Source organism: Epinephelus fuscoguttatus, linkage group LG21 (genome assembly GCF_011397635.1).
Source record: "Epinephelus fuscoguttatus linkage group LG21, E.fuscoguttatus.final_Chr_v1".
Classification (NCBI taxonomy): Eukaryota; Metazoa; Chordata; class Actinopteri; order Perciformes; family Serranidae; genus Epinephelus; species Epinephelus fuscoguttatus.
The window spans coordinates 8637365-8757670 of NC_064772.1; the positions used below are offsets into that span (position 1 = coordinate 8637365).

The 120306-nt window shown below is 40.3% G+C and overlaps 1 protein-coding gene across 2 annotated transcripts; it reads left to right on the forward strand.

Moving 5' to 3' along the window:
- The first annotated feature begins 463 nt into the window (after positions 1-463).
- Positions 464-83298, forward strand: rnf152 (ring finger protein 152). Of its 2 annotated transcripts, none has more exons than XM_049565413.1 (2): positions 464-835; positions 78751-83298. In XM_049565413.1, the coding sequence occupies exon 2, from the start codon at positions 78941-78943 to the stop codon at positions 79583-79585; it is 645 nt and encodes a 214-aa protein (XP_049421370.1). In that variant the 5' UTR covers positions 464-835; positions 78751-78940; the 3' UTR covers positions 79586-83298. The 2 variants fall into 2 exon arrangements, with proteins under 2 accessions (XP_049421370.1, XP_049421371.1); XM_049565414.1 differs by lacking the exon at positions 464-835 and adding an exon at positions 56024-56249.
- Positions 83299-120306: the final 37008 nt, after the last annotated feature.

Sequence of the window (120306 nt, forward strand, 5' to 3'; positions counted from 1 at the left end):
CATTTTAACCAACCACAGGGACATTTTAACAATAGAAGCAGTCTGGTGAACATAGGAGCACTGTGTAGCAAACTACAGGACACCTGCACCAACCACAGGGCCATTTTAGAGACACCAAAGAATTGACCAGAGGAGCATCTGGGCTGAAAAGAGGGACACTGTGCGACAGGAAGGCACTTGAGTATCAGAGAGGCACTGGCGGCAACTACAGGGAAAACTGGGTGATCTGAAGGGGGTAAATTAGGGCATCTGTGCCTGGCTCTTTCAGGGCCGGGCTGTGCCCCTCTGCGCGCGCCTCTGTCGCCACTTTAAAAACTGTGTCAGAGACTACAAAGCCATGTCAGGATAGACATTTTTTGCAGTGCAGTCAGAGCCACCAAAAGCAAGCGAAGCGCAACGGTGCAGCAGGACTCCAAGCAGCCGGCTCGGCTCTGCTCACCGCCGGCCACACTCGCGTCACATCACACCCCCAGCTCGTGGTGACACGGTTTTATTCTCAGCGTGTCACCTGAAGCCTGTAATGTGTGTGTCTACATTTTATTTCTCCTACAGTGAGAGGGCGTATCCGCTCTCGCAGAGAGGCTGAGCCAGTGAAGCGGGAGTGGGAGGGCTTTTCAGTGTTTTCGCTGGTTTGAAACATAGGAAGAAAACAGCGAGCAGCCACGCCGCCCACTAAACAAGGCGAAGCGCGCATCAACAATTTCGCAACAGCCGCCGCCGCCGCCGCTGCTGCTGCCCCGATTAAACCCACGGAGGAGCGGAGGAGAGCAGACACCCACAGACAGACAGTCAAGAGATCACTGCTGCTGTTGTCCTACACAGGAACTAAAGAAAGGTGAGCTCCACATTTCTCTTTAAAATGATGATTTATTGTATGGAGTCTGTCTGACGGAGCGTTGAGGAAACGCAACAAAGTTATTTCCGATGTGAGGATATTTGCTTTGTTTGGTCCTGTAGGTGGGAGCTGCATCCCTCTTTGGCTTTGTCTGCACACTTCTGCATGTGCATTGTGCTCAGTCAGTCATGCAGCACGAAATGCGTGATTGTAGCATTGATATATCGAAACATGAATTCATTTTTGGAGTGTGTATTTTGTGAAACGCTGCTTTTAATGATGTTTACAGGCATTTTATTGAGTTTTATTCCCTCTGATTTCTTCCCTTACTCCTACTGTAGCTTCACATGTCTTTACGACGCTCAACAGACATTTATAGTGCTACATCTGTATCAGTGTGTTCCTTTTGTTGTTTTACTACCAGGTGTGCTTTGTGTTGTTATCTGAATTCCTGTCCTTTCATCAGACAGCCCGCAGCAGGGGTCTAATGCCATTGTCACCCAGTGTTATGGTGATTGGTTAAAAACCTGTAAACTTTTTGATGTACCTTACTCCTGCATTTTTTTTGTGGTATTTGGACACTGAGTGCAGCTTTCTCCCTCCACTGTCATCTTTTTTTTTTTTTTAGAAAAATATTTAAAGTTTTATTTATCAAAAGCATATTCCCTATCAGCCACCTCCTGCAGTGAGAAGAGCGAGGCGATAATGAAATGTAAGTGGCTTGTTTCCTCTCTGTCTCCAGTGTGTTTTCAGATGCAGAATTAGAATTGATAAGCGCTCCAGCTGAGCCACAGGCCACCCATGTCCTGCATGAAGAGAGTGCTTGTTGTTGTTTCAGTTTTGTGAGGAAAAAAAAAAAAACTTGAGGAGGATTTCCAGTAGTCCTAATTTAAAGTTTTCATTCTTCTTTTCTCATTACATTTGACTATAGCTCTCCTTCTTTCCCCATGAGTTTGGAAAACCTTGTAATCCCCCTGCTTTTTAGTTTTATTCTTTAAAAGCCTGATTTGCTGCTGCTGGACTTCATCCAACATTTAGGATGTGTCAACGCTCGCGTAATTCTCGGCTAACTTAATTGCCTGCAGGATTACTGTGTTCGAATGAGAGTTTACGTCAGTTTGATTTCTTGTTCTGTAACCTTCACTGCTTGTGAGCTGTTTCCTTCTTGTCTGTAAAACCATTTCCTGCTGTTTTGTGTGCGCCTCTCACACTGATGATGACATGCAGTTATTTATGGACATTTTATGTGTGCCCACAGCCGTATAGATGGCAACCATTGGCTAATTTAATACCTTTGGGGTTTGATGTTTGTGTTGTTTGGACAAAACAAGGAATTTGAAGATTGCGATCAAGGCCTTGGAGCCAAAAAAACTACTAGTCCCTTTCTGGACCCGCTGTAAAGGTAAGATCCACCAGTTTTATACACCAAGATTAATGTACTCATCACGTGCGGCTCTACTCTCTTGTGTATGTATCTTGGCTGCGGTTCAGAAACTTTTTAATGAAAGCCAGAGGGCATTGAGTTTGAAGGGTGTGGACGTTTACCAGACATAGAGGAGTCTTACGAAAGATTCTGGTCAGTTGCATGATGGGAGATGTAGGATTAAGAGTTTTTGTAGATTGACCAGTGCTTGTGATTGAAAGTTTTACAGGAATTTACTGTGTATGACGCATCAATTTTAGATCACTGTTTTCTTTAATCTGTGTCTCATGAGTTTTCCAATTTAACAGCATAAGAATACTAACTCAGTAAATTACTCCTTTGTCATGTCAGTTGATGTAATGCTTCAGTGCTGCATATTCCCAAAGACATTTTTGTTTGACTCACAGTAAGCGTGAAGCTTTAGGGCTCGGGGTGTTCCCCACTTTACCTGGTAGGTACTGTCGTCTTGCCTTGCTTGTGATGGTCATTTTTTATGCCTCCACACTGGCAATAGCTTTTGCCGGAGACATTATGTTTTTGGTGTCCATCCGTATTTCTGACGGTACGTCTATACGTCCATACGTCCCTATGTATGTCCCATTCTTGTGGACATGATATCTCCAGAACACTTCAAGGGAATTTCTTCAAATATGACCCCAGTGTCCAACTTTTAAAAAGCCTAAACTAAACTAAACTCAGTGATGAACTGATTAGGTTTTGGTGGTCGAAGGTCAAAGGTCAAGGTCACTGTGACCTTGTCTGATCATTCTCATGAACCCAATATCTCAAGAACAACTTGAGAGAATTTTTTCAAATTTGGCACAAAGGTTGACTTGGACTCAAGGATATACTGATTAGATTTTGGTGGTCAAGGTTCATAGGTCAAGGTTGCTGTGACCTTGCATCCATCTCATTCTCATGAACGAGATATCTCAAGAACAGCATCAGGGAATTTCTTGAAATTTGGCACTAACGTCCACTTGGACTCAACGATGAACTGATTAGAATTTGTTGGTCATACGTCAAACGTCAAGTTTATGTTACCTTATCTGTCCCAGTCTTGTGATATGTTTCATTGGTCCGATTGTCTGTTTTTCTAATTTTCTAATTGTATTGACACAGATTTTGGCTATGCCTGTTGATAACGCCTGCTGGAAATTGAAAATGAACCGAGAGGTTATTGAGGTGATGCCAAGTTTTTGACCATAATTCATGAATTTATATGTTAATTATGATGTAATTTCATACAAATGTCTGATAGGATAAAAAATAGAAATTATTTTATATCCAAAAGGTCAAAGCATCATAATGTTCTCCAAAAACACTTTTCTGGCCATTATTCCAAGTCATATCTCAGGAACAGAAGAGGAAGGTACATATGAGTCTGGACAGACAGGGATGTAAGCTGTAACTTTGTACTGTGAGGCGGTAATTCTCGATCTGACAATGATAAGTTAAATTTAAAAGTGAACGAAGGGGTTTTGGAGGTTTGTCAGTCAAGTTTCCGCTCCCGTTTCTGTATCTTTAATCCAGTGTGATCAATTTATTAAAATCAGTGTGTGCATGGCTTTTACAGTGTTTGTCAGTTGTAATAACTGAACAGGGATCAGTGTTGGTGACTCATGATTAATCAATGTAGTAACATGTAAAAACAGTTCCAAATGTTGCAACTACAACAACAAGGATGCAGGAGGACGAATGCGTCAGTGTAGTTTCTCAGACACAAACATCCATCACTAAAAGTGCACGCAGCACACATCTCCAGTTTATATTCCCTGGATCAAACTATTGGAGAGAGGTTTACATTCCTGCAGTTTTGCTTTGTTAAAGCTCACACCAGCGGATTTATATCCTCCAAACAACAGTCACATGAATTCATAAGTTGCTTGTTTATTGGACAGAGTTTTGGTAACCTGTCAACCTGCCAGGTTAGAGAATTTGGCAGCAAGACACAGCCAGTCAAAACAAATCTGATTGCACTCTGTGTTTTTAAGTGAAACGTGATGGATTTGACTGGGTGTTTATACACTTTGAGATTAAGAACACACAAAGAAGAAGCTGGATTTCACCCATGAAACCTGTTATGTTTGTTGTCGATCCTATTTCTTGGACTCCCATTTGGCACCTCTCATAGATTTTTGCTCACATTAATTTAAAAGCTGCTGAGGCATTTCACAAAAAAACATTGTGCCCTTTGTTTTGAGCCAAAATGTAGACTAACGTGAGAAAGAGCAAAGGTCCAGAGCTGCAAAGTAATTGGTTATCTGAGTTATTAAAATGCATTGGTTAGTTTAATTTGCTCAAGATGTTGAAACAAGATAAAGAACTTGTATTGTGTGGTCAAAATATCTTGAAAGCCTGTAGAAAGTAGTAACAGCCCTGCGACAAATTTTTGAAGGTTAATTTGTTTGATTTTGTTGAGACTTTACCTATTTAAAGTCATTTGGAAATGAACTCTAACAATCTCACAACCTTCAGCACAAATAGGATAAGATGAATTATATTGACAAAAGTATGTGGACAGGGTTTGCTTCAGGCTGTTTTTCCAGTTAGTGTGGTAACAAATTTTTGGCAAGAATATATGTTTGTTCTTGCCTTGTTTGAACATCACAATGCCTTTGTGCACAAAGCCAGCTCCATAAAGAGCTGGTTTCGTCAGTTTGGCGTGGAAGAACTGGGACTGGTCAGCATACAGCCCCAAACTCAGCCTTGTCCAACTCCTTTCCCTACAGCAAAGTTCCAAAATCTAGATGAAAACCTGAAACCAAAAGGCTGGAATTAGATACACGACAGTCGCACATAGGTGCAATGTTAAAGTTTCCATATACTTTTGGCCATGTATTCTTAAACAATAAACAGATTAGGATGGATAAGGAATGGATGGATGAATAGAAAATAAAGAAATACACACTTTACCTTATTTGCAGTCAACATCTAGTTATAATTAGGGTGTGGGTCAAGGGCGGAGTCAGCAGGGGGGAAAACATTCCTTTTCCCCATCCCGTAAATGCCTGGAACGTGTGATTTTTAAATTCACACAAGAGATGCTATTACAGTTACTACTGATATACTGATATATTAAACTTACCATAATATCAATACCCTCCAGCCATTAACACTGTGACGTACAACACTAGCATGTTTAAGTGAATTTTTATGCACGTTTTGAGACAGTATAGCAGTGCTGACTTTACTCAACGCCATTGAACTTGAACTTGAAATCTAGCCTGTGTTTTGACGATCTGCTACCATGCAGGGATTTGCCACCTCAAGAACTACATGTCCTTGAAGGCAACTTTTATACCAGTGGTTAAACAACACTGTTTGGATAAAGCATTCAATTTTTTTCTGTTTAACAGCTCTGAAATTGCCATCGCTAAACCCACTCAATTTAAATAAAAACAGTGATTTTAGTGTTTAAAGAGGCAGCATGTTTTCATTGCTAACAGCTGAATTATGTGTACATTTTAACCAAGTCAGAGCTGGTCATTGGTGGAACAGTGAAAAGATGAACCAAGACCATTTTTGTTTCTGGTTAAACAAAAAGGATCGTACTCTTAAACAAAGATATCTATCTCTGTTGGGATCCATTCCATAATGTTGTCAAACAATTGGAATAACAATCTGATCCTGTCATTGGCAAAAACAAGTACTTTTAGTGGACGTACATTGACAGTGCAAACATGCCCTTTTACATTACAGCCTGTTTTGCCACTGCCTTCTGCAGCACTCTTGCTCAATACTGGGCCAATTTGCAAAAAAATGTCAATCCCATCAGTCACTTAGACACAAAAACAAGGGAAAATAGGGTCCAGGTTGGAAAATTATGTCCAGAAAGCCACACAACAACTCTTCAACATGGTGGTGAATGCTTTGCCCCAGTGTAAAAGGATGTGATATTGTATTGGATGTTCCCAAAAAAACAGACTGCATGCCATCGACACTACTTTTTACCCCAGGTGGAGACCAAATGTGTTCAGTTGCAATATATTTTGTCCAGTCTTTGTATGCTAAATCAACCTGTTGATTTACTATGTAATGAATTACTATGTAGTTGCAAAAGCAACTTTTCTTTTTTGCCCAGCAGAAGCAGAATCAATGAGTTCAAATTAATAGCCCATATTTGTAAGCAGCTGTTTACTATCCGTGCTTTTATTTGCATGCTGTCTCTTGGAAGTACCCCAGATTATGTAGATTTATTGGACTCAGCCACTACAGCCGGTGCAACTTAATGTTTAGGGGAATATGTCACCTTATATCACCTACACTTATCAATATTTACTTGGTTTTATCTAACAGCTGCCTGATACCTTGTGCGAGCAGTCAGAAGGAATGAAGGTAAACATTGCCTTTGAGTTTGCTGAGGCACAGAGCTTCAGACACGTTCACAGCTTTGAATTTGTCCTTTAAGAGCTTAACTTGTCCTGGCATCTTATTCCAGCCTCTTTTTTTCTCTTTGGAGGGTGTGAGATATTTGAAATGTGATGCTGGGTGTTTGGCATCTGAAAAGGTTGCAGTTTTATTCAGTGTCAAATTGAAACAGGCACCTTATTTTTTTAGTCCCTTGCAGGTTTCAGATCATTCTTTGCATTTTGTCCCTGTGAAAAACTCAAAAAGAGTTATGTCATGTAAGGGTTGAATAGAAATTAGTTTTTCTTTTAAGCTTGAGGAAGATTCATGATTTTAATCAATTTATTTTAGCACAAATGCGAAAAGACTAAAACTGATGGGATACTTAAGGCCGTAATGCATGATAAATAAGGTTGCATCCATTCTAGCAGCCCTTGCGAGTCTGTACACAGACACAGAGCCTGTTCAAGATCACATCCTTACATACTATTCATACGAAGGAAAATTGCTCAAAAATGTCCATTCCCGCTGTAAAGCATGGGTATTTTGTGTATGTGAAAAAAGTCTGGATCTACTCTAGATTGGCAAGAATTTCTGAAAATGACACGTTACCAACTGGACATACTTAACTGCATCAAAATGCATTGTGGCATTTGTGAGGTTTCAAAAATTAACTGTTGGATAAAGTAATTACGAATGATGGTGGGTGACATTAAGGCCTCTAGTTTCCCAGTGTGGCGCAGGGTGGTGCAGAGTGGCGCAGAGTGGTGCAGGGTGGTGAACTCCGCGCAGAGCTAGTTTCGAGCAGCGCAACCCGAGGCGCATTCAGTTTGGTAGTTTGGCAGACCGAGGTGCGCTGAGATGGGTGTGGCGGCGCAGCAGGGGGAGGTGTCGACAGATCCAGCTTGGCGCAGTGACAGTTTCGTGCCAAAAGGCTTCGCCGAAGGTGCGCTAAAAGCTCGCCAGCTGAAACCAGGTCTACTGTCAGCGCAGGGGGAGCACAGCCGGTGTAGTGGAAGTTTGGCTGACAGTGCGCACACATCACCAAAACCTCACAGGCAAGTTTCCAGAATGTCAGGCACATTAACAATGCAATAAATACCCACAAAACCACTATTCAATGCAACTATCTGCAATCAGCACATAAATGTATCTCTATATCGACTGTCCCGTCACATCTGATGTCAGATCAAAGGGGATTGGCACCGTTTGGCACGCGTAATGGAAATCCGTGGAGGTCTGCTCGCAGTTCCGTATATTCGGACAGTACGAGCTTGGATCTTCTGGACCAAAACATCAGTTTCCTCCTGGGAGAAGTTTGGCCGTCTGACACTGCTGCTCTCTTCTGCCATGGTGAATTGAGTAAACTCTCATTACGCCTTCACGCGGCGCATTTAAGGGCGAGGAGAGGGGCTCATTTGATTGGTGTGATGTGAATTGGCTGTGTAAAACCCACTCAACGCCTTCTCTCTTCCCTCTTTCCGACTTGCGCAGGTAGGAGGGATGGAGGTGGGAAAGAGGAGTAGCTGCGCCAGTGCGCATGGTGTGCCAAACTTGCAAAATCCGCCTGGCCATACCCAGCGCCTCTGCCTCGCCCGGTCTGCGAAACTAGAGGCCTAAGTCTCAACTGAGGCTCGGCATCAACAATGACCAATAATGCTGCTCCTAGAGTGAAGCTCCAATAGCATGCTGTCTGTAGTCTATCACTACCAGATGCTTAAATTAAGTAGTACAATAAGGAGAGTATGAAAACCGACATCAGTTTGAGGACTGACAGAAACTTAATGTCTGCATTGTCACTGAAATGTTCCTCTCTGCATAATAAGAACTTGTAGCTACTTTTGATTAGTAATACTGGATTTCTCTTAAGAAAAGTTTGAATGAAGGACCTATAACAGAGCCTCTCTACTCTGTAGTATTGTTATTTTTACTCAAGTACGAGATCTGAGTACTTCTTCCCCAGTGTTATGGGGAATGTGGTAGAGTGAAGCACAGCTGGGTTAACCAGCTTTACCCTCAAAAATAGTGATTGAAAGTCATGATGTTCTGCTGTGCCAGCAGCCTCTGGCCTAATCCATGCATCACTTAAATAAATATGACAAGATGTTCATTAACTAGATCAATGATTTCACGTTAGCCTCAGATTGAATATGTCGAGCTGATGTTGATGTTGGCTGATGGAAGCTCCACCACCTACAGAATTAGACGACGTTCTCCATCAACAGATTTTTCTGCCCTCTGCTCGTTGTTTCTGTAACCTCTCTGGGGACCTTCAGTCCAGCTCTGCGTCCCCTCCATACATCATTTCCCACTTTATTCTACTTTCCATTCTCCAAAAACTGCACCTCTGCTGTCTCCTCCATTAATTTCTCCTCTCCCAGGACAGTTGGCAGGTCTGCTCCCACCTTTCCCTCTGCTTCATTTGCATCTTGGCTCCACACGGCTGCCCAAGTGCTTTCTTGGAGTCAGGTGGCTAATTGGTTCCCATCTGCTGGGAGAAAGTGGCCTTTATGGGATCTTGGGTAATTTGTGTCAGGAGTTTTACCACATTGATTTAGTTTTTCCCTCCCTGCCCAGAGTTCACACACTGTTATCTCTTTGTTTTCTTCATATTGTTGCAGCAGGTGAGCTATGGGATTCAGCTTTGACATCTTCCGGGTTGTTTTTCAATGCAGGGTAAAGAGTTTGGAGCGCTGTTGCAATATGTTTGTGTACAAAATATATTATTTAGATTTTGTTCAGTTAATCTGTCAGTTGTGAAATTCTCTGAGGCAAAAGGAAGGACAGAAATGTAGTAATTTGTTTTTACCTCTCAGCCACTTTATTTAGAGCATCAGTGTCTTGAGCAGTGGTGAAAGAGATAGTAATATCCTTTAGTTAAGTGATACCACAGTGTGAAAATACTCCACTACAAGCAAAAGTCCTGCATTCAAAACCTTACTTAGGCAAAAATATGAATCAGCAACATGTACTTTAAGTACTTACAGGAACAGTGTGTAAGATTTAGGGGGATTTAGTGGCATCTATTGGTGAGGGTTGGAGATTACAACCAGCTGAAACTCCTCCTGGTTAGTATTCCTTTAGTGTTCATTGTTCAGGAGGTTTTTACCGGAGCTGACTTATCCACAGAGGTCTCTTTCTCTCCAAAATAAACAGACCAGGTGATTTTAACCAGTGAAAACACTGAATAAAGCAGTTTCATGCTTAAAAAAAGAGTGCTTTTCTGATGCTCTTGTCACAGAGTGGCTGCTAACAATGGTGGCTGTTATGAAAACACAAATATCCCTGTCTAGAGCCAGTGTTTGGGTTGTCCTTTTTGGGCTACTGCATAAACAGTGTCTATGTAAATACAAATGTCTCATTCTCAGGTAACGAAAACACAACAATTCTTATTTTCATTATATTTTAAAGAAATACTTATACTAAGAATACTTATTATATTATATTACATGTCTTACATCATATTCCCCTAAATCCTATACACAGGGCCTTTAAAGTATAAATATTGACAGTGTAGTAAAATGTTTAGTGTTTTTTATTCTATGTGATGTTCATGATTAGTATTCCTGCTGCATTAATGTGTATGTGTCATTGTACTGCTGTAGATGTTTATGGTTGAGCTCATTTTAACTCCTTGATATACTGTTGGGTAGTTTCATCTACAGTAATGCATCATATTCTATGAGATCATCATATGTTTGTGCTGAGGCTGTCCTGTGAGAACCACGTATCTCTAAAAAGTCCGAAAAACAGCCTTTTTCAGCTTTGTGATGATACATTTTCCAGCTGATCCAAGAGGGTTGTTATGCCTCTGCCCCGGCGATAGCAGTGTCCAGAGTCATTATATTTTCGGGTTGTCCATCAGTCCATTCATACATCTTTCCATCCCATTCTCATGAACATGCTATCTCAAGAACATCCGCTTGGACTCAGTGATGAATTGTTTAGTTTTTGGTTGTAATAGGTCAAAGGTCAAGGTCAGTGTGACCTTAACTGTTTCAGTTTTTTGAAACTGATATCTCAAGAAAACCCCAAGGGAATTCTGTCATATGGCACAAACGTCAACTTGGGACTTAACAATGGACTTATTAGATTTTTTCAGTGGACAGGAAGGGGATGGAATACTGTAATCTGAAAAGTAACTAAAGCTGTCAGACAAATGTAGTGAAGTAATAAGTGCAATATTTATCTCTGAGATGTAGAGGAGTATAAGTATAGAGTTGCACTAAATCGAAGTGCTACATTTAAGCATCTCTTCTCTGCTGTTTTGACCAGATAACGTGCACTTCCCCCAGTGCTCATCTGAGGTTTTAATTTCACAATCACTTATCTGCAGTGTGAGTTCCTTCTGTGTACAGAGACAGGTTCAGAGGAGGAAGTGAACAGGTCTAACAAACCAAAAACAGGAAGTGACAGGAAACACCGAGACACTTGTTTCAGGGAGACAGTTTGTTGACTTCTTTGCTACCTGGAGAAAACAAATAATTTCAGTCAGCAGAGCGCCGTGCCAGCAGAGACTGCTGGCTCTCATCCATACTGCACTTTACTGCACCTAGTTAACATTCAGCACCAACAGAGAATACTGTGTTTGGTCTCTGAGGGCGGCCGTTTATGAAAAGTCTAGACTGCAAGATGAACCAAATCCAGCTTGTTGAGGATATCTGCTGTTTGTAGGGTTTTTTAATGTGAGTGTGGCTACTTCAATACAGCATTTTACAATTGACATAGATTAGATTTTACAGTCTCTGTGTTTCTGACCAAATACTTACGATTTCATGATATTCTGGAAATGAGAGAGTGAGTCTCAAACTTCTCTTTCCTCCTTTGAAAGCAAAACAGTGTTATGGCCTGTATCCTTTTATAAACCTCTTTAATTTGTCTCATGCATTCACAATTTTAGTAAAATATGCAACAGAATGAGTCAAGTTAAATGTGATCAAGATCATGAGTTTCTGTCGTGCAAACACTTCAGTTGAGTTTCAGATGCAAAACTTAGTCATGTCGTTTTCCTAGATGAGCGTTACTTGTTTTTCTTCTCCTTCACAAAAAAATCTGTCTGCTGTCTTGCCAAATTTTGCTAAATGTTATCTTGATCTCAGTGCTTCTGCATCATTTAACTTTAATTACACTGTTTTAGAACCACTGGATTATCCTAAGATGAATTATTAACTGTCAACAAATGTGACATGCAAGTAGGACTGCCACGATTAGTCGGCTAATTGATGACTAATCGACTATTAAAATAATTGGTGACTATTTTAGTAGTCGACTAATCGGTTTGAGTCATTTTCATAGAAAAGTACTATAAAAGTACCCCAAAATACTCTTACTGCAGCTTCTTACATTCAGATATTGGCAGCTTTACACACTCTCCCGTGACAGTGAACTAAAACCCTTTGGCGTGAGTGTGAAACAAGACATTAAATGACGTAATTTTGGGGTTTGGGCGAGACAGACCGACATTTTTCAACATTTTAACACATTTTTTGATGAAATGATTAGTCGACTAATTGAGGAAATAATCGACAGATTAGTCGACAATTAAAATAATCGTTAGTGGCAGCCCTACATGCAAGTCATTCTTAAGCAAACATGTCAAATGTTGTTTTGTTAAAGTTTTTCCCAATATGACTGTACACTGCTTTTCTCGGTTTCATATAATCTTAAACTGAATATTGTTGGGTTTTGGACTGATGGTCGAATGAAAAAAGACATTTGAAGATCTCTGGGAACTTGTAATATACATGTCACAATTTTCTAGTCTCGCTCACCAGACCTTTCTCAAGAAAAGAAAGGTCTGGCTGGGCCGACTGTCACTTTAAGATTGGAGAAAAAAACGCCTCGGCTGTTTGTATTTCTTTCAACCAATCACAATCGTTCTGGGCGGTGCCACAGCAACGGTGCGCTTGCAAAAATATTGCCGGGGGGAAACAGCTTTTGGTGTAACACACCTACAAAAATTTCGCCTACAGGACGCGAACCATGGCAGAAAAATGGCAACATCCCCGCAAGATCAAACACTGCAAAAGTTAGTAAAGGACGTGTTGAAAAGTGCAACTGGAGGTGGTAGGGCGGGACTTCAGCGGGCGGCTCGTTCCACCCAATGAGAGGCTGATCTATGCAGCGAACTTCCACCCACTCAGACTACTATTTTCTGACATGGTATAGAATGGACAACTGATGGAATGATTGTAAATGAATACACTGATTAACTGATTGTGACAAAATTTTAATAAATGATCAGTTTTCATGTAGTCATGTAGAAACAGGTATAGAGAGATGGGTGATATGGCTGCACTGATGTCAGGAAAATATGCCATACATGATATTGTTGTTGAATATCACAATAACATTATTACTTGCAATAAATAAACAGATATAATGAAAAAGTGCAATATCACAGTCTTTCACTATGTTTTTATCGCACAAGTTGACATTGCAATGACAATATAAAAAGTGATATATTGTGTAGCCTTAATGAGCGGTAAGATGTGTCAAATGTCTATCTATGGGTGTGTTTGACCATTGTGTGCAATGTTAGAAATCAATAAGCATGACCACGTAAAGTACCTTTTATTTGTCAGGTATTTAATTTGTGCTTTATAAACAATAACAAAGGCATTACCGTGACAATAACAATCATATACCGTCTGTGATATGGTGGCTTATGTTGTCCTCTCTGCTTGGAGGGTAAGGAGCTCCTGAACCTCACTGTTTAGCTCATTTGCGGACATTTACAGCCCCTGTTCTTGTCCCTGTTTGAGTTAGCTGCTAACTGCTAACAACTTCTTTTTATATCTCCCACGGGGGGAGCAGCAATAGATGTAAAAACACACAGAGACAATACATCTGTGATCAGTTCCCTAATTTAGGCTAATTTTAACATTTTTTTCAATCTTTTCCTCTTTTCCAATTTCCCGTTTTATTTTATGGAAGTGATCAGTGTAAGCGCACTTGTCCTTTAAACTAAATTAATAAATAAATAAAAAATAAATGCTAACAAAAGTTGGCTGGTACATTCGTTACAGGCGTATCAGTTTGTAGAACAAGTTTGTAGAACAGTATTGAACAGTTAGAACAACGTGCAAATCACTCCTTCTCGTGGCTGTCTGCGCTTTTCCTGTCTTCGCGGCTGCAGCTTGAGCTCTCTTCATCTACTTCATTGCCACTGCTGTACACAATTTAAAAACTACAACACCCATAATTAATGTAGGCACTGCTACAGCCAATATGCAGCTGGCGGGAACTGCAGGACGACTCAATCACCATGATCAGGTTTTATGTTTTATCAGGCAATAACTACACCAGAGTCTGCTCTAGTGTCATTTTCGGAACGTCACCCTAACTGAAGGAAATATTCTGTTCTCGTTCTCCAAAACATTTTTTTCTTCCTCCAAATAAAAGACAAAATGAATATAAAAAAATGCTAAAATTCTTCTTAAAAATGACTTCAAGGAAGACTTGATGAACTGTATCCAAAAAAATAAAGATAGATGCCATCCCACATTTCCATTAATCTCATTATCATTTTATAAATGGATGTATATTTTAGATCTGATAATGAGTTCTCTGCTGTGACCTTCACTTCTCTTCCCCTCATCAACACTGTGCATTTTTATTCATAATGTTTTGTCACATGATCCCCCGCTGAGAGAGAGTTGTCGCTGATGAATCAATTTCAAGCTCTTTCTGAGAGATTCCTGACAATTGATGGGGGGTGCCGGCGGTGACCTTCTGTAATGAGGCAAGGTCTCCATATCTGCCAGCGGGGGTTCCTCTTCACCTGAAGGAGAGGGTGAATGAGCAGACTGAAATACAGGGCTGCAGACTGTAGCTCGGCTAAATTTAATTTGCGATTTAAAAAAAAAAAAAAAACAGGAGAGAAGAGGAGATGAGAAGCGGATGAGTTTTAAAGTGGCAATTGAGGGGAGATGATAGAAGTAACTGGTGGCGTTAGACCTCCAAGGTTATCCCACAAACTGAGACGCTCTCAGAGAATTGCACACATCTGTAGATGTTTTATTTAATACACTTATTGTGTTTTTAGTTTGCTGATACTTTGATGGTCTGCAGCCGGTTTGTGAGCTGATATGGCCATTTTTCTCTGACACTCCATTTGTTTCGCCGCTCTATCTAAAATGAGGATTGCGTGCATACAAACAGGCATATTGATACACCCGCTGACTCCTCCATCTATCCTTAATGACAGTATTTAATGCTTTTTTTAGGAGAAGCCATGAACCTGTGGCATATGGCGCCGCTTCCTTCCTCTCCTGCCCAGGATTCCTGAAAATGATCCAATTTGAATGAATCACCGTCTCCCTGGTGTTCCCGTTGTTTTGTGGGTGTCTCCTCCGATGATAGATGCTGTTATTTGTGTTTGCTGGATGGATTGTAAACGGTGACGAATGGTGAAGGCTAATGCATCCTCTGTTGTCGGAGGAAAATCATTTACCTTGCTTTCACAATCCATTAAGTCAATGAGAGGAAGAAAAGTTGGATCTGCAGAGGTGATTTCACTCCGTACATGACACTGACTGATTATAACTGTGGATACTGCAGGTGACATGTAATACATGCAACTGTATGGACAATTATTCATGTCTTAGTGTGGGAAACCACCCAACCACCCAAGTCTGTTAAAATGAGCCCATTTTACAGCTTATGTCACGCACCCTCCAGTGGCTATATTGGATGTAGTTGCTTGTGCCAGTGAACCTGCATGAGCCTCTGGAGCAGTTGTTTTCAGATTTTTAATAATTGGGTTAAATCTATCATACTTTTCATATCATTCTGGTCTTTGTGCTTTGTGTTTCAGCTGTTTTTGATAAAAGAAATGTTTTCACAGCAGACAGTTGAACTGGTCATAGCAGCTAAAGCTAAAATTGTTTCAGGGTTAAGATGTTGGTTAAAATACAGCTGGGAACCTTTTTGCGGCCTTTTCTCCCTTGTTTTCTGGAATATCTCCACTATCACCATCAGTATGAAATACCCTCCAATGTTATTTGAAAAATGGCAAAAAATTGAAAAATACCCATCAGAATTTCCATCAGGGTACTTTTAATAGCAGCAATCTGTAAACCAAATAATAGGAATGACATAAAACTGGGAAAAGAGGTAAATTATCACCTCTGAGAAGTGGTAACCAGTCAGTATCAGGGATGGGGGGAAACATCGATGCAGCATAGTATCACAGTATTTTTGTATGGCAGTATGGTATTGTTAAATAGACCTGTATTGTTTGTTTTTTTCATATAGATCATTCATATTACAAATACAAATTAAACTTTAGGTAGCCTACTAGAATAATATAATCAATTGGGTGTTTTTCAGTTCAGTTTCAGTTTTTCATTTTTTCTCCGAAGTTTGAACTGAAGTTAGATGAACTGGCTAAAAACTTGTAAAAATCTGTTATCTTGCTATCTTCAACTTTTTTGTCCATTGTTTATGGGGTGTAAGAAAATGTTTTAAAATATATACAGTAGGCCTAAATCTCAGCATTTTATTCATTTCTGTGAAGAAAACTATTTTTCCTTTAATGTAGAAGACAGAGTGAAAGGGGGGTGAGAGAGAGAGAGCGGGGGGTGACATGCAGCAAATGGTCGCAAGCCGGACTCTAGCCTGTGTTCGCTGCAGTGAGGCATCGCCTCTGCACATGGGGCATAATTTGTCAAATGTCAGAAGATAGTGAAAAATGTCAATCAGTGTTTCTTGTTTTGTCCACAACCCAAAGATATTCAGTTCGCTGTCATAGAGAGGTACAGAAACCTGAAAATATTCACATTTAAGAAGCTGGAATCAGAGAACTTTTAATTTTTGTGTTGAAAATAACTCAAACTAATAAATCAATAATTAAATTAGTCGGTAAATAATTTAATCGTTGACAGCTTATCAATTAATTGTGGCTGCCATTCCGTTGAAATATCAAATATCAAACATATTAAAAAAGCCCTGCTACTAGTTCCCAGAGTACACTTCTAAAACCCCCAAATATTTCATTTACTATCACATATGATGAGGAAAAGCAGAACTGGGACTGTGAAAGAGAGAATAGTCAACATTTCTGCTTAAATGACTGAAATTATTGTTTGATTATCAATATATTTGCGATTTTCAGTGCTAAACATAATGATAATGGTTTACTTGTTCAATGAAGTAAGTCATGCCAGTCCGCATGCTCCATACAAAGACTCAGAAACTGCCATACTAAATGAAATGCAGCCAGTATTAATCACATTAATGCCACCTGTGGTTGTCCTGCTTTGACATGTCAAAATACCTGCTTCTTCCTGTCCAGTTTGTTTCTTCAGACTCTAGTAGAAATCGTTAGATGTGTAATTGTGGGAAAAGATATTGAAAAGGATCCAGTATTGTTGCATGATTGCGCAATTACATAAAAGACCTTGCTGCAGGCCTCTTGAAATCAGTACAGTCTGCGGACGTACCAGCTGTGTGTGGAACGTTATAGTGATTACATCATTGTGTGCTGTTCCTTCAAAACACAGCTGCAAGAAGAAACAATACCACAGATGAACAGATGGGCGAGTTTCTTTTAACATAAAACACCCACGCTCCATTTTAGACAATAAATGTGAGGTTTGCTTGTAGCTGTAGCAGCCAGAATGTTCCTAATCTATACCCAAACACTGTAGATAATGTCAGCTCTCAAAGATCCGTTGCAGTAAATAAGTTCCTCAGTGAACATCTTTGTGCACATGTGCAGACGAGTGTGCATGAACCCTTCAGGATGAAGGTCTGTGCTCCTCTGAGTCACCTGCAGTCTGGTGTCAGACATGCGTCATTGGGTCATACATCCTCCCCCTGAGGACGGACCTACGAGGTGCCATCACACCTCAGTACTCTGGGTTTTGATAGTGTTTTTAATGTTACTCCAACACGCCTGAAACTCCATTGACCTCAGTGACAATGACTTCTCCTCCAGGGACTCAGAGGGATCATGCCTGGAGAGGAGCAGACTGAGCTTTACTTTTATTGTCAGGGTTTCAGTTTAGAACTCACTGCGTGAATTCAAACTGCAGACGACTCCACGAAGGAAAAGGAATTCACGCTAATTAATAACACAAAGTATGGTCTGATTTTGACCTTTGTTTGTAAATGGAAAACATTTGAAATACAACTTGATTAACACTTCTTTGAGTGAAAAATTTAAATGTTATTTGATAGTTTAATGACAATTGTTTGTCTGATCACAGCTGCTTTCATTAAAAAAAAAAAAAAAAAAAAAGAATACGCAACAACACTGCAAGATAAACACACCCTCCTCATTCGCCTCATTGACTATGTTGAAATGCACTAAATACTCTTTATTTTTACCCTACAATATTCCTGCGAAGCTGTTAACATTGCTGATGAAAATAAATATTCCAATGATATTCTGTTTACATAGAACTGTGCATACTCTCATGTCATCTACAAGTGCCAATGTGGAAGTGCCAAAAACTGCAGTTCCTCTAATGGCCACTTGAGGCTGGCTTTGGAAGTCAGTTAATCCCTATAGACCCCCATGTTAAAATGTCCAACTTTACAGGAGAAATAAACATGTTTACTGCCTGGTACAAAAACAGGTTTGGCCTCTAAAGCTAATTTCCCCCATTCATGTCAACTGTTCGGTGGGTGAATTTTTATATAACCCACCAATTGAATATTATGAAGGTATAAAGTTATGCATAATTAAGGGTGTTGCTGTTTCGAGTGACAGGTGGGTACCAGTTGTTGACATGTAGCTACCACAGCATAACATAAAATTTGAGTAACCCCAGATTCACAGAGTATAGGGCTATTTCATTGCATTTTAAGTTTATGAAAATGATGTAATATTTTGGTCGCCTAAAGGAGTCGTGTTCAGCCATTGGTTGTACTTAAAGACCCTCTAAGAAGTCAAATGTTCAGTTTTTCTGGCAAGTACTTTTTGTTTTAATAGTTTCAAGTTTGTTTTTTCGCTATAAAACAAGTAGCATTAAAATTAGCATTATCACAGTTGGAGGTACAATGCTGCTATGGTTGGGATTGTTCCCTCACGCATGTTCTTTGCATGTCAGCATGGGTTATCTTTGGGTACACCAGCTTCCTCCCACAGTCCAGAGGCATACAGTTTAGGTTAATTGGTGACTCTAAATTGTCCGTAGGTGTGAATGTGAGTGTGAATGGTTGTCTGTCTCTATGTGTCAGCCCTGCGATAGTCTGAAGACTTGTCCAGAGTGTACCCTGCCTCTTGCCCTATGTTAGCAGTGATAGGCTTCAGCACATCCACAACCCCTACCAGGATAAGCAGTTACAAAAAGAGAATGAATGAAAGGATTATCACAGTTAACCATAGCTGTAAGCAAATTTGCGATTCCTAGGATAGTGAAGGAATGGCCCGCCTCTCTGACTGGCACGCCCTGACATTCCCACCCTAACGCTAACCAGTCTCACTCCCCTTGTCTAAACCTAACCAATTCATCCAACAAAGGCAATGAGTTCTTGCCAATCATAGGGAGCGTAGGGCGCGTAGGTCATTCTGTCACTGTCCTAGGATTTGCAAATTTGCCAGCTGTAAATGCACCATGCTAACCAAGCTAGCAGCTAGCGTTAGGGTTAGCTCCACCCTGCTATCCAAAATATGGTCACTCCTGGCTCCAAAAATCCAAAAAAACACAGCCACCTTCTTTCATTCCTTAAATCACCTTCTTGAAAAGGTGGAAAGTTCTATATCTGTGCTTATCCAAAAACCTGTTGATATGTAAGTCTTTGATAATGTTTAAAAGTAGGTATGTTTCTGCTTCTGACCAGAAATGTGGGCTTTTCTTTTGGGCATACATCTCTACACCTGCCTTCAAATTCTTGTTTGTTTTGTATAGAATGCACAGAGCTGATCTTAAACAGGCAAGATGCCATGTGTCGCAAACTGCAGTAAAAAACCTTAGTGAAGCACATATTCCAAATGCTTGGTATACATGTCATACAAAGAATGTTCCTGAAACATAAATAATATCAGCATACCCCATATGTCTTCATCTGGAAATGCTACATTCAGAATAAGGCCTAACTTGGAATATCCAGCTGAATATGCTGTATAATAGTAAAATATTAGTGTGCCTATTTTTTGTCTGAACGTGGTTTAGGAAAAGAGCAAACAAATGTGTCCATGCAGGGAAATACAGAGATATTCACAAATAATTTACTGTAGCATTCATAAAACACACAGTGTAGTGTACGACAGCTAGCAGTAGAAGACAAATCAAAGACACTAAACATGTCAGGGTCGATAGTTAGAATACTAATCCTGAAGCCACAGACATGACGTCTCTGCCTTTTAGAAGTGTTACTAAATGTTGTTTTTGTCCATAAACGTCACTTGTAATTGGGTTTTATGAGAGAGCAAAGAGCAGAGGAGACTCTTTAACTTTGCAGTGATCATTGTTGTTGCCCGAATAAGGAGCTTTTAATTTGACAAGGGCGTGGCGCGTGATTCGTCAAATGACCCAGATATGATTGACGAGCTGGATTGTTTATGGTCAATTTACGATGCACGTTGTAAGCGGCTGGTTTGCATGATGATCCAGTGTTTGCCGGCTGAAGGAACGTTCCTTTTTTTTTTTTTTTGAGGTGTTTGTGTCACTTTTGATCAGGTGCCAGTGGGATGCTGGACCTGGGGGGGATACAGATCTGAGGCAGATATGGAGGGTGATGGATGTGTGGTATTCTAGATGGATGAGCTTGTGTAACATCATTGAGCTGTGAAGGTGCACGGTACATAACCCTCTCAGCACAGCACAGCACAGCACAGCACAGCACAGCACAGCATAGTGAATGATGTATTGACAGAGGTATAAAAGACCCCTGGGAGTCATTTACAGGTGACGCAACTCTGCACCTGACCTCTTGACCTTTAATGAAACAGATGATGAACTCCATCCAACACACTCTAAATCTACACACCGCTCGCTTCAAGCTGAAGTGACAGCTATCACAAGACCGCTTTGGCACATAAATGAATGTAAGTTGCTTTAAATTGTCTGCTGCCACAAAGCTTGATTTCTGAGAGGACGACTCTATATGTTTGAATCACCTTTCATGCATTTAGGTTGCAGAAAGTCCTTTTTACAAATAGATGTTATTTAATATGATGGGTTTGTTTTGTACATGGAGAACAAAATGCTGCAACCACACTGACAAGTGAAAGAGGCATAACTGAGATCTCTCTGAGCAACAGTAGAATAAGAACAAAAGAAATCAGCAGTCATTGATGAAAGAAACGTAAGGCTTAGCATCAAAAGGTGCAGATTTAAAGATGAACAGGTTCCCGATTCAGTGTCAAGTGCACAATAATGCCTGTAACACGCTGGAATTAACTTTAGCAAAGCTCCTCTTCAAACTTAGGACGTTTTACAAACTATTGGTAATGGTAGCACTTGCCTCTGATAGTGAGGCAAGTGCTACAGGCATGTAGCTTCTGTCCTCTCTGGGTTGGTGTTTCATGAAGGAATCTTAATGGGTCTTATCTCCTCCACACACACTGACAGGGCCGCTGACACCAGGGGAGTTCTGGGTCCCTGCCGAGACTTCGCTCTCTTCTGCCTGTGTCTGTCTCAAACTTGAACGTTGGCCGCTTTGATCATGAAGACGCAGTGACAGCTAACATTAGCTTGACCTTTCTTTGTCTTTTCTCGGTCAGCCAAGCTCGGTCAGATCCTGTCCTGTTGTGCTCTTCGGTGATCCAGAGGCAGTGTGTGATGTTTCTGCATCAAACAGCTGTCATTCACAAACTGGCAGCTGCCACTAAAGCTGGACATGGTGCACCTGTAGGCCTATTCTGACCTGTAGCCCTAAATGCATTGAAATGGCCTGGTATATGCGTGTGATTATCTCCGCTTTTCAAAATAAGATGTTAATACAGTGTAATTACATTTATGGAAATAAGATCTTTAGGATTATATTCACAGGAATTATAAAACATGTTACCTTAGTCCCTTATAAATGAGGAAATCCCACTGAGTTGTGGGAAATTATTCAGTTGTTGAAAATAGTGAAAAAATAGAGCAATGGTGGCTTCCGTAGATCAAATTTATTGATACATTATTAAATTTTGAATATTTTCCTGTTGAATTGTTGAAATTGTATTAATCCACCTCACGATTAAACACTCCTGATATCAAAATGTGCTTGATTTGTAAAAGACTGAATAAAATAAAACAAAAACATGGAATTTAGGGAAAAATAAAATAAAATCTGGAAATAGTTAAAAGGGATTTCATGGGGCCCTACATGTATTTACATGATTTCTTTGCTGGCCTGCAACATAGGGGCCAACGTTACAGGGCTATACCAGAGCGAAAGTCTGTGAGTCTATGACTGAGTGAATGCCACTACTTCCTGTTTCAAATCAAAGGCCCTCTGCCATTTTTAACCAGTCTTGGTTTTTTGTTGTGTGAATCATTGAATCATTGAAGTATTTTGAGTATTTTAAAAACAGAAAATTACTCTAAACTATCTTGTTACAAATTACATTTGATGTTTTTTTCAGCCTGGTCAAATACCGATTACAAAACACTCAAAAGTAATTAAAATACATATTTTAAATAAAAGTAACAGAATTCACTGTTTTGCATGGAGGCTCCAGAAACAAAGTCAAGGTGATGTCATTGTGTACCTGAGAATCTCCGCCAGCAATAACCATAGCTGGAGGCGTTATGTTTTTGAGTTCTCTGCCCAGCTTTACGTCTGTATGTTTGTCTGTCAGTCTGCCCCATTCTCGTGAATGTGATATCTCAAGAACGATGGTCAAAGGTCAAGGTCACTGTGACTTTCAGATGTCTCATTCTTGTGAATGTTATTTCTTAAAAACACCTTAAGGGAATCAACTCAAATTTGGCACAAACATCCACTTGGATCCAATCAGTTCATTGTTGAACAAAAACATTTTTTTGGATAAAACACAAGAATTTACGTAATGACCTTTTGTATCCGAAACGTGAAGGGGCAACTTCACGGTGACCTTATAATGTTCTGCAAAAACACTTTTCTGGCCATTAATCAACATCATATCTCAGGAACAGACACTCTGACACTCAGACTCTAATCTTAGGTGTCCACCTTGAAACTGTGCTGATTGTATAGATCTTCTGTGCTGCTGGGGGGAAGAGGTGTGTGAAGCATCCATGTTTTCACATACATGGATGTAAAGTGTAAGTGCAACTTGACATACAACTATGAGGCGGTAATTGTAGTTTACAGTTACTTTGATGTTGTTAGAGATTTGTATGTTGATTTAGGTATTCATTGCTTTGATTATTTTAACAGTTATCCAAAAAGTCAAAGATTGTTCATTTCCAACATTTTCAATTTTATTTTCAAGGGATGGGATGGAGGTCGATATCAGTTGATTATTTGGCTATGGACTTTTTCCTGTTCCAAACTATAGCTTTTAAATCAACCTTTAAAAATTAGATATTGGTCGACCTCTAGTTTAAACCTCTGCAGGGGCCCAAAGACAAACAAACGAACTCAATATATAGAGCCCAAAGAAACCACTGCGGTTTAATAATCATCAAGGGTCACTTACACAAAATCCGTGTTCCAACAGTATTGTGATGCAACACTGTGGGGACAGCGAGTAAATGGAAGTCATAGTCAAAACTATTTCAAATGTAAATAAAACATTTGATGAATTGTGTTTATCTCTGTTAATACAGTCCGTACTGACGACAAGAAGCAAAACATCAATATCACAGCTGATTCATGACTTTTGAACAGCAGTGTGGATTAAATCATGATAAATTACAACCATCCATTCTCTGTCTGCCGTTTTCCCGATTCGTCAGAATAGTCAGTGCCGTCTGCCTGCTCGTCATGTGGCCGTGTGGTTAGCATCATCTAGACACCTGACCCACTTTTTCTTTTATTCCAACATCTGGGGCTGTCTGCCTCCGCTGGCTCGCACATGCCTTCATTATTTATTACAGCGACATGACACAATCTGTGACAACAGTTCTTCATGAAAGCATCATGAGAAAAGCAGCAGCATATGGTGACTTAATGATTTTACAGAGGCTATGCAAGATAAATCCTCTGGTGTTATTATTATTTATTTGTTTCCATCCTCCGTCTGGTTTTTGCCGGCCATGTAAGCAGATATCTGCCCGCCTCTGTCCACACCTCCCAGCCACTGGCATCTAATTTTACTTTCAGATTTGACTTGGGGATTGAATTTGAAAGCTATTTCACCTCGTAAAAAATTGGCTTGCAGTGGTGGCTTGGTTGAGCTGTATAGGGGAGTATTTTTTAAGTTTCAGGATGTGGCAGTTTGGAGGCCCCGAGAGGAGAGTTGTTAATATGGTTGTTATCCCGGGAGGGGAAGGTCTTTGTTAAAATGTATTTTTTCCAGGGTGACCTCCCCTTTTGAACCTGGCGGAGCTTGTCTGGGGACACTGTGCGGAAAAAGGCTGCATGCTGTGTTGTGTCTGTAGGGTAGAGGAGTCACAAAACACACGCCTGCCGTGATTGAGATTGTTTTTTCTGCTTCCTTTTTTTCCCCTCTGATACACAAGGACACAACCCCTGAAGGGATGTGGTTTTGATGGAACCTTGGCAACGAGCTCCAATGAGGAAGGAGAAGATAAAGGAGAGACGAAAGATGAGTGATCAAGGAAAGGAGGGCAGATAAAAGAAAGACAGCATGGGGCTCTGAGGCAGATGAGCAGCAGGGGAGTTTATCTGATTTTTAACCATGCTGGAGGCACAGCAGCATGTCTGACTCTTTATCCTGAGAAAAATATCTCAACAACTATGGCTGGATTAAAATTTAGCATTCATGGTTCTCAGAGGATAAAACTAGATGACTTAATTGAACCTCTAAATGTTTAATTAGTGCTACAAACAGGTGAAAATCTCTTTTACAGGTCATGACAGGAGCTGCCTGTCTTGAGCCATGACTTAATTTCCATCTCACCTGCTGTATTCACTCCTAATAAGCAAAGTAGTTTTCAGTTAATCGAGTGTTGCTGCCTGCCAGCTCTTAATTAGCTAAACAGACTTAATCCAGCTAATCAGGAGGAGGTACAGCAGGGCACGAAAGTTTGTACTTCATACTGTGAAGTTTTGCACATCGTATGGTCAATATTTTGCACATTTTTGCACTAAACTGTTCAGCTTTTCCACTTCTAGTGCAGTATCTCTTATATTTTATTGGAGTTTTTCCCAATAATAATACCAGGATCGGAAAAGCCTCCAGTACTGTCTAAAATGCTGTTGGATATCAGAAAGTATGCAAATCAGTGCACTGATCCAAGACCATAAAATAAACTTAAAAGTAGTTAAACAATTCAGGACTATACATGTTGGATCTCCTGTCCGTAGTTTTGGAAATAATTCTCAGAACACTATATTCGCCAACTTATTTGTTGAGAACTGGGAACACAGTGGCTTTGCTGAAAATTGAGTTATGACTGAGTTATGACAGGCAACAACCTGCACATTAGCCAGAGAGAAAGAAGTATTAGCCATTTACACATATTGGACATTTTGGGGCATCTATTTTCAATTTTACCTTATTAAGATAAAAACCCCACTGACTCAGAATTTTGACAGTCTAAGCAGATTTGGCTGTTCAATACAAATATTGGACTATTTGTTCCTTTTTTTTTCAATACAGAGTTTGAGAGATTGACTGGAGTTCAGCTGGGCGTTCAGTGTGAAAGTGACATTCATGTAATATAGTAAACAAACCAAGTTAGCCCTTTCCAGGTAATGCTAGCTAACTGTGCTAACAACAGCTCAGAGATGTGCAATAGCATTTTCTTTTTGCTGACACAAGATATCAAACAAAAGCCAGAGACTACGTCATACTAAGTGATCTGTAAGAAAGCAGAAGATGTTATCTCAGTGCCTGCCCGGGCAAAGCCTCTCCTCTAGGCAGCTGCCTCTTTCTCACTCAGACTCACCCTTGGTCTTGGTTTGCAGCTGCCTCTTCTGGAGAGCAGCGTAAAAGAGAAGACTGCTCTCTCTACAGCTAAATCTGAGGAGCAAAACATCCCCAGATGTACACTGCACACTGACTGACAAAAACAAAACAGAAAACTACTCGGCTTGATGGAATCCTACTTGGCTGAGGAGTCTCCGACTTATGATTTGAATCTTCAGCTTTCAGGGGGCAGGCCCACCTAACTTTATTGCTGGAATCATTAACCACCATCTGATTTTTGGGATTGTAATCTGAGGCATAATTTCATGAAAATCGGGAACACATGGTACTGTAAAAATAAAATTTCTGCAGGAAATGCAGCACCAAGCTAGCAGGAGATGTGGTGGGTAGTTTGCTTCTCACAGTCGGCCCAGTGTAGGCAGATTGCTCAGCCTGTAGCAGCCTGTGGTTGGCTCTTTGTTGCAAAGCCACTCAGGATTTGACCAAATGTGAGGGTGGAGAATCAAGTTGGTAAAAGTGATTGCATGGCTGAGAGGCTTGTGGATTTTCCGGCCTGAAAATTTTGTTGAAAAGTTCAAGATTTTTTGATTATAACTAAATTTTAATGGCTTTCATGGCTATATTTTCAACATAGAAGAGACTCTACTGGATTTCACTCTTCCTTGGCATATTATATATAATATTATATATATGTATCTATGGGTTTGCATGTGAAGTGCCACGAATTTAATGGCAGCTTCTCGTCTTCCTCCTTCAACCTGAATTTGTGTATAAGTTTGTTTTTACTTTTAAAAAATGTAAATTTGTATCACATTTACCTCGTATCACCTGTTAAACACTGCAGGTGGTGCCATGAATTATCTTTTGATGATCATCCTTTGATCTATTTTAGCACCCATGTCTGACTGACTGACTTTGTGAGAGCTGCAAGGATTAAGCGATTAATCAATTGGTTGCTTCTTAAGTTGGAGTATTTCTCTGGTTTCTTTACTCCTCTTTGACATTTTTTTTTTTTTTTGAACACTTTATTTGTAATTTTCCAAATATCCTATAAAACAATCATATTCTCTGTTTTACAAATAGCCATAGCAAAAACAATCCCAAAAAGAGACAAAAACAAAGACAAACCAAACCGAAAATCAACCTGATCAAAATCAAATCAGAAGACAACTGACAGACCAAAAAAACCCAAAAAAACAAGTGCACCTAGTATTCCTTATCCAAGGGCAGGTATAAAAGCTCAGAGTTCCAGTTCCAGACCAGGTAAATTGTTCACATAAGTTATTAGAGGGTCCCAGGTTTTGTGGAATCTGTGGATGGAACCGTTGAGGGTACATCTGATCTTTTCCAGCTTTACATTCTGCATAACATCCCTAATCCAGTGGTGGTGTGATGGAGGAGCAATAGCCTTCCATTTAAATAAAATCAAACGTCTAGCTAACAAGGAGGAGAAGGCAATGACCCTCTGTAAATGAGCGGGGGGAGGAGATCCGGACAGTTCAGAAAACCAACCGAAAACAGCAACCAAGGGAGAAGGTGAAATGTTATAACCATACGCATTAGAGATGACTTCAAAAAAGGATGACCAAAAAGAGACAAGTTTTGGACAAGACCAGAACATATGATAGGAGGTAGCCGGGGTCTGTTTACATCTATCGCACGATGGGTCTATATTCTGAAATATTCTTGCTAGTTTAGCTTTCGAGAAGTGTAACCGATGCAACACTTTAAACTGTATTAAAGCATGTCTGGAGCATATGGAAGAAGAGTGGACTCTAGTAAGAGCCATATCCCATTCTTCATCGGACAGTGGGACCCCCAAATCACTTTCCCACTGTTCTCGAATATGGGAAATGGAGAGGTTGCACTCCTCTTTGACATTTAACTGAATATCTTTAGTTTGTGGCTTAAACAAAACATTTGAGGATGTCATCTTGAGCTTTGGGAAACACTGACTGATTTTCACAATTTTCTGACATTTTTTTAGATCAAACAACTATTTAGAAATCGAGAAAATAATTAAGATTAATCGACAATGAAAAAATCGGTTATCTGCAGCCCTATTTTGTGACAGGTGATAGTTTGTGTGTTAGGTGGGATGCCATGACATATTTCCACTCTTTTTACCACTCCTCCTCTTTTTGTCCACTACTTCACATTACAAATCAGATCTGTCTGTGTCGCTCCATCCATTCACACGGTAATAAAGATGTACTGCCTTTAGGATTTACCACTGCTCCCTCTGTTCAGCACTGCCAATGAGCCTGTCCTCGTGGCCAAATTTATATGCTTGGCAGCCACTCCTCAGATCATTGTTGGACGTAAAACAAGTCATGGGTGGCAGTGATGGAGAGGATGGAGGGGGAAAATGAATAATTTTCATTTTCATCCAGAAAGGATACAGTTTGGAGATGGGTTGTTGAAATTAGATGTCCTGTGTGATTTGTCTTTGACTCTGATAGTTTGTTACATGTAACACAGGAGTATGCTGTTTTCTTATGCAACCCACACACTGAGAATGGTTTCCTGTTTTATAAAGTAAAAGGGAATTTCACACATGCTCCTCAGAAGATAACTAACCAAATCCTCATATCATCCTGGCCACCAGGGAGTCTGCAGCGGCATCCCATTTACTTCATCCATCACAAATCCTCCACTGGGGCTCTGATGTGTCTTTACTGCCGAGGGGAAGCGCTCCACTGATTTTACCCTCTTTTTTTTTTTTTTTTTTTACCTGTTTTTAAGTCTGAATCAGCAGCACACAAACAGGATGACAAACTGGGCCAGCCAGCCTTTCCCTTCTGCTACATTAGGCGTCTCAGTGTCTCTGTGTGTCTCCATGGCAGCCGGCGAGGCTTCGCCCAGCACCTTGCCAGTGGGGAGGTTGATGGTCACATGTGGTGCAGCTGACCCCTTTTGACACACACACTTTAGCACACATGCACAAACACACACACAAAAACAGAGGGAGGAGAGCAGAGGAATGCAGTAATAGTAGAAAAGATTTCATATTTGTCTTCTTTTAAATGACACATGCAGATATTCAAAAATTAATCAACTTTTTTTGCTGAAATTCATGAATTTTTATAAAGATCATAGATTAAAAACTTTTTTATTATTATTTCAAAGTCCAGTGTGTAGGATTTAGGGGGATATATTGGCAGAAATGGAATATAATATAGTAAGTATGTTTTCTTTGGTGTATAATCACCTGAAAACAAGAATCCTTCATGTTGCCCTGCCTACAGTAGCCCAGAACAGACAACCCAAATACTGGGTCCAGATAGGGCCACTCACGTTTTGCGCATTGGCCACCATAGTTAGCAGCCCTTCAGCGACCATTGGTTTACTGGTTGAAATAACTGGGTCGGATTTTTTTGGAGAGGAAGAGACCTCTGCGGATAGTTTGGCTCATGGTATAAACCTCCTGAACATCTGGATCTTAAGTTATCAAAGAAAAAAGGTTAGCGGGCCAGCAGACCATCTGTGATGAGCTGAACAGCATAGGAGAAACACTGATTTTTAACATGAAACTGCTTTATTCAGTGTTTTACTGCTTTTAATCACCTGGTTCTTTGATTTTGGAGAGGAAGAGACTTCTGCACATAACTCAGCTCCCAGTAAAAACCTCCTGAACAATAAACTGTGAAGAAATTCTAACCAGGAGAAGTTTCAGATGGTTGAAATCTGCAGTCCTTGCCACTAGATAGCACTTTTTTGTGTTTTTCACAAATATGTAGTGCAGTAAACAGTCTGTTAATTTTTTTTGTAAACATAGCATGGTTAATAATTGCAAAGATTTTGTATCTTAGAAGTTTTACCCAAAATTATTTATATAAATCAACTCTGATAAAATGGTTTACAGTGTTTCCCACAGAATTATAGTCTGTGTACGGCAGTAGCTGCTGGGAGCCGCTTGTGTGTTTGTCCCGTTATATCAGTCTGTGTCCCCTCCCTGAATCTTTTGAAGTTCCATATAATATGAATCTAACTGTCAGAAATGATGGATTTTAAGGAAGAAAAACAATGCTTAAAGGGGAACTAATGCTTTTTTTCAACCTGGGCCCTCTACTTTTGTCTACATGAGTGATAGGATGTTCAGTATTTGACATGTCTCCAGTACAAAGCTAGGGCTGACCTGCCTGCAGCCCGTGAGCGTGCGCTATATTAAATAAGAGGGCAGTCAGACAGCATCAAACAACGCCAAAATACGTCCTCTAAAAGTGCATTTTTTCCACACAGATAGTCTTGGATTGATAGTATAATTATCCGACAACATAATGGAAAGGAGAAATGAACGTCTGTGTTTACCTTTAGCTGGATTCGGACATGTTCCTCTGCCTGTTGCAATTTTAGTATATGTGCTACCGAAGTAACACTGCTCCCTCTCTCTCTCCTGGTCAGCTCTTCAATTTCAATGAGCTCTGCATCCGTGTACATCTGTGTACTCCATGTTCAAATAAATATGGGTGATCATCAAATTCAAATGGCTTATCCAGATCCGATTGGTCAAAATCGGGTAAAAATTCAGACTACTCCAAACAGAGTAACTCGTCAAGTTTGGTAAGGTCACTCCAGCAGTAACTTCCTGCAACAACTCAAATCTCGCAAGAAATCTGAAATTTCAGAGTCAGGCTTTCACTCTCTGAGTGAGTGTTTTGGCTTGCCACTACAAACATGTCCAAATTTTTACCCGATTTTGACCAACTGGATCTGGATGAGCCATTTGAATTTGATGACCGAGAGAGAGATTTGCGAGACTCGAGAACTAGCACGACCACTAGCCATCAGCTAGTCTTGTGCGAGTTGCCATGTAAACACAGCAAGCCTGCAGGGCAGGCTAACTGACCACGGTGAGAAATGATGCTATAAAAGTGGAGTAAATTACATCTTTTCAAGTCAGTTTTGCGTGCCCCGGCTTCATGGCACTTGGATTATAACAAGTAATCTCAAAGTAATTTCAAAAATGTGGGTTCAGTGCACTTCAAGTGTAGCTGTTATTCCGGCTAGCTGTTATCCTCCGATACCCAGAATGAGTTTTGTGGATTAAAAAACTACACTGGACTTCTTGTCGGCATGAGGGTCAGTAAGTACTGTCTGTATTTTCATTCTAGTCATTTAGTCATCTAGTCAAGTGGTCATTTCCTTTAATTTAATCAGCAAAGTTTACATGCAGACAATGATATATGCATTTAGGAGACATCTTCAGTAAGTGGACTGCCCATACCTCTAGATCAGTGTGTGTTTTGTGCTTTCTTTAAGACATTTTGATTTATTCAAAATGAGAAGGAAACAAAGGACTGTGCTGCAACGTTAAGTCTTAATTTTTGAAAAACACCAGGCATTAGTGGGCTTTTTAAATACAACAAATACTCACTGCAATGCATTAAACTAGAGGTGGATTTTAATTCCCTTAACAGCCTCCCATATTGTTTTATTGGTTGTGTACTGAAGCATCAAAGGAGGCATGTCAAACACATCAGGTGCCCCCCACCCCTTCTGCTCCAGACCCCCATTACTGGGACAACCGATTGTTTTCCTACTTGTGAGCATGTTTCCAAACAATTTGAATTAATTGGATTGTAAATTGATCCTACTTTGGAGCTGAAACCCTGGAAGCCGGAGCTCTGGCTGCATACAACAGTTTAATCTGAATACTAAATGTTATTAAAAGCCTCCCCTGCTTCGCCCGTGTAGGACAGTGTGTACCTGGTAATGAGAAAAAAGCCCCAAGGGCCCATTGCATTCATTGTGCACCAGCATGGTATAATTCAGTAATTAATTGCCTTAGTGCCTGGATGGCGCTGTAATAGTTTGAAGATAAACAATATGACTTCACGGGGCTGCTGTCGTTGTCTTTCCATCTGAAAAGGTAAGCAGAACACCGAGTTCCAACAGTAATGTTTTTATAATGAAATGATAAGAGCCTCGGGGTTATGCAGAGGCACATGTTCCTGTTTCATATATTCATTTTTGATTAAATCCCGAAAGTAACCTGTGAATATCTTAGAACAAGAAGAATTCATAGGGCTTCAACTATCATTTTCATTATCAGTGAATGTGTTAGCTACTTTTTAAAATAATCCATTAATCACTGAGTCTATAAAATATCAGAACAGAGCGCTCATAACAAGTTCCAACAACCCAATGCGACTTGACAGATTTCAGACAGAACTGTCAACTCAAGAAACTCTGTTTCTATCATCAGTTTAACATTACCTCCACTCTAAAGGAGTGGAGGTAATGTTAAACTGAAATGGACATTAAAGAACTAGAGATGACAAAGGCCGACTGTTTTGCCTGCGTCTGAGCCAAAAGTTGAACTTGAACACTATAACAAATACAGCCAATGGCCAACAAACATGTATTCATTCTGCACCTCTGTGGGAGGAAATAACTCTCAGCTAACAACCCGATCTTGAAAGATCAAATATTATATAGCAAACTAGAACACAAGCTATTACGATCTGTTTCTGCGAAAGAGCTCAATGGCTAAAGAACTAATCTTACCTAATATAACAAGTTTGTTTTGATCTCTGGCCTTCTTGGCTGTAGTTTTCCTCACTTCTGTAGCTCTTCTCGTGTTCCTAGCTTTCTATCACTGATGTACTTTGCCGTCTCCGACACCAAGTCAACATGATGAATCAGCTGAAAACAGCTGACAAGGGCTGACTGGTGTCAATGGTGATGGTTAGCAAAAACTAGGGTGACAGATGCTCATCAACAGCCATTCATCACCAGCTTGGTATGTCAGAGCCTTACCCAATTTCTGTAGGGGCGAGGGATTCAATATTCCCTGACTAATCACCAGAGACAAACGAATGAACGGAATATAACATAATTTTAGGTCCACACTAATGCCTAGTATATACATACTGGTTTTGCTGGGGCTTTAAGTGTGAAGAGCATCATTATGGAATCCTGATTTGCTCTAAGCATGTGTGAAAATGGTTGGGGTAAGGCATTGACCTTAAATGGTTAGAGTCAGAACAGCTTATTGGTCAGGTGGTACGACCTGAACTAAGCGGGTTTCTGGTATGGATCAGGTAGTGACAGAGCAGCGCGAAGTAAAATCAAATTAAAATGACGGGCAATATTGTGAAAATATGCAGTTCGTGTAAACAGCTTAACAATGGCTTTGTCCCAGCAGTGGCACTAATTGGCTAATCACTTGTCCCCCCTCTACTGGATCGATGTTTTTTCAACCAAGAACTGCTGCCAGATGAATCAGTGAATCAGTGAACTTGATGGAGTTGGTGGATTCAAAGGCAACAATGTGACCGTTTTATTGGATTGTAAAGATCTTAGAGCTGTAACAGTTCATCGATTAATAAATTATTTGTCAACTATTACATTAATCACCTTCTAATTTGATAATTGATTAATCCATTTGAGCAACCTTTTCCAGAAAAAAGAGTCAAAATTCTCTGACTCCAGCTTCTATAATACAAATGCTTTCTGGTTTCTTTACTCCTCTGTAACAGTAAACTGAATATCTTTGGATTGTGGACACAGCAAGATATTTGAGGACGCCATCCTGGGCTTTGGGAAACACTAATCGACATTTTCCACCATTTTCTGACATTTTATAGAACAACTAATTAATTAATCAAGAAAACAATCAGCAGAGTGATTCACAGTGAAAATAACTGGCCCATTACAGAAGCTCAAACCAGCAAGTGATTGCTATTTTTGGCTTAAATGAGTAATTCATTGTCAAAGTATTGTTGATTTTCTATCTATTGAATAATTTCCCAACGTGTTGGCCTTTGACCCTTTCAGTCTAGACAATATCTTCAACTTATCTAACAGCCTTTTGTGCCTAAATAGTTTTAAAGAACTATCGAACTTTCTTTTGTATGCTCTTGTTTGCATTTCCACCGCATCTGTCAGATTAGACCGGTGAGTGATGTTTGAGATATCATGTTTTTCTATATTTCCTGTTGCATCACTCTGATATTTGAATGGATGTAATGAATGAATGAAATGGAGACGTGCAGAGATTGAAAAATAGACTGAAAACCGCAGAAGGCATGGCTCCAACAATATTCCGAGTGTTTGATGGTTATTTGTTTCTTCTGTGATGAAGCAAATAACAAATTAAATTTTGTTTCTCTTGTTCACTCGCTTTGTTCTCTCATCTTGCTCACCAACACACTCTTTCTCTTTTTCTCTCTTAACTAGCCGAGAAGCAAACAACATGATTTTGTTTTTATCATGAGTAGTAATTAAAAGAAATGTCCAATGCCAGGTCTAATATGATGGCACTGACACGGTTAAGTGCATTGTGTTTGACCCACGTTCTGATCCAATAGTTCCTGGGCTAACAGAACGTACTGCACCAGGAACCAGGTACATGTTTGACACCTGAAACTATGGCTAAGGGACTTAATATGGTCTCTGGTTCCTTCAGTCAACACTTGGGTGAACTTCCTGAGGTCCTCAAATTGTCCCTCGGCCTCTAGAGTAGTATTATGAGTTATAGTAGTATTATCAGTAGCAGTAATAGTGGTAGTAGTTTCAGGGGTGGTAGTAGTAGTAGTTTTGGGAGTAGTAATAGTAGTAGTATTTTTCAGGGTAGTAGTAGTAGTAGTAGTTTTAGTGGTAGTTTTTGGGGTGCTAGTAATAGTAGTGGTTTTACACTTAGTAGTAGTTTAGTAGTTTTCAGGAAAGTAGTTTTAGCGATTGAAGTAGTAGTTGTAGTTTTCAGGGTAAAGTGATTTTAGAGGTGGTAGTACCTAGTTGTTTCAGGGGTAGTAATAGTTACGAGATAGTAGTACTTAAGCGGAATTATTAATAGTTTCTGGGAAAGTAGTTTTAGGGATCATAGAAGCAGTAGTAATTTTTGGGGGGAGTGGTAATTTTAGTGGTATTTGTAGTAGTTGAGCGGAAGTAGTAGCATTAGTAATTTTGGGGCAGAAGTAGTTTAGCGGGAGTAGTGTAGTTTTTGGGGAAAGTGGTTTTAGGGGTAGTAGTAGCAGTTTTAGGGGTCATAGAGAAAATAGTAGTTTTGGTGGTAGCAGTAGTAGCCTAGTAGTTTTTGGGAATTAGTAGTTTTGGGGGTATTTGTGGTAGTCTTAAGGGTAGGATTAGTTTTTGGGGTAGTAATAGTAGCAGTTGAGAGGAAGTGGTAGTTTATGCTTAGTAGTAGTTTAGTGGAATTAGTAATAGTTTTTGGGAAAGTTGTTTTAGGGATTGAAGTAGTTGTTATAATAATCAGATCAAATCATAATAGTAATTTTAGAGGTGCTAGTAGTAGTTTTAGGAGCTGTAGAAGTAGTAGTAGTAATAGTTTTAGGGGAAGTGGCCTTGAACTGTGGTTTTAGGGTTAGTAATAGTTTTAGAAGCAGTAGTAGTTTTAGGACTAGTGTTAGTAGTGATTTTTTGTAAAGTAGTAATTCTAGGGGAATAAGTAGTCATAGTAGTAGTAGTTTTAAGAGTTGCACTAGGAATGTTGTGACACCTTCAGTAAGTTTACGCTCACGTTCAGCATCCACTCTCCATCTAAAACTGACAACATCTGATAAGACTGATAACTTAAACTAAGAAAGACCTTCATTTACTTAACTCTAATGCCAACAACCAGTTTTAGAGATATCTCATTTTGCTCCACCCGTGGCAGGATTTTAAATCACATCCAGAGTATTGTGCTTCACTATTCTGCGTACAGCACCTCTGCTTCTCATCTCGCCTGCTCTGCTTACACAGCCGAGGCTCGGAGGAAACCCGCAGACGCTCCTCACAATGTAGATGACAGGATAAAAAGAGAAAGAGACAGAGTGGCGGAGAATGAATGAGCAACGGGGAGCGGGGAAGCAAAAAAAGAATGGAGGGAGTGATAGAACGAGAAGCGAAAAGGCCAGGGAGGGAGGATAAGCCATGTCTCCCTTGTCTTGACATTTCTCTCTGTCTCTCCTGGGAATGAATACCCCGATATAAATGTTCCAACTGATGATGGAGTGGGACAGGAGGAAGAGGAGGAGGAGGAGATGGGGGCGGAGAGTGTTTGATGTGCATTAGCTATTACATGCAGCAGAGTCGGCCTATAATTCGGTTTCAGGTTGATGTAATTAAAGGGTCCGGGCCTCAGCAGTTTTCTCTGGGCTAATTTGTTTAGGAAGCGCTGATTTCCCCCTGCCGCCGGCAGCCGGTGACGATAGCGCTACAGTGACTCTGCTGACTGCTGTTGCTGGTGGTCATGGCAACAGGACGGCCCACAGGTGTCCATATTGGTATCTGTGTCGAGCTGGCTGTTCCTCAGTGGGCTGGATTTACATTCAGCACTCTGCACCAGGTGCTGCTCATGCACACTGGGAAAGAAGTTCACCGGAGTTTTGTGCCAAATGAGACATCTTGCTTGGATAAAGAGACATTTTAACCACATTTACGCCTCATATTAACATGAACTGTGTCTAGATGAGGAAAATATAAAACACTCATTTGTTTTCTTGCTGAGATTATTGAGGGGAACCACCTCATGTGTAAGCATAAAAAATGGAGCTGTAGCCAGGGGGTAATTACCTTATCTGTACAAATATTAAGAAACAACATGTTAATTAGTGATATTTAGAGGTTCTCTTGGGTGTATTTGAATTTTAGACAGAGCCAGGCTAGCTGTTTCCCTTGCTTCTAGGATTGAACTGTTTTCAAATTTTTCAAACCAATTTGATATTAAGCCAAACACCAAACCGACCCGTGTACTGAATTTTACCACTAGGTGTGGCACTTGACTCAGCAGCCGCTTTTGAGTGGATCACAATGAGACAACAATGCCCCTCCTATTCCGTGTTTGTATGTTTTATACAGAAGGGCGAGGCAGAATAATGGTGCAACATTCCTACCTTGAACAGGCTGTATAAAAGGGGCTTGAAATAGTCCCTCCATCATCTCGTCACCCCAAAAAAATACATCAACTTTCTAGTAAACAAACACAACCTACATTTACAAGTTGTAAATCAGGGCTCTGCAGTAAATTGTCGGACACTGGTGGCTTGGTTAGTTCATTTATTTACTTAATATTATGTTGTCATATGGCTTATTACTAATGTGGTACAAGCTGGATTTGGCATGGTGACACCATCAGCACAGGTTGCTGATGTAGGCTACTTTGTAATTTGCCAGAACCTGTCATAATTACAAATGTTGGTTCAGCCGGTTTGTATAAAATCATACTCTACCTGTGCTCTGTCTGTATGCTAAACTATGCTAATCACCTCCTGGCTCTAGCTTTGTACTTAACACACTGATGTGACTGTGGTTTGGAAATGGGGAAACAATCCAGCTAACAAAGCAACAAAGACGGCAACCTATATACCTCCTACTGAGGTGCACAGCCAAAAAGGTAGCCTGTCGGTTTGCCAGCAAGTTGCCCTTTAAGTGGATCTTTAAACAAGAATGTCTGATAATTTATGTCAAATTTTAGTGCAAGAACAAAGTCGGAGTGGCCACAATTGTGAGAATTAGATCCACGTAAAAATATAATTGTATTTCACTTTTAGTACAAGGTGTAAATGGTCAGATAATGTATCCATATGCAGGATGCATTTTCACACCAATAGAAAACATCAGGCAGCACAAAATTGTATTCACTTTTTAAAGCTGCACAAGACAACAGTGTAACCTGAAAATAAAGCCACTTGATCAGTCTAAATGACTAAATGAGGCTGCACATTGAGCGTCTCATTCATTCCCACTATCTGAGTCAACATGGATCCCCTCCAAATGAAATTCTGGCATGCGTTTTGAACATATCCTCTCTCACAGCAAAGGACGAATCTGAATTAAAAGAATTGTGAGCGTCTCCATCCAGAGAAAGCTGGACTTGCCAGCGTCAGATGTGTTGCCTGTGTGCTTCCTGGGGTTTTCTTTTTGGTTAAAAGCCTCACAGTTTGGACATGAACGTGCTGTGTTCGCTTTTACTTGATGTCACTTTGCAAGATTTCTTTGTACTGATGTCTCTTAAAAGTAACTTCGGTAGTTAGTGGCATTGGCAGTTTGTGAGCCACAGGTTTAAAGGCGATGACAAGATGACCACTTTTTGAAGTCTAAATCAACTGTATTTAAATTTTACTTCCTTTTGCAAAAAATGAATTGATTTCCTTCTGAAAGCCCTGCCGAAAGTCTGGGATTATACTGATGCAATTTCCCAAATCATACCATGGCAATTTGGTTCTTTCAAGAAATGCACCATTTTCTAAGGTGCCCTTTGAAATTGCTGCCATTACCTCTCTTATAATTTAACCACTTGTAGCATTAAGTCTGACAGTTCTCCCGCGCCACACTGCAGCTTTTTGGGATTGGTTTTCTCCGCAAGGCATTTGATAAAAAGGAAAAGCTTTATCTGCATCCAGAGGCCTAACCTCGTTGGGTCGGGGACTGATCCTGCAGCTCTGCTTCCTCTCAGACAGCCGATGATAATCTGTCCACTCCTCGGGTGGCCCGAGTGAAAGCACGAGCTGGCTGTCGGATCAAACAAACCTCTCTCCTTGCCTTTCCTCCCCCTCTTTTCTCGGAAAAGAAATAATTTTTCAGCTTTGTTGCCAAGAAATTCACGGGTGGGAAAACAGTGGATAACTGTGGGTGGGTGGAGTTTTCTTTTGCGAGCTGCAGGTTTTAGTAATCACAGAATCTGGTGGCATTGATGGGTTTTTCTTGATCTCTAGGAGGAAATGAGCACAGATTTTCTGTTCACTTGATATATTTGAGGTCCCACAGGCAGGATTTTAAGGAATTGCAACTACAGGATGTCCACACTTGGCCTCAAAATGAGTGCTTGCATCTCCTGTGGCTGTGTTTACTTAATGCCAGAACAGGCAGGCTTTTCATGAATAATTATGCCCATTAGATTAAACTAAAATCCCAAACTAGGACTGCAGATGGAAAGATGGTTCCAACCTTCCAACATCACCACAGAAAGTGGCTAAATGGATGAGCTGGATCACCAATGTTAAACCATTAGTGTTGCTTGGCAATTATAGTCTAATACTAGTTCACTATTTGGAGTTAACTGATGTTGTTTTGTAATGTCTGGTATTTGCAGTTCCCATATTCTAGATACCTCCTTCGAGTTTTGTACATTAAGCTTTTAAACTTTATTTCAAAGTTCATTCTTGACCTTGTAAACAGCAGTTGATGAAACAATCTCACCTCAAGGTCCATTTAGTAGCTTACGGGAACTTTTCGATTGTAGCACACTCAGTTTGGCATTTTAGTCGATGCTATCTTGTTTTTTTGGAACTGAAAGTGACCATATTTGCACGAGAGGTTGGAGGTGTGGAGAAGCTGACTTAGAACCTCTGGACACACCTTGCTTTATTGTGTATTTTACTCTAAATGGGACCAGATTTTACAAAATAAACATCACACTGTATTGAACAAGACTTGAAACGGGTGATTGAGATCATACACTCATTGGGAACAATGTTTTTTCTAAGGTAATAAATCAAATGAGAAGTAGAGTCATTTTTAGATTTCTGTACAATCTTACTTCTTTGTGTAACCTGCTGGCCATTAGAAAGAAATTTCAAGGCACTTGCGTATCGGTGTCACTTTCCAGACCCGGAGATAGCCCCTTGAAGTTAATTTACATTTTGTTTGAGCACTTTCAGGACTTCTCATCTGAATTGTAGGTTGGATTAAGAATTGGGAATGTCATCCCCAGAAAAAATGCTGGCATTGTATGTCTCTGCAAACCACGGATAAGTTATATATGCATATTAAAGTCTTTGAAACCTAATGCTGTGGTTAAAGTGTGGATAGGTTTAGGCAAAAAAACACTTGGTAATGGTTAGGAAAAGATCATGTTTTGGCTTCAGATATCGATATAAGAATAGCAGAACTGTCTTTGTTAAAAAACAAAACAACTGCTTTTTGTGTTACTGCCCCGCTGGAAAAAACAGTAATGGGTTGCTACATAACACCCATGTTTGGTGCTTCATAAGCCACTAGAAAAATTGTGATAGGTCGTGACAAAACACCCACAGTTGAGCGGCGGTCATTTTGACAGCTATCATAGATTTAGTCTTATAGTCTTAAGACGAAAATGTTGATTAGTTTTAGTCATATTTTAGTCATTTTATCCATCAATATGTTTTCTGTTTTTTGCTTTTTATCATTTGGAAAGCTCAACATCTCTCTATTTATGGTCTGGAAGTCTTAGACACCACAAATAACTAATCTGAGACAACTAGGATTTGTACCCAGGTCATTGTAAACTTGATCTCACTGTTAAGAAGCAGAGAAATAACTTATTACAGCTCACAACTTGCACCAACGGCTGACGCTTCTCCAGTGTTTTTTTGCTAGCAGCGGAAAATCCTGGCGCAGACTATTTACTGGAGTTTACCAGCCTGTCACTCATGCGGCATTTGAAGATAATTGCAAGCACTGCTGTTCCTGGCTTTCAATGTCCGATAGTCCACCACAAACATTTTTGTCACGTTTCATTTCGTCAACGAATATGAAACATAGATTTCATCTTAGATTTTATTATTAATATCTATTTTTAGCTTGTCTGGTTTTCTTCATGGAAAAAAAAATTGTCATAGTTTTCATCAACGAAATCAGCACTGCCATTGAGCCATAAACGTCGCTGGAAAAACAGTGACGGGTCACAACAGAACACCCACGTTTGGTCACTAAAAAACTGCTAGAAACACAGCAATGACTCGCCAAATCACAACCAGTTTTGTTGTTTGTTGATCTTGAACAGTGATCTGAAGCCTGTCAGGTGTCTCACCATATGATCTGTATGAAAAATGCTAATGTAATGGAATTGTGGTTTGCACAACTGTACAATGACATAAAATAAAATAGCAACTGAAGAATGGTGGCAAACATGGATGAGATTGACACAGCTGTACATGTTGTTGCAAATCAACTTAAAAAAAATAACAGCTCTTAAACAGGACATCTCTTTGAAAACCATGAAAGTCTAATTAATCATCAATTGCCACAAATTGCTCAGGGATAAACAACAAAAAACAATAAAGGGAGTTAACAAAATAGCAGTCCCGTCTGATTATCCAGCAATTCTCATCCATTTTAGTGACAAAGTAAGTGAAAACTGAAAAAACTCCATCTGGTAATGAAGATCATTTGATACAATCCAAAGCTCTAGAGGAGCTACTAAATAGACACTGGGGCAAAATTGTTTCCTCAGCTGTACACATTATTGTTGGCACTCCTAAACTGCAATTTCTATTTATGAATTATCTGTTAAAAGGTAATCATACCATTGATATCCAGTTGTTGACAAACAGTCTCACAACAAAGTCAATGTAGTAGTTCTGGGGCTTCTGATCGTATCATGCAATCTTCTTTACTGAGTTTGCCCTGCTGTCCTGATGAGTTCAAAGTTCCTTATATTTGAGTACTTTAATGACTTCTTATCTACTCAGAAAAAAATACCCAGGAATGCATTGTCAAATCTTGGTTGTGAAGGCAATAAAGAGCCAGCTGAAAGCTGCAGAACATCTTCTAAGGTCTCCTTCCAAGGTCAAGAATGAGCTTTCAACTTTATGAATGTCTTTCTTTTTCTTTGTCCCTTTTTTCTAATAATCTAATGACAATGGCAGTAAGATCTTTTTCTCACAGCTGTGACAGATGTGACCATGTGATGAAAGTTGCTTTGTTGTAGCAGAGTTCAGATGGAGGCAGCAAATGGCTTTTTTAGGGGGAATGGATAAGCTAAAGAGAGAGAAACAGAGATAAAAGTTCTGCTTGAGAGAATATTCATGTCCATGTGCCTCTGTACTGTACTGTGTGATGTTGGCATATTAAAGCTGCCATGATTATCAGCCCCAGAGATATATGACCCATATCCCAGACTCGATTTGCATATGTCGCTTCTTTTTTCACAAGTTCATTCATGGTCTCTTTCCTCCTTTTTCAAAGCTTGATATATGTCGCTCTTTATGGTGTCCCGTGTCTTTAATCGAGCTGGTCATAGTCCTTGGGCGTTTGGGGTTTGTGCGTCTCTCATGCTGTCAGCTTGTCTGTTGGCTTGTTGATTGAAACATGCCCCGAGACTGTTTCTCGCTGGCCAACTGACGACACATGATGCCAAGCGGCTGATTTATGACCTCTGTAGCACACCGACGCTCCTGCTGTGAAACTCCTCTCCCATCTGCTTCCTTTTTTTTTGCACAGGGGAGTCAGTGTATTTCGTTCGACATTGACCCTGTAAAACTTGATTTTTTTTCCCTCCCCCAGACACTGGAGGCTGTTCATCTTTCCCTTGCTGAGTTTGCATTGTGCTCTTCATTGACTGCCTCCCATTGACTGTGTCATTGTGTTTTTCTGGTCTTTCTGGTCCTTTTTTTTTTTCTTTTTTTTTAAACGACCATCTCATCCGATGCCACTGGCATTGATTAACTCGGTAGGCCTCATCAGAGCTTGTTATCCTGTCAATTTTCTCACCAACTGCTCGAGTCATTAACATTTAGGTTACTGTGCAAAATGCTACGCCAGGTGTTACCGTAGCTCATCTAGCTCACCAGAGTCCATCCACACCTGTGCTGCTGTCAGACAACAGAGAGTGATGTGTAAATGTGATGGAAACCAAAACACTGTCAAGTCTGTGTTATTTCTTTGGCAGCTGTGAGAGATTCATTCATTCATCTTCTAACCGCTTCATCCTCTTGAGGGTTGCGGGAGGACTGGAGCCTCTCCCAGCTGACATCGGGCGAGAGGCAGGGTACACCCTGGACAGGTTGCCAGACTATCACAGGGCTGACACATAGAGACAGACAACCATTCACGCTCACATTCACACCTACGGACAATTTAGAGTTACCAATTAACCTAGTCCCCAATCTGCATGTCTTTGGACTGTGGGAGGAAGCCGGAGTGCCCGGAGAGAACCCACGCTGACACGGGGAGAACATGCAAACTCCACACAGAAGGGCTCCCACGCCCGGGATCGAACCGGCAACCCTCTTGCTGTGAGGCGAGAGTGCTAACCACCACACCACCGTGCCGCCCCTGCGAGAGATTATTTATTTAAAACAAGATCGCAAGTATGTAGATTAATTCTTATAAAATATACCTGTAAGTCCAAACAACTGTAACCTTCTGCAGATGAATATTGACGCAGTATTTGTGATGTTGCCTGTAGCCCTCAGTGAGCACTTTTTAAAGCCTGGAGTTTACACTCAACAACATTTTGTCAGCTGCTCCAGGCAGAAGAACTGAAAATTTGGCTTCTCTGTGGAGCCAGACTAGGCTGAGTAAGTGGCAAACCACCACGGCTGAGACTGATAGACTGAGACAGCTGTCAATCACATCGACACAGCACCAAACATAACTCTCTTTAAGCCTTCATGTGTATGTCATGGAACTGTTATCGTCAAAGTCATCACCAAGACACTCATCAGAAAATAAGAAAATATCACTTATACATAATCTACAAACACATTTGATTGGCCAGTACATGGCATTTCCAGATGATGTTGCACTGTGTTCTTGCATAAGTAGAAGCCGCTTGAAGAAGTTCCAAATGATGTCATTTTTACCATGTAAGCTTGCTGGCATCCTACCATACAATAAGTGTCATATTATTGCTAACATTTACCATGTGGTTTGCAGAATAAGAATATTATACAGTTTCTGCGAATAGATACCCCTAAATCCTACACACCAGACCTTCGGGACAGCAGTGGCTCAGTCCATAGGGACTTGGGTTGGGAACCGGGGGGTCGCCTGTTCAAGTCCCCGTCCAGACCAAAATATGGTCAGCCCCTCCTGGGCACTGCTGAGGTGCCCTTGAGCAAGGCACTGAACCCCCCCCAACTGCTCGGGGCGCCTGTCCATGGCAGCCCCACTCTGACATCTTTCCACTTAGTGCATGTATAGGTCCTGTTTGTGCATGTGTGTATTTGGACCTGTGTGTAATTGACAACAGAGTGAAAAAATTGAATTTCCCTCAGAGATTAATAAAGTATATATAAAAATAAATAAATAAATGATCTAATGTTTAGCATGTTAGTTTGATAATTTAGTAAATAAAGAAACATGCTATCATTTACCTTAGTATGCCATACCAGCTTTAATGTTAACATGCTAAAGTTTAGCATGTTAGTATTTTCCACCATTTTTCTAAAACTAATGTGTTTTTCTTATTCTAGCATTAATCCGAAAGCCACTTGCTAAAGCTTAGTATGTTAGCATGCTATTAGAGTATTTTTCGAAAATAAGATGCTAACGTTTAGCATACTTATACGCTATTAGTAATAATCTAAAAACAAGGTTAGCATGTTAGTATGCTATTCTACTATAATGCTGCATTCAAGTGGAACTTGTGAACTTATGTTTAAGAAATGGGGAGCCATGAACTCTGAACTCTCAGGAACTTTTCACATGCAAGGGCATGAATATCACTTATGAGCTGTTGTAAGGATGAATAACGTTATGAATTACAGGTTAACATGTCCACTTAATCAGAAATTGGAGAGGTATTGAGAGGAATATTGGATTTCTCTTTTTTTTCCCTTTTTTTTTTTGCAAATTAGCTAGCATTAGCTTTGAAAGCGAACATAATGGAGGAAACCATTCAAGTGTCATCCACCTTTGTAAGATTGGCATAATAATCAACCACAAAGCTTCCTGTGACATCATCCATCCACTGAGTGAGAGCATACGGGTCAGCCAGTATGGTCCCATTGGTCAGTGTTTACTTTTTCAAGTAATACTCGCGGTCCCGGAGAGTGAGTGACCTGACATTGTGTGTTCGTACATGGTGGTACATTCTGACAGCGCTCCAAATTGACGAACGGTCCAGTGCGCTCAGGCACTCGGAATGAATATGTTTGAATGCACCACTCATATCATCCTCCACCATTGTCAAAAACAAGCCAACAGAACTTTCTAGCTAGCGCTAGCTAATGTTTGTGGAGAATCGTTGACATACTGTTTACTAACAGTAAAAGGCTTATAAATTTTAGTCATATAGAGTTGTTCTTTGTAATCAAATGTAATAATTTGAAGGCAGCATATGCCATACTAGCATCAATCTGAAAGTAACATGCTAACAATTAGCATGTTAGTATGCTTTTCTAGTATTTCCTTAAAGTAAGATGCTAACATTTAGCATTTAAGTATGAATCTAAAAACAAAGTGTAGCATGTTAGTGTGCTACTGTATGTTAAAGCAACACAATGAAGTTTAGCATATCACTTTAAGCACGTTATTTTGAGCAGTGAAGCATATAGTCTGAACCTGAAGTAGCATTAGTTTTATTAGTGCTGCAGTGAATAATTATTTTATAAACTGATCTGTTTAAATTATCAGTTAATAGATACAAGAATTTTTGGTCCACAAAATCCTCTCATTAGAGAAGAATGTGAAAACAAAATGTTAATTTGTTTTTCTCAAAAACTGAAAAAAAAAAGTTTTCAAGATTGTTGCTCTTATTTGCTCTTATTTATTTTTATTTTTGTATAACCCCTTCTATTCTCTTTGACTTCCTTATTTCTTCTTATCCTGTTGCACTGTCTGCACTGTGGGTGAAATGTTGCTGCAATTCTCAGTATGTCTGTTACATATCTGTAGAACTGACAATACAGCCTCTTGAATCTTGAAATGTTGCCAGTAAACTAACGAATTTATTGACTAATCATTGTATCAGTATTATCCTAACTCCATCAGACCTGTTGGGCTTGGGTTGGGTTGCAGACCGAAAATCATAATTCCTAGCAGAAATTGAACAAAGTGAATCCTCCAGCTCTTTCCCTGCACACTTGTTGTGATTGCTGTTGGTTTGTAATGAGATATTTCTGACAGCTACTGCATGAACGTATGTTAATCACAATGGCTCCATGTCTCAGTGTGTAGGAGGAAGTGCAGGATTAGAAATGTTTGCATAATATCAACATGTTTCCAAACTTCTGCAGAGGACAGTGTGTCCTTTGTCTGAGCTCAGGTTTAGATGTTCCTGCTACATGTTGTTGACCACTACAACAACAGCTCTCACTGTCAGCTGCAGGTCTGATGGCTTTGTGGAAACCAATTGCTTTCTGTTTTTACCTCAGGCTTTCCGTGCTCAGCAGCAGATTCTGCTCAGACGGGAATACTTTGAGGCTTTTCATTAGAGGTACAGCTTGAAAGCATGCACAGAAGGCTGTCGGGGATCTTTGCTTGAACACAGGTAGCCTTTCACATGTTTGGCCTCAGGAGACGTTGCTGAAGGTCAGGCGTGTCTGATGTGTATGTACAGTGTGTGAGTCTGTGTGTTTTATGTTTGACATTTGTCTTTTTTTTTCTCATTCACTCGGCTGCAGGGCTCTTGTATCAGTGGTCATGTGAGTGTGGAGGTTCAAAGAGAGCGAGATGATGCTACAAGAGGAGAGAGTAGTGTTGGAGAGTGAGAGAGAGGTAATTCCGGGTTCGTCAGAGACGGTGTGCATATGGTGACTGCGCAGGCTGAAGGGCATCATTCAGCTCATGTGGATTTAGAGACAATCATATGAGGCTCTGTGGGTCTGTTCTTTCGTTCCCTTTTCCACCCACTACAATCCTGTTCACACCAAACACTGCAAAAGATATCCACAATAACATCTCAAATTGTCTTTTTTATGTGTAAAGAACAAGGGAAAACAGTAAGAAAATGTCCCACATGCTGTCTGAAACGTGCAACAGGAACATTTTACTGAACAGACAGCTTTTCAGTCTGAGAGCAGTCCTCCTCTGGTCTATTTCAGTCTGACAGTGGAAGAAGGGGCTCTAACCTAGCAGCAGAGAGTGACATATTTGTTCAACTGACGTCTTTTTCAGTGGAGATGTGGTACTATAGTGTTTGCTCAGAGCAGTTTAACTTCCCGTTTGTCATTCTGATCAAAGAAACATGTCAAGATAAAAGTTGTTATTCCTGTAAGTGAGCACCAGAGAGCACAACACCAGACCTATTTGAGTCTCTGAAAGGTCTGTGATGTATGCAGTAACCAGGTTTTCAACTCTGAAAAGAGAAGTTGCTGTTAAGGTTTTGTGTCTCTGCGCTGGTGATAGACTTGGCTGAAAGCATTATGTTTTTTGTTGTTATGTTGTCCATCTGTCCATCTCATTCTGATGAATGCAATATCTCAAGAACACCTTGGGGGACTTTCTTCAAATTAGGCACAAACATTCACTTGGACTCAGCAATGGACTGATTAGATTTTGGTGGTTAAAGGTCACTGTGACCTCACAAAACATGTTTTTGTCCATACCTCAAGAATTCGCATGTTAATTATGACTTAATTTCACACAAATGTGTAATTATATATAATGATGAAGTGATGACACTTTATATCCAAAAGGTTGCTGATTGTATAGATCTTCTGTGCTGCCAGACATGGATGTAAACTGTAACTGCAACTTGATGGATTAGCAGAGGCATACAACCGCAAAGCAGTAATTCTAGTTAAAACTCACCCTTTGATATCTGAAAGTTAAAAGTTAAGAGTTGAAGATGGATGCATTTGCGGCGCCTTTGGAAGGCATGTTTTCGTTTAAAGATTGTCAGTGAAATAAATGCAAAATACAACTATTTAAATCTGCAATTAACCGAATATATAACTAACATATTAACTGATAAAGAAAACAGATCTGTCCATGACGATGTGAGGGAGGACACAATTAAACTGCAGCCTCAGTTGCCCTCACCGTGCTCCAACACCTGACGCTGTGACAAGCATACACACACACACACACACACACACACACGCACACACACAATGACAGACACCATCCAGCTTTAATCCTGACAAATTGCCACCACGGTTACTGCAGAGTCCCTTTCTAAAGCCCTTTATCTGCCTTGCCCGCCCATTCACTGGCATACACAGGCTCTGAGATTCATTCTCCAATCTATATCCTCCCCAACAGGGCCCATTATCTTAAGTGAGTGTCGATAGGATGCTGAGAGGCTCTCTCTTTTTCTTCTTCATGTACAAATGAGCTGCGGGAGTTATTTCAGAGCTGCACTGCGTGTGTATATGTGTTCTGGCTTGTAACCCAGCTCATGTAAGTGCTGATGAATAACTGGCCTCGGTAATCTGCTGCACATTTCCCTGTGTATGTATGTGTGTGTGTCAGTGCTGCGGGGCTTTGATGTCGGAGCTTCTGTTGTCATCCCTCATGTCGTTACCGGCATCACAAGGTCCCGCTCAGCTGTCAGACGCACCAACGCCACGCTCCCTTTAAAGACTGCAAGCTTGCCAGCCAGGGATAAGGCATGTAGGAATATCAAAGCCTATTTATTTTGGTAACATGTGGGGACATTTTCTGGAGGATGATTGGATGAGAAATTATAGAACACTGTCCCTTAAAGTGAGAATTAGTAAGCCAAGGTTCCTCTGGAGGGAATTGTGGTTTTTTTTTCCTTTATAAACAACTAAAAACTGATTAACAGTCTTCCATACATCACCGAGGACTGGGTCCTTGTTTAAAAACCAACTTGGTGTTTCCACTTCAGGTTCCTCTGGAGAAAGAGCAGAGGCTTTAAGGCTGTTTGCTTTTGCAGAAACTGAGAGCATATGGCAAGACTAATCATGTGTTTTCACACCAGGGGACACGCCCAAACATGGCTGTGACATACTTAGTATCCCACCCCAAAAACTTATAATGTAGGTCATTTTCCAACACCACTGATGGACTTCAACAACTTCATAATCCACAAACCATGCTAACAACGAACATGTCATCTGACTATGTACTTTTTAGTATCCCCTGGAAACAGTCTCTGTTCTTGCAGTGAATTTCTGTATATGCAACATTTTGTAAAATAGTGCACATGCTGTCAAACTGGGAAGTACTGAGCGTACAAGTGGATAAATGAGACTTGAATTATGCTGCATAAGTTGTGTGAGTTTGTAAACAGATGTTTTAAAATAGTTTTGCTGTTGTTAAATACGGCCCCCTACGACTTGAGAATTTTCTCAGTTTTTTGGATTTTTCGTTTATTGTGGAGGCGTGTGAGAAAATCTCAAAAAAGTCTCAAAAAACAGCACGCACATCCAAAAATGATAAATACTGAATGCTGGACAGAAGAACAAATACAAAATTACAAAAACAGGTCCACCCATCAGAAACTGCTCCTTTTGGAAATTTTAAATGTTATCACCACATGTGACGTTTTGGGCACCAGCCTCTCATCAGACAGGAACAAGATAAGGAGACACACCTTTATATATACAACCAATGGTGGCTGCCCAAAAGATCATGTGATTAGACATGTAGCTATACAGAAACAGAGTACAACACACTGCAAAACCAGGACAATTTCACCCCACAGGAATACAATACATTTACAAAAAAAATACTTTTACAAAAAATACATTCACAAAAGACTACATTTTAAGAAATGGCCAGCAGTGCCTAGAGTATCACATGGAATGTCACATAACAGAAACATCAGGTGAAAAAAGAATGTCATAATGACATGCCAATTCAAGGTTACATTGTAGAAGAAATTTTTATAATTCATATATTCTTTAATAATTATTTTTTGTATTTTTGAATAATTGATATACAAATGGTCATTTGGAAGGTTTTCTGATGCTGCAGTATTTTAAGCTCTTCGGGCCACAGTACTGGGCAGTTCAGTGACTATGAGGTCACCACTGTAGCAAAGTAAATTAGCATGAGGCTGACAGTCAGCACCTATAGTATCAGTATGTGGTCCTTCCTGATGGATTTGTCTCAGTCTGTTAGAGGAAGACCTGACCCGTGACTTGGGAGCTACATGCCAATCAGAGTATCGACCCATTTGTGTTTTCACCAGCCGGAGGTGTCCGCACTGACATCAGTCTCTATAAAATATTCCTCTCCTTGGCTGAGCGTCAAACGTGTCCTCAGCCTTGCCGCTGTCTGTCTCACTAAAAGAGATGAGGAGGGAGAGAGGGAGAGAGGGAGAGAGGGAGGGATGGAGGGTGTGAAAATAGCCGATGGAAGACATCACGGCCATTTCTCAAACTCAGAAGTGTAGTAGCAGGTGGCCCGGCAGCTGTCAACCTCACTTCTCACTTCTGCAGCTCATACAGAAACTACTTTAGTTTACGAGCTTTTACCATTACCATTGCCAGTTAATTGCTCCTGTATAGTGTGTACATTTTAATGTGTCTTTTAAAACACAACCTGCTTCTCTTTGTCCTTCCATGGATGCTGCAGCTGTTCTGTAACAACTTCTGCTATACTAGACTACTTTCCTCAGTTTCCCTTGTTTCTAAGATTTCAATTTGCACTTTAAATTGGAGGATTAAATTAATTGGTTTATACTCAAATGATTTGGGATTATAATAAAGAAGTATTTTAACTTGCTTGAAAGATGGAATTATTAGAAAGACTTAAGCTCCCTCGAAGGATTTATAAGGACACAGAAACAAGTAAAATGTCTGCAGTCCACTTGCTGCTAAGAAACACTGCTGATTGAAAATTATGGTGCAGTCGAAGGAGCTTTTGTCACTGATGCCTCATTGTTGATTAGGGGTTGAAAATAATCAATTCTTACATATATTATGATCCCCTCTTGAACAAAATAGCATTAATGTTCAAAACTCTGTAATCGGAATTCAGAGAGACATTTTATGGGATGAGGATGAGGTCTAACAAGGTAACAAGATTACTGGCCTATCACTAACTCTACTGTAAGCCACCTGACCCAGTCATGTTCCACGACAAAGTCTTCACTCACTGCTGACAAAACTTTCAATCTGCGTACCGTGAAGGAAAGTTAAAGGAATATTTTTGACTTTTTCTTTTTGACTTAAAGATACAATATGTTCAAACCCAGAGAAATCTGTCATTTAATCAAGGACATGGTTCATGGTATTTTGGACACATTTTAGATTAAGAACTATATATATTTAATTAATTTGAAGTCTGGATCTTAAGTTATCAGACAAACAAGCTGGGCAAACCTTAGTGGCAGCTCAGCTGCAGCCCCAGCCTCGCAGAACAGCATCGGAGAAACATAGATTTTTAATGTGAGGTCCCGTTTATACGACAACGATTTCAACTAAAAACGATAAACTTTAGTTGCGTTTTGGCTGATCGTTTACACGACAGCGGCGTTTCGGGTGCCTGCAAACGCAACAGTTTGAAAACGGGTTCCAAAGTGGAATTTTTTGGAAACGGCAGCGTCTCCGTTGTCATGTAAACTTGCAATATGCAGTTCCTCTGAAAATGGAGACTTTTCGCACATGCGCATCACGGTTCGAGTCACTAGGCATGCACGAGAAAGTCGACTGTCACAACAACAATGCCGAGCTCTGTTTGTGCTGCTCGCCCTGTTGTTTTGAGTGTAGATCTGTTACTGTAGCAACTCCACCTCGTCGTCCGTCCAGACAAAGTTATCTGTGCATGCTTTCGTCATTGTGTCTTCTTTGTTTTGGTTTGTAATCACCGCGTTGTAGAGGAAGGCCCTTCAGTGCAGGCGCATGGCGTCATGCTGTGGTGTTGCTTTGCAAATTTACACTGCCACCCATTGGCCTGGTATGCATACTACAGCGTTTCCAGTAGATTTTGCAGCTCTGTGTGAACGGGGATCGTTTCAATAACGTCATCATATAAACGCAGAAGTTTTTTAAAATGCAAAGGACAGACTTTTCCATTTTTAGAGAAACAGGGCCTGAAACTGCTTTAGTCATTCTTTTTTACTGCTTTTAATTACCTGGTTTGTTTGTTTTGCAAAGGAAGAGACCTCTGCGGGTTATTCGGCTCCCGGTAAAAATCTCCTGAACATCTAGATGCTAAGTTATCAGAGAAAAAAAGTGAGCACACAATAGCAGAAGCTGGACTAGCAGCCCCTCCACGAAAAGCCCAACAGTGTCGAAGAAACACTGATTGTTAACATGAAACTGCTTTATTCAGTGTCTTACCTGCTTAAATCACCTGGTATGTTTGTTTTGGAGAGGAGGAGACCTCTGAGAATAATTTGGCTCACGCTCGGTGACAGCATTGCACCATCATTATGACTGAGAAACCCCTATCTGCAGAAAATGACATATTGTATGTTTAAATATCTGTGTCAGTTTTATCCCCTGATAGTATAGTGGGTGATATGATTAAAATCCCCTATCACAGTGCTTGTAATTTGATTTTGCAGCATTGGTAATATATGATGATATAGCACATATTCTGAAAAGTTAATTGAAAATGGATTAAACAACCAAATAGGACTGTCAGTAGTTAATCCAGCATAGTCAATACCCGAAAAATCAAGGGTCTTCGTCAGTGATGATTATATAAACATCCAATAATATTATAAATAAGACAATAGGTTGTCTACTTTATTTTGACATTCATTTGTCATTGACACAGATGAAACTGAGAGATTTACAGTGGTAAAATCTCAAATATGTTCTCTGTAGTCACATCGTCCAGTCATAAAAAGAATTAAAGCAGAGTCCAGAGCAGAGTCTACATGTGTTTTCTTCCTCTGACTGTACCAGTCTCTTTTTTGTATTTTCCATCTGTCCAAATTGATGGATTTTGGATTTTGCAGAGTGTAGAAGAGAAAAGGAGATGAGCTGGAAATCAAATTACATGTTTCTGCGCAGAGCTGGAGGAAAAAACAAACCTGTTGTTGTTGCTGTTGTCAATGCCAAACAGGGTGCGTCAAAGCAGCACTCATGTCCTCTGTGGGAAGATATCCTGACTTGCCACCTCAACCTACCAGTTATGTTGACAAATGATAGCGGAAGTGAGTTCATATCACTTATTTTTTCATGACGCGAAATAAAAAGCACGGCAATCAAGCATTTATATTAATTAAGAATCAGTTTTTGATGGAATTATAGCACCATGAACCAAAATCTAATTGAATTATGAGGCGATAAGGTATTTACAGCTCTGAAAGACTTCTTTTACACCCTCAGATTGAGCGTCTGCTCTACATACTAATCATGTATTGTGTTAGTGTTCTCAGATAAAGACTGCTTACATCCTCTTAGTGTGGCTGATCTCAGATGGGAAAGTAAGCAGGCTAATTGTTTATTCTCTGTGCTGATTCCTGTGTTCTTTTAATGACTGCAGGCAGACTGTCGACACAGTATGGATTACAGGACACGCAGCCTGTCATTGATGGAGGATACTGCATGTTTTTGTGGCTGTATGCTTTTCTAAAATCATGTTTTAAGTGTGACTTTTGTTTGGTGGTAAGACTTTTTTCATACAGCACACACTTCATCAACCTACAGCTCTATTGTACCACTTGAACCTCGTCGAGTCCTTTCAGAATGGAATTCCTGTGTTTAATTGGCCTTTTAAAACATACTGGCATTCAACGGAAAGTAGCTGTAATGTGTCAGGTTTAGTGGGGTTCGGACACGATCAGAGCTAATGGTAATAACGTCAGTCCAAAACAAAGTAATCCACCATTAATATATGACTTCTACCAAGGGGGGAATTAATGCGTCAAGGTTAAAACTCACTAATGGATCATTAATAAAAGCTCCGGGGCACTCTATACTATATAATATAACATTTAAGAGTGTATAATCATTTGTAATTCTTCATTTAAAGATGACTTTTACAGGTAGCAAAAACATTTGTCTGAAAATTACAAGTTTACATCTGTGAGTTGTTAAGACTTCCACCTACATTTATTGATCTAAGGACGATACATGATTGTTATGTAGCACTTTTGTCATTGCACTTGCACAGTAATAACTTTATAACGTATAGTTACAGTTGTGTGTTTGGCCTAATTTTGTACATCTGTATATCATCTGTGTGTGCCGCTATATTGAGGACAGTTACAGTATGTTGTGCCTTTAATACAAAGGCCACTATGCACTATTTATTTGGTATTTATTTTTATTGGTTGCACAAGTCTGCGATCATTATCTCGCTGTTTTTCTATGAGCAATGACGATAAACTATTGAATTGAATTGAATCTTCCAAGTATTTTCTTGATCAATCAATTGTTACGCCTCCACGCCAGTGATAGCTGTGGCCAGAGACATGATGTCCGTCTGTCCCATGCTTGTGAATGGAATATCTCAAGAACGCTTTGAGGAAATGTTCTCAAATGTGGCACAGACGTTAACATGGACTCCAGAATTAAATGATTAGAATTTGGTGGTTGAATGTCAAGGTTGTAATCTTGTCAGTTGACCTTGTATCTGTCCTATTTTTGTAAATGCAGTATCTTAAAGGAAGTAAATTCGGGGAAAATTTTCTCAAGTTTGACATAAACGTCGACTTGAACGTCAGAATGAACTGATTAGAATTTGGTGGTCGGGGGTCAAAGTTTAAGGTCATTGTGACCCCACAAAACATGTTTTTGTCTACACCTCAAGAATTCACTTTAATTATGACTACAATTCACACACACATCTAATATGTTAAAATAATGATATTTCATATCAAAAGGCCAAAGGTCAACTTCACTGTGACATCATAGTGTTCTGCAAAACACTTTTCTGGCCAGTACTCAAAGTCATACCTCAGGACCAGAAGGGGAGACATTTGGTGAGATTCTGAATTGGTGACTCTAATCTTGGGTGCCCAACTTGAAACTGTGCTGATTGTATAGATCTTCTGTGCTGCCAGGGGGAAGGTGTGTGTTAAGCATCCATGTTTTCACAGACATGGATGTAAACTTTAAGTACAAGCTGACTGGTTCGTGGAGGCATACAACCATGAGGCCGTAATTTAGTTCGGTCAGTAAATAAAATAGTGGTAACAGATTCCTAGAATAGAATAGAAGTCCTTTAATGTCTTTGCACCAGTATAATGAATTTAAAAGCCACAACTGTACACAGTGGAACACAAAAGGAATAACAGTGATAACCCAGAAATATACCTTCATCACATCACCATAAATAAATGTTTGTAATACTGTATCGGTGCTCGGGAAATGCACTTAGCAGCAGGCTGGATGTGAACAGCTTAGATGGAGGTGTACCTTGTGAAAACAAAAGTGAAGAGACTGTTGTCACAAAAGGAACAACAGCCTGAGATGACCTACATTCACCTGACAAGGACCTCTGCTGTGTGAAGATGAGTCTTGTCTGTCATGAACAAAGGCTGAAGTAGCATGGTGTTGTAATCGAGCCACAGGGTGGAGGTTTGGTGGGTGGATGGATGTGTCAGCAAAGAGTGTGACTTTGACATGGTGGACCACTGGGCCTTTTCTGTTTCCTACAGACAGAAAATGTTTTCTTTTAACCATGAACACTATCCTCCTAGCCTTAATTAAGTTGTTGTTTGTTAAACCTAAGTGTTGGAAAATCAAGAAACAGTCATATGACTAATAACTGTAAAAAAAAAAAAAAAAAAAAAAAAGGTAAATGAATATATATGAATATATATATATATATATATATATATATACACATATATATAAAGCAACAATGAGCAACAACATACAATGTCTATGTACAAGTCAATGTTCTGTAGATTGTAAACACATACAAGTGCAAAGGAATATATATTGACTATTACAAAGACACAAAGTGGGTGGTTATATACAGTATACAGAACATGCATGGTATATTTGACGGTGAGGGCTGATATGCACATGTTAAAACACGGTGGATATATCGATTCAGTGATTCAGGCAGAGTTAAAACATCGATGTGTATTGTCACCTTTAAGATATGCCTTTATTTTGAAATTCCCATGGCACATCTGTGTCACCATGTCTCTCCAACCGCACCTCCTTTCTAAACGTTTAAATAGTGCTAACGGCTTAGCGCCGTGCAGATAATGGTAAGCAGAAATATTATTATGGAAAAATGGAAAGAAAAAGACTATGAGGATATTTACTAATAGGTCTATCGTCTCATACGGAGCTCCCTGCTCCCGAATTCAATCAAATCAAAATTGTATCAAGGCAAACTTTGTGATACCAGCAAATATAGTATTGTTGTCTGAAGAACTGATATAATATTTAGGGCTGTCAACATTAACGCAGTAATCCCAATGTGAAAAAAAGTAGTTAAACGTAATTCAGGAATTAATCTTGATTTGATGTTTGACAACCAAATAATTTGAAAGTAAGTGGATGTTTAAGTGTTTAGGATATTTCACCCAACCAGCAGGGGCATCAGATCAGAAAACCTTATCATGGGTAATTTCTGAATGCAACATCAAACAAATTATTTGGGCTTTTACTTTGGAAGACTGTTTAAACTTGAATACACATCTTGTGTGTTTGAACAGTTTTCTTTAGTTGTCTATGGTAAAGCTTTAACAGACACTTAAATAGTGACCCCAGAGGTTTAAAGAGTGCAGATGAATACAGTTCATGCAGGTGGTAAACAAAGCATACATTGTTCACTGTCTGGCAGTTTTTCTTCTTTGTGTTGTTTGGACTCACATGGTTAGGGGAGAGATCACTGGCATTCAAATCTAAACAAAATACAGGAAACTTCCTGAAACTCTTACTTAGTTAAACAGTAGCTGTGACCCACCCACCAACAGCACTGGCGAGTTTTGTAACCTGCAAAAAGACAACAAACTGTAGGTGTGTCTGACCTTTAGACACTTCAGGCTGAGTGAATTATCAGTTTGCTCCAGAGGAAACAGGTTGGAACACTTCTGTACTGCCTCAGGCCTCAATATATATAGAGAGAAAGGAGGACAGCTGTATGTGGTCATGGTGGATGATGACATGTTGTCGCTTGAGCTTCTCAGGCTCATGTTTTCTATCTAAAAGCAGGATATTGTTGTCAACACGCTGTTAGAATATATACGTGTTCATGATTTGGACATCATGGCGAGTTTGTTTCCAGTCTGGGTGAGTTGGTTTCAACTGTCTGGAGATAAAATCATAGACTGTGGTGCTGAGGGAAACAAAATGTTTGTCTTGCTCTTCCTGTTGTGCTTATTAAGATCATTTTAAACATGCATTCTTTGTGTTGTCTGCACTAATTACAGCATACTGTAAGTACGCCGGGAAACTGTTGATGGATGTCCATTTCTGTTACAAGAGCTCATTAGATTTTGTTTTCTCTTGGGATTTAGGGGATTTTCTAGTTCTCTGATTATCAAGGGTAGAAAACATGCATGTTGGTGGTAATAGTCATTAGTCATAGAAACTTTTAACTGCAGTGGAATTCATGCGATTTGTTGTGGTCAATTCAAAGGAGCTATATGTAAGAAATCTAAAGCAAATAGTCGTAAAATCCTCCTAATATGTCACAGAGACTAATGAATAATGTTCATACAACATACTGATCTCACCGACAACAATAGTACAGCCAGAATATTTGCATCTAAAAAATTTTTTTGCAGTCTGCAAATCATGTTTATGTTTTGAATTTGTGTTTTGGCCTGTTGCGCCACCCACCGCCATCTACCAGTCACACAGTCAGTAGAGTCTCAGCATCAGTTACAGTTACGACTGAGCTACAGCAGCACGGCAAGCAGCGTTAGCAGTGTCCCGGTACATAGCATTAGCAGCCGGCTCCTCATGAGCTGTATCCCGCAGCAGTGTTAGCAGTGTCCCGGTACATAGCATTAGCGGCCGGCTCCTCATGAGCTGTATCCCGCAGCAGCATTAGCAGTGTCCCGGTACATAGCATTAGCAGCCGGCTTCTCCTCAGCTGTATCCTGCACCAGCATTAGCAGCAGAGAAGCCGGACTTGCTCGAACGGTCCGCTGGAAAAGCGAAGATCAAGGATGCGGGGACGCGGCCCTGCCACGGCAGCCACCCCTGGGCAAACAAATCAGCCTCCAGCGTGCCGCTGTCCAGCAACCTTGAATCTGGAGGGGAGGGGGGGCGGACACGACTCGCGGCAGTATTTTGAATTTGAGTGCAGTAACCGTTCTGGCCACATTCTTACATACAGTGCCTTTAAATGTATTTCATTCTAAATGAATTTATTAAACTAACTAATTCATTCAAACGGCCAAGAAAGATGAAGAAGAAACACATTTTGTTAGTAGATATACTACTAATTCCCTGCACCCTTTAGTTTTTCATCTATCCATCTTCATAACCGCTTATCCTCTTGAGGGTCACGGGGGGGGCGGGGCTGGAGCCTATCCCAGCTGACACTGGGAGGAAGGCCAGACTATTGCAGGGCTAACACAACCATTCATGCTGACATTCACACCCACGGCCAATTTAGAGTCACCAATTAATCTATCCCCAACCTGCATGTCTTTGGACTGTGGGAGGAAGCCGGAGTACCCGGAGAAAACATAGAAAACAGAAACATGCAAACTCTGCACAGAACGGCTCCCTCCTGGGATTGAACCAGGAACCCTATTGCTGTGAGGCAACAGTGCTAACCACTACGCCATTGTGCCACCCTTTAGATTTTCAGTCTTATTATAATCTGGCTTCACCTTGGCTAATTGGTTAAATCCAATCCTTGCTCCTCCCCAGCTCCACCCTCTACCAAATATGGCCATCTTAGGTCACTTCTTGCTCTAATAATCCAAGATGGTGACAGCCAAAATGACAAAGTCAAGGCTTCAAAAGTCCACTACATCAACTAGTGAGTGATGTCATGGTAGTATTGTTTTTATTCAGAATATGGGCAAGCCGCATTAAAATGTATAAAAACTTGAAAACAGAGGTAAAACACAAACTGCAGTGATTGCATTTAAGCTAGTTAATGCCAACTGGTGAGTTAGCCAAAGCTAAAGCTAATTTACCCACTTTTACCTGTTTCATATTATTGAAAAAATTCTATGTTGATGCTGAGTCTGTTAAACTACATATATAAAGCAGTAAATTATTATGGATCCTGCTAGGGCTGCACGGTATATGCGGTAGACAGTAGAAATTATATAAATTTGGCCCACGGTAGAGATTTGCGCTCTACCGTCCTATCGTCGATGACGTCATCGCACCTGCCTCAGTGCGAAAATGGCTGCAAGCACAGAGACAGCGGAGCAAGAGGAGCTGGTTCAAGTCCGTGATTTAGCGTAGCACGTGCAACATGTGTTGCTGGAGAACTTGTGAGTGAGTGAGTTAATGTCTTATGAACAGCCCCGGACTTCTCAGACTCTTTTAGCGACTCACCGCTCAGAGGGAACTCATTCAGTGTCTCCTCTGGCAGCAGCACAGCGTCTCTCCCTCTCCTCTCTCGCCGTGCGCACACGGGAGTTGGTTTTCGGCAAGAGAGTTTGTCATAAACCTTTGGTAATGTAAACCTATGTGACGCTAGGGGCTCCACAAAAAACTCCATATGTGAATGTGTGATAGTTGTGGTATCATAGCAGCCTGTCACAGGTTACAGCGTGATGATTAGAGGAGAAATGGCAGAGCATAAAGGTCCAGGTGGAAAAAACACAACTCAGTCATTTAGGATTTTGCTAAAAGAAGGAAATTACTTACTTACTTACTTAATTATTAACTTTGAGTTTTGAGATCTGCATTCTGCACAATAAATGCTCTAAAAAATACATTATATCTTTGCTTTTGTTGTTGTTGTTTTTTTTTTTTTAATCAATTTAGCTTTGCTAAGGGACTACAAAACCCATTCAGAAACACTTCTATTATAACTTTTACACTTAAATTTATACCGCGATATATACCGTTACCGTGAAGGGATTCGATTTATACAGTGATATAAATTTTAGGTCATACCGCCCAGCCCTAGATCCTGCTAAATGCTAACTAGCCTAGCTTAGCAGAGTGGTAGTAACTGTTCTGTAACTCTAGTGGAATTAATGTTATGTTGTGGTTAATTTAAATGTATTAAATATAAATTATTTGATTTAACTAGCTTATTGGGTCAAATAGACAAGAAAGATGTTAGTAGATACTTCCTTTTCCCTGCCCCCCTTAGATTGTCAAAATAGAGAGCACAGTGTTAACGATTAATAGTCGGCCTAAAAAGGTACAAAGTAAGGTTTTAAAACTTAGCTAAACTGTACAACAGATATGTAATTAGCCTTCAAACTTCAAACTGTTTCTCTCAACCACACTGTTCCAGTCTGCATTTGTATGGCAGTTTATTGCAGTGATTAATGCTTTGCACCACAGTTGGATGATATTCCACACAGTTCTGTAGTAAAACACACACATGCAAATTACTCAATAATTAAGACTTCAAATAAAATCAAGTTGTCAGAAAGCGTTAGAAAGACACTAAAATAGGCAGTTTATTAAAAAAAACTTCCTTGAGGGAGGCTTATCCTCCGTTTCCTCTGGCTTGTTACTGATTCTCTTCGCCTGACAACTTAGTTTTCCTCCTGGAAACACAGACGTGTGTGTGGGTGAGAGATTGCTTTGTGGAGTAGCTGATGTCGCCCGCCTCATTTGTTTGGGTTTGCCCATAATTAACGTGTCAAAGCGCCAGAGAAAGACATTGAGGTGTTAAGGGTGACAAGGTGACATGACACAGTTTGAGGGCAACTCTAAAAATGTGCGGCGCCGTCACCTTGTCAATTTTACCACCTCTGGTCTTTTTCCCCAAGTACCTCGGAGCGAGGGTTTGACAAAACAGCAGAGATATGACAACGTCTGTCTCCTAGCAACATGCTAGATCTCCTGTCTGTGGTTCAAATTGACTGAGAGACTCTTGAAAGCGTTAGCTTGCAGCGTCGCCATGAGTGCGATAGATAGTAGAGGTGCAGGTTGAACGGAAGACAGTATGTGTGATGAATCTCTAATCTGGTTGTTTTTCAACATCCAGTGAAAGTGTTTTTTATTTCTCTTTCCTCCGAACATTTACCTGCTGAGCTTCTTCAAAACTCAAGCTGGGTCTTTGTCTCTGCGTAGTACAATACCTGAACACACATTCAAGCACATGTACACAAACATTCGTGCACGCCCACACACACGCACTCCTGCTGTGCTGCTCGCTGATGTGGGAATGATCTCATACTCAGTCGGAGGAGCAGGGTCGGGGTGCGTTTGTGCCTGCTGCGTCGCCTTGTGCCGGATAGACTCAAGCAGCTGCAAAAAGATGCACAATATTAAAACCTGTCTTCTCAGGTAACCACCTCGCCAGGAATGATTCTTATTTACCGCCTCCTATCAGACTTAAAAAGCACAAACCCAGACACCCAGGCAGACAAGCCTTGGAGAAAACACATTTCACTGCACACGCTCTTTTCCATAAAAGTCTGTGATTTTCAAACGTCTCTTTAGAGCCTCTGGAGAATCGTAGCCCTGAGGCCTGTCCTTAGCAGTGAATTTTATCACCGTCTCTGTGGTGAACTCTTTTATTTAATAAGTGAATCGAAGTGTTTCATTCCACAGTGGGATGTTCTCCATTTGAAGAAATGAGACCTGCTCTTACAAAATGACTTCTGGCATGAGAGGAAAAAGCACATTATGGCTTGCGGTTAAAGTTATGAGTCATCTAAAGACCACTTTCACTTATAAAATGTTTTCAAAGGGAGTTGCTTTTGTTTTTGTTGAAATTGGTTGAACTTTTAAGGATTTTTATTGTCAAAGCGGATATAGAGTGCTGACAGCGCCATTGTCCCGCAGTTATTAATAGTTTTTAAATAATCCTCATTTACATAGTTTCCATAAGCAGCCTTGTAGCTTAATTAAAAGCGTCAGTGTTGTTTGAAGTTTGGGCAGAGCTGCTGTGCTCGCCTTTATCTCAGGTCTCCAGGATCTTTACTTGAATCTGTAGATGGAGATCAGGCCTCCGGCTGCTGAAATCACAGCGTTCACCTCTTTTCATCTGCTTTGAAAATTGCACAATTTCTCAGTGTTGAAGATGCCTTTCATCAAAGAGCGGAGAGGGACTGTGATTTGTTTTGCTGATGAGAGTTTTTGGACTCTGTGTGACCTCGCTGAGGATTGATAGGATAGTGTGTAAAAGCACCAGTAGCAGTTGCTCACATGCGTACAGGTGTGTGATCTCACAAAAACAAACACATAATCACTCATGCATGTCAGTCTCTAAACAATAGAGATAGTGCAACTTTAAAGATGGAAAATACATTAAAAATATAGTTTCTGTACATTTAGACACATTTTCAAGTTAAGATTGTTGCAGGGCTTTTGTCATGTTTTCTGCATGGCTGAAAACTTTTATGCATAAATTGGCCCAAATGTTGCATAGTAACATGGATTTTGCTTGAAAAGGTCAAAATTTTATATTTCATAACTCCCAGACTTGGCAAATAAAAATCTAAAATGCATTTCTCCCTCTATTAATTCCTCTTCCTCCTCCAGTTTTTGCAACAGTGCCAAAAACAACTCAGAGCTGATGTTACTGTGATTTCAATTTTCACTGGATTGTTTTTTTAATTACAAATGTGACAGAATTGCATAAAATTGACGACACATTCTCTGACATTTATTACTTGCTATGTTTTTTTGTGACGAGCTGCACAGAAAATACCTCAACATGATACTGTTGGCAACTGACCATCTCAATGAAAAATTTTTAACAGCAATTTAACAGGAATTGTTTATATTGAGATTTATTTGAGGTAGTGATAAATAGATTTCCTGAAGGCTTGATATCAAATTCAGTCAGTGTAATCAACTTCGATGAACACTGACAAGTAGATTACATAAAGCAGTGCTGCTTTTACTTGAATGTGGGCAGATGTATGGTGCAATGCACTGACATATTTAAATTATTATTATATAAGTGTCTGACAACATCATGGAAAAGCTCAGTGACAGACCTTTCAGTTCAGAATAAGTTAGTTAGTTAAACCAGAAAAAGCCCTTAAATCGCTTTTGTCAAATCCACCAGACTCCATTTAAATTAGTCGTAATTTTAATGTCGTAAAACACACTTTTTTCAAAGGTGACAAAAGCAAAATAAAACTCAAAAAAAGCTGTCTTGGTTTGTCTTTCCACTGTTTGAACAAAGACTCTGGTTTGGTTGAAATAAACCCATACTCCACTAAATTAGATGTGTAAATCTGCTCGCTCTGTACATGCTAAAATTACCATTGATTTAAATGGAGTCTGGTGGGGTTGGTGGACAACCAGTGGTGATTTAGGGGCTGTGTCTGGTTAAACTAAAAAGGTCTCTCTCTTTAGGGCGTCTTTTCATAATGCTGTCAGACACTTAAAATAATCATCTGAGCCTGTCAGTGGCAAAAACAAACACTTTAAGTGGATGTAAATTGACGGTGCTCAATTGACAGGGATCGCATTACTTTTAGTTGCTGCCGGCTGCAGCCCCCTTACTCAACACTGGACCAGTTTCAAAAAATTTTATTTCCATTAGTTACTTTGACAAAAAAACATGAGAAGATAGTGTCCAAGTTGAAAAATACTGATGTTTTCCTTTTAACACAGTCTAAATTAGGCTAAGGATCAGTTCATTCAGATAAAATATGACCAAACACTAGGTAAAGCTAACCCTGCATTCAGTGTCAACGTATCAGTACAAATTTGGTCAGTGCTTCTGTTAAGTTATCCAGTTTTATACCCTCAGTCTCTCTTTTGGTAAAGGTCTGTATGATGTCTGTGTTTGAGAACACTCTGACCAGAGAGGTAATTCAATCAGCTCTGCCTGTCCTCTCTATTTTCTCAGGTGAATTTGTTGCTGTTAACTGTGGAAAAAGTCTTCTGTTGTCAAATATTGGCTTTCAAGAATGAAACCAAATACCTTGAGAGATGTACTGGACGAACACTGTTGTCCTCCTCCAGTTGGGCGGCGTCCCAGTGGTGCAGGAGTTGGTGTCACGCTCAGACAGATCTGTGGGGCCGCGCTCATCCAGCAGCCCTGCCAGCTCTGACGCTCGCTGGCTCCTCAAGCTGGAAATTGCCATAATGTGTCCTGCAGTGGTCGGCTGCACAGGCCTCTATCAGGGGCTCCATCTGTGCTGAGCCCGCACACACACAATGCAGCACACGTCATCCTCAAACACAGCAATACACAAAAAAAGCATTCAGTTTTATGGACATATGTGATAGCTGAGCATCTCATGCCTAAACTGTGAACATTAATCTGCTACTATAACAGCCTCCACTTCAGATGTTGGATTCAGGTGCTGCAGGGATTTGATCCCATTCAGCCACCAGAGCTTTAGTGAGGTTCAACACTGATGTTGGGAGATAAGGTCTGGCTCACTGTCGGTGTTGCTGCTCACCCCAGAGATGTTGAATGGAGTTGAGGTCAGGGCTTTGTGCAGGATAGTCAACTTCTTCCACACTAAACTGGGAAAAAAAACCAAACATTTCTTTATGGAGTTGGCTTTGTGCACAGGGAACATTGTGATGTTGAAACAGGAGATAACACATAATAGGAACCTGAAAAAGATGTTCCCTGGCTCTGTATGCCCTTAATAGGACAGGTGTTAGGTTAGGAGACTTTAATCATGAGTCTGAAAGTAATGAAGTTGTACTGGCCTCAGGTTTTTGTCTAAATATAGTTGCTCTTTTTGTTAAGAGGACAGTTCAATTAATTACAGCCTAAGAAATTTTTTAAAAAAAAAACTATGAGTAGAATGAATGAATTGAAAAAATAACAACTAACCAAGCAAATAATTGAAAAAGATTGCCAAGTTAGGGTTAGAAAAGAGGTCTAGGGCCAGGAACGTGGTCAAAGGTAAGGTAAGGAAGGACAGCTGCAATAACTGACTACTCCCAGTGCCAAACGGGTTAATATTAGGGAAAAAGACATGGACAGAAGGTCTGAAACCTCCACACGCCCTCTTACTCAATAATTTTAATGTCAACGTTTAATGTATTTATAGCTCTCTGTCTGACATGTCATATGTATTGATATGCAATATAAACCACAGCATTTTTAGGGAACAAGAGTGAAAAGAAAGCGGCATGAGCACAAGAGGGTTAATGTGCGTCAACAGAATATTTAACTGGGAAACATAGGACCTAGGAAACTAAAGATCCTGGGAACACAGGACCCCGGAAACATAGGACTTGGGAACTTAGGGTCTTGGAAACATACAGTAGGACCATGGGAATATCGGACCTTGGGAACATAGGACCCTGGGAACTTAAGACCTTGGGGACATAGGACTGTGCAAACATAGGGCAGTGGGAACATAGGACCTTGGGAACAAAAGATCCTGGGAACATAGGAGCTTGGGAACTTAGGACCCAGGAAACATAGGACCCAGGGAACATAGGAGCTTGGGAACTTAGGACCCAGGGAACATTGATACACTTGCAGTCCTAGTCATCGAAGCTTGCTAACTCTCAGTTAGCCAGCTAGTTAACTCAGTCACTGACTTAATATGTTCACACAGTTCTTCAAAAGAAACATTTGTTTCTGAACCATAACTCATTTGTGTAGCTTTTTGGCAATCGCTAACACATCAACTAAACCAAAGTATGTTTGCATTTGTGGTCCTGAAATATGTGGCTCCAGAGGTATCTAGAAGTCCTACAGTAGAATGACTAATAACTGCAAGTAGATGAACCACTGTAGCTGATGAGCTAACACTAGCCAGGTAGTAACATGCGAGCGGTCATCATGCTAGCTTGCTAACTTTCAGTTGATGATAATCTTACAGCACTTTACTCATGCAGACTTTTTACCTGTCATCTCTTTTTTGGAGAAGTGAGTACGTTTACATGGACAGTTTAATTCCTTTTTCATTCGGAATGAAAATTCATTCCTATTAAAAGTGATCTTGTAAACACCTAATTCGGAATGAAAATGGCCAGTCCGATTGAAAATTCAATCCGATGTAAGGGGCTGGAATATTCCGTTTCTAATTCCGAATGAAAGAATTTCTTGCACTTGTATACACTCATTCCTCTCTGAGTTCATTCCGGTCTTTCTGCGCATGCTCGTTTCCTTGCCTTTCTGGCACAATGACGTATATAGCGCGCATAGCAACGGGCTGAGATAGAGCAGTCGGACTCGTTGCACTCACCGGTTTCCATACGCCAAAGCATGGTCTTCTGTCTCCCTCCTTCGACCTTCTACCTCCCTTTTCTTCCTCAACAGACAAAGCATTAGCAGAACAAGGTTGTTGTCGTACTGCTGCTTCAAGAATATAAGCAAAACATGCCCGAAAAAGGCACTAAGAACAGCGGCATCAAGCATCTTGTTATCCGGAGCGAGGACTACAGTGTTTTCTTCCAGTAAACGTAAACACTTAACATCTGCCCCGCCCCCTATCTAATCAGAAACCTTCCCTGCCCCAAACCTTGCGTACCCGAATACAGGCAATTAAACTGATCTCCCGTGTAAACCCTCATTCGGAATGAATATTCCCCATGTAAACTACCTGGAAAGACTTTAATTCCGATTGATTTCATTCAGATTTATTTCATTCTGAATGAGAAGCCATCATGTAACTGCACCCAGTGTCGCAGGTTAGTGGACGGTGCAACACATTTAATAAGCTATGCTAGCCTTCTCCATTTTGGACTCTACAGCTTGTAATGACATTTTTTGCATGTCAAAAACGACTATAGATTTGTGTGGAGATATCTATTTTTGCAATAACTCCATTCAGATTAACTGAAACTGGTTTTAGCACTTCTATAATTTTTCTTCATTTCTTTAGACCTTAACACACGACTATATGCCAAATCTCTTTCTTTTCTTTAAACTTTATTCTAACCTTAATCCTAAAGCCAAGATGTTAGATAGTCATCCTCAGACAGCTATTCTGAAGAGGTGGGGATAAGCACAGTAGCTTATTTTAACACATATCCACACCATACACTGCAACCTTAGTCAAGGACAGACTGTTCTCTGTCCTTCTCGCCTGTGCAGTTAACATGAAATGTATATGAAAAATGGGCTGCATCTGATGAGTTTTGGATTAACACACAGGGAAGGACTGTAGAGCATAAAAAGCAGCTGCTGTTGCCCTTTAGCCTCTCTAGCTCCTGCATGACTACTTAAATGTACTCTGGAAGAAATGTTGACTCCTGTCCAAAATGTTTGGCTGAGGAAATCGGCACACCAACTATATGCAAATGCTTGCTCAGCACACTGCCCACGGTCAAGATTCAGACAAGAACAAATTTCATTTGGCATGTTTTTTGAGTTATAATATTTGTGTTACTGCAAAAATCCCATGGCTGAAACATGTCGAGATTAATTGACCAATCTGTTACCACCTCGGCTTTTATTCACTGATGACAAACAAGGATATTGAGATTAATTTCATACTTTAGCATGCATAAGTGACAAGCAATTAGCATAAAATCAACATGCAACACCTGCATCACAGCACATTGCATTTATCTGTCATTTTGAAATGAGTGAATGTTGATTTGTGCATAATGGAAAGTGCCACAAATGGCATGGACAGACTCCAAATGGAGCTGTTGAGTTTCATTGTTTCTGGCTAGTGCTAGGAAATGTGTTTGCTCCTGCCAGTTTCTCTGCTGTTTTAATAGTTATCTGAGGAAGGAGAGATAGCGTTAGAAAATGTTTGGGAATTAAGGATTGTACATTGGAGAAGAGCTGAGCAATGGCTTTATTGACTTAGGATATCTGTTAAAATCTCATGAAGAAACGTGTGAATATGGGCATCAGTCCAGGCATGATTTTTACTGCTGCCACAGACTTTTCAGTCCTTTTTAATTTGTTGGTGTGTGTTTGGTTACAGATATCTCAAAAGCTTGCCAACAGATTTCAATGAAATTTAGTTGAATGTGCGGTCATGGGCCAAGGACCAGTTGGTGTCACTCCAACGATTTTTTTTTAAAAGGATTTATTATTACGACCAAATAGGGGCTGCATCCAAATGTCCAATATCTGGCTTGCCAAGTCTGCGAGGGCACTGGGATGCAGGGAGATAAAATGTGCATTGAAAATGGAATTAAAAACTCAGTAATTACCATGGATATAACCCACGCTGAGACCTGTAATCCTGTAATCCATCTCTTTTTCAGAATTCCTATTGGCAATTTGAGTGCAATATCAAATCTCACACGATACAAAATAATGTCCTCTGTAAGTCATCCATACTGATGTGATTTATGGATATTATTATTAACAAAATTACTACTTGAAAGAGGGAAAATAAACAAATGCACTTGGCTGTCAACAATGACATGTACGTAGACTTATAATATCAGAGGATATTGGCTTTTCTCAGATCTGTTCGTATCATTTTTTTGTTCTTTGCAGACATACAAAATAGAACACAGTGTAGTAAATTGCAGCAATAAATGTTTTACATGGAACTGACAGTTACTCAAGTTTTCAATTCAGTTCAGTTCAATTCAATTCAAGTGTGCACATTTTTTAAATTTGGATTTTCTTTTTGCAGATATTGTCATTTAAAAGACATGCCTCTCCAGTGAAAGCATGTCATATTTACTGTTACTGCCATTTATGATTATAGTAGGAAGATAATTTGAAATAAAAACTTATCTCACGTGCTAGGTTTTTGTGTTAAAAGGTCAAGGTCACTGTAATCTTAAAGACTCATTTATACTCCCTTTACTGACGAAAATAGATTTTCTATCGGTTCCACCATTTTCTAAATGCCTTTGTTGTCTCCTACGGATGTATCTTACTTGAACTACGCTAAACTGCCCCTGTGATCTATGATGGTACTGCCCCCTTTCTTTTCGTATCTGTAAGATTTCAGAAAACGTGCATAGGTATGGATGAATGAACGCAGAATACAGACAGAAGGCTCCATCCGTGTCTGTATACATGTCTAACGTTGAGCATAAATGAGCCCGAAGTCTTTCTCAGTCTTGTGCACATGATATCTCCTTAAAGCCTTAAGGGAATTTCCATAAATTTGGCACAGACGTCCACTTGGACTCAAGTATGAAATGACGAGACTGTAGTCATCAAAGGTCAAGGGTTGGACCTTAACTCAAGAATTCATATCGTAATTAAGCCAAAATTTAACAGAGATATATAATAGGATAAAATGATGCATTGATATACTATGTATCGATATATATATATATATATATATATATTATATCCAAAAGCAAAAGGTCAGCTTCACTGTGACATCATAATATTTTGCAAAAACATCTTTCTGGCCATTACTGAACGCCACGTCTCAGGAACAGAAGGGAAGACATTTGGTCAGATACTGAAATGGTGGCTCTAATCTTGGGTGTCCATCTTGACACTGTGCTGATTGTATAGATCTTCTGTGCTGCTGTGGGGAAGATGTGTATGAAGCATCCAAGTGTCAGAATATGTAGTGTCTTTGCAGCACCATCCATATTTAAAGCACTGTCAACTGTCATGGCTACAAATGAGTCTGGACAGACATTGGTGTAAAGTGTAACTGCAGCTTGACTGGTTTGTGGAGGCATACAATCCTGAGGTGGTAATTAGTAACTCTGTATTAGTTGTTGTGTTATATTATTTATTGTGTGAGTGGCTGTTTAAATGTAAAATATCTGTAAAAGAACATCTCCAGGTTGTGGAGCTGATGGCTAAAAAAGCCTGCACGTGTCAGGTAACAAACTGCTTTTCACCTGTTCAATGTGAACACATGACCTATAATAAACCAGCATGCACATGCATTATATGAACAGTGACATCACACTGTGCATCATCATTTCACTGGTATAAACCACCTCAGGGTTTGCAGATTACCAAGTTTTTCCTCCATGCTGCTCACAGCCCACACCCCCCCTGCTGCTTCCAGGTAGTTTATTATATTGAGCTGGGTGGAGCTGTGTGTGTGTGAGAGTAGTGTGTATATAAGTGTGTGTTTGTATATGTGTGTACTTCTGGCTGGGGCGGTTATTTTTAACTTCTGTCTGCTAGGACGAGTGCACTTTCTCCTCGGCTGATTGGGTGTGGAGGCCCTGAGGGAGTGTGTGTGTGTGTGTGTGTGTGTGTGTTTCTGTTCAGTCTTCTGTGTATGTTTTCTGTTTGGTTACTCCCAGTGGACCACAGGCATGTCGGGGTGGTGGAGGCCGCCGCTCGGTCACTCTGCATCATTATGAAGTCACACGTCCTTCCCTGCTCCCCTGATGACGCCACAAAAACACTCAGAATTATTAAAGAGTCACGCTTTTACAAAAATAGACCAGATAGAGAGGCTCAATCAAATCCTAAACTTTCCTTTAAATGGTTTCTACTGATTTGTGTTCTAGTTGAGAATCTCACCTGACACTTTTGTTTAAAGCTGCTCCAAGACCATTTTAGGGGGCTATTGGTTGGATTTCTATGTAGGTGTGATAGAAAATGGGTCACAAACTGAGCATTCGCCAGAAAGCCAGGTTGCCCTGGTTACAGCTCAGTTGAACCGATAAATCATATTGTTAAGCTGAAGCTCCTCAAGCTCCTCAAGAGCAGACGTGCTATTTCCTTCAGATTTAGTGAAAAACTGACACTGGATGGCCGTGCTTTCACTGTTACCTCAGATGATCTCTTCCATCCAAGTGACAACTGTGTCATCACCAGGGCTGTGGAGAGTTGACAGTGAGAGCAGCAATGAAATGAAAACTGTTGATAAAATCCTCAATATGACAGCTTAATAATACAGAGTTTGCAATACATTCTGCTGAATAGAGCTGCAACAGGTCATTAACTGATGATTTGATGAGTTGAAAATTAATGAGCACCTATTTCCACAATCAATTAAGTTATTTTTTGAAGGAAAAAGCCAAAAAAATCAATGTCAAAAGTGAATATTTGCTTGTTTTCTTAGTATTCTGTGATATTAAACTAGCAAAAGTTTTTGTCTCTCACTTTTGGTTTGGACAAAACATGCAATTTGCATATGTAATCTTCACTATTTTCTGACATTTCTTTGACCAAACGACTTATTATTTGAGAAAATGATCAAAAGATTCCGTACATCTGTGTGTATGTCCCATTATCGTGAACCCGATATCTCAAGAATGTCTTGGGGGAATTTCTTCAATTTTAGCATAAAAGTCCACTTGGACTCAACAATGAACTGATTGGTGGTCAAAGGTCAAGGTCATTGTGACCTTGCTTCTGTGTTATTTCGTTAAGGTGATATCTCAGGAAGGCTTTGAGGAAATTAACTAACATCCACTTGAACTCGGAAATTAACTGATTAGAATTTGGTGGTCACAGGTCGTTGTCAGTGTGACCTGAGAAAACATTCTTTTTGCCATAACTCGGGAATTTATTCACTAATTATGACAAAAGTTCACTTTCAATAGGATATTATGTAATGATGAAATGGTGACTTAAAAGGTCAATTGTCACCTTTGCTGTGACCACCTTTAATGTTCTGCAGAAATACTTTTCTGGCCATTACTTAACTTCTCTGTAACAGAAGAAGAGATCTGGTCAGATACTGAATTGGTGACACTAATCCTGGGTGTCCTCCTTGAAACTGTGCTGATTGTATAGATCCTCTGTGCTGGCAGGGGGAAGATATGTGTGAAGCATCCATGTTTTCACAGACATGGATGTAAACTGTAGATGCAACTTGATTCGTGGAGGCATTCAGGCAGTAATTCTAGTTTTTCTTTTTCTTTTTTTGTAATCATTGATTTGAGGAATTTAGGGCTGGGTATCAGTACTCAATACCATTAGGTATCGACTAGGGATGCGCCGAAATGAAAATTTGTAGCCGAAGCCGAATAATATTAAACGCTTGGCCGAATACCGAGTACCGAATACCAAATACCGTTGTTTAGTTTTTCATTAGTTTTTGCAGATGAACCCCCTCCAGATTAGTGTTGTCACGGTACCAAAATTGGATCCCACTGTACTATAATGAAAATATCATGGTTCTGAGTAGTATCACGATACCACAGCGAAAATGAGGCAGATGTGCCTTTTGTCATTTATGAAAAGATAAATGACTTTTCTATTATAGGCTACATCAATGGTATTTCAATGGAATAAATTACTTATTGACTTATTCATACTTCAAAAACAGCATCAATGAGTGATTAACATGGGGGGGGGGGGGTCAAAATAAAATAAATAAATAAAACAAGAATCAACCAGCCACCCTCTTCCCCTGACAAGTAAAGAAAAGTCCCTAAAGTGCGGTGAGGTTTGTGGGCCGTGAACGGCTCGTTTCTCCTCTGACACGTCACATATCTGTGTTCGGCTGGCTCGGCTGTTCAGGTACTTCTGGGCAGTCCACACGCCAAGAAGAGGATATTATTGGAGCTGACTTTTCCGTCGCCGGGTAAGCCGATGGCCGCCGTATTTGACAGGAATACATTACTGTCTGTGTCTGTGACCCCCGTTCAACCCACAGTCGGTGGGATTCGCCTTTCGTTGCTGCTGCTGGTTGAAATCTGTAGGCTGCTCGCACAGCGTGCTGAATGATTTAAGCCTATTTTGCTCGCTCAGAACTATTTTTAGTCGCAAATGTGAGTGCATTGAGGGACGGATCGCCACACTGCCGACATTTTACTCTGCGCGTCACGGCACACTGTTTGATTGCGTTATCAAAACACGCCGCTATTATTCGGCCTTGCTTTTAACTTATTCCACCGAATACCGAATGTGTGTTTTTTTGCAATATTCGGCCGAATATATTCGGTTACCGAATATTCGGTGCATCCCTAGTATCAACCAAAACAACCCAGAAACAAATAGTGTCAAAATGTCTTCAGTCAGCTGACACCTGCATTTGATCTTTTTTTTGTGCTGGGGGTCTGATTCCGACTCCGCAACAGATCAGAAAACTCTCTGTTGCTGTCTCTCCACTCCAGGAGAATGGTCAGTTCAACCTCTGCCCGCTTAGCACGAGCTAACACAGCAGCAGTGGCTAACATCCAACACTGAGCTGTTAAATGGTCCCAACATACTCACACCAACACTGTAACGTTTCGTTATTTGTCATTAAACCTGCTAATAACCATTAGCCTTGTCACTGTGTGTGAAGTAGCAGACTCTCACAACTGTCTCTGGTGCAGAGCTCACACTCTCGCAGCAGCAACTACACCCATTCGGTCTGTGATGGGGTTTATTTGAATTGGCAGTTCAGAGTGCTGAATTGCCACCAAAATGTTCAAAATTATGGCTATGCTACACGTCACAATGTTGGCATTATAGGTATTGAAAGAAGTTCTGGTTTGGTAACTGCTGCTCATTTTGTGTAAAAACAATAATTAGGTTTTTTTTTTAAATTTAAATTATATTTAAACAAAATTAACTTGTCGGAAATGCTGCCTCTTGTGATTTTGTTTATGTATTTATTGTGCAGCTTTATTCTAGTCCTTGACATGCAGAAAATATGTGAAAAGGTAGTTGCGGAAAGGAAAGGTTGAATGCGGGGAAAAGGGAAAGAAACTACCCGATGAAAAGTATGAAGAATTGATGTAAAGCAGAGGAGGAAAAGCTTTTCAGTCAGAAGGGAAGAGGGAAAAGGGAAGGCAAGAGAGAGAGTGACTGGGTGTATGGGAATATTGAGCCACAAAGCATTTATGTCAGATCAAAGCTAATCCTTATCTTTGGGAAAAGGATTCAGTAATACCCTGGGCTGTCTCGCCCCCTCAAGGGCAGCTCTCTCATTCTGCTTCCCTCTCCTGTGTGCTCGTATTCCTCTTTTCACTTCTCCATAAAACTGCCAGGATTTCTCTGCACTTTTTTATTTCCTCGACTTTGACTCGGTGACGGTGTGGAGAAACTAGGTCAGCAGGGGAGTGCAGAGTGAGGAGGCAGGAGAGGCTGGGAGGGTCTGGACTCCGGACCCTGGCTGCAGAGGGAGAGGGCAAAGAAAGGAGATGTACATGAGACTGAAGCGGATGATGCTAACAACCAGATAGTCTGTCAAACCCTACAGACAGGTCAACCTAATGAGGATTCACTTGACTTCTCACTGTACTGAAGCATTGTAGGGTGTGAGAATATCTGGTTTTCTTCACTGAGGAATCTGTTTCCAACATGTTTGAACAGCAGTCCCATAAAACTCTTTGCATTCTTAGGTCACTTGTAGTAGTATTACTGCTAACTGGACACAGCATTTTACCTTGATGAGGCTTCTTGTTTTGGTTTAGAATAAGCTTCCAGTTTAATTTTGGAAGAATCTGTATTTGTTAAGCTATGCCCAAAACATTCAGGTACCTGCTTAGCTAAACAATGAGACAAAGCTTCTTGAATGCTGATCTTTTAAGTTTAGCATTGTAGTTCTTTAAGGTTATGCCACCCACTGTCCACTTTCATGTACTGCTAAAACTCATGGGATGTTAGTCATCTTACTATATAATGACGAAAACTCTGTCTGTGGGTGTGTCTGTCTGTGTCTCTGTTCCACATTTTTCTCCTGACTGACTTGGTCAATCCATGTGAAATTTGGCACAGTTATATAGCAGCTGATTGAAATTGCAAACTTTGAATGGGCATATCTCATGCCCCGTATGTCGTAGAGACATGAAACTTTGCACAGAGATGCCTCTCCTCATGAGGAACAAATTTGCCTCAAGAACATAGATTCTGGTGATACAGATTTTCTGCCATTTTGAATTTTTTGAAAAACACTTAAAATCGATCTCTTCCTAGGAAGTTTGACCGATCTGCATGAAACTCGGTGAACATAACCTAGGGACCAATATCTAAAGTTTAACTCTAATTGGCAACTGGGTGGCGCTATAACAACAGAAAAATGCTTAAAAATGGCTAAAATGCGACCAATGCTGTGGCTCCCCCTGTGGCCCAATGTTGTTGTTTTTTTCTAATGTTTGGTATGACTAAGTCATGGTATGGTATGCTGTACATAACCACGGAAACTGTCAGTGTGTCATTCTATCAGTCAGTCATTCTATCTGTCCCACATTTTTTCCACTCACTGACGTGGTCAATCTATGTGAAACTGCACATAGGCATTGAGGATTGGCATAGGTAGAAGGTGACAAAGCTACCAATGAGTATGGACTAGTGTTAATGTTAATCACTTCCTTCAGGACTTCTTGGGATTGATGCAGCCTAAAATGGCTGCTACATGGCAGCTTTTCTAAAATACTGTGATGCACAATGTTTTTAGGTGGGGTGAAAATTGAAATGAAGTGAAATTTGCAAAAATAGTTTGATTTTTTTGTGTATAATTCGTTAAAAAATCAAAGGCATTTTGTTCCAGTGTGAATAGAAACTCACTGTTTTGACTTTGTGAGTTACACTACATTAACGTTCCCATTAACCTCGCCTTCATTCTTCCAGCATGTGCAATAGATCTAGATGCAACAGTTTTTGTTGTGGTAATTTGCCTGTTGTCAACACGTTTCAGCCATTCTTCTGGGTCTGTTTTGCTGTAAAAAAGTTTGTTGGTCGATAACTCTCATTTGTGTGGACCACAATGTTGGATGCAGTGTAACAGCTTACCCTTGCTTTTGTGCAGAATGTCAGGGACTTTCCTTGTGCGGTCTTCAGCAGTAATTTTTGTTAGCAAATGTAAGTGGTTTGTGTTGCACGTCTGTATCTTCATGACCAAAAACGAGGAAGTGAGTTCAGTGATGTCATGTGGGGGAGTGCTGTGATTGGTCAGATTGGCATAAAAGCTGATGTGGTTGAACAAAATTGCGATGTTGCACAGAATTCAAGGGGATTGGTTGAATTTGCTCTTTTACTTGCAATTTCAACATCACAACATCCTGGAGGGGCTGATTAATGTGATCATGTAATATTGAGGAGATGTATGTAACGAAAGATCCAACTCTCAACAGAAAAACTATTTTTGCTCATTGTGTTCCTTTTTAAGATAATTGAAACCCTACCAGACTTAGAGTCTGCTACAGTCATCTGTTTTCTGTCTCGATACAGATACTAACTCAGGAATACCAATTACAGACTCAATACTAATGCTGTCTTTTCTTCCAAAATTCGAAATCTCTCTACCAAACTTCTTGGAACTCATTGGGATCATTTTTACATAAATCTAAGTTCTAAAACTGGCCTGGCAGCTCATCCTGACTTGGTGGATGTTTTAACTGATAGCAGAAACAGTGAATCCAAACTTACCAAACTGTATTTTTATGATTGATCACACCTGACAGAACTAGACCCACTGAAGAAGGTATCTGGTATCCAGAGGGTCAGATAGGTGCATCCTTAGAGCTAAACCTAAATACAAATAATGGTGGCTTCGAAATAGTTTAGACGCCTACTAAGGATGTATTTTGGTCAGGATAACTTGGAGAAAACCCCAGGGCAGACCCCTTACACACTGGAGGGATTTTACATTACACGGCCTGGCAGTGCCTGAGGATCTGCAGGGAGAGCTGAAGGACACGTCTACAGACAAGGGCATCTTGGCTACCTTGTTTAGTCTACTGCAATAACGCCCTGGCCCTAGATATTGATGGATAAATCAATGAAAAACTCTCAAAAGGATTCAGGTTTTGATAAGCCGATTCTATGTGGGATTTCAGTTCCAAAAAAATGCTATCAAATCCTTGTCTTGTTGCAGTTATTTACCACCGTCCAAGGTCGAATGTGATCATTCTGTCTTGTCCAAATGAACCAAACTAAAGGACTCCAGACTGAATAAATGGCTCCAAGCATGCCTGGTGTGAGTACACTCTTATCTGTCATTGCCACGTCTGTGTCCCCACAGGGCGCCATGACAAGTTTAATTGCCTGAGATCTTGTTTTTGATAAAGGACTGAGATGTACGGTGTTGCGGGGCAATCAGTGGTCACCTTTTTCTGTTTCTAGCACCACTTTTCTCTCCATCTCTCGCCCTCCATCTGTCTCACTCTTCACTCTTGCTGTCTACCCACAGTCGTGCCCGGAGGGACACCGGCTCTGTTGAGATGGCAGCAAAGAGAAAGAGAGAAAAATCTAGTCATCTTCCCTCCTCAGCAGTTTTCACACTTGACAATTTGGACAAAAAATAAAAGGAAAAGTCGGCAGGGCCTGTTTGGTATTCATTGTTTCCTTGGTGCTATTTTGACAGGGTTTAATCATCTGTAAAAGAAAACTATCACGGCTTCCGCATGGATTAACACGGTAGACATGATTATGCAAGAGGAGGAGGAGGAGGAGGAAGAAATTGTTTGTGGAGTCTGTGGCCTGAAGGAGACAGTTAAAAGAATTAGCCATACTTAACACAGATACTGAGGCCAAGGGTCTCATGAACTCGCCCTTACTGAAGCCAGCAGCCAGCTGATATGTACAATGTCTGCTGTACATGATATCAAGTCTGCCGTTTGTGATGCATTGTTTGACAGCTGCACCCCCTCAGTCAGGTCTGTACCTTAACTCCGTGCTGTGAGTTCAGTAGTCTGTAAAAATGTTCAGCATCATTTACAAGTGTTAAACAACTGCAGTGCTTGCTCTTTAAATACAAACCATGCATTCTGCTCATTGTTGGCTTGATATTTTCAAATGCTGGGAGGAAGCTTTTTAGCAGCTGTTTTGAACTGAAGTATGTCTGTCCATCCATCCCATTCTCGTGACTGCAATATTTCAAAAAACCCTTGATGGGATTTCTTCAAATTTGGCACAAGTCTCCACACAGACTATTTAGTTGATTAGAATTTGGTGGTTAAAGGTCAAGGTCACTGTGATCTTGCGTCCATCTCACTTTGGAAAAGAGATATCTCAGGAACACCTTGAGGAAATTTCCACAAATTTGGCACAAACATCCACTTGGACTCAGCAATGAGGTGATAACAGTTTAGTAGGTAATTGTCAAAGGTCGAGGTCACTGTGACTTCACAAAACATGTTTTTGACCAGAACTCAAGAATTCATGCATGCTAAATATGACAAAAAAATTCACAAAAAATGTCTAAAAGGATCTAACAATATAGTGATGACATTTTATATCCAAAAGGTCATCACAATGTTCTGAATAAACACTTTTCTGGCAATTATTCAGCATCATAACTCAGCAACAGTAGAGGTTACATTTGGCAACTCTAATCTTGGAACTGCTGGTTGTATAGCTCTTCCTTGGGAAGATGTGTGTGGAGCACCCTTGGTTTTACAGACATGGATGTAAACTAACTGCACCTTGACTGGTGCTTAGGCATACAACTGTGAGGCGGTTATTCTAGTTTTGTATGATGCGTTTAATTATTCTATTTGTTGCATTTGGCACCACAGCTACCTGAAGGGAATGAGCTGTCCTTCCTCTCTGTCTCCACACTGTCGCTCTCTCTGTGTTTGCTGTCCTCATCCTCCTCTTTGTCATCATTTTCCACCTGATTAACTAGCTGACCTGCTATCTTGAGTTATTAAACGATACTATGCACCCCGTCCCTCTCCCTTGTTGTGGATGTATGCGTACGTCACTTCACTGCTTTTTGGTCAAAAAAGGCTTTTGATAGAAAAACACACAGAAATTCAAACCTGTTTCGAAACTTCAATGACAGATGAATGTTTAGGAGTTGGTGTGCAAATACGATTGTAATATATATTTTTAAAACCCCAACTATTTTGAGTGAAAAATACTTGGACTGCTTTTAGTTTGAGCAAGCATTTTTCTTTGGAGAGTGTTTCTGTACTTGTTTTTTTTTTTTTTTTTTGGCTGTCAGAGTTTGAGTTTTACACCGTCAGAGTGAGGACAGTTTTTGGGGGGTTGGTTTATAAGGATAAAACAGGAAATGTGGCTCTGGGTTGGTGGATTAAGGTTATGCATATAGAGTAGTGGTGAGGATTATGATTGTAGGGTTGGAAAGAAATAATGTAGATAAGTGCAGAGAGCAAACACACTGTGATGATTTTTGTGATGTTTCATGGGGCCTATACTGATACCCATAATATGGAACCAGTGAAAGTGATACATTAACTGATATTTAGTTCCAGAAGTCAGTTGCAGTAAATAAAAAAGTTTTGACTCAAAAGTGCGCTATGCATGTTAGTCCTGACTAATACGCCCGCATAATGTATGTGTGTGTTGGTGGGACGTTCAGTGTGACAGTGATGTTCATGTAATATAGTAAACAAGCCAAGTTAGCCCTCCAAGCTAATGCGTGCTACAGTAAAGACGGATTGGGTAACATTTTTTGCCGACAGAAGCCAGAGACTGTAAAGTATTAGGTCAATGTGAGCTGTAAATTCACCACTTCGTAGCACAAGACAGAAGATAACATTGTCTCAGAGCACAACAGGGCAAGTCTCTCTTCTTCTAGGCAACTGCCTACATCTTGTTCAGGCTCACCTTGGGCCTGGGTCTGGGACCGTAGCTGAAATTGATGGGCTTAGCAGCTAAATCTGGGGACCGATACATCCCCAAAAGTGCATTGCACGTTGACCAAAAAAAAAAAAAAAACTAAAAATGACGACTGAACGACTGAATGTACGACTTGAAGAATCTCAGTTGACTGAGGGGTCTCTCACTGATGATTTTAATCTTCGACTTAGAAGTCCTAAACTTAAGCCCTAACAATAACACCATCTACTTCTTGTTGAAGTAAGAAAACCGAATTTCCACAGGCAGTTTTTGTTGCCTTTTCTAGCATATTTAAGTACCAAAAGTACTTGCTTTTTCTTTCATAGTTGCTGTCCTCAGTGTCTCATCACTGGTTTCTCTTCTCTTCTGTTGCAGATGGATGACCGTGTTGCCACCAAAGAGCTGTGACATCACTGTGAAGTCGTGGATGGTGGTGGACGTTGTGCTTTCTTAACTTGGATTTGTGCGACCTTTCTACCAGACCTGTTTGGCTTACCTCGTCCAAAAGCAATAGCTGTTATCTGCCAGTGAATATAATAAGGGACTACCGGCCCATCTTAACGAAATGGAGACTCTTTCCCAAGATTCCATTCTGGAGTGCCAGATCTGCTTCAACTACTACAGCCCTCGCCGGCGGCCCAAACTCCTGGACTGCCGACACACGTGCTGCTCAGTGTGTTTGACCCAGATGCGCAGCAGCCAAAAGGAGATTCGTTGTCCATGGTGCCGTGGTGTCACCAAGCTCCCGCCGGGCCTGTCTGTCTCCCAGCTCCCGGACGATCCGGACATCATCACTGTCATCGCCATCCCTCACGCCTCTGAGCACACGCCTGTCTTCATCCGCCTCCCCAGCAACGGCTGCTACATGCTGCCACTGCCTGTTGCCAAGGAGCGGGCGCTGGGCCTGCCGGGGGAGCTGGGATGTCGTTTCCTGCCGGGCAGCCAGCAGAAGGGGGTGACAGTGGTGACCGTGCCCGAGCAGCAGCCTCTGGGCCTGGCTATGGGTCTGGAGGGTGTGGGTGTTGGGCTGGAGGGAGGGGAGGGCGAGAGAAGAGTTACTGGCCCAGTGGGAGGAGGAGGAAAGGGCTCTACATGGTCCGGTGTGTGCACGGTGATCCTGGTGGCTTGCGTGCTGCTCTTCCTCCTGGGCATCGTGCTGCACAACATGTCCTGCATCTCCAAACGCTTCACTGTCATCTCCTGCGGCTGAGGGTGGGGGGAGGCTGCTCGGACTGCTGCGGACCCCCCCTGGATTCCCCCACCAGTTCTGCCTCTCCTCAGGGCGGGACTCTGCTGAGGAGAGGGGACTAAACTCACATCATGGGCATCCAAGGAAACTACAGAGCAATGTAGGGAGAAACAGGTGAAGAAGAGGAGGGCAGGGAGGAGATCCACAAACTGTCTGCCATTGTGTCCCTTTTTTTATTTGGGAGATTGAAATTAAAATGGAAATATAGATACAAACCTTTAATTTCCTCTTGCTGGCCCTTAAAATCCCGTCCTTTCCTGTCCTTCCATTTTCTCTGAAAGACCACTTTGGGAGTTACTCCAGAAATGTTTTTGGCCAGCTGATTTGTTTTTGGCCAGCTGATATGCTTTTGGCGAGGGGCCGATCTGACACTCACTCTTACTCAGAGCCGTTGGGTTGCCCGTTTGTCTGTGGTTTGTAGAAGTACATCAGTTATCATAGTGTTGTTTAGCTGAGTGTAGGTTCCAAGTGCGGTGTCTCCAGCTGGTGCTGCAGTACAAAGAGTTAGGACTTGGCTGCTCTCCGTTCTCTGATGCTGCAGGAATTAATTGTGCAGGATCCACGTCTGGCCCCATCTGAATCATCTGGGAAACTCAAAATCAAGACAGCTTTTCTTTTTTTCCCTTTCATACAACCTGTTCCTGCTCAGAACAAACTGTTGCTGTGATGGCTCAATGTAGTTAGTAAAGGGATTGTTGTCAACAAAGGACAAAACATAGATTTTATTCTTAATTCATGCCATCTTGTTACAAGCCCAAACCAAATACATGGGTAGTAGAGAGTTGCTCTATTCAGTCTTCAGTTTCAGTTAGTGCTGAAATGGTCAGGCATGGAGAGATTGGTTGGTTAATAAATTACTGTTTCACATTTTTCAAGCAAAAAAAAAGACAAAGATTTATTGTATTCAGCTTGTTTTGAAGGATTTTTTCTGTTTATATCATTGTAAATTCTATAGCATTGGGTTCTTGGGACTATTTGCCAGCTAAATTCGATGGTAGCTTTTTCAGAAAAAAAAATCCTTTACAAAAAGAATGATTAAAGAAATAATTGATTAATTGGTAAATAAAATAATCACTAGTTGCCATCCTATATTGAAAATGGTGGGAAAATGTTGTACAGCCCTCTTTTAGGATGCTTGTTGCCAAAAATATGCAGGCTATGCGATAAACAAAGAAATTGCTCAAAATACTATGAATAGAACTTTTTTTTTCTTTTTAAAGACATTGATTCATATTTGGGGAAAGAAGTTTATTTGAATTCTGTCTTAAAGTAAGCTATAAAAAGATCAATACCAATCTCATGTCTTTGTGTTATGTGCAGCTCCAGGGCCAGGATGCAGTTAGCCTAGCCAAGTGTAAGATGGAAACAGGGACAGACAGCTAGCCTGGCGTTCTCCTATGTTTAAAATCTTACACTTAATTTGAACCTCTAAATCAAAACAGTTACAGTAACATGTTAAATCTTGTTTGTTTAATTTGTACAAAGGTCAATTGAACTTAAGTTCATTTACCCCCTAGCTGAGGTTCATTTGGACAGGTATGAACACAGCAATCACGCTTGGGTGCGCGCCAAAACAACCAGACCAAGACCTTCTTGAAGAGGTGGTCTTGGTCCTGTCACAACTGAACTCTAGTGCGGTTCGTTTGTGGTGAGAATGTGTTCCAACCTCGATCCGAACCAACTGCACACACATAACGCTTTGTTTGGGTTAAACAGCATGAGCATGTTACAGTCCTGGAGGATTATTAATGTGCGTCTCCTCCTGTGCTGCCTTAATATGCACATTCAGCACATCCAATGCATCAAAATATTGTTTTCTAGTTGGGGCCGTGCCTCATTTTCAAACTGTATGGTTTGACTAAAATGAACAATGACAGCAATACAGTCCACGATGACCAGCGCTAAAATCAACCTGCGTAGTTGTCCCTCCATTGTGACATTAGAAAGTGTTGCATTATTTTGCAAGTGTAATCTTCTTCAACGCTTACTTTACTTCCTGTATTTTTCCCGCACAGAAATTCTGACCAATCAAGAGCAGCTTTCTCACACAAGGCAGATATGGTCTGCTTGTAAATGCTGCCGTGAGAACACAAACCAACTCTAGAAAATTATGCAACTTTGTGATTAAATTAGTCCCTGATTCGGACCAAAGCAAGCGAACTCTAGGTGTAACAGCACCCTAATATTTTTGTACAGTTTAAACAAACAGGATAAAACATGTTCCAGTAATTTTTGAGCTTTTAGCGGTGCTTGTGTGTTTTTGAACATTGAAGAGAGCTAGGCTAGCTGTTTCCCTGCAGTTTTATGGGGAGCTACATGCTACGTGAGTTAGGGCCTGTGTCCACATAGCATTTTTCCTCAGCAGAAAATTGTTGGCAGGGTACTGGGGAGTGCTTCATCCCAGCGCCTCATAAATTCCTGCTCCCAGTGCTTTTTTAAAATGACACACTGTGTATGGGTATGTTTCTGTGACAACAATCTTGACACCAATGTTAGCTCGGTAGCTAACACAGCGCTACATTAACAGAGGCTCGACCACACAGTTAAAAACAAGCCTACAAAGGGAACTGGAAAGCACAACACTCACCAGCAACATCCAGTGTCCGCAGGCCAGTCCATTCCCAAAATAATGAGCCTTTTTGTCTTTGTTGTGACTATAGACCTCAGCATAGCTAAAGAAGTGGCAACTCAGAGCACAGGGGCGGTTGCATAAAAAAGAGGACAACTGAAAAAAGACGGCAGTGCTGAGAAAAAAAAAAACGCTCTTTGGACACAGGCCCTTAGTTAGCCTACAGGATGTAACCACAGTTTAAAGGGAAATTTCGGTTTATTTCAACCCGTCTCCTATCATTCTAAATTTGTTCCAAGTCACTAGTGACATAGAAATAATAGTTAGCATGTTAGCCGTTAGCCTAGATACAGCTGTAGCGTCAGACCTGTTAAAACGTAATTGACCGGGCATCCTTTCAAGTGCAAAGTTAGTCCACTAAACAAGCTTCTTCTCCACAAAGACCGCCTCATATCGTTAGGATAAATGTCAGAGAACATATAGAAAACGATATGTAAACGTATTGTCTTACCTTACCGGTGTGCTGCCATGTTTGTTGATTACCATTTAGCTGAGGCTGCAACCGGTCCCATTCCTTGCAACAGAGGTATTCCTCTTCTGTGGGCATTGGGGTACAGCATTCACAGGTAACGTTACACCACCAAGCTCCAGAGCTAAAGCCTTCCAGCAGCCATTCCTCCTCTGTCGTCCTCCACCTGTTGTGCCTCTCTCTCTCCTCCATTCTTCAGTTTCACGAAGCTCTTCGTCAGTGTATTCTGGCTCAAATAAATAAGGGCGGCCATCGCCTCTCAATGTAGAAAGCCTATATACTAACATTCCACATTTAGGTGGTCTTCAGAGTTGTTGTCTTACCTTACCGTGTGTTTACAGTTTACCTCTGCTTCCCAAAGCGCGGCCGAAATCTCACGAGAACACGCCGCAGCAGCTGCAAGGCAGAACCGGACAGTAGCCTGAAAAGTTCATTCATTTATTTTATGAAAAATTTATAGAATAATGGCTGACTTTTTGGCAGACTTCGACTTTGTGGAGGAGGAATTTTGGAATTTTGCAGAGTTTTATGGCCACCCTTATTTATTTGAGCCAGAATACACTGACGAAGAGCTTCGTGAAATTGAAGAGCGGAGGAAGAGAGAGAGAGAGAGAGAGAGAGAGAGAGAGAGAGAGAGAGAGAGGCGCAACAGGTAGAGGACGACAGAGGAGGAATGGCTGCTGGAAGGCACTTGAAACAAATTTAGGACAATAGGAGATGGGTTGAAATAAACCGAAATTTCCCTTTAAACATTTTTGTATATTGTTTATATAAATATATTGTATTTTGTATATTTTGTTATTTTTAAGGATTTTTTTTAAAGAGATAAAATGTTTCAGTAATTCTTGAGCTTCAGAAGTAAATGTACTTTTGCAGGGCTAGCGGTTTCCCTGTGCTTCCAGGCCTTATGCTAAAATAATCAAAGCTAACTGCCTCCTGCCTCTGCTGTACATGAGAGTGGTATTGATCTCATCTAACTCTTGGCAAGAGAGCCCATAAGCCTATAGTTAGTTTTTTTTTACGTAATGGACTATTGGACATTCAAGGCAACATTTTTGTTTTAAGTTTTTCTTTACAATGCATCCATTTGTGTGTTTTCCCATGGATGCTCAGTGTGTCACCATTTGTTTACTGCTCATCTACGTTTCACCTTCACCTGCAGACCACTATCGTCCTCCAAAGACGGACTCTCCAGCTTTGATCAGGCCTTCACCAGCAGCCCACACACCATCGACTCCCTTCATCTTAATACGTTCCTTAACTTAGAAAACTGGTGGACATGGGCTCAACAGTGCGATGGTGTGTGTTTGTGTGTGTGTGTAATGGGTCAGTAACGGGTCAGGAGTGGGCGGGCGCTGCAGGGTTCTAGTTAATGACGGCTGTATCGATTTATCTGCTTTTGAATATCTCTCGCATCCGCAGAGATGGATGCTTCTCTTTTTTTCACTTTTATATGTTGAGGCGAGCAATTTGTCTGTTTACTGTATCGTTAAAGCAATGGAGTGTACAGTGCACACAAACAGGGTGAACTCTTTTGTACAGCAGCCTCGTCATGTACAGAATGATTGTAATTTGTCTTTTTTCTGAAACCTTTTTTTGTTGATATGTTTTACTTGGTTGTATTAAGATTTGAGATTATGGAGCTCTGTGTGTATGTGTGTATGTGTGTGTGTGTGTGTGTGTGTGTTGCTCTAAAAAAACAACTTATTCAGTACACTTCAGGGCACTCAGAGATGGCATGACACACCAGTGACACAACATAAGGAAAGAAAGTGTTTGGTATTTTTGGTATTTAGTATATAAAGAATTATATACTGTACCAGTGTTATGTATAAATGCGTATATCCACTTGTTCACTTAAAAATAATTCCTAGACGTATCTAACACATCTAAACTATGGATGACCCAATCACTGAAGGTCGAAGAAGTGACCTTTCCCTAAAACTATATATATTTTGTTCAACCTGGGGCTTTCTAAAATCTATTTTGACTACCCATATCATTATATCTTCACCACTTTGCATTTTATTTAACAGAAAATAAGTTGTTTTTAATCTTAGCAGAATTTGTCTTTGATTTTTATTCATTTTGATTTGGCATTCCATATAAACATTATTCCACCCCATTTCACCGAAGCAAAGTCTGAGATTTCTCTCCTCTTTAAGAGAAAGGAGACCTAAGACATTTAAATCAGACTTAAATGGATGAAATCAAAATAAACGTCATCCATTTGGCAGCTTAATGCTTCCTGCACAGGAATATTCTGTTATGAAAGCATTTCAGGCACCAAAAAGGCAACTATTTGTTTCACAGTTGCAGTGAGAAACGGGAGTTAAGTTCAGCTGAACTGGTTCATTTGGGAAATGTGTGCTGGTTGCAGCTCCGGCTGTTGCTATGAGACTACACTGAAAGTCCTTTTGAAGTGCGGCGCTGCTTCGCTGAAAGTTGAAATATTTTTAGCTCCGAGCACTCTGTGCTCTGCGGACTCTGAAATACTTGCTAATTTCTCAGCACTTGAGATTGAAGTGGTTTTCTGGCTCCGCCCGAGATAACTTTGTGATAAAGGAAATCCTAGTTAAAACAAAAAGTGCATAAATCTTTTTTGGGGATATCTTTGGGAAGGCTATGTGACATGTCAGTTTTATTAGTAGGGTATACTTTATACTGCCTTTTTATGTTGTGAATGATGGCTTTATTATGGCTCAATGCTTTATAAATCAGTATTTTATCATATATAGGAACTCAATAGACAGTGTCCTTAAATTATTATTACTGATCTATAAAGCATGAATAACAATGTATAAGTATTTCCTAAAACCATTTGTTTATGTATGCCATATTAGAAAGTAGCACTAAGAAATGTTTCATCTTGATGGTGTTGCTGAAATTCACTTTTCTGTTGAGGGAATTAAAGAATAGAAGGAGGAAGAATAAAATTATCCTGAAATTCTTGCAAGACAGTCCTAACTGTTACTAATGGGACATTACACCCATCAATACATAACATACAGTATTTGTTATCTGCTAAGATTTTGAGATATCTGCCTCCATCACAATGGACAACAGTAACTTCTCTTTCCAGAAGGACATCCCCATTTCTGTTTAAAACTCCAGACAGATTTAATTGAAACAAGAAACAATTGACTGTGGTTTCTATGGGGACTCACTTTTTTGAAAGTGTTTTCGAGCTGTTGCTTTTGAAATGTGTTGAAACTCCAATATCTCAAAGTCTGGACAAATTGAAACCAGCCATATCTACGAAGCCCCTAAAGTCCCAAAAGGTGTTTTTTTTATTTGTGCGCACAAGCTAATTATCTTGTTGGAACAAGTTATTATCTTGTAGGAACATGTTGGCCTATTATCTTTTGCGCACAAGGAAGTAACTTTTATCTTGTGCTCACAAGTTATTATCTTTTGGGAACAAGTTATTGTTTTGTGGGGACAAGATTATTAACTTACAAAATAAAAACTATCTCCTTTCGGAACGTTAAGGACCCCATACTAGACATCACTTTGTGTGAAAGTGCGTGCAAAGATATGCTTTTAAGTAATTTAGGTGAACTTGACCGTTTAATATTCCATCTGTGCAGCCATTTTTGGGGAGTTGCTCAGCTTTGTACAGTTTTAGACTGGATTTTTCTCACTTTGGCACAAAGCATGATTGAGCAAATATTAGCATCATAACTAATCACTCTTGTTTTAACCATATTTTCACACTAGAAGATTGGTTGCATTCAGAAATGATCCTGGCTGAATCTGAAACTGGGACAGAATTTACTCACACAACAACAATCTTTTGTATTTTTCGCATTCTTTTTCATCAACTGACCTCTGATGTTGTGTTTACACTGAGGGCGAATAAAACACTTCACATGATTAAGTTACGTGTTGAGTCAATGTACTGTAAAGACGCGATTAGACGTGAATTCCCTCTGGGGGGTGCAATGGACACAATGCAAATGATACAAAGTACGCGAATTAAGCAGAGCAAATAAAGCGAGTAGCGCGAGTTCACGTCATACACTCATTCGCAAGAGTTGAAAAATCTGAACTTCAGTGATTTGCACTGCATTAGCCAATCAGCATTTAGATCCTTTGGGGACATATGATGCCGAAGACAAGTATTCATCAATTCAGTGATTTCATGTTCATATGACACTAGTTATTGGCGCATATGAAGTGAGTCAACACAAAATATTCTGGCATTCAAACTCATGGGAATAATGCGACGCAAAAATTTGCATCATGCTTGGTGTATACACAACATGAGACCGCACCAGGTGTGGTTGCTAGGAGATTTTCAACACAAAGCCTCAGTATAGGCTGTTGTTAAGAAGTTCAAGTTTTTTCCTGCAACCTCTTTCCACAGAGGTGACCCTCAAGTCAAGTCAGTTCAGTGCGGGTTTTTTTTTAAGTGCATTTTCAATTTCAGCATAAAGTTGAATGGAAATACCAAAATTTAAAAAAAGAAAAAAGAAAATCTAAATATTGCAAAAAAAAAAAGTAGTAGAGGGAATAGGAAGAAAAGTTGGTGTATTAACAGAAATGTGGCATTCCACCTGTTTTTATGCGCGTTAGCAATTTGCACATTAAAAAAAGGAGTGGAAACACCAAAAATTGAAAAAAAAAAAATCCCCAAATGTCACAAAAACATTAGTGGCATCTAAATGGAGAATTAGCACCACCTATTGCTTATCTCAGTGAACCAGCAAAATATTAACATAACAGTAGTGGATGGTAAAGTACATAAATTCACTTTTTTTTTCATAGATGTTTTGAAGAATGTGTTAAAATTTGCGCTTAATTTGATGGAAACCCAACTAACAAAACATAAGTGCAATGGAAACAGATTAAGTGAACAAATAATAACACACAGTCATGATGTACTGTCATTGCACAGGCCGCTGCAAGCGCTCTTTGTCATCTCTGGCTGGCGCATGACACACTTAAATGCTCACAGGGCTGTCATCAGAAATTCTCCAAGAGCACAGAACTGTCTATTTCCATTGTCCAGTGTGCTCTCTGTTGTTATACATCCATTGTCTTTTTTTTTATTTGACTGGCGCTCTTTAATTTTGTCATCTTGTTGCTCCCTCTTCTGCAGTGGCACCTGACTGGAAAACTAGCGCCACCTACTGCCTATCTTAATGAACCAACTCCCAATATTCACTGAGCAGTAGTGGATAGAGAAGCAATGCACCTTGTTTTTTCACCCTTACAGTGTCCGTACAGTGCTGATATATGAGCTTATTGATCTGGAGGCAGTAAAATCCCATCAAACACTGTAAAATGCTGTCATGCAAAACCAAGAACATGCACTTTGGCCTTTGGCTACATGGCTTTTTATATTTTTCCCTGTTAGATTAAACATTTCCCAATAGAAGATCACGAATGATAAGACAGAGTATTCTAAACAGGATAAAGGTCTGTTCCCGTCATAATTCAACCTTTTCACATGACATTTTCCTGTGATTTGAGAGAATATCGCACCTCTGAATCTCCTTCCTGTCTTCTGTTATAATTGTTTTTTTCTTCAAATCAAAAGTTGCCCTGTACAAGACTTTTACAGAAACATAAGGAGTTACAACTGGAGAAGACAGGAGAGGAGGCTTGTCATTTCTGTGCCTGTGTGTTTGTAAAAAAAAAAAAAAAAAATGCCATGAAGTTCCTGTTGTAGTTTCCTGTTTGTGTCAGGTCGAACGACGGCTGATAGCTGTTTTTGGTGAACTATTAAAGCAAACACTCTGAATCTGAACAGTAAGGACTCCAGTAGTCTTCATTTTAAGTGGTTTGATTGTGGTTCTTTTTTTAGCTTTAACATAAGCATCTAGTTGTACTTGACATTTACTGCTTAAAAACACAGATAACCTCACAAATTATTCTTTTTTTTAACAAAATGGACTCCACTAAAAGATAAAAAAGCTTATTCTTTACAGCGTTATTTATTGAAGTCCCGCATTTCATGGTTGAGTGACCTCAGTGGAAAGCAGGATTTCTCTGTGTACCCTCAGGAACCTCTTTTCTCCTCAAATATTTATTGATATAGTGTCAGGGAGGTAATTAACGCTCTCCAGGGACCAATTGCAGCCGGCTTTGCTGCAGCAAAACACCTCTATTCCTCACAGGCAGCGGTGGCAGAACACTCATCACGGACTGCTCTGCCACTGCCAGCCATCTCTATTCACTCTTAATGATGGGTTCTTTACTTTAATGACCACAGAATAGGGTTTTATTTCAAGTGCATCCATGACAAACTGTGGACCATTTTCCCCCTGATTTTCATTTCAACATTTATTAAACATTTATTATTTTCCAGCATTTGCAAAAAGTTTTTAGCAGCTTATGATCTAATTTCATGCTTGTACAAAAGCTTATTTTTAGGTTCCGTGTATTGATCAAAGAAAGATGGATATTTAAATATATTTCCTGTTTTAGGGCTCAAACTTTAAAGGGATTTCAGGCACAGTATGAGATCGCTGCTTGTTCTCGCGATATTTCAGCCGCTCTTTGGAAAGCAGAGCTAAATGGTAAACAAACATGGCAGCACACCGGTGTTGTGTCCCTACTGTTTTCCAATTTAACTGGTTTCCTTACCGAACAGCTGCAGATGTGCTGCGCCTCCGTCAGCAGATTCGTCACAAATTCACAAACATACACAACATATTACTGGCGATTTTAAAGTCGCAGCCCACATCTACCACAGCGAATATGCTTCTGTAAGTGAGCACTACGTACCAGCGACATTAAAAAAAGAAAGGAAAGAAAACATGATATACACAAATTTGCTTCAAGCTGGACTCGATATCACGTCAACAAAAGACAATATAACGCTAACTGCACGTCTACCTGTGTGAGCCACTGAGACGCACAGAATGCATGGCTTTCCTCGGGTATTAGTAAGTTACGTCAGCATCCAGGTAACATTTTGATTTGGGCTGACCTGAGACAACTGGTTACCCTCGGCTTGCCTTGAAAATATCCAAGCATATTTATCAGTGTTTCTTGTTCTTTTTCCTTTTATTTATATATATATATATATATATATATATATGATATAAAAAATAAAAAATAAAATCATATGTATATATATATATATATATATATATATATATATATATATATATATATATATACGTATATATATATACACATATATGATTTTATTTTTTTAACTCGGTCACGGAAGTCATTTAAAATGCAGCGAAGCATAATATCCTACTTAAATTAAAACATACTGATGTAACACTCAAATTAGGTTTTTCAAAAGTGCAAGTACACAAAAAACTAAATGTCAGTCCTTGCTTTTCACCTCTAATGATCCAGTGGCTATAAGTGCTTGGTTTTTATTTACATCTTATTTAGCGTATTTGGAGAGCATTTTCCGAGTTAGATCGTCACTTTTTAAACATGACAGGCTTTGTCATAGTGTGCAGTGTTGTGCAGACTGTAATGTGGCACTGAATATGTTTGTAGACTCGTGGAGAAGGAACAAGAAACACTGATAAATATGCTTGGATATTTTCAAGGCAAGCCGAGGGTAACCAGTTGTCTCAGGTCAGCCCAAATCAAAATGTTACCTGGATGCTGACGTAACTTACTAATACCTGAGGAAAGCCGTGCATTCTGTGCGTCTCAGTGGCTCACACAGGTAGACGTGCAGTTAGTGTTATATTGTCTTTTGTTGACGTGATATCGAGTCCAGCTTGAAGCAAATTTGTGTATATCATGTTTTCTTTCCTTTCTTTTTTTAATGTCGCTGGTACGTAGTGCTCACTTACAGAAGCATATTCGCTGTGGTAGATGTGGGCTGCGACTTTAAAATCGCCAGTAATATGTTGTGTATGTTTGTGAATTTGTGACGAATCTGCTGACGGAGGCGCAGCACATCTGCAGCTGTTCGGTAAGGAAACCAGTTAAATTGGAAACCAGTAGGGACACAACACCGGTAAGGTAAGACAACACGTTTACATGTTGTTTTCTATATGTTCTCTGACATTTATCCTAACAATATGAGGCGGTCTTTGTGGAGAAAAAGCTTGTTTAGTGGACTAACTTTGCACTTGAAGCATGCCTGTTCACTTACGTTTTAACAAGTCTGACGCTACTAATGCGCCCCGGCTGTATCTAGGCTAACGGCTAACATGCTAACTATTATTTTTATGTCACTAGTCACTTGAAACAAATTTAGGACGATAGGAGACGGGTTGAAATAAACCGAAATTTCCCTTTAAGTATTCCATGTTCAGGAGTTTACAAAACATCTCCCTACAAAGGCAATGTCGTAGCTGTATTGGAGCTTTTGACTGTGTCACACATTCTTCATCATCAGAGGAGGCAAGATGGCTGCTAAGCAGCAAACAGCAGCAGACCTCTATTTAAACCAACACAAGTGACTAAACAACAGGTGGGGGCATTTCCAAATCAGAGGGGAGCACCTAATTAAAAAGGGTAAACTGTGAATGCATGATCACTGTTCACCCTTAGTCTTGATCGCAGGACTGCCAGGAGCAACTTCATTTTGCTGAGAATATTTAATAATATTAGATAAAAACTTTGCTTAAGGATTATTTGGAATTTGGTACTTCTACTTGTATTGGAGTTCTTACGTCCATGGTATTTCAACCTTTACTTTAGTAAAAGATCTGAGTAATTCTTCCACTACTTAAGTAAAACCACTGTCATTAAAACATTTGTTTTCTTTTGCAAATGTCACTAGCTGTCCTGTTTCTGTTGCTACTAGCTTGTCGTTGTCAGTGTTGCTGTTAGTATTCAGATCTAAAGTCTTCTCTGGATGGATTAGGAGATGACTAATTTGATTTTACTCATAAACAGAGGCAGAATAATGCACCTGGGAGACCCATGGTTCTCAGTGACATGCTTTATAAACTCTTCCAACACAACAATAACCAAAAAAAAACATTCTCAAAAAATCTCCTTCAATTTCCATATTGTTTTCATTTTCTTTAGATAAGAATTTATGCAGCCAAGAAAATAAAGCATTGTAGATGTGAGGAATCCCACAAAATCTCCAGCAGCTTGTTTGTGCGAAAGTTGCAGCTTTGATTGGAGTTTCTTTTGATAATGCACTACCAGCTCGGGTATATTTTGAAACACAACAGCTACTTTCTGCAACACATTTTGATCTGAGTGCAACTTTACCCTCCTGATGTATTGCTGAATCCATCCAGCAGATAACTAGAAAGATTTAAACTCATGAAATGCTGAAAATCAAATGTAAGTTACTCACTAAAGTGTTCTTATTCTCACCTATATGGCGGATCATTTTCATGTTTTATTCAAGGCAGGAAGTCAGAAATTCACACAGTATTAAATGCCAGGTTTGGTACAGGAACTTCTCTCTCGTATCAGCGTATTATGTGAGCGCTCTCGAGGATGTATCATGGATTCTTGGCATACGCTCGGGAGACTGTCATCTGCTTAAGCCTAGCAGCAGATGAGACTTCTTTTCCTCATGCTGGGGAAAAAAAGTTATAGTTCCTATTTGTAGGAGGCAGTGTTGGGTGACAGTGTGCAACGGAGTGAATAAAAGCAATATCAATTTTTCAGAGAACACTCCTACAGTATGTCAGGCAGCTGAAAACTTAAATATTTGAAAGGATTAGAGGACAAAGTTCTGTATTGCCCAAAAAATGCACAGAGAGGAACAATTTACAAAGATGGAGGATACTGACCTGGAACATTATATCATAAGACATGTAGAAGATAAAGCACACAGTTTTCAATACTAAACTTATGCTCTTTACCAACGAGAGCCAGTGGTGGAAATTACTTTTACTTGAGTAATTAAGTGCAGTTTTAAGGTACTTGTATTTTACATAAGTATTTCCATTTCTTGATACTTTCTACTCTTCTGTAGTTTGGAAGCCAATATTATACTTTTTACTCCACTAGATTAATTTGACCATAGTCATTATTTTGCAGATACAGATATGAATTTGAACTATTCAATGTACTGCCGGGTGGATTTATACTTAAAATTGCATCGTATTTTATTATTTGATTGTATTTCTCTTTAACTGTGAAGTGTGTACGATTTAGGGGGATTTGGTGCGGTCTAGCGGTTAATTGCAGATTACAACCAGCTAAAACTTCTCTAAGTTGGAATTCCTACAGTGTTCAAGATTTATTATAATAATTGATAATAAATGACAATAGTTAAAAACACTGAATAAAGCAGTTTCACTAATATAAATCAGTGCATCTCGACGGCATCTCAGAGACAGGCAGCTTGCCCACAACATGCTAATGTGTGCTCACCCCAAGTTTATGTGAGCTCAACTTTTTCTGATCCAGACGTTCAGGAGGTTCTCACCAGAAGCCAACTTATCTGCAGAGGTCTCCTCCTTTCCAAAACAGCCCGGTGATGTCAACCGGTAAACACTGAATAAAGCAATTTGACCTTACAAATCAGTGTAAAGGCCTGTACACACCGATATCTAATCTGACATCCAAAAAATAAGTTATGCAGAGAAACCTTGCACTGTCTGTGTGTGGTCCACATCCTCCTCCTCTTCATCATCATCATCCACCTGAATATTGCTATCTGACCTGTTGAAAGTAGGCTATTTGAGTAATGAAAGGATACTGTGTGACCCATTCCTCTGTCTTGTCACAGATGTGTCTCACTGCCACATTTTCTTCACTGATTCTTGGTCAAACAACTCTCTAAAGGGTTCTGACAGATGCCAGAAACGCAGAAAATGGAGCCTGTTAATGACGGATAAAAGGTTTGAATTCAGTGTGCAAACATGTTTGAGACAATGTATGGTTGTATTTAGATGGCAATAATTTTGGGCAAGAAAAAAAGATGACTCAGTGTGCAAAGGCCTTAACTCCGGTGCTGCTGCTCATTGCACTTGGGCTTCAAATTATAGTGGCAAAAACACAAATGGCCCTATCTGGAGCCAGTGTTTCATTTGTCAAGTTTGGTCTTCGGTGGAAACATGGTGGTACGACATGGCGATCTTCATAAATTAAGTGTTTTGTGGCCACTTGACGCCGTGTTTTCCAGTGCCTTTTTAGGCACCAAATGTGGGTGTTTCGTCATGACTTGTCGCTGTGTTTCTAGCGACTTTTTAACCACCAAACATGAGTGTTTTGTAGAAACCTGTCACAGTGTTTCTGGAAGCTTTTCAGACATCAAATCTGGGTGTTTTGTGGCAGCTTATCACTATGTTTTTTTTCTGACTTTTTAACCACCAAACATGGGTGTTTTGTAGCAACCTGTCGCTGTGTTTCCAGTGACTTTTTAATCACCAAACATAGGTGTTTTAAAGTGAACTGTCACTGTGTTTCCAGAATTTTTTCAGGCTCCAAATCTGGGTGTTTTATGGCCACGTGTTGCTGTGTTTTCAGTGACTTTTTAACCACCAAACATGGGTGTTTTGTAGTGATATGTCACTGTGTTTCTAGCCGCTTTTCAGGCACCAAATGTGGATATTATGGTAACCTGATGCTCTGTTATTAGCGACTTTTTAACCACCAGACATGGGTGTTTGGTAGCAACCTGTCACTGTGTTTCCAGCGGCTTTTTAGGCATCAAATGTGGATGTTTTGTTGGGACTTGTTGCTGTGTTTTGTAACAACATGTCACTGTGTTATCAGTGGTTTTAGGCACCAGATGTGGGTGTATTGTAGTGACCCACTGTGCCCCCGAAAGTGGGCATTTTAATGCAAGATATGTTTTTTTCCTTACCATAACCAGGCATTCTTTTGTGCCTCAACCTAACTGCACGTTAACCACAGCGTGTTTGCAATGTTAAGTTACAACATGTCTGCTACATAATAACATGCAAATGTAACATCCCCCTGGTGTGCATAAACGTACATTTCCAACATTTTTTTCTGGCAATTGGGTTGTCTAATGTTAATCAAATCGTGGCCTTTGATGTTCAAAACCTTCTCATTGTCCATACTATAATTCCAACATGAAAGCTTACTCGGTCAGAAAATGATCCATCAAAATTTGCATGTCCATGTATGAGCTCTCGTTCCTGCTTTCAGGAGAGGAGCTGCAGTCGGACCTGAGATGATCAAACAAATTGAAATATGACAGCCGGAGAAAATGACCCTCACTAAGCAAGAAAATTCAGCGTACAGAGGAGGAGTAAAATCAATTCTGTTACTTGTGCGATTGTTCCTTTGGTGCAGGTAATGACAGGTTAATTAGTGTGTGTGTGTGTGTGGGAGTGCACTTGCATACGTGCGACCCTCATTCTGCACAGATGGCTGGTGGGTTTTTAGGGTACGAAGGCCCTCATTAGCATTTTGACAGCGTCCAGCATGCAAGAGAACATTACCAATCAATCCCACGCTCATGAAATTCAGGATTTAATCTTTCTGTGGAGGCCAGCGTCTATTGAGGGCTTGACTGAGGACTCAGTTCAGATTTTTTCAACCATGTACCTGCAAAACTCCCCATTTAAAACACTTTAAAGTGAAGACTATATTCAGAAAAACATTAAGCTCTTAAGGTCTGTGAATTTAATATCTCCAGTTTTAAAGCAGTGTTTGGAGAATAAGACCTGGGGTCATTTGTTGATTTTAGGTGATTTAAATGGTCAGAGCATAATTGAAAAATGGGTTTCCTTCCAAATTTAATAAAAAACAACACCCACTTGTAAGAAATGAGTGCTGGCATTAAAGTAAAAACACTTGGGGTGTTTTTTTTTTTTAAAGTAATGACTGATTTAAGACCTTTGCTTGCATAATTTCTTGATGATTTTAATGATTGATAATGTGTTTTAATATATTGACCCATGACTGTCAGACTCTTTAAAAATTCAAAGTGGATATGAAGCCTAACATTTTGAAATAAATCATTTAAATTACCTCAGCTATTTATTATGAACTACTTGGCACTTTGAGCCTTGAAAACACGAAGAAGCTCTGAGGAAAATGGAAATGTGGAAACAAACATTATACCCCTACATGCTTGCTGAATCAGTAACTATGTCTGCATGCAGGGAAAAGCCAGACTCCATCTCTTTCATTTTAATGTTACAACCTATAACACTATAACTATAACACTGGAACAAGAGGGGAAATTACACAAGAGTATAATTTAAAATAGGTTTTGAAACTACAGACAAATCAGATGCAGCCAAACTAAATAAAGTGAACAGGCTGGAAGCAGGTAAAGAGAGAAAGATTAGCTGACTAGAAGTGTGGCAGACACTAGGTGATCGGAATTTTCAAAGAGACTGAGGAGGAGATGAGGTACTCATCCATAGTCAGTGTATCACTTACAGTAGATGTGAGGTGGCACGCTCCATGTTTAGAGAAGCAGACAGGAACACAACATGGAAGCAAAGTGACTGTTAAAGACAGAAACATATCTTAACTGCTTAAACAAAGGCCTACCAAACAAAATCAATATCACTCTAAGTGGCCGTTATATTGAGAATATTTTCCACCACTTCACTGTGGAGATTAAAGGATAGGCTACCCTTGTGAACCAGAGTATACAGAAGAGGAACTTTTGCAGACTGAAAAAATGAGAGAAACTTCTGTGAAAGCTGGAAACTTAATTGCAACACAACTTCAGGATCTATCTGAATAAGAAGATGCCAGCACTGCACACTTTACTGGTTGTTGGGTACAGCAGTGTTCTTCAGCAAGTGTCTCTTTTGCTTATTCTGTGGCGGTTTTACATAATCCTCTTGAGCAAAATGTTCACTGCAAACGCAGAATAGTCTCAGTCTTGCAGGTGAAGTGTTGATGTGTATATTCAGTACAACTAGCCCCAACTGTTTTCATTTCTTTGCTTCAGCAGCCTGTAAAAAACACAAGCACGCACCATCTTTAGAAAAGTGAAATTTTGTTTCAGTCCGGTCACGTAACAGCACTTTCTGACCCCAACAACTGACCTGAGACGCACAGTGCCCTGCACAGCTGCGCTTATATGTAGGAATATGGAAGTTTTATGGTTGAGAAAATGTAGTGCCAAAAGAAGAGGCAGTCTGACAGTAAGGCAAAACGGAGAAAATATTCTCACTATAGCATCCTCTAAGACTAATATTATTTTTTTTAGGTGGCCAAAATATGTTTTGCTGCATCCACAGCAGTGCATTGCTTAGCTTTTGTGATGGCACTGGTGTCTGTGTCTCTAAACTGGAAGCACATTGACTGCCATTTACTGTAGATAACAAAGGCTTCAGATTCAGATTTGTAGATTATGTAGCCTTGTAGACATGTTACAACCACCCCTGGCATGTGTTACAGCTCTCCCTGTACACTGGGATGGTTGTAACATTGGAGTCACTGTTATTAGATGAATTTTGCAACCTGAATATATTTCTTAAAAAGCACTTTCACACATTGTTTCTGTAGTTGACACATTAAAGTTTTTAATATAGCAAATTGGCTGTTCCAGTGTAAACGGTTTCTGATTTATTGGGAAAATTGCTAAAAGTGTTACAACTGTCCCAGAAAAAAAGGCTAAATGATGGTCCCTACATTAGCAAAATGACCAAAATGTGTTTGATGTGACAAGACGAGAGACAGCAGTTGAAAAAAAAAGATAGGTAAGATTATTTTTGGAGCTATTGAGCTCTTCAGCAGAAATGCTTTGTAATTTGTGTTATTGTTGTATAGTGCACGATAATATCATTTGTTCTTTCATCATCAGGTTGTGTTGTTAATGTGCTAACTGGCTAACTAGCCTCTTGAATCCATCCTGTTGGTCTTTGTGTTTCCCTTTTGAATGACGAATACAGACTACCACTGCCTGCTGGTATGAAGAGTTATTTCCTGTCTCACAGGTGCAGAACGTAAGTGCTAGTTGGCTGTTGGCTGTTATCATTACAGTGTGTTTCAGTGCAACCTTTTGGCCAAGACAGAGGTGACCGCGGGGAAGCAGCCGTTGGCCTTTGTTGCCACTAGTTCTCTGATGTGGTGTATATGGGCTTCTAAAGGGATAATTAAACTTTCAAAAAGTTGGGGAACTCACAAGAAACAGATTTTTAAAAAAAGGCTAAATGATGGTCAAAATCAAAGCCGCAGAGGCCAATATATCCCAGTGTTTACAGGGTTCCCACGGTCATTAAAAACCTGGAACAGTCATGGAATTTTACAATCTCATTTTCCAATTCCAATTTCCATTTTTCAATTAGTCGGTAGTCAAAATCATCGAAGGTTGTGGTAAAGTCATGGAATTTTGTTGTGTGTTGTGTTATTAATTATTACAGTATTCTTCTGTGGATAACCTTTCATGTAATGTAACAAACATAACCATCTATTAGAAATTGGAAAAACTTGCTGTTTATTTTTTTATTCAATAATTAAGATTTGGAGACAAGTATACCATACAGTTTTGTTCATGTTATATGTTGTTATTGATGATTAAATTTTATTATGGGTCCTTGAAAAGTCATGAAAAGGTTTTAAGATTTATCCATAAAAATGTGGGGAACCCTTCATTTAGTAAGGCTCCTCCTACTTTCCTCATAATTCCACTTGACAGCATCTTTTATTAGACACAGCTACTCCCAAAATGTTAACTTCATGCAAACCCCACACGTCCAATTTGTAATACGTGTTCTCTTAAAAAAATGCTTAGAACACGAGGGCTATTAACTTGACAATGTTCCTCCAGAGCCACAGGAGACATCATACCACTGTTTTCAGTTCTACTCTCTGTGTTGAGTAAACTGATCTGATTTTTTGTCTGTACAAAATGTATTCAAAACAATGAGCTTGCACTGAAGGTGAAAAAAGTTTCCATGCCAGAAATATTTTCCTAGCCAGGTTGCTATAAAGTATTCATGATGTTTTGATGCAGTGAACTAAAACTGGGTTTCTCAGTAACGGGGTCAAAAACTAAATTCTCTGTGCACTTAGATTGTATATGCATGAATAAATGAAAGTGCTGTCATGCATTTGAGATACTCCGTGTACACATGAGTCAGAACTGATATCTATCTGATTTAATTCAGCTCAGGAAATGACGAACATCACGTTGCTCCTGCTTCTTAATTTCCTGCACGTCCACCATGGAAACACGTAGCCTGATTGGAGGCAGTGGACCTTTTGCTCAGACATATTCTCACTGTAGCCTTTGCCATGAGCAGGGCAGATGGCCAAAAAGATCCTGAACTACTTCCAGCTTACTCTCTGCAGGCCACATCTGGTGTGGAAAAACAAGTGTGAGAAGCTGAGATGTTTGTGGATGCTTCTAACCGCACAATAGAATTCATGAGCGTGCACGAAAGTTTGAGAGGTAACCAAGAGCTCATCAGGGGCTGGTAAAAGAAGAAAAATAGGGCTTGTAATTTGAGTGGATGAACCGGCTCCCATGTGTTTGTCTCATTTTCTTCACAGAGGATGCCCACGAGGTAACGATGGGGTATAAACAACAGATGGTATGCTTTATCAACGGCGAGCACTCAGCTCCTCCGCTCAGCCCTCATGCTATTCTTTGAACTTAAGTATTGTTTGCTTCAAGTGTAGCTCAAACCAGCTTCCTTCCTCCCCAAGCTCCAGGACCTGAAGTGTGTACGCGCAGTCATTTCCCATCCCCTCCCTCCTGCTTCACTCCTGGAAATCCCTCTCTGACGCCGACAATACCCTGATTCCCTCGTGCAATTACACTTCAAGGACTTAATCACATCGGTTGACACTCACCGCTTTTTCTGCCCCAGGATTCTTCTGGTTTTTACCTCTACCGATTGACTACCTGGCTCTGACTTAATTACTGATTTAATAGACATGGTTTTACGTTTTCCCTCCTCGTCTGTCTCTTCGAGCCCATCAGTGTCTTCTTATCTTGGAGGAAGGGTTTCGAGGATCTCAGGGATACCTGTTAAGAGAAGGCTTAATTAGGAGTTTAGACAGCTGAGAGCGTTGCTTGTGTAAGATGTGGCCCTTTGTTGGAGAGTTCTCCGTCAATCTTTTGCAGGGATTGCTGGAGCGATGGGGATGGAGATGGAGATGAGGAGGGAAAGAACAAGATGGATTTCAGAGTGTGTTGTGTGTTTTTCCTTAAGACTTCCACTTAACTCGTCACTTGAGCTTTACCACTGCTGAGCCTTCTTACGCAACATCCCCTCCTTACCACAAAACAGTCTCCGTTTAATAGTACACCAGTGCTGGAAACAATTCAACAATTTGAATAATTGATAAATCCTTTTGATGCACTTTATCAAATAAAAACACAACACATTTGTAGGTTCCAGCGTCTTCAGTGTGAGGATTTACAGCTTTTCTGTATCTCATAGCATCAAGGACTAACATCTTTAAATGTAGCACAGACAAACAAGCAAACAAAAGTTAACAACTTGTGCCCTGGGGACAATAGGGACATTTTTATGCCTCTGTGCCAGCAGCAGTTGCACAGGCATGTTTGGAATGTCCGTCCGTCCATCCCATTATTGTGAATGGACATCTCAAGAACACCTTGAGGTATTTTCCTCAAATTTGGTACAAACGTTCACTTAGACTCAATGATGAACGTATAGGAATGTGGTGGTCAAAGGTCACTGTAAGGTCAAAGGTCAACTTCATGATGTTTTTTACTTTACTGGCTATTTCTTAACATTTCAACTGTATTTACTGCAGTCTATTTAGAGATAGTGCTGCTGCTGATAGGTCTTTCTTTACTCTTAACATGCTTATTATGTGTGCTTAAACTAATATTTACAATACGAAAGTTGGTTCAGTGTCATGTGATGTGGCAAAATGAGGGGGTCCCCCCAAACCAAATCAGCTTAGAGCCAGCCATCAAAACTCAAGGTATGGCCCTGCTATCCATGGTTAAGAACAAAAAAAAAAAGCTATTAAACCTTTTACTTGATAAACAATTACAATGTGGTGCATATAAAACAAACTTGGGCATAATAAAAAAAAATGTAATGATTATTATTTTTCTGTTCGTTTCATTTTATTATTTTTTGCATTTTTGTTGTTGCTGTCTATGGATGAGGGAGAAAAAAGTTAGCCAGAGTTGGCACAGGAAGTTTAGCTTATGAGTCTATGGCGATACAAGCTGGTCTTTAAGTCAGTGCCTTTAGCCAAATGCTAATGTCAGCATGCTAATAGGCTCACACTGGGCCTCATTCACCAATATGTGTGTAGAAATGTTCTTACTCTGTGCATAAAATAAGTGCGCATGAAAAATTACTGTGAGATTCATGACATGACATTCTAGTGCCACGCTGCTAGTGTGGATTAAAACAGAGGTTAGAAACGACAATAAGATAGAATACAGGATAGAAACAATGAAAGACACAAATGATTACTAAGGTAAATTCTGGGGAAATTCCATTGACTTACATGCATCCTGGAGATTCACCGTCACCATAACTACAACCACTACTTGCCTAATTCTAGCCCTAAACTTGACCTAACCCTAACCTTAACTACTAACCCAAAAATCTGATTTTTCCAAACTGGGGAGATGGCAGACCCCAATGAACTTTGTGTGTCCCATAATGTACCTTAAGCCATACCCATGTGGAGTCTTTCCATGAGGCTCTTTTGATCTGCAAGCCACAGAAGAGCTTAGTGGCTTGTTTCAGTCTGACCTTTGTGGTTTGGAGAGTAAAACCATCAATCGGTGTCAGTCTTTGTGACAGACTGCTCATCCTTCATCACTTCCATACTGAGTCACTTCAGATGACAACCAGGGTGGTAAACAAACAGTAAGCAGTTTGGAGAGAGCAGACTCATGCACTCGCTGACACTTTTCTTCATGAAGTGGTTTGGCAAATTCATCTGGTCATGCTTATTCATAGACTGTCAAAGGAGACAAAAGAGATTAAAGGAAGGGTGATGAAAAGTGGAGATAGAAGAAGATTAAAGACTTGAGATATGTAATTTTATCGCGGTGAACTTTATATTATCCTCATTTTTACATCAATACGTAATTGTTATTGTCACAAGATTATGCAACCATCAGCAACAATCAGGCCAAAACTGAGCTGCCAGAAAGTGTTGTATTCCTTGGTTTTATAATCCCTGTATGAAATTCAGTGGACGTACAATAAATAAACATGGACCTTGAAGGGTAATGTAAATTATCTCGTTTCCTACATTTAAAGGTTGCTGTTTCAAATGTCCTTGAACACACCGCAGGACAGTCTGCCATACAGTTCTTGCAACTCATTTTCATAGCATACTTAAAGGAATGGAAACACATGGCTCCCTAGAGGCTAGAAGATCTAAAAACATCCTTGTCCTAGTGCAAAAACCTTTAATTACTCAATGTTTGTCAGTATACATGCCTGCATGAGTTCATTAGAATTTTTGCATTGGACCTTTCCAAAACCGGACTCTCCTCACTCCCACTCTGATACAGAGTAAAACTTTGTTTGTAGTCACCCTCACAGCTGAATGAAGCACCCTTTATCACAGTGTAAGGTATAAATACAGCAGCAAACATTGAGACAAACTTCCCACCCTGTGGTGGATAGATAAACTGTTGTAACTGATAGACTGATAAAAATGAATAAATAAACAGAAAACTGACTGAGCTTCTGTGATGGCGTTTCTTTTCTTTTTTTCTGTTAATATCTTTTTTTTTCACTCTGATGCTTTAAAGTTATCCAACAGGGCATCTGTGAGCCCTGATAAGGTTATTTTTGATGATTTATTATATGTCAACAACATCTGCCACCACAGCAGGCTCAATACATGCTTCTGTCACACATTTATAACTGATGAAGCATAATTTTTATCCATAGATCTATATTATCCAGACAGAGATGCTGCTGATACAGTTTTCATGTACTGAACTCCTGGCCTTTTCATTGACACCTCACTTGAGCCAATAGGTGTTTCCAGTACTGTTACTGTGGCCTTGATAGCCAGTGAGGGCCTGTGTTGAAAATGTGCAGATTTCTCACATTTCCTGGTTTAAAGCCAACCAATAGCTAGCAATTGGCCAGATGGATTATGGGTCTTGTACTCAATGACACTCTGGAGCTCCACAGGAGGTCTTAGGGGGAAAAATACAGTCTTCTTATCAATTTTTGTTTTTCTAGAATTACCACCGTGCAGTTGCATTCCTCCACGCACCAATCAAGTTGCAGTTATAGTTTACATCCAAGCCTATGAAAACATAGATGCCTCACACACATCTTCCTCCAGCTGCACAGATGATCTGTACAATCAGTGTAGTTTCACGGTGGACAGCCAAGATGAGTGTCACCAATTTAGTATCTAACCAAATGTCTCCCCTTCTGTTCCTGAGATATGACGTTAAATAATGGCCAGAAATGAAGTTGAGCTTCTACCCTTTGGATATAAAATGCCATCACTTCATCATTTTATCCTGTTAGAATTTTTTGTACATTTTTTGTCATAATTAGCATGAATGGATTTTTGAGTTTTGGCCAGAAACATGTTTTCTAAGGTCACCATGACCTTGCCTTTTGACAATAAAATTCAGAATCAGTTTATTGTTGAATCCAAGTGGATGTTTGTGTCAAATTTGAGGAAAATCCCTTGAGGTGTTTTTAAGATGTGAAAATGATATGGACACAAGGTCACAGTGACAATTGCCTTTGACTACCAAAATCTAGTCAGTTCGTTGTTGTGTCCAAGTAGATGTGTGTACCAAATGTGAAGAAATGCCCCTGTGTTCACAAGGATAAGACAAATGAGGTCACAATGACAGTGACCTTTGACCACTAAATTCTAATCAGATCATTGTTGAATCCAAGTGGCCTGTTTGCCAAATTTGGAAAAAATCCCTCAAGAGATCGTGTTCACAAGAATCAGACAGATGGACATAATGGCTTCAGCCACTGGTCCGACATCCCATTGTTCCGACCATATTAAACTCATTGTTCCGAAGTCCGTTCCGAAATCATCATGATGATCTGTGGTTAAGGTCTGGTTAGGTTTAGGCACAAAAACCACTTGGTTAGGGTCAGGAAAAGATCATGGTGTGGGTTAAAATGAAAAAGAAAGTGACAAACACATAAGCCGTGAGCCTGCTCTGCCTCAAGCCGCACCATACACCTGCCGCGAGCCGTTCAGCACCGCGGACAGTCGGACTAATGGGATGTCAGTGTATCCCGGTATGTTGCTTATAATAATTCAAATTAGAAATCAAAATCGCTGGGTACCAAGTTATATCATTTATGTTTAACCTTTATTACAGAAACAACTGATTACTGATTGATATAGATCAATGTATGATGACAATTACGGACAACACCACAAGACACAACAATTATAAATACATAAAAGGCAACGTTTGGGTATTTATATATCTTATAATCTGGTACTTTCTATCATATAAGCAATAATAATGACAATTATTAATAATATCACACTAAGTTTATGTAGTATTTTTGTTGGTTGTTCCTGTAATCTCTGTCTCTCTGTCATGTGTGTTCAGGTTAAGAATTTGTATTTGGGTGAATTTCTAAAATTCATGATTTAAAATCAGACAACAGTGTACTAAAAACACTGTTCATTTTGGCCCAAAACTACACACCAATATGCTCCCGTGCCTTTCATTGAGACATTAGAGATAACCAAGCTGCCATCAAAGGCAAAGCTCACTCTGTTCATACCAGACTCTAAACTAAAGATCCTGCCTTCTGTTTCATTTGACTTGATGAACCAAACATAGTTTGCTCTCAAATATCTGAATCCGATAGTGACTTCATATTCCTTTGAGAAGAGCTCTAAAAGCAGGCAGGCCAAATTCAGGACACACTATCAGCTCATATGGCTGCAATCGATTTTGATTTAATTTGGAAGTTTCACAGATGTACAAACCTGAGTGATTCAATATTAGTGATGAAAAAAACAGAGAGTAGGTTTGGTTGACTGAAGAAAAAATCTCCTTTTGTTCTGGGACAGCGATGGAGTGTGTTGTCAGTGACGTTAACCTCTTCCAACTCGGGGGCTCGTAACCACTTACATCAGTGATGGCAACACAGCCGTCTCTCACCAGACAGGCGAACTCCGTAAAGATTGTTATTCCATGGATGGATACATGTAGAGTCAATGGCCTCTAGTTTCCCGGCGCAGCGCAGGGTGGCAAACTCTGCGCAGAGCTAGTTTCGAGCAGCGCATTCCGATGCGCGCTCGGTTTGGTAGTTTGGCAGACCGAGGTGCGCTGAGATGGGTGTAACGGCACAGCAGGGGGAGGTGTCGACAGATCCAGCTTGGTGCAATGACAGTTTTGTACCAAAAGGCTTCGCCGAAGGTGCGCTGAAAGCTCACCAGCTGAAACCAGGTCTACTGTCAGCGCAGGCAGAGCACAGCCGGTGTAGCGGAAGTTTGGCTGACCGGCGGACAGTGCGCACACGTCACCAAATCCTCACAGGCAGGTTTCCAGAATATCAGGCACATTAACAATGCAATAAATACCCACAAAACCACTATTCAATGCAACTATCTGTAATCAGCACATAAATGTATCTCTATAGCGACTGTCCCGTCACATCTGATGTCAGATCAAAGGGGATTGGCACCGTTTGGCACGTTTGGCACGCGTAATGGAGACCCAACCTGATTTGATTAACACAGCTGCAAACTAATGAGTTCACATCCCTCTCAGCCAACCACAAACAGCCACAGCATCAGATAGGGAGTATATATTCAGCATCTGTCATCTTAGAAAAGTCAAAAGAAAAGAAACAGAGTGAGACTGCGAGAGAAAAAGAGAGAGTGCAGGACAGAGTGACATGGGGAGAGAGAGAGAGAGAGAGAGAGAGAGAGAGAGAGAGCGGGGGGGGGGGGGGGGGTGACATGCAGCAAATGGTTGCAAGCTGAAATTGAACCTGTGACTGCTGCAGCGAGGCATCGCCTCTGTACATGGGGCGCCGGCACTATCCACTACACTACCGACGCCCCTGATTTACAGTTGTGGTGACCTCCTCCTAGGCTACCTTTGCATCATCAGCCCGTGGAGGTATTTGGACACTGCGAGCAGACCCAGACCAAAACATCAGTTTCCTCCTGGGAGAAGTTTGGCCGTCTGACGCTGCTGCTCTCTTCTGCCATGGCGAATTGAGTAAACTCTCATTACGCCTTCGCACGGCGCATTTAAGGGCGATCAGAGGGGTCTTTTGATTGGTGTGATGTGAATCGGCTGTGTAAAACCCACTCCACAATTGTGGTGACCTCCTCCCTCTTTCCGACTTGCGCAGGTAGGAGGGACGGAGGTGGGAAAGAGGAGTAGCTGCGCCAGCGCGCACCGTGTGCCAAACTTACAAAATCCACCTGGCCACACCCAGTTGGTGAAGCGCAGGTGTGCTGCGCCCCCGCCTCGCCCGGTCTGCAAAACTAGAGGCCAATGTGTTTTTCACCACATGGTATCCTCCACTAAACTGTCCATCATTGATGTTGTATTGTCCCTAAAGACTCTGGTCTGTATTTCTTGTTCATATCTAAAGTCACTACTGGATATCCAGATAGTCAGCCACTCCATCACATGGCAGAGACACTGCTTCTCCAATTTTTGCTGTAAAAGATCTTTCCCACCTATTGAACTACAAATAGTAACAGTGATGTTTTTCTGATACGTCATGTTGCCCTCAGTCCAACACTCCTTTTGGTAAAGGCCAGAGTCTGAATGGGTGAGGTTGTGGATCATGTAAGGGGAAATATTTGCCTTGCTGACAACTGAAAGTTGTTGTTTCAGGTCTTCGGGTACTGTAGAGTTGTTAGACCAGAAGTCAGAGGTGTTCCACAAGACAAGCTTCTCCTCACCAACAAATCTGGAGATCAGGCAGGAATCGGTGTTCGCAGGGAGTTTAAAGGTGTAAAAAATCCCATTCCTTTTGAATGATAATACGTTCTTCTGCATCAGTGTTGTTGTTTAGAGCAAACAGCAGGAAGGTGAACTATGTGACATCAGCTTTTCTGCTCTGAGGTCTCCTTGTGAGTATCAGGCAAACAGTTACACTGCTCACCTCAATGGCTCTGTCAGCCCTCATCAGCAGCTTATCTTTGTGGTTGGAAGAATGTGACTTCTTTATTTCGTCCTGAAAGAAAACTTTGAATCATTAAACCTTTGTACCCTGAGCTAATTGGTGCGATTTCTTTAAAAAACAAACAAAAAAAAGGCAATGAGCGACTAAGAAATTTCCCCCAAAAAATTGGAAAATAATAAAATAAATAAGAGGAAAACATTCACATTACATTTTAAAATGATGTTACAGAATTATTATACTTTTTAAGCACTCTCTCCAAATTTCTTGCTATTTTTTCCAGTCATTTCTTCTTTCTTTGCTCATTTCCTTCTTCCCATGTTTTTAAAAGAAATAAAGCCAATTTGCTCAGGTTTCAAAAGGTTTATTTTCCATCAAATACTCTATATCCTTTGGATGTGTTTAAAAGCCTTGCAATATGAGTCTAACTTTTTGACCTGAACGTGTTATGTTGAGTTCACTACACAGGGAGAGATTGATCTAATGGATAAAGTTGAGGTTGATTAAGTCCAAGTTGCATTCTGTTACACCATTGCCACTGAGAATTTCTTTTTTTTCCCTGACCAAATTCCTGCAAAACTAATGACATTCCTGTCAGTCTCAGCTGTATCTGCTGGTTAGCAAATGTTAGCATGCTAACATGAGATGGTAAACATGGTAACATTATTGCTGCTCCTCTGCTGTTGGTATTTTTTCTTTCTGTCTTTTGGCCTTCTTGTTCCGTTCCCCATACCTCTCTTCTCCTTCTACATCCACTTTCTCTTTTCTACATCCTTAACCACCCCCCACTCCTCTGTCCTCCTATTCTCTAATTTCTTTTCCATCTCCCTAAGCACTTGTCTCTTCACTCTCTGCATGTCCTCTTCTTCAGTCTCCAACTGGTTAAATTTAATTTCCAGTGCCTGATGCAGATTTTGCCCATGCAGAGCCATCCCGTTCTCACTCCCAACTTGTCAATTACCGCTGCTTCAGTTATGTCGGTGTCAGACATCCTCACACAGAGGCTCCTTTGACAGCAGTATGATAGACACTGGGTGGTTGTTGACGTAGTTGGCAATGACTGAACTTGTCAAATACCGCCGCTTTGTCAGTGGATGTTGGCATCTGACACCAACACACAGAGGCCCCTTCACAGCAGTATGATAACACCACTGGCAACTTTTACAGTTTAAAGAGCTAGAGAATTCATATAGGGTGGGTGGGAGTGGTGGATTGGTCAAACAAACTCCAGACTTTCAACTGGGAGCCGACTGTGCATTTCCCCTTTGAAACCAAAAGTCAATCAAGTTCTTGTAACAACAACGTAGTGTGCTAGTATGTATGGCATGTTGCAGTAGTGACGTATGTCACATGACATTACATGATGGTGTGGAATTAAAAAATTTAAGTATAAGTTTATTTTTTTGTATGTTAAGATGATTAATATGAGATGTATGTTGTGTATCTGATGTCCATTTTGTACTTAGGCCCAATCCCAATCCCATTTCGGATTTTTACCCTTACCCCTAGTTTTCGAGTGCCACCTTGCCCCTTGGAACAGAGTTACAAGGGAAACTTCCCCTATGAAATGGGACAACCCTTGAAGAAGACCCTAGTGTTTACATAAACAGAAGCAGAAAGGGTTGCCCGACATTGCGAACACGCTGTCATCTGCAGTGGTGATTTCACTTGTATGAGCTACAGGCAGCCTTTTGTTGTTGTGAGGACGCTCATGATTCATTCACAACTTCACAACGTAAGTTTCCTGCTATCAAGTAGTCAAACAAGTCATCAAATAAAGAAGAATACAGCATTACCAATGCATTACCAGGCAACTAGCAGTGCTCTGTGGGTTAATTTTAGCAACTCATGCTTCTTCCCTGCCAGTCTGCACTGAGGAGCGCTGACGCAGCAAATAAGGCAATGGACTTGAGTTAAATTTAGGGCGTCATATGCCATCAAATTGGAGCAATACAACATGGAAATATGTCAAAATGCAGGACTGCCACTTAAAAATCAGCAATAATAATGTAATGTTAGCTAGTTAGCCAGTTAGCTAGTTAGCTACTGAGACATCAGCATCAGCTACCAGCAATTTCTTTTGTTAGCTTGTTACGAAAAAAGGACCATAATAAAACTTAGAAATTAATTAAACTAAGATAACGATGTTTATCGTAATTTTTAAAGCTTTAATAATGAAGTAAATACATTTGTGGTTTTCTTTGGTTGCTTGCGTGGCCATCTTGCTCATGGTTTCTTTTTACAGTCTGTAGTGTGCCTCTGAAAAACTTCCATTTGGAGGCTCCAGAACACTTCACTCTCCAGCTAATTCAGAATGCAGCAGCACGTGTACTAACAGGAACTAATAAACGCGATCATATCTCTCCTGTTTTAGCTTCTCTGCACTGGCTCCCTGTAAAATCCAGAATTGAATTTAAAATCCTACTGTTAACTTATAAAGCTCTAAACGGTCAAGCTCCGTCATATCTTAGAGAGCTCATAGTGCCATATTATCCCACCAGAACACTGCGCTCTGAGAACGCAGGGTTACTCGTGGTCCCTAAAGTCTCCAAAAGTAGATCAGGAGCCAGAGCCTTTAGCTATCAGGCTCCTCTCCTGTGGAATCATCTTCCTGTTACGGTCCGGGAGGCAGACACCGTCTCCACATTTAAGACTAGACTTAAGACTTTCCTCTTTGATAAAGCTTATAGTTAGGGCTGGCTCAGACTTGTCCTGTACCAGCCCTTAGTTAGGCTGACTTAGGCCTAGTCTGCCGGAGGACCTCTCTATTATACACCGGGCCTCTTCTCTTCTTCTCTCTCTCTCTCTCTCTCTCTCTCTCTCTCGTATCCTATTACTGCATCTAGCTAACCCGGCCATTCTGGATGTCACTAACTCGGCTTCTTCTCCGGAGCCTTTGTGCTCCACTGTCTCTCAGATTAACTCATATCACAGCGGTGCCTGGACAGCGTGACGTGTGTGGTTGTGCTGCTGCCGTGGTCCCGCCAGATGCCTCCTGCTGCTGCTGCCATCATTAGTCATTAGTCATACTTCTTCTGTTATTATACACATATGATTATTGTCACACATGTATACTGCCAGGTATTAATACATACTTTCAACATATTGTACTGCAGTAACCAGAACTATAACTATAATATTATTACTTCCATTAATGTTGTTGTAAACTACTGTCATTACCTGCATCTCTCTCTCTCTCTCTCTCTCTCTCTGTGTCATATGGATTACTGTTAATTTATTATGCTGATCTGTTCTGTACGACATCTATTGCACGTCTGTCCGTCCTGGAAGAGGGATCCCTCCTCAGTTGCTCTTCCTGAGGTTTCTACCGTTTTTTTTCCCCGTTAAAGGGTTTTTTTGGGGAGTTTTTCCTTATCCGCTGTGAGGGTCATAAGGACAGAGGGATGTCGTATGCTGTAAAGCCCTGTGAGGTAAATTGTGATTTGTGATATTGGGCTTTATAAATAAAATTGATTGATTGATTGATTGATTGATTGATTGATTCCCCTCTAGAGTGGTAAGGGATTAGTGGTAGGGACAAAGGATGTACTGGTATTGGGCCTAAATATTGGATCTTACTTTTTGCCATTGCTGTTCTTTCTTTGTAGTATTTTTTTTGCAACCAAGCAACCAAATGTGGAGTCTACTTCCTGTTTACACCAGCCCATGTATATGAATGTATGAATGGAGGCTATTCCTAAAATGGTGCTTAAATGTTCATTTGTACGTGGATTGTTTTTATTTGGATGTAGCCTATTGCTGTGTCTCAAGTCTGATACTTACATACAGTACACTGTGTACAGTATGTATTTGCTTGCAAAGTGTGTGAATGTTGAGAGGGTAGTGTTGTCTTGAATCAAACATGGCTGTTGCGCACTTCCTAGAAATGACGGTCCCAAGCGCATTGTAACTTGGTGGAGCATTATTGCCAACGATTCTCTCTTACCTAGATGCTTGCTATATCTGCTTGTTTGCGCACTTGACTTCCGTGACTTGTCCGTGGCTGATACTGGCTGGCTCTATCACCAACTGATCTACTGAGTTTATGATAGCTGCCGCATCTTGTGAATATTTACAGCTACCACAAATCTAATACCGAAATCTAGGACAACAACTTAACATGCATAAAAAAACAAATGTAGCTTCCTGCAAAGGATCATATAGTTTATGCTACAACTCATGTTACGTTAATACGTCATGATGAAATGTGCCACTGTTACAGTGGCGGCTGCTGGTCTTTCAAGGAGGGGAAGCTCATTTTCGGCCTACATCATAAAATGTGTCCATTTATTTATACGTAAATTCTACCCTGTGGGGCTGCTGCGCGAGGCTAGTGTGACCACCTGTGAGTGCTTTGGGACGGTGGAGGGACTCACAGCAGCACCCGCTGCTCGTTGGGGATAGTAATTGCAGAGCAACACAAGTCAGAGTCTCCAAACACGAGTACAGTCTCCAATAACACCAGAAAAAGATGCTAGATTTGTCGCTAGTCGTTTTTAACAAAGAAAAAGTCACTAAGAGGATTGGAAAAGTCTCCAGATCAACTCGGAACAACGGAATGAAACTTGAAAAATGCTCTGGTGGTGGTTTATTTATCAAGATCGCTGATTCGCTCATTTCGCTGTCAATAAAAAAGGGAGTCAGCCTCAGACAGATCATCCAATTATCATGCAGAAGCCAGCATCCAGGCCAGCTGAGGCCAGCCCACTGCCCCATAGACCCCTAGAGACGCTGAGCGTCCGATGGGCGGGACAAAACCGAGCATTTATCCAATGACTGTCTAGTTTCGCTGCAGTGGAACAACCCACTCTATGCTTCCCCATTGAAGTCTTTGGACGCTGAGCTTCCACTGTTTAATGCACTGTGACACTACGGGAATGAATGAGAAGAAAGTCGCGTCAGTGACCTGTGATAAGTAGCTGATTCTGAACAAAAGTTGAACGCGTTCTAGCGCATATTTAGTCAATGAAATGTGAACACAACGGTACATATTTGACCACTTATTTTTTGACATTTTAGGGGAAGCTGAGCTTCCCTTGCAGTCTTAGAGCAATCGCTACTGCACTGTTAGCTAGCTCGCAAGCTAACATTGGTCTTCATGTTATCACTTGCAGTTCCAAATTATTAAAGCATTAACACAATAAACAAACTGACAGCTTGTGTCTGACACCAATACAATGGTTGTGAAAACTACACATGTATTAGTATAATGCTTCAGTGTTGACGGGGTAGTCCACCGACATTTCACAAGTCTGAAATGTGGTCCAGCCCCTTCGCTATGTAGGCAACATGTTGACCACTGAGGGTGATAAGTGCCCAACATTCCACATTCAATTTTTGACCATTATGAGTGCACCATCTGGGTGCTCATAGTGCACTGTATTTTGCTATACTTTTCAGCAGGCCCATACAGATTTTACGAATATAAATACTGCGTGTAAAACTCAGAATGCTGTCACTGTCTCCTCCACCTCCTTGTACATGTGTGACAATCATGTGTTGTACTCAGCATTAAAATCAAAGTAAGTGGTATAGTGAGAAGAAGTGTAAGTAATGAAATTTACTGTTAACAGACTGGCAAATTAACCTTCCTTCCTTAACCTTCCTTCCAATTTAATGGCCATTTTGTTGATTGACATTTCCAAAAATGTTTACATTTTTCCTTGAAGAATTCATGAATAAATAAAATTCAAAGTTTTACTAAAATCTACTAAGTAGTTCTTTTAGCCTGTGTGAGGTTATTTTAGGTTTTAATGTATTGTGTGAGGTTATTTTTGTTCATAAACAATTGTTGATAAGTGTCTATCACAAATATACATATATACAGTATATATATATATATATGTGTGCAGATTTCTGCAGATTTTTATTTTGGATCATCGCTAAAAACAATTACTAAATCTGCAGATTATCTTTGGGCCTGCTTCTCAGTGTGAACATATTCAAAATATCAAGTGTACAGAAGTGGCCTATCGGATTTGAGACACAGCATTAGTTATTTTGGGTCCGTGTATATTTTGATAGTTTGATGTTTCGTTTTCAAAATAAAACGGATTTACGGAAATACGGCCGTTTTTCCGTTTTTCGTTTTGAGACACAAAACCAAATTGACAAAACGGCCCAATTTTGATTTCTGCAAATTATTATTTTTTTCTTTCTTTTTTTTTTTTTTACCGGTGACAACGACCCACGGGAAGCGGAAGTTAAGTGTAAGAACTTCAAAATAAAACTTTAGCGTGCTAACTGCTAACTTCTTATATTACAGGCTACCGCTCTCTTTCTAAACCATATGGTTCATATTTATTTTACTACTGTGAAAGTATAAGAGCTGGTTGTTTGGAAGAATGCGATAGGCATATAATTGTCATTTAAGCTTGAGTGCGTGAATGCATTTTGTGGAAAAACCTTACGTTCCCTGAGCATCTATAACGTTAAGTCACAGAGGTCCCGGTCAATAGGCTAGTGGCCTGTTAAATTGAGGTCACATTACAGTTTACATTACTTATAATGGCTGAGTAGTGTAGCAGTTAAAATACAGAAGTCATCACGGCCAGTTGGCCTCAAGGATTTTGACTCGGGAAAGGAGTCTCTGTCGCCGTTGTTATAGCAACCGATGACGCCCGGTGCAAAGCCGGGAGAAATGACTAGCAGTCGGATAAAATGATCGCCAAAGGACTAATAAAACACAATTTGTATTCCTTGCAGCTCCCCATTGAATCGACCTCCACACACCTCTCGGTTGAAATGCAATGATTGATGAGACACAGAGCCTGCTGTTTTGAACCTCAAAGCATGTCTACTATTTGTGTAAACACTGCGCCACCCTGTGGCTAAACACCAAGTACACTAAAGCCATAACAAGTTCTCATTTTCTAATGATTAGCCTGTAAGTAATGCCTCCAATAATGCCTGCTGCTGATAATAATCGCAATACTAACAGGCCACTAGCCTATTGACCGGGACCTCTGTGACTTAACGTTATAGATGCTCAGGGAACGTAAGGTTTTTCCACAAAATGCATTCACGCACTCAAGCTTAAATGACAATTATATGCCTATCGCATTCTTCCAAACAACCAGCTCTTATACTTTCACAGTAGTAAAATAAATATGAACCATATGGTTTAGAAAGAGAGCGGTAGCCTGTAATATAAGAAGTTAGCAGTTAGCACGCTAAAGTTTTATTTTGAAGTTCTTACACTTAACTTCCGCTTCCCGTGGGTCGTTGTCACCGGTAAAAAAAAAAAAAAAAAGAAAAAAATAATAATTTGCAGAAATCAAAATTGGGCCGTTTTGTCAATTTGGTTTTTCCGTTTTTTCGTTTTGAGACACAAAACCAAATAACGGAACATCAAACTATCAAAATATACACGGACCATTTTTGTCTTGTAGCTGTTGTTAAAAGTGTTGTTACTTTGCTTAATGGTCAGCATTACATGCAAAATATGTGAGCTGTGAATCAGCTAAAAACTACATTGGCCTGTAAATAACAACTCTTAACAAAGCATTTTCTCTTGGCTCAACCTCCTCTGACACACTGTTTTTTGTTTTTTGGCTGAATCTTGATCTTGATTATGAAGCTGCTGCAGCCCAAACTTAAGTGCTCACTTATTTCTTCCTGGCTGTTTCCTCTCCTCCTCAGCCCATCAAATGGCAGGTGACCGCCCCCTGACACAACACATCCCAGCCAGCTTTTCATTCCTGGCAGTCCACTCAGAGTGGCAAACCCTTTTCCCGCTGCGGCGGTAATCGCTCAAATCGCTGCTCCTCCACTCTGACCTGAACGGCCCTCAGACGAGTCCACTTTTCCTCTTCAGTCTCTTCAACCAGATGTCCCACTGGGCACTGAGTTTCAGCCATCTTTCTACCCTTTTTGAGCCTGTGCTGATTATCTGTTGATGGAAAGACACAATTACCTGGCTAAAATTGCTCTTGACAGCCGTTATAGATTTGTCCTTCCTGCATCTTATCCACTCATCTTGGTTTTCATGCGTTATTTCTAGCCTCAAAAAGTGCCAAATCAAATTTGTTCCACTCCTCTCCAGAATTCAGCAAAAGCTTCAAACCCAGTTAAGACAACATTGATCCTCTCTGGTCCCAAGGGGGTGTTTAAATGTGTTTTTCTCGTGGCGAAACACTTCATCCTCAATTAGATGATTTCTTAATTAGATTTGTGGCACAGATTATTTGCCGTCAGTGGTGACGGGGCTGTAAAAGGAGCTGATGGCAGGATCGATGCCGTTGGGAGGCGACCTTTGCTGCAGGTGGTAGAAATGTACATTTGCATATTTTTACATCAGGAATGTGGTTGTGGATTTAGTTTGCTCTCTCTCCCCCACCCACACGCTCTTAAGAGCTTTGTGTGTTTTGATAGTTCAAAGAGGCAAAAACTGATATTAATTCTGCCAGCGGAGGAGCGAAGCGCTTGCTCTCTCCATTTCACTGTCATTTTTTTGCCATTTGCCAATGTATTTCCTTGACTATCCCATCGCCAGTTTAATTTATTTACCCACATATTGATTCAGATAGTTCCCAGCGATGCATGGCCCTGTGCAAATTATTGGACTATACTGGAGTATTGACTGTAGAAACCTTTATTGTGCCATCATCTCACACAGGCCTGCGAGACAATTTTCTGCAAGCAGTGCATTTTTTATGCTCACAATCATAAAGGCAGACAAGCAAAATTATGCACACACACACGGAGGCAAACACCTGCACTTGCTCGGTGTGAGACGGGCCGCTTTTCTTCCCAGCCCCGCTCCAGCTTGTCTAATCCATCAGTTGTGGAGAAAGCGCTAGGCCAGCCGTTTTCACTAAATCCCCGACCGTCAAAGTCATCAGCCCGCCTGCCTGTCCCCACCTCAGGCCCCTGAGAAGATTTTAACTCTGCACACGCATTGTTTTGGCTGGTCCCTAATCTTAAAGGGCCTTTTTGACCAAATCCCCCCAAAAGACTCACTTACTCTCAGCGTTGGCTAACTGTACAGATAGCACAAAGGGTGAGTTTTAGTTTTATCTGCTGAGGCTTTTGATTCAGCTTAGATTTCTGCTGCCATCCAGGCTTTCCTGTTAAAGGTTGCAGTTAGCTGGAGCCTCCCAGCACACACTGGGCAGGAGGGCAGGTCGCCATCCACATATATATTTTTTTAAATTCCCCTACCTTGTCTTTGGTCTGTAGGGGAAACCACACAGACATGAGGAGAACATGCTCACACCAGAGCATTAACAGTAGATTGGAACCCATGATTATAGTGCTAAAAGCATAATTAAAGTATCCACAGGAACTACTTTGTACCAAAATCAAACAAAAAATGGTCTCAGTGAAGACTGTCTAATGAAAATGTAAAATGAATGTAAACTTTGGACCAAAAACAAAATTATGTTCACCTACAGTGATGCTGATTGGAGGCAGACATTCCAAAGTAGAAACTCTATTTGCACATAGAACCAAAACTATCAAATTTCTTCATAATTATAAAAAGATGATGATTACTAAACATTTAGATTCAAGACACTTCAAACACAGCCTTCAGGATGTTGCAATTACGACTATTAACGCAAATACAGCCAATCCCAGTGAATTCTGTGGGACCTTGCAATTTTTTATTATATATAAACATATAAATTCACAGGTACAGGCAAAAATGACCTACATGCAGGTGAGCAGCAGGTGAGAAAAAAAAAATTCAGAATAAAACAACTGAAAAAGAATCACTATTATCAAGCTGCAGTTCTTTTTATTTTGAACGTCATTGACACAAGTGGAACCTTTGACCCTGTCACATTCGTCATGAGCGTGGAGGACTCCAATGACCAACTTTGCAGCCCGAGGTTGAGGTGGCAGCTTACATTGAGACCAAGGCACCCAAGGAGGATCCTTTTGAGGTTTTATGATGGTGGAAGGAGCATGCTGAAACGTTTCCTGACCTGGCAGTGATTCTGTGGAATGTTTTCGCCATTCTGGCATCAAGTGCAGCCAGTGAAAGAGAGCTTTCCTCTGCTGGATATGTAAGGTATGTAATTCAAGAAGTAGTTCAAGTATGTAATTCAAGAACGGAGAACTCAGCTTGATGTCAGTGTGTGTGTTTAATCACAGGTGTGGGTCAGGTCGCAGGACTTTTATTAACAGCTGTGGGCAGGTGCAGCTTTGACTTAGACATAATGACGGGTAATAGGTCGGCTCTGGTACTGAGCTTTACGAGTATGGGCGGGTGCAGGTTTTCACACATGGACCTATGCAGGACTCTACTGTGTATCATGAGACTACTGCTGTGGGACCAGAGCTCTGCCTGCAACAGAGTCACTCACGCACAAAGTGACATGGCTAATGTAACCCAACAGCTATTATCACGTTTGCAACAGAGTCCAGCTGTTTTGGTATTGGTGTCAGATTAATGGCTTGGTGTTGGATGTTAACCATTGCCCAACTCCTGCCCAAGAATCAAAATATGACGAGTAGGGATGACATCACAATGTGCTATGTTAGCTCATGCTTGGCAGAGAGAGCAGGAGGAAATCCCTCAGAGCTGAGTCAAATGGCAGCAATGACAGCTGATCATTGGTGATGTTGCCCAACCACCATCACAAAAAAGATTCTTATTCTGTAAAAAACACTGAATGCTCATAACAATGCGCTGTGATCTGTCACAGCTTCGCAACAATTTCATTGCAGAAACACGCCTATAAACATCATAACATGCATTGGGATTTTCTAGAAAAGCTGCCATGACTGAAGGGATTTGAAGCCCCAAATATCTCCAAAACAGCCTAGAAATCCTGGAGGAACTGGTAAAAACTGGTCAAGAATAAGACCAAATCAATATCCATGGGGAAAGTGAGACAAAATGTTTAGTTTCTCACTAACAATATCAGCACAAGGTCCATTTACTAACATTTTTCTGTGTCTAACAGTATATCACAGTGTGTAAAAATGTAACCATAACTGCTGTATGTCTTAAAGGTCCAGTGTGTAGGATTTAGGGAGATTTAGTGGCAGGAGTGTAATATAATATTTATAACTTAGTAAGTTTTCATTGGTGCATAATCACCTAAAACTAAGAGGCATTGTGTTTTTGTTACCTTTGAATGTGTCGTTAAAATATCCTCATATAGAGTTGTCCTCCTCTATGGAGTCCATCATGTTTCTACAGTAGCCCAGAAAGAACAAAGCAAACACTGGCTCTAGATAGGGCCGTTCATGTTTTCATGTTTGGCCACTGTAGTTCTCCTACACGCTCGGCACATGCTTGATGAAGTTTTATTTGGTTAAAATCTGCAACCTCATTGCTAGATGCCACCAAATCCTGCATACATCCATACTCACTAGACATCTGATCTGTTTGTATTTACCTTGACCATTTGGTTACTAGGGCACACAGTTAAGGTTAAATTGAGGACTTTTGTTTGTACCCTTTTCTCTCACTCTCTTCCCATGTTTCCTGTGTATCTCTACACCCGTGTTAATTTTGTTGAACACCATACCTCATTTTCACTGATATGGTGAAACATGACAAAAATATTAGTGGTGGACTATCAGATGCTGCATTAGCGACAGGCTGGCAAACTTCAGTAAATATGTAGTCTGCGCCAGGATGTTTCACTAGCCAGCAAAAACAAACACACTGGAGCAGTGTCAGCCAGTGATGTGAGTTGTGAGCCGTAATTCATCAGTAAATAATCAGCCGTGTTTGTCCGACTGTGGATGGTGGAGCTGTTGAATGGAGTTGTGGAGCTTGTTGGTTACAGCGGTGGCTGTTTGCAGTTAGCTCTGCTTGTTAACTGCTGAATGGCAGCGGAGCAAGCAGCCATCGGCCACCAGATGTCACAGCTGATCTCTGCAGGACTGCACTCAGATCACGATTGTCTATAGAAGGTTTATGGGTTGATGCTGTTTGACAGGCAGGAGGCTCAGTTATCTGTGAGTGTAGCTGTGCTGTAAATGAACAGTCAAAACTCAGATCAGTTTTCTGAATGAAAGTTGTTTTCTGAGTGAATGTTTAGTTTAAATCACAACTCTGTGAAGGACACAAGTTCAGACCTCCAGACTAACATGCTGCAGGTAAGGAAAGAATTCAGGCTTTAATTAAATTATTTTTCTGCTTCTTAACAGTGAGGTGGATAAGTCAGAGTTTACAATTAACCTAGGAACAAATCCTAGATGTCTCAGATTAGTCATTTGTTGGGTCAAGTAAAATCAAGTTTTTGAGAGCATAAACAGAGCGATGTTGAGCTTTTCAAATGATGATTAGTAAATGTGTGCTCATAAGTCTTCCTTTAAACCTGTCAAGCACTGCTGGAAAAATGACAGTCTGTACATGTGTAGAAATTATAAGAAGTTTCAGAAAAAAGAAATGTCTAAATGAAATGTTTATACAACCTGCCACCTTGATTCTGATTTCTGATACATGAATTAGTCTCACTGGATTAGTTTAAAGATAAAAAACATAATGATGAATTTTCATTGACAAATCAATCTTAAGATGTATACTAAATCTATAATAGCTGTCAAAATGAGCAGTGCTTCACACAAACAAAGGCAAAAACAGGTCTGGAAACAAAATACCATACCTTAAAATACATTTAAAAAAAGAAACCAAAAATAGAGACAAAACCTTGTGGGGACCTGATTTTGTCACCAGAAGGGGGACGAGTCCCCACAATGACACCAAGGATACACACATCTACACACAGTCATACATTTTGACACAGACATACTGTTAAATACAGACACCTGCACCTGAACAGTCAGTTTAGCCTGTCAGCTCTGATCTGATCAGGCCTGAAAAGGCTGCTTTGACATTTACACCCCATCTGACCACATTGTTACCAACTGTCAGTCTCTGTGTGTGTCAGAGAAAATACAAGTGGACTATTTCTGTGCATTTATATCTTTATATGGAAGCTTTTATCCAAAAATTCTTCCTGTCACATGTGCTTATATATTTTTTTTTTATCATTAGCGGGTCCCAACACAATCAACCCTATGATCATGTTCAAACCACAGTCTGGAAATAACTTCCCGACCCACCTGAATCAAAATATCAAAACATGATACAAGACACAGACAGAATAAATTTTAGACTCCATTGGTGCTTTTGAGCTTCATACCCCCCAGGATAAAATGTGATGTGGTATTTGTGTGTATGCCTGTATTCATGTGGACATTGTCAATGGAAGATGTACAATATTCTGTCGAGATGTCCAGTTCATATATGTATAAAATACATTTAAAAAGCTCTGCACAGTTAAGGTCATTGTAAATTATCATAAGGTAAAAGTGAGGTGTCTCTGATCTGGTTCTCTGCATTCTAACAGGACGAATATTTGTATGAGCAGTTCTTTCCACTGGAATGCAGGAAATGTGCATTTACGAGCTTCCTCCCTTAAAAGACACATCAGAACACAAATACTATTTTGAGACTGCCAGACAAGGCTGTAATTATCCTTTGATCTGATGGCACAGCAGGAGAGAACACAGATACAGCTAATAGCCTGCATGCATGCTTTGAAAGATAAGAAGAAAGAGAGAAAATCACCTTTAAAAGGTTCAGAAATATGACCTAAAGTTTGTGACGGCCTCTGTGCTTGGTGGGTTTTGGTGTTGCTTTGATTTCTGTCTGTGGGCCTGATGACCTGTTATCAGTGACTTGGTTCATGGGTTCATACACATT

What these genes read in the sequence shown, in the direction of transcription:
- rnf152 (XM_049565413.1), top strand. Translation starts at nt 78,941, where the DNA reads ATGGAGACTCTTTCCCAAGATTCCATTCTGGAGTGCCAGATCTGCTTC.